Here is a 144,179-nt window from a genome sequence, read left to right on the forward strand (position 1 = left end):
CAGTTTTACGTTAAATTTGTACAGGACCATTATAACGACCTTAGAATTTACGAAATGCTGAATTTAAATTAAGTTGTTAAAATCCTTGTAAAACCAGCTTATTTGTCAGTAGCTTGCCTCGATTAAAAAAATGAATGTAATAAGAGAATGCTCATGTATCGAATAAGTTGGGAGACATGAAAACCATATTAAGGAAAAATTATACAAACAATTTTCAAAAATCATTAAATTATTAACTAAATCTGTGTTCACTGAATGTATAAGTAAAATGAATAAGTTTAGCCACATATACACGTCGTTTCATTTTTCATTCCACCGTCACGGTAGCTCAGTCGGTAGAGCACTCGCTCCGTGATCAGAAAGTCGTGTGTTCGAATCACGGCCGCGACTAACTTAAGTCGATAAAGAAAAATAGGTAGCAACTGTTTCTTCGCCAAGCACTCGGCACTTTGAAGTGAAAGTTGCGAGTCCTTCGGATGAGACCTTAAAAACTGAGGCCCGTGTCACGGTAGGCATTGGCACGATACGGACCCCTCACTGCTCAATGGCCCTGAGTGCCGAGTAAAGGTCCAAAATTTGAAGCCCGTCACCGGTATATATGAGTGAAAAATTCTCGGATAGGACGTAAAACAACATGCAGTCTTCAGTTAATCAATCATTTTTCGGGAGGTCAACATAACCGCTACAATGCGAAAAATTTCAACTCATTACCGCTACATTTCTTCGAAATTTCGGGTGATCATTACTGCTACATTTTATCAATAAGACTATTGCCGATTACAACTCATTACCCCTATATATCGAATCAGCCAGCAATGACACGGTAATATAAGTTCTATTCATTATAATTCATGTAAGAGATTTCCAGAAAGCAATACGTCAAGCAAATGGTCTTCAAAGCTCTACCAATTATGTAAAAACTGTGTTTTATCCATGAACGATGCTCGGTTTTAACACTTTCTAAAATGTTTTATTAAATAAAATAGATTTTAAATAAAAATTGAAAACAAAAACATTCTGCTCAAAGTCTTACTTTCACCTCCCCATGGTGAGCAGGGAAACAGGTCTTCTGGATGTACATGTAGTTTAAATCAATCTACATGCATAATATAAGCCGCTGGCTAACGAAAGAGGCAATGTAGCGGTAATGTATACTTTTAAATGTAGCGGTAATGTAACCTTTTTTTGTAGCGGTAATGAGTATGACTGTAGCGGTAATGACAATTTTGAAAATGTAGCAGTAATGATACGCACCACATTTTTCATTCAGTTTCTCAATAATGTCATATAAAGTGATAAAAAGTTGTATCGATTTATATAAGTCAAAAAGGAAGACATTATAATAAGTCTACAATTATAGAGATTTCTCATATGCATAATTTACTACCAAAATAAGTTCAAAGATACATAACAATCCATTATTTTTGTTTGTAGCGTGTGTCCTTCAATAATGTAATTTTGACATCATTAATTGAATTTAGAGGTTTATTTTGCATCAATATATCAAGAAACCATTTGAAAAATGTGAACAACAAAGTTATGACCAAAATGAGATAAAGGAGAATTTTGTCCAAAAATACAGAAAAAGCATAGGAATGTGTTAGAAAATTAGAAAATACTTGTATAGGGAAATATTGGATGCTTATTTGACTGCATTTTATTATGTCTCAGCGTGATATTTTCATTTGCATTACTATAAATAAACTAGTAAGAAATATACAAAAATCCCTCACTTCATTATTTTGACACGTTGTTGCGAGTATAAATAACAAAAATCTTACTGATTTTGTTTGAAAATACAAATCAACAATAAACTGAAATAAATAACTTTAATATCAAAAATAAATGAATGATAATAAATTAATTTGTATATAATGATAAAAAAAAACCCCAATGCATTATGCATATGGTTATATATGTATAATATTATTAATATTTAAATACTAGTACATTACTATAACATTTTCTTTCACATCATTAATAAAAAATACTGAAATATAGATACCATAAGTATTATTTCGACACAAATTATGGGTTGCATTAATATAATGCAACAAAGACAATATCAAATTGGGTACATTAATATATACACTTCATCACAGAAAACACTATGGAGCTTGAGATTAAACAGATTTGGTATACTAGCAGATATACATGAAGCTGATTTATTTTCCTCTAAACATCACACACAGACAAACATCCACAGAAACATACACAGACATAACTATGAAGAAAAAAGACGCACATCTTTTTATGAACAACTAAGACGCTCAAGAATTTTGCAATGTCTTTTCCTCATTAACTTTCATTTAGAATGAAAAAGTTCACAGCAAAAATCTTGAGAATAGAAGATTTTTGATGCTGGAAATCTTTGTTTTTAATTGACATAAATATTATTTATACATATACATCTATATACAACTATTGATTCCTTTCATTGCAACACATTAATACAAGCAAAAAGATTGTCAATTTACTTGATTCTTGCCTCAAATAATACACAATGAAAAAGATTATCAACACTCAAACATATCAATATACAAAAATTAAAGACACGTGTAAAAAAGAATTATTCAGATAAGACAAGTTTTCAAATCAGTACACATTCTTTGCACTTAAGACAAAAAATTCTCAAACGATTCCTTTTTTTTAAATTCAGGTCTTCATTTGGGAAACTAATTTAATTTAGCAGAGATATAGCAAATGTATTTCAAAAATCAATACTGCCATGGGAGATAAACATATCATGGTTAAATCTGACAAAAAAAAAAAAAAAGAATCTACAAACTTTATTATAACTTTCTAGTATTTAATATTTCGACAAAAATGTTCGGGATATTCATTTAATGATTGCCTTAGACTTTCTCTATATGATGGCGGCGGGCACTCTGGTTGATTAGAATCCTTCGTGGCTTCGTCATAGCTTGGTGGTTTCACCGGATGCACTACAATTTCTGGACTTCCGCTTGCTCCTGTGTTAGTGCGTTGACTCTGAGTTACAATGTCGTAAATAGCAGCGGTCATTAATCCACACTGACGTTCTGTAATGTGGTTTGTATAAATTATATACATGTATAATGTTACACGTATCAATTGTTTATTAACACAACCGTGTTTCCCTACAAAAATTATATATTAAATATTGACAGGGTTCGAGGGCAACAAGAATCAGTTCTTATCCAGGGAGGTCAATAGTTTTTTTTTTTTAGAAAGACTTTTGCCGGGCTTCTCAATGAGAAAATGTTAATCTAATTGAAACTTACCCTGTTGGCGAGAATGCTGCCCGAATTTTGCTTTCCGTTTGATTACAATCACACACAAGACGCCTAGAATCAACACAAACACTCCAAAAAAGAACGCTACTTGGTAAGTTGACCATACTCTGCAAATGCAATGGTTTTAGTAAGAACATATTAATTATCATCATATAAAAAGTTTAAATTCATTCTTTGAAAAATGTTCAATCAATTAATCGAATGTATGTTGAGATTTTAGAATACTCACGAGCTGAAATTTTTATCATCACTTCGCGCTGTAACGGTCGTGGTTTGGGGATCTACAGTATTAAATGATAATGTGATCAATACATTTCAAGCGATTTATAAAGGATGTATATTTTAAATAATGCTTATTTTCAGCTAATAAAGGTTCTTTTTGCTAGTCTAGTAATTAATGCTACATGTACAAACTAGGCAATTATTTCTTTGAAACAAATGCTCTTAATAAATTATCTTTTTCTTTAATACAAATATTATTATATAATATAGTTATATGAGTTCTAATGTGCAGAAATTAAGAGTTTTAATTTACCTGTGCAGTTTGTATTGAATGAACAGTCAGCGTTGGACCCTATAACAAAAGAAGATAACAAATGATTGTAAATTCCACGAAAATCAATGTGCTGAAATTTATGCTTTTTGTGTAGTATTGGCAGTACAGTTGATTATTCAATAAAGTAATATAGTTGTGAAACTATCTATTCATGCATTGAAAAGGGCGCAGTAATGTTTCATATGATTTTTGGTGTGTTTTCGAAGTAAGTTCTAGCATTTCACCTCAGAAGATTGTTCCAGATAATGATAGAATTAAATAGAATATAATTTCGGTTAGAGATATAGGATACAGTCTTTTCTATATTTAAAAGGAATTCACGGTCTAATTATGATGAATCTAAATATTTGTGTTTGTCACAACGCAGTTCTCTTGGCAGTCACTCGCATATTTCACGTGCAGTGTTATACAATTTCAGTAGTTACATAAACACAAAAAGGAGGGAAACTTGATTATGCTTGAAATATGCCAATTATATGGAAAAACTGAAACAAGCTGAAACAAGGTAGAACCCATAGGAAGAAATCGGAAGGAAATCACAATCTTATTTTTTGCTTTACAATTTCACTTGCAAAAACTGTGAAGAAAAAGCAAGACTATCTGGTTTGTTGTCCCCTTGTCGTTTTCCTGCTCATATCTCTTCATTAATCAGGCTGTTAGCTTTGCGTTTACTTCAAACTTCATATCTTACAAGAAACAGTATATTTCAATAGCTAGACTATAAATACATTCAAAGCATTATATTATGCATTGTGTTTAATTACGCAATGTTATTACAAATGGCATACATATACAACGCTAGTCTTACAAACTGTCTGCAGGTTGAAACCGTATTTAAACACAATGTTTATTAAGGAAATAAATTTAACGTAATACATCTTTTCTGATTTTGATATTTAGGTATACCCATCCAGTAAAATCAAATGTGAAAAAAATTTCTATAAATTCCTAGAAAAAGGAAATACTCGTACCACAGTATTCAGTTACGTGTCAAATAGTACATTAAATCCAAATCACAACCTAATAATAGATAAAAATATGTTTAATCATGTTAACTTCAAGCTTCATCGAATATCAATTCCTGATAGTAATATAATACTATAGTGATCGCTAGAAATAGTAAACTAGTAACAACAGATACACTGTATTGCGGAACACGTCCGCTTTATAGTCTAGATTACGCTTGTATTCTTCAACAACTGTTGAATTCTGGACAGAATATTATTAGCAGAGAAGAAACATGGAAGAAGAATCAAAAGAAGGAAGTTTGAAATTTAGGTCATGGGATTTACCTATAATGTTTGATACCGATTTGATAGCAAAAATGATCAGATAAATATATCAATAAGCGGTTAATAAAATGTACTTACCGATTACATAAAAGGTCGCAAGTGTCAGGACACGAGGCAGCCAATCCATCTTATGACAAGTACTGAGTAGGGGTTTTAAATTGTGTATTTCATGGCTTAAAACACACAGCGAGGTGCATTGTGTGTATTTAAAAATATTGCATCACGACAGTTCAAAGAAAGTCAGTCACCCGTGTCTGGTGTCAATGGGATATTTAAAAGATATAAAGGAAAGAAAACCCGGGAAAACAATCTATTTTAAGGACAATGGGACTTCCTACATAACAAGGATTTAGTTGCTAAGGTTGAAATTAAAAGATCATAAATTGTTTTGATAAAACTTATCCACAAATTTTATCCATTATATCTAAAATTTGTTTAATCATTAGAATTTGATGACAAATGCTGCTTAATGTTAAACTCAGAGAATTCGAAAAAAAATCTTAATAACAGAACAATTTTAAACATACTAAGTGATGTATAATGCAATAAAAATGGGTTTCAAATGGGTTTGAAGAAGCTTACATGGAATACGATCATAACGCTAGCGTCCATTTTATTATGTTCCTACAGGTATATCTATCTATCTATCTATCTATCTATCTATCTATATATATATATATATATATATATATATATATATATATATATATATATATATATATATATATATATACGGGTATCTCTCTCTCTCTCTCTCTCTCTATATATATATATATATAGGTACATGCATTTTGTTACAAATCATCGTTTTCTATCAGCTTAATGAAATAACTTTCAAGGAACTGTGTCTGATCACGGGGTTCAGTGATTGTAATAAATACCCCCCCCCCATGTTTTCATCAATGTTTGTATCTAGTATACATGTATATTCCACGGAGGTTCTACATGTTTGTGTCGCCTGCAGAGCAAAAAAAAAAAAAAAAAAAAAAACTTTTAGAGATCACTTTACCGTGCGTCTGTCCTGTCTGTCTAGCTGTCCCTCTGTCTTAAATGGTCACACTGATTGTAAGATATGGCATATCAAACGTTGCAATATTCGATCTTTTCCATTTGTATTTGTAAAATATTCCATTAATTTTGTATCCTGTAATTTTCTACTTGTATTGTATAATTTTTATTAGTATTGTATAATTTTTATTTGTATTCTTTTATAATTTTCCATTTGTATTGTATAATTTTTCATTTGTATTGTATAATTTTTATTTGTATTCTATAATTTTCACTTTGTATTGTAAATTCCATTTGCATTGTATAATTTTTTATTTGTATTGTAAAATTTCTTTTTGTATGCGATAATTTTCATTTGTATATTGTATCCGAGGATTGTTTAATAGTTTCGTTACTAAGAAGTTTTATCCTGTGTCGCGTTGAAAACGAGCGAAATGTTCTGGTTGTTCAAAGCAAACTAAGCTCCTATATGTATTTGTGTGCATGCTAAAGGACGGCCAATTGATTTATCATGTTGTAAATTTTGAATTTACTAGGGGGAAGTAAATGCAAAATTTATATCAAGTTGTAGATTTTGCATTTACCTCCCCCTAGTAAATTCAAAATTTACAATATGATAGATTCTTAAAAGGGAGCGCTTGCAGATGGCAAATAAATAATCTGTCCTTAGGAATGCTGACTGGGAAAATAAATAATGGGATCTTGACTGGTGGTTCCTGACACGCCTCCACCCCCACCCCCCTCTCCCCAAAGAAAAGGAGTTATCGGGACAGACTTTCTTTTTCTACTTCTCCTTGTCTTTAGTCATCTTGGACATAAATATTCTCTCCAGCAAGAGCATGTAAAAAAAATAATCTGATTCGACAAAATTTGCCAGCCCCCCCCCCCCCCCCCCCCTTGACTACTAAATGACCGCATGCACGCAAATAGAGGAGCCCAATTTGTGTTCGGCACCCGAAACATCTCGCTTGTTTTGAACACTATACTACAGAAAAACAAGAGGCCCATGGGCCACAACGCTCACCTGAGTCAATATGGCCCTGCTGTTCTTTGTCAGCAGATTTCTTCTTCTAAATATTCATACGTAAAGCTTTCAAATTGATCAACTGTTCTAGGCATAACCTATCCCCAGTTGCCATATTTTGAATAAAATTGAATCTAAACTTTCTGAGGATGCTTCTATATTCATATAACTAATCATGGTTTTGCTGTTCTTGAAACGGAATTTTAAAGATGTCTGCCATCCTACCCTGGGGGGTAGGAAGGGAGGGGGGGTTCAAGATTTGAACAAACTTGAATCTACACTACCTAAGGATGCTTCCATATCAATATGACTAATTATGGCTTTGTTGTTCTTGAGAAGAAGATTTTTTAAGATATTTCTTATATATATTCTTTTGTTAAACTTTGATCCCCAATTATGGCCCCACCCTACTACTGGAGGATGCCTTGAACAAACTTGAATCTACAATACTTGGGGATGCTTCAATATCAAAATGACTTTCCTGTTCTTGAAAAGATTTTAAAAGATTTTTCCTATTTATTCCTATGTAAAACTTTGATCCCCCATTGTGGACCCACCCTACCCCCGCAGGGTTCGACACTAACTTTTTAAGGCTTTAGTCCAGCCGGACTAGTGCTTCATCACTTTTACTAGTCGGCACGCGATTTTATTAGTCCGTCAAAAAAAAGAAAGAAACATCTTTGTTTTTTAACATTAACTTAACGTGACAATTAATATATGTATTATTTTTTGAAATAAAGTATTTACGTGAAATATATTATTCCACGGATTCATTGAAATCTCGCAATCAGCAAGTACGATCGTATTCCCGATCTCGTTTTTTTTCCCTTTACATTATATCCAAAACGTCCAACATCTTTCTTGAAAGTGTCATACTAAATCATGATCGCTAAAACCTTATACTTCATACCGATCAGTCGAAAAATTAAGCGCTGAATTGACCCGGTATTGTGTAACTACCCGCCAAAAGCTAGAAATCTAAAAATGCACGCGGGGTTTTCCAGTAAAAGTTGTCGAGAATTCGACATCGGTAATTTATTCATATTGTTTTACAGAAATTTTTATTGGTCCGTTCGGACTAATTAGCCACATATTTTATTAGTCCGAATGAAAATGTATTAGTCTGAGACTAACGGACTAACGTTAGTGTCGAACCCTGCCCTGGGGGTCTTGATTTCGACAAATTTGAATCTACACTACCTAAGGATGATTCCATATCAATATGACTAATTGTGGCTTTGTTGTTCTTCAGAAGAAAATTTTTAAAGAATTTTCCTATATATTCCTATGTAAAACTTTGATCCCCCATTGTGGCTCCACCCTACCCCCGGGGGTCATGATTTGAACAAACTTGAATCTACATTACCTGGGGATGATTCCATATCAAAATGACTAATTGTGGCTTTGTTGTTCTTCAGAAGAAGGTTTTTAAAGAATTTTCCTATACATTCCTATGTAAAACTTTGATCCCCCATTGTGGCCCCACCCTACCCCCGGGGGTCATGATTTTGAACAAACTTGAATCTACACTACCTGAGGATGATTTCATATCAATATGACTAATTGTGGCTTTGTTGTTCTTGAGAAGAAGATTTTAAAAGAATTTGCCAAAGTATTCCTATGTAAAACTTTGATCCCCCATTGTGGCCCCACCCTACCCCCGGGGGTCATGATTTTGAACAAACTTGAATCTACACTACCTGAGGATGATTTCATATCAATATGACTAATTGTGGCTTTGTTGTTCTTGAGAAGAAGATTTTTAAAGAATTTTCCTATGTATTCCTATGTAAAACTTTGATCCCCCATTGTGGCCCCACCCTACCCCTGGGGGTCATGATTTGGACAAACTTGAATCTACACTACCTGAGGATGATTTCTTATCAATATGACTAATTGTGGCTTTGTTGTTCTTGAGAAGAAGATTTTTAAAGAATTTTCCTATGTATTCCTATGTAAAACTTTGATCCCCCATAGTGGCCCCACCCTACCCCTGGGGGTCATGATTTGAACAAACTTGAATCTACACGTCTATGTAATGAAGGTTTCCCATAAGTTTCAACTTTTCTGGCCCAATGGTTCTTGAGAAGAAGATTTTTAAAAGAGGACACCAAATTTTCACTTATTCTTAATTATCTCCCCTTGGAAGAGGGCATGGCCCTTCATTTGAACAAACTTGAACCCCCTTCACCCAAGGATGTTTTGTGGCAAGTTTGGTTGAAAATGGCCCAGTGGTTCTGGAGAGGAAGTCGAAAATGTGAAAAGTTTACAGACGGACGGACGGACGGACAGACGGACTACGGACAAAATGTGATCAGAAAAGCTCACGTGAACTTTCAGCTCAGGTGAGCTAAAAACTGAAACTTGACCGGTGAAATCCTTCGTAACGAAATAAATAAACAATCCCTCGAATAAAATACAAATGAAAAATTATCGCATACATGTAAAAAATTATACAATACAAATAGAAAATTATACAAAGCAAATGGAAAATTATATAATACAAATAAAAAAATATACAATGCAGATGGAAAATAAAGAAAATAAATGTTATACAATCCAAATGGAAAATTATAGAATACAAATGATAAATTATACAATCCAAATCAAAATTATACAATACAAATGGCAAATTATACAATATAAATGGACAATTATACAATACAAATGGAAAGTGATACAATACAAATGGAAAAGATCGAATATTGCAACGTTTGACATGCCATATGATAGTAAGAAGTTGGGATTTGATATTTTGACCATGTATTGCCTGGCACTATGGTTTTGCAAAGTACCAGGGTTAGGTGTGGAATCCGGATGGGGCCAAGTAGTTCACTCTAGCATCATCGAACCATCGAGGTTTTGGGTCGATAGTGCGATGACGTGATAATGCGATGGCAAGCGATGGTGCTTTAGCGCAATGAAGTAGATGCAATGGCTTGAAAATGAAACAAGATAAACTCGTTATATACGATTTATATCATACAGTTATCTCAGAGAACTTTTTTTTCATTAGTGTTTTTAAATGTATGGATAAAAATAATGGGATCGATATACCGAATGAGATTGTTGTTTAAATAATGTTATGGACTATAAACAATTGCTTTAAAGACAAAGTCAGACTGAAATCTCGTTCTAATTACAACTCTGAGGGATCATTGTTGAATTAAACATGTATGAATAAAAAAAATATTTCAGGCATGCTCAATATTTGATGATCTGTGAGGCAAGTTTTCTTGACATAAAACATCTCCATTCATATATGAATTAATATTTTTCAACTGTGTAATACGATATGCATTTAGAGAAACCGACTCAATCTCGAGTTAAAAGTTTAATTCCAAGAACTCCATTTTGTTATCTGCATTTAGCAAAAGGAAGGAAAACTGTGCCTTTCATTTCGTGCTTTAAATTCCACCCCCAATTCCTTTAAAACAAACATGAAATTGCCCAGCATCTAGTGATAAATTTTTTCATTCTCTGTGAGATATGATAAATTCGTCAAGACGACGAATGAAGGAATGACCAAAAACTAATACCCGACAGGTCATAATGAATGCAAAATAAGCATCAAGATTAAAGAACAAATGTAAAAGAATTATGGTTCGCCTATACCTTTTAAATCGTCCTTGCAGCCAGCAGCCAAATCAAGGAATGCCGCGAACGACGCAGACCCCTGGAAAAACCCAGGGCGACATCTACAAAAAACCAATTAAGGACATACGCAACGTACCTTACCTACTGATAATTTTTTCAAGATATTCTTAATTTAAGATTATTGTGCCATCAGATGTTCGTCGACAAAAAATCAGCATGCATTACCAGGGGCTTTGAAAAGATATCAGTTGATGAAAATTCTTGTATAATTCACAGAAAAATACACAAAAATTACTAAACACATATTCTAGATGTTTTGTTTATCCAAACTTGTTTTAGAAGAAGTGTACAACAGTATATATATACATACAAATGAAGCACACAATTCTTTTAAGTATTGGAACTCTTCAACTCCAGGGAAAAAGACAATAAAGTTCAAACTACGTTGCGTATGTCCTTAAAAGCGCGCATTCCTAGGTATGCAGAATGATGCAGAGTTAATTGCGGCTGACAGCTAAAATTTACTCGCGTTGAGTCATGTTTTATTTCCGGTTATTAAGTACGCGTAAACTCTAGATGCTTAAGTTGAATAAACAATATGACAAAAATACAATTAAAAAAACTTATATATAATCTTGTTGTCATAAATTATTTTATATTGTTCATAAAATCAATTTTCCACTGTTTACAAGTCTACGTGCTTATTTCAGCATTATAAAAGACGAGTACGTTGAGCTATTGAATATTTAATATTCACACACACACACACACACACACACGGTGTCTCTCTCTCTCTCTCTCTCTCTCTCTCTCTCTCTCTCACGTGCATTACTATATGAGTTTATCTAATTCTGTAAATAAACTGTTATATAAAATGTTATTTTTTTTACCTTTCAAACAAAATACCAATAGGTTCTGAAGTTTATCTATCATGATTTCTTAAGTTATGACCAACTCTGTACCACCTTGGACTGGAATGTCAACTCATCTAACATAAAATTGAAAATTTTATGATGGATTTTTTGTTATTATCTCATAAAAAGGAACACTTTCAGAGGCACAATATAATTGCAGGAACAACTTATTTACTATCTGGGATTTGAACTCTATTTCAACCTTATGAATTTCACAAATTAGTAGAAGCCTTACTGATTTTTATAAACCATAGCTGCCCATGAGGATAGTAGGGTTAAAGATTTTCAAGGCTATACATGTAGATTATATTCAATACGTGATTATATTGGCAATACCCTGTAAGGACGAAATCCTTAAAACAGGTAATAAATTACATTAACTTCGGTAGAGTATTCTCATTAAAACCGAGTAATCAGTTTGTCTGCTAGAAATCCAGAAGTAAAAAAGAAAATCTTCAAAGGTATAGCACATATCCAATAAGTAAAAATACACTTGAATACCAAGTATTTTTCTCTAAGGCAATATACACAAAGATGCATATTTCTTTAAAGATACATCATATTCGTATATATTTGTTTATTAGTGTATGACATGCAATCCAAGTGAAGTATTCGGTTTTCTGTAGCGTTTTCAGGTGTATGCGTGTGTGTCCATATCATTAAGGAGATAGGATACGAAAAATAGATGTAAACCAGTTTATAGAGATTTATTATAATGGCAAAACACATATTTAGCACGAATTTTCCTGACAAACCAGCCTTATTTTTCTTTGTCCCCAAGTCTATACCTTTATAATGACAATGGATGCAAAAACATGAAAAACAAAATCCCCTCCAAATAAACTTATTTCAGTCTAATTTTGCTATGTAACAAATTAATTTGAATCTTAAAACATTGTCAACAAAACACATGTAGCTTTGATAAAATTTTCACTTTCTTTGGGTTTTGGGTATCCTAGTATGACTTTAAATTTACACATGGAAGATATTCACGAAGCAAGTGACTGAAAATATGTCAAGTTTAATAAAATATCATACTCTGTATAAATTATATCTAAACTTGTGGTCTTTGCTTTCATCGTATGACGTTATAGTTAAGTGAACTTTTTCTTTACTCCTCACTTAAATATTCACTGTAATGAAGGAGAAACTTCAGGAGTACTGTACAACAGTATATTCGAGAAGTGGTGTAAATCAGATGTGGATACTTAAAAACTCCAAGAAACTTTTACAAAATTTGAAATAACACAATCTTACTAAAATCAATAACATCAAAACGTACGACTTTTCAACATTTTATACAACCATTCCCCACGATAAATTGAAGTCCAGGCTTTTTGACATCATAGACAGCTGCTTTCTCAATACAAATGGAACTCGTAAATATACTTACCTTGTCAATGGTCATTTCCAAAATTATTTTGTTAAAAATATTCCAATTGTACAGACAAGTACTCTGAAGTTAATATTAAAAAGATGCTTGAGTTTCTGATTGACAATATCTATGTAGTTTTTGGAGATCAGGTCTTCCAACAATCTGTTGGAATTTCCATGGGTACCAATTGCGCCCCGTTATTAGCAGACCTATTTTTGTATTTATATGAAGCAGAATTTATTCAAAATCTTCTGCATGAGAAGAAGAAAACTCTTGCTGTGGCCTTCAGTTCGACATTTCGATATATCGACGACGTATTATCAATGAACAATAGTTACTTCCATTCATATGTCGACTTGATATATATCCCAGTGAGCATGAAATAAAAGATACCAGAGTCTGACACATCTGTTTCATATTTAGATATTTTATTAGAAAAAGACGTTAATGGTAACCTAACAACAAAGCTTTATGATAAACGTGATGACTTCAATTTTTCAATCGTCAACTTCCCTTACTTATGTAGCAATATACCCTTAACACCTGCATATGGGATTTATGTCTCTCAGTTGATTCAATACACAAGGGCATGCTCTACGTATGAACAATTTCTAAAACGAGGCAAGCTATTGAAAAACAAGTTGATGAAACAAGGATATCAACAGTCTCGTTTGAAGTCATCATTTCGCAAGTTTTATGGTCGATACAATGACCTTGTCAGCACATACAACCTATTTTTTAGTCAAATGCTGACTGACTTTTTCATACTAATTGTATGACCATTATCTATACATTGAACTTTCTACGGATTTCTTTTTCGATCATGACAAGGAGCACACGGCGGATGTGACCGGTCGGCAGGGATACTCACTCCTTCATGACACCTGATCCCACCTCTAAATTTTGAGGTCCATGTTTGCTCTGCTTCAAATTTGTATCGTTTCATTGGACTTTTGAGATTGAATACTGTTTGTTATCCTCATATTTCATTTATTAATGATTGTGTTCAATGTTTGTAATATCTATTATGAAATAATATGTATTCATTTTCATAATTATTTGTTAATTAGCTATAATAATTTTTAATGGTTCGTGTATAATAATAATATTTTGATAAAATATTATGATCATTATAATGACCTTCATGGCAAATACAGTCTATCGTTTGGTCAATTTTTTATCGACATTCTTCATTCCAATCGTTAGGTCAATGTTTTCATACTGATCTCGACTACAAAATATTCCATACTTCATTTGCATATCGGCCATATTAGAAAATTTAATGGCGGCAGATTCCATAGAGGTTTATATACTTATTAAGTACTAAAATCGCAAATTTTTATATACTAACTATTTCGGATAAAGTTCTTCGATCCGCCGATGGTTTGATTCTACTTAGTATCTTCTACCGGAAATGACAAGATTGTTGATACCAAAGTGAAAGTTGCAAACGTCTTTTCAATTTGAAAATTCGAAGCGAGAGTATATATTGCTTTATTGAAGGAAAGAGTACAGAATCGGTGTTTTTATAATTTTTGATGTTAAAATGTAAGAGTTTATTGCAAGTTGGCAGAGTTCTTCCGCCATTAATAACTGCAGGAGAGAGCATATTTTTATAAGATACGTATGATTTACCATTTTATACAGAGTTACAACCACCTTTTTAATTTGAAAAGGGCAATTTTCTTGCATCAGTGTGACCGACTTATTATCAGAAAAACATTATCATGAGTCGTCAGCCGTTAATCACTCAAAATTCTACTCATATAACTAAGACGGAGGCTTGAAGAAAAAACAAAACGAAACAGGCTTGCAGGTTTTGATATGAAAATTTAAAGAAATAGAAATTTGAATTTATACAGAATCTTATAAATATTAATGAGAAATAAATCATGAATATCTCATGAATAAACTGCACATCATTTCTCCATATAGTACGAATTTCATCGAGGAGGTACTACAGAGAGCTACATGTAAATATAAAGGGAAGACTTTGACACTCTGTGAAAATGGAACCTTTTCCCACGATGAATAGAAGACAAAAAAACGTTGTCTTCATAGACAACTGGTTTTGCAATGTAGTCCATCCATAGTAGCCTCAGGTTACTCGACAAATATGTTAGGCTTGAATACTTAGTACATTTAGACATAATTCCAATTTATCACTATCAGTATATAAGAGTGTAAGGTACAGTTTAATTCAATACAAATCTGGCCCTGTGTTTTTTTTTAAATATGGAAGTGATGTAAGAATTTAAGTTTCACCCTTTCTGAATCATTCCATGCAGTAAGAACCTACAAATTGTTTTTCTCATACGTCCTCCTAAATGCTAATTGTGACGTCATGAACTTCTGTATTTTCCCGTATTTTCTTAAAACGTTGCAGAAGACATTAATTTTCTGTGAAATTTTCTTTGAGATAATATAGAGCGCATGCATCGCCCACAAAGATCTTGAAAGATGTGATTTTTAAAGGATTTTACATAACATATCTGAAAATTGATGTGGGCGACGAGTGTGGACACTGTTTTCTTAAGGGAAAATCCCCTGAAATGAGTCATTTTTGAGGCTTTTTTCTGCTTAAAACTTAGAATTGCACCAAATCAATGACTTCATATTTCCAGAATTGTCCTCCTTAATGCCATATTCTCTCAAGATTTATCACATACATATACTCAACTTATATTTAAGTCAATTTCATAACTTTTTGAAAACATTGAATTTTAACGGTACCTTCTTCTTTGTCATCTACCAAATTACTTTGATAAAAATAATTCTGATTCTAAAAATAAGTACATGTACTCCGAGAAACTGAAAAACAAGATTGTTTGTTAAACACTGATGCCCCCGTATGGCAACTTATAGCAAAGGTTAAACTTTCTCAAATACAAATCAAATATGTTGGTACCCCAAGTAAGATCTTGTCTCGAGAAATATACCTGTGAAATATGAAAGCAGCAACCATTCAATAGATATGGAAAAGGTTAAAGTTTTTCAATAGTAAGTCAAACATCAAGGTCAAGGTCAAATGGTCAAAATTAATGGTGCCCAAGGAAAGGCCTTCTAACAAGAAATACACATGTGAAATATGAAAGCCGTAGCACCAATCGTTCAAAAGTTATGACCAAGGTTAAAGTTTTTCAAAAGTAGGTCAAACTCCAAGGTCAAGGTCAATGGATTACAATTGTTGGTATCCAAAGGAAGGTCTTGTCACAAGATATAAACATATTAAATATGAAAACTCTAGCACCAACTGTTCAAAAGTTATGGCGAAGGTTAAAGTTTTTCAAAAGTAGGTCCTCCTAGGTCTAGGTCAAATGGTCAAAGCTGTTGGTATCTAAAGGAAGTACTTGTAACAAGGATTCATATCTGAAGTATAAAAGCTCTAGCGTCAACTGTTCAAAAGTTATGGCCAAGGTTAAACTTCGGTAAAATTTTGCAAAACTGGGTCAAACTCCAAGGTCAAGGTCAAAAGGTCAAATATGATGGTACACAAAGAAAGGTCTTGTCACAAGGAATACACATGTGAAATATGAAAGCCATAGCTCCAACCAATCAAAAGTTATCGGCCATGTTAAAGTTTTTGCGGACAAACAGACAAGCAAACAGCTAGACAGACGGACGGACAGGGCAAAAACTATGTACCCCCAAATCTTCGATACGAGGGCATAATAAACTGATATTAAGTTTTCAACTCTCTCGTTTAAAGTCAGTAAATTGCAAATTGTATAATCGTCATTATGACCTAGTTTGCAAAATACAACATATTGTAAGATAGTTTAATGATGGACATGTTTGAAACCAATTGTTCGGCTTTGTTTAATGCGGGATTACTTTGTTTACCATCTATCGACATTTTGTCCTGCCTTGATATACCATATTTAAAGCGAAACACAGTTTAGGGAAAAATTACAATTAAACAACCCGGTTCTCTTAGAAATTAACAACAATATTCAATTTCGTTGAACATTTTTGTTCATGTGTTTTCAGTTCAAAGAAAATTCACCTTGAACGCTCCACCTTTCTTTGTAAAAGTAAAGGAAATTTTATATTCTATAGTCTCTCTCTCTCTTTTTCTTTTCTTTTACATTTTTAAAATCCATGCTTATGATAATTAATATATTTTGTAAAATTATGAAGGTTTTTGACAGGAACTATTTCTCTTATATATGGCATAGGAGGTCACTTCCCGGGGTGCACACAAGTTGTTTACAAACACATTGAAAACAAATGGTTTTGAGGATATTCCTGTTTGCAGATGGAAAAAGCCATGTAGGTACTCTTTTGGCGTCATGTATTGTGACGGACAACATTGAAAACTTTCTGCAAATTTTTTTTCATGAATTCAAAAACTTGATTTTTAAAGATTTTTTTAATTCTAGATAGAAATTTATATACGTAGTGAAAACAATGACCAGTGTATTACCTAAAGATAAGATCAAAACTTAAAACGGTATAACTAACACCTTTGATATTCGACATAAGTACCATGATGTATACAAAATTGGCAATTGAACTTCTTGGTTTAATAGGATACAGGTGTATATGCCAATATCTGATATCTTACACATGTAACGGTAGAGTAAAGCTTAAAAAAAGAAATTCAGTTGCAGGAGATGAAGTTTTTCTCACGATTGCGTGCATGCTATCCTTTTAGATTATCAGACGTTTAAAAACACGAATCCTATCCATGTTAATTGGTGGTATAATATGTAAGAAGCATATAATGTATATATATAAACCTTTACCTAGGCCGCTGACATAGATGATCAATTATAAGTAGTATCAATTCCTCATGAATGTCGTAATTTGATACTGATACATGCTAGTTCTGTATTGGAATATTTGGCTTGAAACAGGTAATGTCTGACACAGCTTTTTATGTCGAGCATAATAAATTGGGCTCATTGCATACAAATTTAACAAACATAGCTAGTTTAATGGATATACCCTGCATATACTATGCTATGCTGCAATATTTCTCATGTTTGTCTACTAAGTCATGGAGCTATTATAACTTCATGCATATTTTCACTAGCTTAAATCATATTCTACTAGCTTAAGGCATTATACTAGCTCAACCTCTTAGCTTGGAGCATTTTTAGCTCAAAGCATGTTCAACAACTTTGTTGGTAAAAGTTTGACGGTGGGGGACCTTCCTGGCTCAATCTGTGTATCTATTAGCTCAAAGCAAATTTCAACCTATACGACACGTGTTATGCATTCTTCATATTAATTTTCTTCTCCTATTCATCATGGCTTCCAGACATAAAAGGAAAAGTCAAATGACCTACCCACAAAAAGACCAGCAGCCGTATCAACTGGGAGCACTCAAGGAACAATACCATCACCAACTCAAGATGTGAATGGTGAAAGCATGCATAGCAACAATTATGCCTACTATCGAGAAAATGTGTAGAGAAATCTTATCACAACAGACCGTAGGTATCTTCTGCAGCCACAAGCTATGCAGCTGCAGCCACAGTCGCCTTACCCACATCAGGAAGAGACAACGATGCAGAAGGAACTACTAGCGTACTACAATCTGCCCAGTCGTTACTGAGAAACATCACAGGAACCTCCCCATCATTAGGAACTAATTAGATCTCTGAACCCATACAAAACATCTGCAACCTTACTCACCATTGGTATGGACGAAGAAACTCGGACCAAAATTCATACTGGGGAGTATATAAGGTATTCATCCCTATTGCCCTTAGACTCGAGCTCACAAGCCAAGAACAATTTTACATCAGTCGATCAAGACGGAAAGTTGATATTTCTCAAATTAAATGAAAAAGAGTGAAAAAGACCTTATAAAACAATTTCGAAATGTACTAAAACCTACCATATATTAGGCTATATTAGCTGAGAAATACCCTCATGAAATAGGCAATGTAATGCTGCATGCTCAAATGGTAAAAATAATTGCTTAGTCATATGGGGATCAAGCTGTTCTCGAGTACGACAAAAGGCTGCACCGTTGGAGAAAGAAAGACCGATCTACACGTCCTTGGCAGCACAGAAATGCAGAGCTTTTCCAGGATGCTCTGGTCTTGTCAAACCAGACAAAACCCCAACGTTTGTCAAATCTGTGCAGGTAAATATTGTCGAAAACTCAGCCCAAAATTTAAACAAAACAAATCAAAACAAATCACCAAGAATAAAAGCTCGAGTACCTTCAAGCCCCCCACCTCAATTAAAAGAGCAAAATGACAACTTCTTTAAAACACACTATCTTAACTGACTACTTAGTAAGGTATGACCGCACATTGTCAAACTTTTTAATTGAAAGTTTTAAATTTGGATTTAGAATCCAATATCAAGGGCCTAGACACTTTCGCTTCTCTCCAAATGTGCCTTCCATTACAGAGAAAGAATCTAACCTGAAACAGAGAATTCAACAAGAATTGCAGAGAACTCGCTTAATGAGACCATTTATTGAACCCCCTTTCCCTAACATGCAAGTCTCTCCACTAGTCTTTGTTCCTAAAACATCGCCGGGGGAATACTGAATGATACACAACTCTTTCTTTCCAGAGAGTCCATAAACCACCATACTCCACATGAATTCTGTACTTTGCAATACTTGTCAGTCCAAACTACTATAGAAATCATAAAACAATTAGTAAGACATACCTTTTAACCAAGACTGATATTGAAAATGCATATAAACAGATTTCTATACATTTTGATGATTTTGTACTGGTAAACAGTCACTCTTATTATGATAAGACACATTATGGGCTTAGCTATGCATGTAATTTGTATGAATAATTTAGTACCGCATTTCAATGGATTTTAAATTTTAAGTTTTCAATGTCCCACTGTGTCCATATATTAGAAGACTTCCTCTTCCTAAGACCACCACAATCGCTCAAGTGCTACAGCGCACTCCTGGTTTTTGCAAAAGATGTAGGGCATCAGTGGCGGATTTAAGGGGGCTGCACTCCCCTCCCTCCCCAAACTGTCAAAGTTAGCTTAAATCACAGTTTCGTCGAGAAAATGTAAAAATGTCTACTTGGTAGACCTCTTTTTACCCTACAAAATCTTCAGAATCCAGGAGCTTCAGGGGGGCTTCGCACCCCCTCACCCCCCCACCAGCGCTTCGCCCTGGACCCACCGGGGCCTCTAGACGGCCCCCAGACCCCCTGTCTACTTTTGCGCCCTCCCTAACTTCAATTCCTGAATCTGCGCCTGGGCATCCAATTTAACTAAAAAAAAAAAACAGTTTACCCAACAACATGTACCAAATTAAATTGTAGGTCTCGAGTTTGTAGTTCAAATCATTAACAAAAATACATCAAAGGACCCCAAACCTATGCAACTAATGAGACTTTTTATGATTTTGTCCCATACACAATGCTAACACATTCAAGGGGTAGCCAATATGGCTGCATATTTGCTTAATTTCTCGACAACAGGTCTCAGTATTCAGAAATAGGTACTCCCATATAGTCAGAGAACAAACACCAGTTCATCTTTCTTTAGGAATTTGAGTCAAACTATTACCTTGCAGCTTGCTCAGACATTCACAACCTCAGCTGATAAGTCAGTTTTCCAAACTTATAAACAATTTGTAGAGCTTTTCCCAAAGAATGCCCCTTTCCACATCCCTACAGCTTCTTTCGCCTTTTATAGTCCATAGCTACATGTGTCTTAAGGGATCAGCTGTCTCTACAGTACACAACCTAGTATCTGCTCCAAGTTTCAGATTTCCGCTAGGGGATTTTGCAGATATTTCATTGTTAAAAAAATGTTACAATGGTTCAAGAAAGTTAAACCATCATCATATACTAGGCTCCCAATAACTCTTAATATTTATACCCCCCGCTCCGAAGGAGGGGGGTATACTGTTTTACCCTTGTGTGTCTGTCTAGCTGTCTGTGCGTCCGTGTGCCTGTGTGTCTGTCCTTAACAAATTTTTTGTCGCAGTTTTCTCAGCAACTACTCATCACAGATGCTTGAAATTTTAGCACAATTTTATTTAGGCATGCCATATGATCGGATTAATTTTTGTTCGAATCCGATGTCACCTTCCTGTTTCTTCGTTCATCTATCGGTAACAAAATTTCATCGCAGTTTTCGCAGCAACTACTCATCACAGATGCTTGAAATTTTAGCACAATTTTTATTTAGGCATGACATATGGTGGTATACATTTTTTGTATGAATCCGATGTCACCTTCCTGTTTCTCCGTTCCTCTGTCCATAACAAATTTTTGTCGCAGTTTTCTCAGCAACTACTCATCACAGATGCTTGAAATTTTAGCAAATCTTTGTTTAGGCATGTCATATGGTGGGATACATTTTTGTTTGAATCCGATATCACCTTCCTGTTTATTCCTGCGTCTGTCCGTACCAAATTTCCGTCTCAGTTTTCTCAGCAACTACACAGCACAGATGCTTGAAATTTTAGCACAATCTTTGTTTAGGCATGCCATATAGTGGGATTCATTTTTGTTTGAATTCGATGTCAACATGAAAGTGTATATTCACATCAGAGCGGGGGTATAACTAGTGAGCATTAGCTCACAAATTTCTTGTTTAAAATCTCTTCTCCTGGCTTTCGAACACACAACATCCTCATTCTTCACAAAATTGCCGTCAAGAGCTATTGTACATTCTTACGTATAGGGGCATGTATACTAGACCCTCTGGTGCAACACAACACAACTTTTATTTAAAAATGCAGCACTAAAGTCAGAGACACAACATGAGCAATACCTTGAAATAAGCATTCCCTACTTCAAACATGCAATGTCTCCTACCTCTACAATACGAATTCATCGAAATAAAACGAATTCCAACCTTTGTCCATACCAGTCTCTTATGCAATTATATCTCAATATTAGGAAGCATGACTCACCATCCCAGTCACTATTCTCCTTCATGGATGATGTCCCTGTATCAGGACAGTTTTTTATCCAACAACTACGCTTAGCTCTATCATTTTGCAGCTTTTAAATATGATTCTTTTTGGCAGAATAACTGTATGATAAAAATTAATACATAGAGGATATTCAATGTTTTGTAGTTGGATATGGAATTTATTTCACAAATGGGACAGGATTTTTTATGTATGAAAAAATCAAAAAAATCATGTCTCACGAATTTTCTGTTTATTAAATTTTCTTTGATTTTCCCTTTGCCTCTGTCTTTTCTTAACACAGTGTCATAGGCTGTGGCGTCATAGTTGAGCAGTTGAGACGTTATAGCTTGCAAATTGTGAGATTGAAAGCATTGTAACATGGATTTTAGCATTATATTTGGGAAGAAATTGGCAGTTTTAATCTCTATCAAGATGGTGTAGTTACTATCTCAATCTTATTATAGGCCAGAAATTATATTTTACTTACTTTGATATCCTTTCACACTGTGAAAGAATATCACTTTGGTATCCTTTCACACTGTGAGAGAATATCACTTTTATTCCATGAAAAAATCACAGTATTTGAGTGTTATATATGAAGTGTTTAATTTATAGGCGTACTGGTAATGATCTGCAAATTGCTATCAATGATTGCTTCTTTAAACATGTAAGATAATAAATAACATAAAATGACCTAATGAATCTTACTCTGAACTAAAGTTAATGTCTTCAATGTGTAAATACAAAGGATGACTGGTCGCCCGCGTGGCGAAGTGGTGAGAGCGTCTGCTCTAGACTCGCGGAGTAAGGAGTTGATCCTTACGTCGCGGGTTCGAATCCCACTGTGGGACATTGAGACCGGTCCTTCGGATGAGACCGAGCTCCCGTGTCGCAGTAGGTGATGGCATGAAATAGATCCCTCACTGCTCAATGTCCCTGAGTGCCGAGTATTTGTAAAAATTTGCAGCTCTCCACCGGCAAGTAGTGGCGTCTCCATATGAGTGAAAAATTCTCGAGAGGGACGTTAAACAACAAAAAAAAAAAAAAAAAAAAAAGGATGACTGCACTTATTAAGGACTTATGAAAATGGCGATAGAATAAATTTTCAATTTTGTTCCACTTCCCAGTGTCTATTTTAGACACAATGCCTAGTATGCGGAAGCGTAGCATCACCCCATATTCATTCTGATGAATAGAACTATATCTATAACATTAATGATAAGGAAATAAAAGTATTGTGGTACATTATTTATTATTTTTATACCATTAGGTTTAGATGTGACCACAACATTCCATAGCAAATATATTTACAATTATACAAAATGCCCGACGTCATTGCGTGGAAAGGTGTCAACATCTGAAACAGCCTACAACATTACGTAAGTAATTTTAACAAAATATTTCCGTCTGCGAATTGACCGAACCAGTTTTGTATGCACCTGGAAATATTTTTTCCATGACCTGTTTTTCTTTGAGGTTTCTTCTAATAGAGATTGCTTCATTTTTGAAAGAATTATGGACTTCAAATTCTCCTTGTAAAAAAAGAGTAAGAATGATGATTTTTTTTGTTTTACATTCATATAATAGTTATTGCTTTATAGGCATGGCCCTCTTGGAAAACACAGTAAAATCACAAGCATAATCTGGCAAATACTCGTACATGTTTTGTTCACTAGAAAAATCAAAATGCTTCTCTGTATCAGAATGTCCACCACATGACACTGAAATGTTTGCTTTGGTGTGTGTGGGTAAGACTCAATCGGGTACAATATCCATAGCGTTCGACTCATTTCTTGTTCTTTCCTTACAACTTTCGTAGATTTTTTTCTCGTGGATAAATTAAAAACTTTCTTGATATGTTTATTTATGAAATTAAACGATCCCACTGTAGATTCTAAAACATAAAATAATAACTCAACTTGAATCTTTCAACTTCGAAATTATAAACTACAAAGTAAAATTTTAACATCTAATGACAATACTTTTGTTTCTTTTCCTCTTTTACTTCTCCTTTGTTTTCTGCAGAAGAGAGACATTGTTACATTTCATCTAGATGAAACATATATCTCGAATATCAATTTGAAGAGACGTCGAATCATTTCAAAGAGGGGCACTAACAACGCAATTATACTAAAGAATCCGAATAAATTTTCTTATCATAATGGCCCTGTATCTTGAGATAAATGAGCTCCACGAACACAAACACTTGTAACAACTGGAGTAAATTCTTTATGTCTTCTAAGTCGTAATAAATACTTCAGAAAAGCACATATCTTCTTTATTAAATATATACCGTATTTGAATTGGCTGCATGTGAAAATAAGTCTCTCAAAGCATGGTTGTTGAAAATTTTAGAAATCCAAGAAAAATGCGCGATCCCCGCTTAAAAATGTAACGCGTGGCATGCGTAAAATATTTTACATTTGCACTGAAAAATAGTATATTTTGCAAGAAGATCTATCTAAATTTATTCTCTGACTGCAATCATGAGAAGGTATTGTTTCAAACCAGAATAACCCATATTGCGAACATTGTTTTGAAATGGGATTAATAGCTTTGGTACTTAATGTGTAAAATGAACACGAACATCGCGCGCAACGTCGATAATTTCATCGTTATCTAACTCAATTAACGACTTTTTCAGGTGATATTTTTACTATATGTTTTCACAAGGAGGCGCAAAAAACTTTAAACATTTAATATAGAAATATAAAAAGGAAATAAGATCAGGCAGATATTTACAAATTGTGAAATAGATTAACCAAACCATTCTATTTCTTTACAGTCATGTCTAACCACAGGCACATGAATTGTGGATTGATCCCCCCCCCCATTAAATAATAAAAAAAGTAATAGTTTATAATTTCTCAAAAATGTTTTATCATCCCGTCAGTTACATCCATATGTCGTTCTAAGCAAGCAGATTGTACTTTTTCTTACTTTTAGAGATTTGCCATGTACGATGTAATGAAAAGGTAAGAAACACGGTGAAATGAAAAGGTAAGAAACAGATTTCATAAACGATGTTCCCCGCTTCGAGACATATTTCCAAGATAATAACAGTGTTACCTATCATATTTTTGCATGCAAGCTGTCGGGAAGATGCTCTCCTACAAGTCTCTTGGACCTTAACCCTATTCTTGGTGTTTTATATGCTGTAATGGACGATTTATTAATCGGAAAAATAATTTTTTCTTCATTGACAGCAATAAAAAAGGTGGTTTTGGCATTATCACTTCATCTGATTGGTTTACAGTTGAAGATTTAAAATTATTGACTAATCAGATCAAACAAAACAGATCGGTGTACATCAGGACCTCCTTTAAAGCTGTCAATGGAGAAAATGTTATGTATCCGTTCGATCACGGCATATAAACACTAAGGACGGGGTTTAGGTCAAAGAGATTCTCCCCAACTCAATGCTTGCAAAAATATGATAGGCAACATTGTTATCTTGGAAATATGTCTCAACGCAGGTAACCCCCCCCCCCCCCCCACTCCGTTTGTTTATAATTTTTGTTTCTTACCTTGTGCATTTTTATTATACCATGCATGGCCAATCTCTAAACGTGAAAAAGTACGATCTGCTTGCATAAATCTAAGTTAAGGTGTGATTGACGGGAAAATCTCATATTTTTGAGAAAGTATAGGCTCTTACTATTTTGTTTTAATTCAGGGAGGGGGGTATCCACACTTCAGGTGCCTGTGGTCTAACGAGTAAGGATAATTAAATAGTCATGTATGGTTTAATACATCAGCAAGAAAAAGTATGCATTGATTACACAGTCAGTTTTACTGCATCAAAACAGGGCAGTGTCAATGCATCTGGGGATTTTTTTTTTTAGAAACAGTGAATACCATAATGATTTTTATATAACTGTAAGAAGACATTTTTTGCATTTATAGTACATTTAGCTTGTTAAGGATAAATAACACATACTTTTTTTTCTTCAAAAATCAGCAATATTTCTCATAGATTTATATTCAAATAGGTAACCTGAATAAAGTTTGACAGGTAAAGTGGGAAAACTTTGTTAGATTTTTTCACAATGTTAAAAACATGTGCAAAAATATGTATAGTACTATATAGAAAACAAAACAAAGTCGCATATTTGAGCATCAAAGAAAACTTAGGGATTTATTATTTATGTAATTTCTATTCAAAGTCAGCCAAAAAATATATATCAATCCTGGCATCGAATTTTTGTTTGTGTTATGGATCCTTAAGTCTTTATGTGCCGTCATAGCTATTTTTCCGTAGGCGGAAATATCTAAACATGAAGCATTTTTATCAAGCATATGTCTTGTGAATACTGAGATCAGCTTCACCCTTCGATATTACCACAGTTAATCATTAAATGAAGGACTCCAGTTCAATCGTAAATGTTAAATATTGATTTATAGAACTTTTTCGAACGAGTTTGTTGGTTTTTAAATGCATAATTTCTCCAATACAAATTAAAAGCTGGCATAAATTTATATATATATTTTTGGCATATTTTTGGTTGTATCCTCAACACTTTGCGTTGTCATTACACATAATTCAAAACGGAAATTGCCGCTTTGCATTTAAGATATCTTAAAACTTAAACGAAATTGTCATGAACTATAATAGAATATAAATCTATAATATTCTCTTAAATATAAAATCGTTTCCTGTTCAAAATAACGATGTTATGTCGTGAAACCCTTGACATAGATAGCAACAGACATAAACTTTAATAGATAATTCTTAATGAAGTTCAAAACTGTCTCTAAATAGAATCCAATAAAAAACAAGCCAAATATGCTTTGCATGCTTGTCATGGCCGTTTAATAGTTTTTTGAGAAATTGCATATATAACACAATTTATGTGACGATTATCGTAACATGGAAGCATAAGGGGAATGAGTATATATAATGTAGGTATTTGATCCAAGGAGCCTGAAAAAAGCACGCCCCAGGAGATAGTATTTCATGCCAAATTATGCCTATAAAACAGCCAACAATCACATGAGAACGGAATTTTTTTAAGACTTTTTGTTTTGGATAAGATCTTTTTCATACAGGTTCGTGAGTCGATATCTTAAAGACAAAAATTATTTTGTTCTCAGTTTTAAAATCACACTATTCTGTTCAGAAAAGGCAAACATTTCAAAAGAAAACTTTATATAGAGTGGTCATGGATTTGAAAAGATTATGCCCCAGAAGATGTTAACTGCAATCTATGATCTGTATTATTGTGACCGTGAAATAAACTTAATAAAGTACAGTTACTGTATAAACATATTTAGTTTGTTATATTTACAGACATAGGCACTTACACATAGAAACTTCTGTATCGCTTGCAGGGCATGACAGATATATAGGGGTCACTTTGTCATCTTACTGTCCATGTGTCTTGAAGGAGTAGCAATATCACAGAGCAGATCTGGACCGCAGTGTGAATTAAGAAAACAAATTCATACAAGGAAATCTAAAGTATATGTCACCATGGGACTTATAGTTTCTCGGAAATAGACCTGCTCCGCGTACCGAAATAAGCTTCTTAAGAAGTGAAATTCAAGGGTGTTTCGGATGAGACCTCAAAAACCGGGGTCCCGGTAGGCGCTGGCATGATAAGGAACCCTCACTGCTCAATGGCCTTAAGTGCCGAGTATAGGTCTAAATTTGAAGCCCTTCAGCTGCATACGTTGACATCTCTATGTGAGTAAAAAATTCTCGAATGGGACGTTAAACAACATACAATAAACCAATCAATCGGATGCCTTATTTCCCTACAGATGCCTAAGAGAAACCACACATTAAATGAGCCAAGTGTATTAAAAAATAAACATTATTACAAAGAGAGTAATGATAAACTTGGGTGATTGGTGTCAAAACATTGTTGCACTTTTTATAGCCAAAAAGGAAGAACAACAATGAAAAGTAGAATCAGAGAGAAAGCTGTCGTCTTAATATTGCAAATTGAAGTTAGAGCTCTAAACATGTCTTATACATGTTTTCTCTTCAGTCAAAGGGTCCGATAATACATGAACCTACGCACAAAGGAAGGATTATCAATGTTTTTATGTTAGAATTGCATTAAGGAAAGTTCAGCAGGTTTTCTGTGACAGAAGTCCAAATACCGGTTTGTGGGTTAATTTTCTTGTGCTTAACAAGGCTGCTACAAATAAGCATAGAGATATAAAAGAAAGTTTGAAGAAAGGAATGTTTATTACAGAGCTTAGTAATCCTCCATATTCACTAGATTTCATTCATTGTGAAGTCTTTTTATTCCAATAACAAGGGAAGATCTTACAACTCTTCAATTGAGACTTTACCAATCTTCGTGTCATAAAGATTGGTATTCATCAGTGCCTTTTGAACTTCCTAAAAAGAGTATGCTGAGGTGTTATGGGTACAAAGACTTTAGACATGAAAAGATCAACAGGGAATACTTTGAGGGATAAAAAATATTTTTTTAAAACTTCTTTTGGGCTTTTTCTTATTTATATATCGCATTTTGCATTACTTACTGTACGACCTTTATATATCTGAAAGTCGAGTTGAAGGCCACTGTAAGTGTTTTCCTATTCTCATGCAGGGGTTTTTGAATAAATGGGAAAATAAAAACAATTCAAGTCGGCTAATAAAGGAGCATAGTCAGTGCCCACCTAAATTTCAACAGTTTGTGGTATTGATTGATTGATTGATTGTATGTTGGTTTACGTCCTGTTCGAGAATTTTTCACTCATGTAGAGACGTCACCATATACCGGTGAAAGGCTTCAAATTTAGACCTTCACTCGGCACTCAGGGCCATTGAGCAGTGAGGGTTCTTTATCGTGCCAACGCCTACCGTGACACGGGGCCTCGGTTTTTAAGGTCTCATTCGAATGACCCGCAACTTTCACAAGTGCCGAGTGCTTGGCGAAGGAACAGTTGCTACCTATTTTTTATCGACTTAGGTCAGACGGAGCGAGCGCTCTACCGACTGAGCTACCGTGACGGTAACTGTTTGTTGGAAAACCTAAATGAGAAGGCATAATCATGTTATATGAAAAACATTTAGCTTGCCCTGTAAATAGATAAATCTATTTAATTTTCACTAGCAATTAAGGATGATTTTGTAGTACTTTAAACCCTTACAAGGATAGCATCGTAATTCTTTAATATGAAACTTCAATTTATACTCAAATTGATATGACGTTTCAGGGAAAATATATATTATGTAATAACTGTATCGACCCAAGAGGGCGGCATATAGAGTTTTATTACAACACACTACCAGAAAAAACATTTAATTTTTTTTAAAATCATAATGCATTGATACACATAAAAACATAACTAACGGTATTTTGTAGATAAATATGTTAAATCTAGTTAATTATTTAATGTAGTTATTCTCTGGGTTTTTTTTTTTTTATAAAACGAAGAATGCAACCCAATCGTCATATCCTTCCCTGAGCTGTCTTTTTACTCACATGACATAACGACTTGATCTGGACGATTTAACTGGCCTATTACTCTCTAAATCCTCTGCTCCTTACTTACTCATAACAGATATAACTTAAATTAAAAGACGATACCAATAAACCACGATCCTTAAAGTAGGATGATTATCATTTTCTTCATGTTTATAATAACAGTGGCAAGGAAGGAAGTAAAAAAAAAAAGCTAACACACAAGTGCATATTCATTGAGAGTTTATAATCAAGGAACTGAGTGGAGATTTGGGTAAGAACATTAGCGATGTTTGGATAATATTTAAAAGCTAACACACAAGTACATAATTTTTATTCATTGAGAGTTTATAATCAAGGAACTGTGTGGAGAGTTGGGTAAGAACATTTGTTTGGATAATATTTATTTTCATAATACAATAGCGTGAGTCGGTATCTTTGTTCTCGTTTTCTAAAGCATCCAATTTTATTTAGGTCAGAAAAGGCAAAAATCCAAGAGGCACATTCCACATCATCATGGATTTGAATGGAGTTTTGCGTAAGAAAACAAACATTTTATTATTTATAATTATCATACTAGAATTAATGGCACAATATGAGTATAATTTAAGGACACCTTCAACAAAAGGGGAGCAATGACTGTTGGTATGAATGTATATTATTTGTTTTTATATGAACAATTTTACGAACTGCAATGCAGTCATTATCAAAGCGGTATGATCTGTATTTTTATTGATTTTCCGCTAGGTGATTTGGGAGTTTCTTTGTAAAAATGACTTCCTTAAGATCATCTAGATTTGAAGTTGCGCAGTGGTAAGAGCGTCTGCTCTAGAGTCGCGGAGTAAGGAGTTGATCCTTATGTCGCGGGTTCGAATCCCACTGCGGGACGTGGAGACCGGTCCTTCGGATGAGACCGTATAAACCGAGGTCCCGTGTCGCAGTAGGTGCTGGCACAAAGATCCCTCACTGCTCAATGGCCCTGAGAGCCGAGTAAAGGTCAAAATTTGTAGCCCTCCACCGGCAAGTGGTGGCGTCTCTATATGTGGGAAAAATCCTCCAGAGGGACGTTGAACAACAAACAAACAATCAATCAATCAATCTAGATTTGATGCTTTACCTAAGCATTTAAGGAAGCAAAGACTTCATGAATATTTATTATCAAAAGGCAATTTCTCAGAATAAACGAAGAGAAAGTAATCTTCTCCATCAAACTAGTCGCAAAGTTACCGGTCATATAACAGGAGATTAAAAGGCATATTGAGTGCCTTTGGCATTAAGGTAGTATAAAACAGGAAGGCCAAATATTTCCTTAAATTCTACGAAATTTTGATTTAAGATACAAAATTCCTCCTCATATATAATAGGAAATAAATTCAGTCACACATTGTTTTGATATATAGCCTATCAGACCCCTGTAAGAATAGGGTGAAATCATACATGAGAAAGTGCATTGTTTAAAAATAACCATTTGATGTATTACAAATGTGTGTGATGCTGTTTATAAAGGTAAATTTTGTCAATATATTTCAGTAAAATATATTGAAAACGGAATATTTGAGTACAGTGATATATAAATAGAAACATGGCTCAGGAATTTCAAATTCATACGGAAATATGCTACACTTTAAGACCTCTTTCGAAGAATATATAATTCAAATTTGATTTTATAAAAAAAAATCAACAGATTGATACTAATGGACCGAATATAAAATATGTCAAAATAAGGAAAATTGAACCATTGGTTTCAGATATTTTGGTGATTTAGAAAATTTCAATGTGAAAGAAATCAATAAATGACGTCATAATATTTGTCCTTTGATCTCTAAATATGACCTTGAACTTTATTGTATATAGGACGTGGGGGCTTCTTATCATATATCTTATCATATATCCAAATATCAGGAATCGAATACAAAGAAATTTTATCAAAAGTTACACCCTATGTAGTAATAGACGGTTAGATCGCATGAACATGAAATAAATAGACGCTTGTTAGACCATTTTTTCCATACTGAATTATTGACGGATTTTTCCGTATGCTTGATCTTGCATATGACGAGGAGCGGGTGTAAACGGTCGGCAGGGATGCTTACTCCTCCCTCTTATTGATCCAACCTTTGATGCTTTTAGAGGTCCGGACTCCCGTTTGTTTCAATGGACTTTAGAGCTTGATTACTATTCTTAATCTCTATATTCCACCCTAAAGGTAGGTTCTAGATTGTCCAATATATGGAATATTGATGACACACATTTGATTGGTTTTCATTCTTTTACCCTGCTGTGTTTTAGAAGAAGTAAAAACTGATTTCACGGGTGTTGTACTACCTAAAGTAATCGCATTATTTACAATTGCCAATACGAGGGTCGTTCAATAAATAATGCAATAGGTCATCTAAAAGTAGGAAAAGTGCGTAATACATACTAGTATTCTAAACATTCCCAAGCCTCAAAGCATTCCCTGTTATCCTTTACACATATCTTAAGTCTTTTTACCGATGACCAGAAAACCTCAGCATACCTATCTTAAGGGATGCCCCAAAGACACTGATGGATATTTTTCTCCTAGAAAACTTTAAGAAAATAAGGCACATATCTGATAAAAATATTATTATATTCATTTCCGTTGTCAGAATTGTATAAAATGTTATGACGGTGAAATACTTAGTATTCTAGCAATGTCTTTGGATGTATTCGGACATGTTCAGATATCATGTTGCACATTGCATCGATAAATTTTGGTGTCCCTACAAATTTTAATCGACCAGTTTGACTTTTATATTTTAACTCTCCTTTTTTTACTTTTGAATTTCTTAATCAATCTGAAAACTATACAGCGTTAAAGACAATTCTTTCAACTTATAAAAAATATCTTTAATATGAATTTTTCGGCAATTTATTTAAAGAAGCACAGTTTTTACATATTCTCTCATTTTCACCTTCTTGGCAGAGATCATTTTAAACAGTTTTCAGCTCAGTGTAGTGGCCATGCATACTTTAATAGTGAATTTCTTTGCACAGACAATAGGAAAATGGTGTTAGGGTCACTAACATGATTTACAGGTATGCAAATCAACGCAAGAGATTATGAGAGGTAGATTTACATAACTTAAATAACTTTGTTCGTGAGGGGTAAAAAATTCTTTCAATCTCATTGTCTGAGGGAATCAAATAAGAAAGAAAAACATTCCGGAAGGAAAACTAATATAAGCAAGAGTGTGTCAATGTGGGAAGGAAGAGGGTTGAGGGTAGAGACCGTAGAGTGGTTGCCGTTCCCTTCCTAGACAACTTAATATGTGTTTTGAAATGACCCATTATTGTCGTTTCATTAACTGTAAAGCTCAAAATTTTTATCGCAAAAGAGCTTCCGTATATTGTGCTATTGTAAAGGTAAGCCGTCCATTGTAAAAGTCAGCGCTTCTCGCAAAAGTCCATTATTAGTGAGTATTGGATCACAGACTTCTTGTTTCATTTGCATGTGTCCATCTGTATCCCTCCCTGTGATAATGCGTCATAAAAAAAGGTGAAAAAAAAAATTTATATCCATGTACACTATTTCGAGATAATTAACATAAATATGTCAAGATGTTATTTATTTGCCTACTACCTGCCAGCTTGGTGGATTCCAGCACTCTCTTGTTGTTCTTTACAGCAGTTAAACAATCATTTTATTTCTCTTTATAACATGTTATTTAGTAAATAAACAATAGTCTATAAGATTTATTCCTTTAGCTCTCTTTTTGTCAAGGTTTTGTCCTGTTCCTTGTGCCTTTGTCGCCAATGATTTGCTCTTTTGAAAGGTAAGATTATGTACCGTTTTTTTTTTTGAAAGATATTAGATTTTCATTTGAAGAAAAAATGTTATGCTAACTTTGAAAGTGTTATTAATTCGATTGTGTCAGTGTTGATGTTACAATGCAAGGAATTAAGGTATATCATAAATCATACATTCTGCATAAAGTCAGCATTTCCTTATAGAAAGAAAGTATATGTTAGGAGTAGTTTTTTTTCATTGATAATGAGCAAATCTAATAGATTGGCTAACAATCTGAAACAAGCTCCTGCTAAATATGCATGCAACAGTTATGGCCATTGTAATACAAAGGTCCTCACGTACTCCAGCTCCGAAATTTAATTGTTTTTTTTTTGTTTTTGTTTTTTTTATTATATGCAACCTCGTTACACGAAAATTCTTTTTTTAATATTCTCCAAAAAAAAAAAAAAAAAAAAAAAAAAAAAAAGAAAAAGATAATAAACAAACACGTTCGTATATCTTTTAATTTTATTTTTCAGAAAAGTTTGTCTAGAAACGGTATTGAAGTTTGGGTTAAGTGATGTTGCTTGCAAGTTCAAAAAAAGTTATTTGGAGGCGAGTTTCCAGGGTATTGCTTTAAATTTTTAGGTATTGTAATGGATGTATGATGAATTGAATAAAGAAATCGTGTCCTATGACGATGAAAGACAACTGTAATACAAATGGACCCTCTAATACCAAACGTTTTGCCCTTATTCAAGCCCTGTTTTTCTTTTAGAGCTACCTTTTGGAAGATTCCCTTGCAAAGAACAGTGTGCATTAAAAGTGGACTTGAATGACAAAAAGAGTGTTTTTAAAGTGAAGAACGTACACATTTTATTCAATAGGGATACATTAGAAACTCATCAGTGCCAATCTACACATGGAGTACATGGAGTTAATATTAAAGTGCATTGTTCCTCAAAAGACCTTAAAAGTATTTTATCATTTAGCAAGAAAAATTTTGGGTACCGTTTTCATAAGAAATTACGACTAAGACCAAAATATAATTTTTCAAATAAGCTTTGATTTTACATTAATTTGAAAATGGTTTTAATCTGTTTAAAAAAAAAAAAAACCTAAGTAAGATATTTTATGCAAGAAATCATTCATTTTGTAAGATTTCACAATCAACTAAACTTTTTGGTCTTAGTTTTAAGCTTTTTTGTAAAACTGGCTCCTGTTGTTTATTTATTAAGGTTTTTTTAGTCCTATATTTATACAAGTACTCAAAAGAATCTCAATCAGAGTAAATATATCACATGTTAAGTGGCTCAAAAACATTGCGTAGTTTTTGATTTTGATAATAAGTTCTTCTTTCCATTAAAAACATATTTATACATTCCAATATCTTTTTGATATTATTAATTGTGATACGGAATGTATATGGTTTTGGAGGTTTTTTTTTCTAAAAACAATTTGAAAATACTGTCTTGTATATCTTATATATCAAGGAATACCTTTGATATATTTATCTTAGAAGTAAAAAAAAAAAGCTTTTTCTCTTGTAATATAGCTTGTGTATTATTAAAAGAATCATGATTGAAAAATATGCAATTTGCCTAAATAAATGAATCAAAATAATAAGGTTTTCCCTCCCTATTTTCTGTCATATACAAATACAGTGTACTTAAAAAATACTAATTCGTTTAGATTATTTTGGACATGTCTGCTCAAACAATTCTGACATTTTGAAGCTGAACACAACCTACTCTAAATTAGGAGAAATGGGAACATGTGCATGTAAGGATGGATTTATCCTAGTTAACGGTAGTTGCAAAAAAGGTATGTTATAATGCATATGTGAAAGTACCTTGAGTTATATGTTCAATTACAGGTAATCGTGGATGTAAAGTGAAATCTAATGATATTTCAACAAAAAATAGACATTTTCAATCTAACACAATTGACATACTCATACTTCCCTACTTTTCTCCAAAAGATGGTTTGGTTCTTGGTGAAAGCTGTTTTGTCGATAGACAGTGCTCTGGTTCAGCAAATTCCAGAAATTGTTCGAAGAATAAATGTGATTGCCAGTCAGGGTATTATAATAAAAGTTCACAATGTTATCCAAGTAAGTGGATTTTACATGCTATGAACAGTATTTATATACGAATAACTATTGAGAAGGAATATGCTCTAAAAAGCTGGCGTTTAAAATAAAAGATCCATAGTTTGTTACATTAACTTAAAAGGTATTATACGCATGAGGAAATCTATAGCTTGTGATAGTCTTATTGAATATAAAGAAAGGAGCTGATATGATGATTTGTAATGAAATCTCATAAGTAGCTTAATCAAAATTCACTCACATATGCAATATTTCATTATTATTTTTTTTTTTATTTTTCACTAATCGTTGATATTATAAATAACCGTAAAGCATGAATAGATTTCAATATTAAACACATACGTCGAAATTTGAATTTGTGGTGATATAAAAACTCACAGAATTAAAAATTCAAGTTCATGATAATATAAATTGGTCAGCCTTTATTTGTTAGATATCATTTCATAACAAACATTTCCCCTGTTCCTTAGAGAATTTTTACACATAGTAACATATCATTACAAACATTTCCCCTGCTCGTTAGGGAATTTTTACACATAGTAAATCGAGGTGAATCGTATCATCTGTGGTAATTTGGGAAACTTTTTTTTATTCTTGTACCTTTTTATGTAATATATGTTAGAAATAGTTAATTCCTCACTATCATTGGAAGGAGCAAATTGTGAAAGACAATGCTCTTTATGTGACTAATATATGATCTTTTAGCTCAAGTGACGTTTTCTGATCAAAAAATTTGTCCGCTGTCTATCGTCATTGTCGTTGTGGGCACAGAATATTCATGAGAATATTACGATAGAGATGAGAGACGGAGATGATTACGGAATAGCAGCAAGTTTTGAGAGTTTTTCTTTTCAGATCTTGTAAAACAATTCTTTCTTAACTCTTTAGTACCAAAAACAGATATCCATCCAGCAAGGCACGCAAGTTTGTTCGGTCGAAGTCGAGTAAGTTGTTGAAAATCAAGTGCTGGACCTAACCACACCCCTTTCAAATATAGTAAATAATATTTGAAAAAAAATCAGCACGCCCTAAATTTCAATGAATCTGGTAAATAGGAAGTTTACATATATTTTTATCTCATAAAAAATCAGCTACAGACTAGTGCAAAAATGCCCGAATCGGGAAAAGAGATTCAAGACTTATTTTGCGTCAGCCATGTTTTGGCGTGAACCTCAACTGAAATACTGTTTCGACACCTGAAGTGATCCTCAGATAGTTCAAAAAGGAAGGTTCACTTTATCCAAAAAATGGTACTGTCCATAAACCAAGTAATTGACCAAATCCTATTTCAAACCATCAATATAAAGTGCAGACTTTTTGCTTTCATTTCCTATAAAAAAAATCTGATAGTCCAGGTATTAAAAACAGGCTATCTGAAATAGCAATGTTCTTGAATTTTGCAGAAAATAGACCTGTGTATTTGAGTATCTTCAACAATGAACTAAAATATGAGTCCATCCCTCGATCAAAAAAAAAAAAACAAAAAAAAAAAAAAACAAAAAAAAAAAAAAAACAAAACAAAACAAAAAAAAAAAAAAAAAAAAAAAAAAAAAAAACAACAACAAAAAACATGTTTTATAATCTTCAGAAACAGTTCTTTCATGATATGTAAGCACATTTCGGATCAGAGGTTGGGCTATTTGCAGAATAATGAAAAACAACGTAAACTTTTGGTTGTTTTTGCAGAAATATTCAGGATTTTAGGATAACGACGTATTTCATGATTTTATAATGTAAAGACTAGTGAGAAAACTACGTCATTTTTAAGATGCAGTCACTAAGGGTTCCAGAAAAGTTTAATGTATTGTGAACTAAAACGGAGCAGAGTTGATTTTCAGAAAATCGCTGGGCCAAAAAAAAAATGCTATTAGTGAACCTTGATCTTTGTTTGAATTATGATCCTTTGGTATTTGGTGAGGCTACAATGGGCGATCAAAGTTTTACATAGAAATATACAGGACAAGAATCTGCTGATGAAGAACAAGAATGATCATGGTTTCAGACGTGAGCTTTTGGCAAAGGGACCTCTTTTTTCTCTGATGCTGTATTTTAATACACGAAATCTTGTATTCATCTTTTAAAGGACATGCAAAACTGGGTAATGCTTGTGTTGACAATGAACAATGTTCTGAGACGACCAATAACAGCTGCTGTGAAAATTCAACTAAGATTTGTAATTGCTGTCCAGGATTCTATGTGGATCAAAGTTTTACACATTGTAAAAGAAATAAGTGTAAGAATTAAAGATGTGCTCAGAGTGTCACTTCATTTAATTTTCATTTGTTTCATTAATTTAAGAATATTATGAGGTGCTTAGAGAATCTTGTTAATTGATTATCATCAGTAGGTAGAATGTTGGAGAAACTGTTCACATAACATGCCACTCAATTTCTTTTATATTGTTTTATTATTAATATAGGTGGAATGGAAACTACAACACCCAATACTCAGATTGCTACATCTGAACCAAATTCAGAACATCAATTATTTGGTAAAATAGGATATTTTTTTCTTTTTTTTCTTTTTTTTTTTTTTTGCTGGCTCTTATGTGCCTTTGGCTCAGATGAACTTTCCTGATCGAAATTTGTCCGTCATCCTTGTGTCTGTTTTCCTTTCTTATTATTTAGTTTTCCAGAAATTAAGAACACTTGCAAGAAGATAGTCTTGGATGAAGTGAAGTTTGTTCAAATAAAGGGTCATGCAGCTTTTTGAGTGAGAAAATAAATAAATAGTAAATTCACGTAAACACGACTCTTTTCAATATCCAGTGGGTCAACATAAAATAAAAGCATGAGTTGGGAAGCGAAAGGGGGTTAAAATTTATTTATATATGATTCGAAAATCTTTGAAAATATCACTTGAGAGCAACTGTGCCAGAATCATTCAAACTGATACACAAGCCCATCCATGTAGTTTAAAATCAAAGGGGGAGTTTCGATAAGGTCGCTCAACGGCCCACTTTTTTTCATAAAAATAAATTTCGATTTATTTTTTCAAAACTAGTTTAGAATTCAAGAAAAATATATTAACGTTTGTTATTTACATTTCATAGGTTAATATGAGATGAATTCACAACGTAGCTGATACATACTTAGATGTACCCTCAGATCCGTTAACATTAGGCTTATGGGAAAATATAAGAGGGTGGCATTTAAAAATCGATGTTTAGAATATGAAGTGCATGAGGGACACTCACCTAATTTTTTTTCAGTAATTAGATATACTCTGCACACTAATTTCTTGAAATATGATGAGTGTCGCGTGTGCACTTCATATCCAAAAAATGAAAATTGCATAAAATTTGCATATCTAAAATTAGAAGCTCCTGGTTTCTTGATCTGACTCTGTGTTAAAATACTAGGCCAAAAGTAGCATTTTCTTTAAATCAAAGAAGATTCTCGATTATATTAACAGTAGAAAACATTATCGTATCCTATCTTCATTTCGACAGTTTTTTTGTCGCCAACGTATAACGTTAACGTCACATTTTTAGCTCACCTCCTTGAAGTTGGGGGAGCTTTCGTAATACCGTCGGCATCGGTGTTCCAGGTAAAGGTTTTTGAAGCAGATTTTTTTTTCAAGTATATCTATGCCCTATATTAATCAGAGTCACCTGATCCAGCGTGTTTCCTTGTCACCAGTCAGGTTTCAGATGCTGGATTTTTAGCCAAAGAATGTCCAAGTAAATGTTCTAAAAGCAGGTTTAAGTTTTTGGAGCAGAGCAGCTGAAAGCACTTGTTGACCAGACTTGCTTTATGATGCACACTACTATATTGCTTCAGATGCTGGATATGACCTACATTTCATTAATAAGTGAGCAGGTTAAAGATTTTGAAGCGGGTCTCATTCTTATATAACTATAAGCCCCATCGTGACCAAACTTGCATTAATGATGCATCTAGGATTGCACATTACCAGATATGGTTCAGATGCTGCATCTTTCTGACATTTCCCTACTGACTGAACAAAAAATAAGTTTTAGAGCAAGTCCATTCCTTAACGTTATTTATCATGCATAGTTATATTTTTGACTTTCTTGTAAATAGAAATCCACGCTCCGACATGCTAGAGAGGCGCCCATATATTTATGTGTGGTTGATATAGGAAACGTGGCTTGTTTTAAGTCTGGATGTCTAGGGGCATATGTCTGCTTGATTACGGATTAAACACATATCTTTGGCGTTTTCACATGTATTTCGAACTGCGCTCTGTTCTAGCAAATCATATATAATGAATTCTAGAACTCTCTAAATGAGAAGTGACTAGAAATGGTGTAGAAACTTAAGTATCTATGGAGATTTGAGAAGCGAGAGGAAATAAGTCCTGGCTGGGATTCTCTCAGTTATGCTGAAAACATAATGCAGATCTATGTTGGCAAATACTTATAAGTTTCATAATGAGAAGGAAAATTTAATGTATTATAGATTACGTATCATGATAAAATATTTTTGACTGTAATCAATATCATTCATATCATCAAATACATTGCAATATACAGAAGCCAGTAGGTGCAAGGTAAAAAAAATATGTTATCTGTCGGCCGCCAGATAAGTTTCTGCCATTGAAATATCTGGCGGCCGCCAGATAAAATTGTAGCGTTTTTGCCAATCAAGTTGTAGCACCCAATGATATACCTCAAAGCACTTGATTGACAGAGGTACACAGACCAGGTATTTTTGAAGGCGGTGCTTAAAATCTCTGCCTTTAAGGAGGCTGGGGGGTCAACAAATTAACCATCAGATATAACTTATTTTTTTAGATATGATATCTTAAGCTGTCAACTATTAGTTGGCAAAGAAAAATTTCATACATTTTTGTTTTAAAATTTGATCATTTTTGTATATCTTTATATGGAGCTCTTCTTCTGAAGGAGATCAATATAGTCTGAAAATGGCCACAACCCCCCCCCCCCCCGCCATATTAACGACATCTACAACTTCTCTTTGAAGTCAAATCTTGAAGTTTCATGCCTTATTAGCAAAGATAAAATCTACACTTCATACAAAAATTCACTTCATAAGGTCTTCACCTCATAACTTTAGATTTATGTTTTATTAGATTACATGTCTACACCGCAAGGAACGTAAGTTTCTGGTCGACGTCAGTCATTTATGTGGTGGCCGCAGGAAAACTATTTGGCCGCCGCCAAATATATTTTTCTAGCGGCCGCCGAATAGTTATGTGGCGGCCGCCAGCTAAAATATTTTTCTTACCTTGCACCTACAATGTACTGGCTTACCTAGCAATATGATGCTTTTAAGTAAACTTTTTATTCATGTATGTATATAAAATTGCATTTATTTTTTAATCTTTTTATTTCAAAACATGTTATTTAATTTCAATTTTATGATATTAGGGTATATTTTTATAAAACATGTAGTTGTATAACCTTATTGATGAAAATGTAGTGCATATACCTGTATATGACGTTTTTACATTCACCTATCTCATGTCTACATATCTTTTCATTTACATTTTTCGTATGGGAAAATGTTAAATATTGGTTATAAAGTTTATGTATAAATTGTCGATTAATTATGATGTAAAATCTTTCTATGTATTTTACGTTTCATAAGTTAAATCCATCCTCTTTTAAAAAAAAAAGTAACATTTGACACACCAGAAAAATATCGCACCTTAAAAAAACATTCGCATAAGATAAACACCATTTTCCGTAAAAAAAAAAAAATGTTGAGATTGGTTAATTTATGTCTTTATTCATATTTATCCTTATTTCATTTACGATTTTGACGGTTAAAAAATCCACTTTCCCCCTATGAAAATGTTTACTCCCAAAATATACGAAATGGGGGTATACTTAAATTTTCAATTATCACGTGACCGGAAAATGCGTAACATAAATCATTTTCATATTTTCAGGAAGATTAGAAGTTTTTCTACAAAATATCAAAATTTCATAAAATTTCGTGAGGGGCCGAAAAACGGCCTTATCGAAACTCCCCCTTTGTTCAAACCATGGCCTTTGAAGTTAGGGTGAGCTCGTGAACAATAAGGCTTCTAAATTATAGAAAGGAAAAATCTGAATAAAAACATCAATACTGAGTAAAGTATCTTTGTGTAGTACGTGTAAACTGATTCAATTAGCTCAATTCATAGTCCTAGGAATAAAAATACCACGAAAGAGGATAAAAAGTTGCATGTTAAAGTAAGCGATCAGACACAATTGGTCAAATATACACGTTATCATACCAAAGTTTATCTTTTTCAAATCTTGACAGTTCACGATCTTCAGAGTCAGGAGGGGGGGGGGGGGGGCAAATAGACTGGTTTATGTTTCTCGTGTTTAGCTGATACCTTTTTTGTATGATATGCTAAAGAAGTAATTTTAGAAGAATTTATTGCCAATATACATTTAAGTTGACCCAATTCCATACTTCAAATTATAACTTTTAAAACCAATGCAGATAGCATATTTGATGGCATACTGGCGGGAGTACTATTAACACAAAAAACACATTATCATAGTGTTTTTAAAAATCCATATCTGATTCATTTGCTTGCAACTTTCTGAATCCAAGTGGTATTATTATTATCATTACAATTCCAAAATGATAGAAAAATGCTGATAGAGGTTTAAAATTATCGTACAAGAATAATATTTTCAATAAAGTTTCTTTAAAAATATGTTTTCGGGAAAAAACATTCAATTTCTCATATCAATTTGCGAGCATCCTTAAGTAGTGAAGGTTAATATGTCGAAGTGTCAGCACCTTTAGTCAAGTAAGATTTCAAATATTTACATAAACAAAAGCATGTAGACTGTCTTTAAAAGCAGGGGTAAAATTTGAGAAATTCATATTAATCATGGATAACACGTACATCAAAATCATTACATTTTAATTAATGAATAATGAGTTTCATTATCTTTATAATTCTATATTTCTGTATGAAATGCATCTGAGTGTTTGGACCGTGGACCAATTGTCCTAGTTTTTAGCCGCTTACAAATTGAAAATGAATTGCTTCCGCAATTTTTTTTATGTATGTTTATTTGAATTTAAATATGAAGATGTTACCCAAGAAACACTATTAGAGGGATCAAACACTGGAATCATTGTCACAGTTGGAGTTTGTTTTGGATGCTTTGTTCTTGGTGTGGTCGTCAGTCTCGGTATTGTTTTCATCGTTCTGAAATGTAGATCCCAAGGAAATCAAAACAAGTAAAATATAATTTCTTATGATGAATTTTATGAATAAAAAAGTTCTTAATTTAGTAATGCAATTGATTTTATCAATAAAATTCTAAATTTACAAGTTTACAACATGTACTCTGAAAAATGTGTAAAATATAAAAGTGTAAAATAAGTACAAGTTCTAACAGATTCGGAGCTTGTTCAGGAAGCAATAAAATAATAATATAATCATTAAAGTTTGATATTTTTATACTTTTTAATTTTTATGCAAAATATATAACTTGAATTGTAAGAAGGAAAGTGGGACAATAGCAGTTCTCTAGTTTTGAGCAATATTTCTTGAAGAAAATGAAATTGTGTCTAATTATTGTTATAGTGATATAAGTAATAATGTTGACAATCCGACATATAACAAACACATTGAATGTGGAGAATCCAGTCAAACAAGAAATAAGCCTGTTACGGTAGATATTTTACCTTTTATCATGAGATTTTTGTGCTGGATATATCGAATGAAAATAAGAAGCTTACTAAGGTTTTAAATAAAGACTTTTATGTCATATTTATTTTCAGGAATAAAAGATTTGTCTTTTTTCATTATTTAAACAAATAGGTATCTTCAATGTCCATGGCTAACAAGAACACTGCTTATTCCAGCGTACAAATGTTTTCGGATATTAAAGGTGATATCTACAACCATCTCCATGAACCAGTAACTAGTGCAGCTGCTTTAGATGACGATTACGACCATGCCAAGCCTTTGAAGAAACAAATTAATCCTGATAGCAATTATAGCCACCTCAGTCCAAAAAATAATTGGGTAGAAGATTCCAAAGACAATGATCCGAATAAAGACTTTCCGAAATCAGAAAGATCAGAAGAAAACACCGATGAAAACACTGATAACTATTTTACTTTGGAAAAAATCAATTAGCAGTTGGCAATGTTTGTCTCATTATACATGTATGTGTATATCAGAAAATGTTTGACAAAACAGTAATATTGTTATTAAAAACAAATTTTATTTTGTAATGAATTTTAATATATATTCTCTATTGACATTGAAAGACAGGTCTGTACTTAACTTTCCTTTGTCTTTTGTCTGATCTATATATTTAAAAAGTTTAGGCAAAAGGGTCATTTTTAAATGATGATATTCATTTCCAGCGCCAATTTCATCGCTTATTTTCATAAAAATATACCTTTTTAATTTCCTACCTAGGTTTCTTTATATGAAATATTTCAAGGAGAAAATGACATTGTCCTCGTTAATATGAGGAATGTGTCAAAAAAAGATAATTTGCTTTTTTTAACGAGAGGAATTCCTGTGGACTATCTCGGAAAGAATAAAACAAGTCCTGGTGGACATTAGTGAGAAAAATATTAAAAACTAGTGTATGATGCCCAATGAATGAATTGAGGCTGATGCTAATTTTAGTTATAGTTATGACTGAATGCTGGTACTGATCCGGACTTTTAGTCTAAATTCAATTTTTATCAGTGGATAAATGTATGATTTCATGTACGAAATAATAGAATACGTGTATGTAAATGAACATATCTTTGGTTGACAACAGAATTTGAAAGACTTGGAAAAGGGATGAAGTCTACCCGAGGGAATCACCACGATTGTCTACGATTGTGAATGATTGCTTTTTCGTCAGAACTTAAGCCCTTTTAAATTGATAATATTCCCAAATTGTTAATGCTATATCAGCATTCTAGTTGAAATTTATATCTACAGTTGAGAAGAACAAAATGTAATTCCAAAATCTAACAAGGACATGCCGACATGCCTCTTCCTTGATGTCAAAATTAATGTCTTCGTGTGGGATTTATATACCATATACAGTATTCATATGAATGATTCTTATACTTCAGTCATTAAAATGTGATAGTACAGTGTACTTAAACGTTTTTTACTTTTTTTTTTTTTTTTTAAATTAAACTATAGATAAAATTCAACCACAAGTTTTAGTGAGCAATTGGATGGTGTAATTTCCTTAGTGTATTTTCATTGAATCTTTAATTTGAATTGATTGGCTATTTTCGAAATCTTTATTCAATGATTTGTTTCGATCATTTATATGAATTATAAGTTCCATGTATCTAAATAAGGCAGATCAGTATTGCGTTTGTAAGATTCCATCCATGCAGTTTGTATCATCTGCATCTTGTGTTACTGTGTATGTATTTTGTTTTTCATAAACCAACTATATGTTTTGTGTAATACTTATTATTTTAACTTGATACTTCATTGCATTTTTGTTGTTGAATGTCGCAAATGTTATCAAATAATATTAGTACAAGGGATGATCAAAAAGTTTTGCGAGCTAATTGAATTACTTCCATAAAAGAACGAAAAATAGGTTGCGATGTATATTATTTTCTAAAGTAGTCCCCTCCGGTTTTAATGCATATCTGCTATCGTTATTCCCCTGCGCAAATCACGTGGTACACGCGTCAGGTGACAAGCTTAAAGATTTTTCCAAGTCTTATATTCCTTACCATGCAGGTTATTTTTTATAACAAGAATAGTCCATTTATCACAAATAGCCAAATGTAGGCAACAGAATGGGTGAATAAGGATATCCTTTCCCAGAATGAGCAAGGTGACCACTACAATTCAACTACTCTGTTTTGGGTGCGTCATTTATCCAATGTCGATTTAGTATAGACGCCTTCTCTTTATCATAGCTGATATGGTTAAAAGTCTGAAGTAAATGATATTTTAGGGATTCAATAATTATTGTATTGTTAAGATATTCAACTATTTCTTTAACTGTAACTTGGCGATCTTTCACGACAAATTGTTCAACAAGTACACATCTCTTTCCAAGCTTACTTTTACTGAGCTCCAGATACTAAAACGAACATCATTTTTAACCATCTACCTTCCTTCACTAAAATATTCAATCCAATTAATGATTGAACTTCTTGCAAGTCTTTTGTCTTCATTAACATTGTACAAATTATTATATGCTACTGCAAAGGAATTTCTTAGATATAAGTTAATCTTTACAGCCGTTCCTTTCTCGAGTACGAATGAGTGAACATTTTTTTTTGGTCACGAGTCATCTACATATTGACGTTTTCACATTGTGACGTCATAAACAAAGAGCAAAACATTACTTAACATCTCCTATTTATAAAACATGTTTATGACTATATATGTGTGCCAAATTTCATTCTTATCTGAGTTATGGTTTTAAAAATGTAGAGATAGTTCGAGAACTGTTTGATCACCCCTCGTATAGATAACTAAAAGTGCATACATAACTGTATGATCTGATATGTTTTACATGCATTGAGGTAACAAAATAAATTTTGTATATAAAAGAATCAATTCTTTTTGTAAAGGAAAACTGCCCTGGAAAGAGAGACTGGGCTTTTTGAAATCTTTCAGATCAAAACTCTAACACAGTAGTCTTAGGTACCCTAGACTTGATTTTGCAGACAATATTTCTCCGGGGTAGGGAAGAACATTGCAAATTGATTAACCATGTGGCAAGTTAATGCTTCACGTTGTGTTTTATAAGCTGTGTAATATAGTGTTTTCATGTGTCAAACAATTATAATAATCATAGTATATATGAACATTGTACATACAGAAATCTCGAAAATTATGTAAATGAGACAGCAAAAACTACTTGTTTACATGAACCAGTAGATAGTAGTTTCAACCAGAAGTGTTGGATCAAAGACCATCTTTGCTGAGCATAGCTTTGCTTATATCTGCAATCGAGATACACCGAATTCAATGAAATCATTTGCAAATCTGTTGAAAGCTGTTTGCTTAATGAAATCTGCAATGAAAAGGTTATGGTAAAATTTGCTCAGAAGCAGTGAACACTAAAGAAAATGTGGTTGATGTTTGCTTCTGTTTTGTATCAAAATTAGATCCCTTCCTCAAGATCCAATGAAGTCACAACTCATGGGTGTGTTTTATCAATAAGACTAGATGCAATATGTATAAAATTATCAAATAGTTGAAAGTTAATTTCAAGGAGATGAATTGAAATATAAAATAGTGTATAATCAATTAGTAAGTTTAAAAAAAAATCGCTACTTTATATATGCAGTAAAAAATTGCTCATGAATAAAAAGACTTACTGTTTCTTTTGTTTTTGTTTTTGTTTTTTTTTTATTTATTAAGAAATGCTTATGCTAAGTGACTAAAATAGATCGACTAATTGGGAGTATATGAAAGTTGACAAATGTAATAATGAATCAGCCTCCTTCATTATTTCTCACCTAAATACTTATCCGATTACATTTATATAAAAATTCTGATGGTCAGACTTGTATACTCCTCCCCCTTTCATTCACATCATTAATGTAGGTCATTTCGACTACAGTGACCAGGATTGGTTTTAGTATTGTCTGTTTAAATACCCTCCTTTTCCTGCCTAAATATGAAAGCTTTAAGGGGGTGTAGTTGTAAACTCCAAAACAAGGAAGTAAATTCACAATGTACCTGAGTTTCCGCAGTCATGGAGCAAAGAAGATTTTGGGGTATGGAAAGTTTTACTTAATTTATTCAATATTCTTTGTTGTCTTATATATGACATGCCATAAATACGATTATTATATGTAATGATACTTACGATTGTTGTGACTTATTGCAAAAGGAAAGAAATGAAGGTTGAGGAAGAAATACTATATATAATATTTCTGATTCTCGTAATGTATAATATTACTTTTCTTCTAAGATGAATGTGAAATTAAATCCTCCTTTAGAAAAGAGGAATGGATGACTATTGTTGTAAATCATTATATAATCCTGGATTCATAAGTAAACATGAGTTGTCCAGCCCTCGAAAAGTTACAAGCAACACACTAGCAGATCCCGGATGTACATCATTTATGCTTGTAGAATAAGGAAACTTTGATTTTATAAAAAGGGCAGTCTGATTTTTGTTTATTTAGATTTATATCTTCAGTCCATATAAGTGACTTGTTTACTGTTTGAACAACACCTCCGGTTTAAACTTCCTTTGACCTATCACCACTTATGCATACTGATCCCCATTGTAGTTTTATACCCCAATTTGCCTTGATCTGTTAAAAAAATCATTTTGTTGTTTTTTATTTTAAAGCTGATATTGAAAAAGAATATTAAATAAATATGTTTTATTTTTAATGCTTATTGACCATGGGCGATCAAAAATACGTAATTATTGTTCTTGATAAATGCTATGAATTTTGATCTTTATTCGTCAATTTTAAAGCCGTTGAATACTCGGATGCTTTCATTTTAATTTCTGTGGGGCTTTCATTTTGCAATTGAAAATGATTTACATCATCGCAAGTGATAAAGCTGTATTTATCTTGACAAAGTACATTGTATATTTAGTATATGGGTTCTTCAATTGTAAGAGGGGATTTAAAGCAAAATCCTTCACAGATTACTCTTATCGATATTAAATTCGTCTGCGATGTCATATTAAGGAAAGTATATGATAAAGCTTATATAAAATCTCTAATACCGTTTAGAAAAATTGCAGTGAACAAATCCAGACGAAACACAATTCAATTGAACCTTGATATTTATATTTTTTAACATCAGACTTTCAAAATAGTATGACACTTTTTGACCTTCTAACCTTTAACTTGACTTTTGAATCCAATATTTTGTTCTACATCTTTCATTTCAAAATATATTGTTGTCAACAGGCCTTCCAAAAATCCAAAAATATGATTTACTTTGCAACTGAACGCATAACCTTGACTTTTCATCTTGTCCCAGACTTAATCGTACTGGTCACAGCAGCATAGTGGTTGGGCGTTCTCTTAGTGATCGGGAGGCATGGGTTCGATTCTCTTCAAACCTAAGACGTAAACAGAGGCAGTAACTGTCCCTTCGCCAAGCACCATGCACTAGAAGTGAAAGCCACTGGTCTTTCGGATGAGATCTTAAAAACCGAGGTCCTGTGTCACAGTAGGCTTTGGCACGACAAAGAACCCTTACTGCTCAATGGCTCCGAGTGCCATATATAAAGAAGAAGATACGGTTTTAGCTTTATTGTGCCCTAAGAATTTAATGTTTTCAAAAAGTTTTAAAACTGGCTTAATTATTAGTTGAGTATATGACTGAGATAAATCAGGAAAGAATATGGCATGAAGGAGTACCATTCTGGAAATTTGACGTGATGCATTTCTCTATTTTAAACAGAAAAAGCCGCAAAATGACCAATTTCAAGGGTTATTTTCTTTAAGAAAATAGTGTCCACAGCCGTCGCCCACTTTAATTTTTTGATATGTTGTGTAAAATTCTTTGGAAAAAACACATATCTCAAAATCTTTTTGGGCGATGCCTGTGGACAATATTATCTGAAAGAAAATTCCATTGATAATTGGTGTCTTCTGCAACTTTTTAAGAAAACGCACAAGTTTATGAAGTCACAATTGGCATTTAGAAGGCCATGTGAGAAAAATGATTTGTATGATCTTTCTGCATGGAATTTCAATGATTCAGAAAGCATGAGTTTTAGTTTTTTACAACACTTTCATTTTTAATAAAAACACAGGGCAAGTCTTGTATTGAAACCGTACCTTGTTCGTTGAAGCCCTTTACCAGCATATGGTGATGTGTCTATACATCTAGGAGTGAACAATTCTTGAATGGGACGTAAAACAACTAAAAATCAATCAATTATAACATAATCGTCATTGTTTTCTTTTATTTTTTTTCTATTTCATTTGCTATAAAGTGAACCGTTTTATATATATATATATATATATATATATATATATATATATATATATATATATATATATATATATATATATATATATATATATAAAGCACTAAAAACCAACAACACTGTATATGCTAAGTGTCGGATCTACTAAGTAGATACAAGGTCTCGGATGGAAATCTATATAAAGCACTAAATATGACCAACGACACGAACAATAATAATTGTCAAATTTTCGGGACGACCTGTCCCTTCCTCAGGACAAAGAAAAAAGCTAAGAAGTCATAAAAACAAAGGAAATAGAGAAGTAAAAACAACTAGCACTACTACTTAACTACCAAACACTAAATATTTACAATGTTACATGTTTAATTTGGAGTTTATAAACAGTTGTGAACAAAGGAATCCGGAGCGCTGTGAATTGCGTCCGGTGTATCGGGTGTACTCTGGTGAAGTGTGATTTACATAATTGAACGAATTAATTATCGCTAATTAATTACGACCAACAGTAAATCGTACATTGTCTTATTCTTTCAAAATAGCGTAACTTTACATGATAAAAAGAAATTAAAGAAAGATAATATGGAAGGACAATTTTGAAATATGAATTTGGATATATTATAAATTTGGAAATCGGAAAAAAGAAATAAACAAAAATGTAAGCTGTAAATATTTGGGTAGGTTGTTCCAGGATTGCTAATACGAATTAATGGTAAAGTTTACACTATATAGAGAGAATGAACTTGTTTGTTACAATCCGGGATTGGGTCTAGTTCACGTTCATCCTGGTGAAGTCATTAAGTTTGTTAATACCATTAGGGCGGAATGACTTCAGCCTGTGCATCCAGAACTTTTCCTTGCCTTTTCTCTGCGTGCCTGTCCATCTTGGATTATGGTCAATAACCACTACTGTCATGTCCTCCCATTTGTGACCTTCAAGGTTGAAATGTTCCCCAACGGGTTCATTGAGTTTTTTGGTCCTAATGGTAGAACGGTGATTATTGACTCTCCTGCGGAGATCTCCTGTTTCTCCAACATACTGTTTGGAGCAAACTTTGCAATTGATGAGATAAATGCAGTTGTCTGTTTGACAGGACAAATTCCCTAGTATTTTGTAGCTGCGGCCTGTGATGGGGCTGTTAAAGCTGTCTGTGTCAGAGCTAAATGTCTACTTGAAGTCAATTTCAATTCATAGCGCTCCGGATTTCTTTGTTCACAACCGTTTATAAACTCCAAATTAAACATGTAACATTGTAAATATTTAGTGCTTGGTAGTTTAGTAGTAGTGCTAGTTGTTTTTACTTCTCTATTTCCTTTGTTTTTGTGACTTCTTAACTTTTTTCTTTGTCCAGAGGAAGGGACAGGTCGTCCCGAAAATTTGACAATTATTATTGTTCGTGTCGTTGGTCATATTTAGTGCTTTATATATATATATATATATATATATATATATATATATATATATATATATATATATATATATATATATATATATATATATATATATATATATATATATATATATATATATATATTAGGGATGGCAATCGAATACAGATTTGCCAATCGGTTAACCGTAAGACGTTCCGACCGATTAACCGGTTAATCGTAACAATACACTTTTCCGGACATTGTTTTTTAAAATTAATTCTATTGATATCCCCCTTCCTAATAAATTAATATATAAATTAAAAAAGAAAAGAAATACGCCGTTAGTAATATTCTGTTTATGCCTGATCTGTATACTTTACGTATTTTAATTCAATTTCGAAAGGAAAACCATAAAACATCCATGAGATACATGTATCAAGGGCATTGATAACTTACTGACGACCCCCAAATATTACATACGGTCATTCTGTTTTGTCAGCATAAACAAAAACAAAGTTTAATGAGGTTGGATCCTGCTATCAAAAGCATTGAGAAATTTTTTATCACGTATATTTTTAGAATCTACACGCATAGCTCAATTAAATCATGGGGTTTTAATTGAATATAGTTTATTTTGCATTGTAAAATCCAAATTTATTATAAGAACTAAAACATAAGTGAATACGCAGATTTTTTTTTAATAGAGGTCAAGACAAAAATCTTATCAAAAGCTCAGGAACGAACCTCTTTAAACTATTATTTAATTTACAATGTTTGCATAAAAATATAATTTGGCAGATAACTACAAAAGATACACAATGTTATCAGTTCACAATACTCAACGGTGATTTAATTATCATCATTAAAGAAATATAGGACAAGCTGGGTAACGGCATTTTGTTTAAACAGCAATTAACACTGCACAAATTGACCAATTACCCCAACACCTCCATCCGAAGAGTCCTGATAAGTTATATCTAAATACATGTATGTAAAAACGTTATAACTTATCTACATAGATTTTTTTAAATTGCAAATTAAATTTTAATGAAATTTACACATATTTTTATTTTTTCCGATTAACCGATTACAGATTTCCTAACCGATTACCATCGTTCCGACCGATTAATCGGTTAACCGGTTACAAATTGCCATCCCTAATATATATATATATATATATATATATATATATATATATATATATATATATATATATATATATATATATATATATATATATATATATATATATATATATATATATATATATATATATATATATATATTAGGGATGTCAATTCGAATATTCGAGAAAATAAATAAAACTTGGTTTATTTCAAATGTACTTCATTATATTCTCATGAACAGGTTTTGCGTAGGTATTTGGAAGTAAAATTGGATATAGAATATTGTAGGTGTACAATAAGGAATTCTACATTTGATATTTGTCAATGTTTAAAATAAATAATTGATTTAAGTGAAATATGAAATACCGAAATATAAATTTAACAAATGATATCTATACAAGCTCAAACTGAAGAACCAGTTGTTTAACCAGGGGCAAGATCGTCGTTTACTCTTCAGATTTTAAAACACGTAATTAATTACAGTTATCTGCTTAATAAAAGATATAATATAATCTTTGATACAATGTGTTGACAATATAAACAAACACTTCCATAGACAATTTTCCTAGGTCATTAATTTCCCGATAATGATTTTAAAATTTTAAAATCAATATTTAACCCGAGAAAATCAAGTAATTGATGCATTATTCTGAAATTGAGCCCTTTACAATATTACAGGCTGAATTTATCAAAGATGTAATTCAATGATCAATAAAATTTATTTTCATAAGTACATCCTTCACGTTTCTTAGACATTCTAGAAAGGTTTCATTTCGTTGTCCTCGATTCTAGATCCGATCATATTATACTACTGAAAGTACATTTTGTATTATACATTAAAAGTTCTTGTTTATTTCTTTTATACCTTACTCAAAATGAAATAATTTGGAAGATCTATAAGATAAGAAAGTAGCGAAAGGAATCAATGTATCGCTAGTAAATAAAACGGGGATAATTTCAGCACTGTTCTAATTAAAATTTATTACCTTTTTTGTGAAATCTGAAAAACACCGATATTCGAATCTCAAATTCATTTTCGAATATTAACTCATCGAATGAATATTCGAATGTTCGAATATTCGTTGACATCTCTAATATATATATATATATATATATATATATATATATATATATATATATATATATATATATATATATATATATATATATATATATATATATATATATATATATATATATATATATATATATATATATATATCCCATGTTTACCCCTTTATCCCGTGGATATGACTCATTGGATAATTTTTTCATAATCCACAGTTGTGACGTCACAATGGTTTTTGCGTTAGCGCGATGAAGTAAAATAAAGTGGAGTCCTATATAAAACAGTGTAAAATATTGGTTGTGAAGTATTAAACATGGGATAAAAAGAATCTCCCATGATTTGTAGCTGGATATGACTTTTATCCAACTCGTCGCCAAGGCTCGGGGATAAAAAACACACAACTCGTTGGATAAAAATCATATCCAACTACAAATCATGGGAGATCCTATATATATATATATATATATATATATATATATATATATATATATATATATATATATATATATATATATATATATATATATATATATATATATATATATATATATAATATATATATTATTTTAGGATCATTGGTCATCTTTGGGTCAGTTTTGTCAAGAACCTGCTGCTTTAACGGGTAAGAGATTATTTCCAATACTTCCACCAAATACAAATGGTCTCAAAAGTGCAGAGACCAGGAAAAAAGCTTATACATCGGTAAGGTGTCCGTTAGTCTGAAAACATTTTTTTAAAATGCTACTACTTCTCCTACAGTTTTGATCCGATTCCAATAAAACTTTGTACACAGTACAAACGAAAAGATGCATAACTTTATGTATGGATTTTTAATTGCCGTGGTTACTAATAGAAAAGCTGTAAAATTCTTTCAAAATGCTGCTCCATCAACAATTTTCGTCGTTTTAAATTTATTTTTGTACCGTTTATATACAAAAAGACCATATTATGATACATATTCTTTCCGTGTTTTGGAATATTTTGGTTTTGATATTGAAGTACCATGGTGTTGACAAGGTTACTTAAAATTAGGGATGTCAACCAATATTCGAACATTCGAATATTCATTCAATAAGTCGTATATTCGAATATGAATTTAAAAATCGAATTTTCAGTGTGTTTTGGATTTCACAAAAAGATACATATGATTCATAAATTTTAGTTAAAACAGAGCTGAAATTATTCTTGTTTTATTTAGTAGTGATCGCTTGGTTTCTTTTTCTTCTTTCTTATCTTGTCGTCCGCGTGGTGTAGAGTTAGAGAGTTACCTCTGGTGTTCGTGGAGTAAGAATTTGCTCATTACGTCGCGGGTTCGAATCTACTGGTGTCACGTGGAGACTTGTCCTTCGGATGAGACTGTATAAACCTAGGTCACGTGTCGCAGTAGGTGCTGAGACGAAAAAGATCCCCCATTACTCAAGGGCCGTAAGTGCCGAGTACAGGTCTAAATTGGCAGCCATCCACCGGCAAGTGGTGGCGTCTCAATATGAGTGAAAAATTCTCGAAAGGACGTTAAGCAAACAAACAAACGAACAAACAAACTGAATTATATCTTTTTGAGGTATGAAATAATTATACAAGAATTTTACATGTTTAATATAAAAAGTGTTTTCATACCTTTTAATTGTTTAATACGATCCTCTAGAATGGAGGATAAGAAAATGAAACCTTTTTCAGACTATACAAAAAACGTAAAGAGTTTACTTATCAAAATAAATTTCATTGATAATTAAATTACGTTTGATATATACATTGTAGAATCAAACTGTAATACCGTGAAGGGCTCAATTTCAGAATAGTTGCGTTACTTGATTATCTGGGGTTGTACATATTCCTAATTTTTAAAATCATTATTGGGAAATTATTTAATAACCTAAGAAAATTGTCAATGGAAGTGTTTGTTTATTTTTTCAAAACATTGAATCAAAGATTATATACGTTTCATTAAGCAGATGATCGAATTAATCTCATGTATTTAAAATCGGAAAAGTATACGACAATCTAGCCTTTGGTTTGTTTGTTTGTTTGTATGTTGTTTAACGTCCCTCTCGAGAATTTTTCACTCATATGTAGACGCCACCACTTGCCGGTGGAGAGCTGCAAATTTTGTCCTATACTCGGCACTTACGGCCATTGAGCAGTGAGGGATCTTTTTCGTGCCAGCACCTACTGCGACACGGGACCTCGGTTTATACTGTCTCATCTGAAGGACCGGTTTCCACGTCCCACAGTGGGATTCGAACCCGCGACGTAAGGATCAACTCCTTACGCCGCGACTCTAGAGCAGACGCTCTAACCACTGCGCCACGCGGGCGACTCTAGCCTTTGGTAAGACGATTGGTTCATTAGTTGGTGCTTCTATAGATATCATGTTTTAGTTGTAAACACTTAAATCTATTTATTCATTATAAACCCTATCAGATATCGAATGTAGAATCCCTTATTGCACACCTGCAAAAGTCTACATCCAATTTTTCTTCCAAATACTGACACAAAGCCTATCGTGATAGTAAGATGATGCATATATAAACCGGAATTTTTTTATATTGTCGAATATTCAAATATATTCAAATAACTTCACTGAATATTCGAGTATGAATTCTTGACAAAGTTGACATCCCTGCTTAAAATTAATTATATTTAGTACATTTAAAAAAAAATGCAACTCCTCTAACAATTTCAGCCTGATTGATTAAAAGCTGGCACATAATACATGTATTTGGATACATGTTTGTTTAGTATTAAGGTTTTTTTTTTCCATTTCGATTTACGGGAGGCCAGGGTTCGATTCTCGTTCACCGCGCCGCGTCAAATCTAAGATGTAAACAGAGGTAGTGACTGTTTCTTCGCCAAGCGCGCGGTAGTAGAAGTGAAAGTCACGGGTCTTCCGGATGAGACCTTAAACACCAAGGTCCTGTGTCACGGTATGCGTTGGCACGATAAAGAACCCTAAAAAAACGAACCTTCTTTCGAAATCTCATGAAGCAGAATTAAGTGTCTTGCTGTTGACTTCAAGTAGACATTTAGATATATCGATGATGTTTGATCAATTAACAATATTCTTTTTCATTCACAAGTTGATTCGAGATGTATCCCACTGAACTTGCAATAGAAGAAGCCACAGAGTCTGACACATCTTTTTCATATTTGGATATTTTACTAGAGAAATACATGTACATTGATGGCAAACTAAGAACTAAACTTTATGACAAATGTGATGACATGAACTTTTCTAGAGTTAACTTCCTTTATTTATGTAACAATATACCATCGTCACCATCATATGGAGTTTATGTCTCCCAGTTGATTCGATACACAAGAGCATGTTCTACGTACGAACAATTTTTAAGAGGAGGCAGACTATTAACAAATAAGCTGATGATAAAGGATATCAACAACCCCGTTTAAAGTCAACATTTCGCAAATTCTATGGTCGAAACAATGACCTTGTTTGCAAATACAATCTTTCGTCAGGTTGAATGTTGACTGATGTCTTTCATATAAATATTTAGGCCATTATTTTCATACTGAATTGTCTACGGATTTTTCCCTTTACCCGATATCTGAAGATGGGCACACGGCGGTTGAGAAGTGGACAGGGGATTCTTACTCCTTCATGGAATCTGATGTCACCTCTGTTATCAGGGATTCGATTTGACTCTGCTTACGACTTGTATTGTGAGCATCATCACTGTCCGCTATCTTCATATTTCCGACTAAAAATTTATTTACTGCTATTCCCCTTGTTTTTTATGTTCAATTTTAATAAACCTGGTAGACAATTAAGTTGACTTTATCAACTATTTACATACAGGTCATGAGTTCTCTGAATTATGATCGGCTATGAGCGCTAAAAGTTTTTCCGTATATACTGAAGACAGTAATTATGCTTAAGTTTGTGATATATAATTACGATGTCCGGAGTACAGTTTTATCTAAACGAGTTTTCATATATGTAAGATTAAGAGTTTAGTTAAATAAAAATGAAAGACTGCAATAAATAAGGTCTAGATTACATCTTTTGTAGAAGCAGTCAGAAAACATACACTCCGGACACCTCGATATAGAAAAGATTATTAAAGAAGCAACTTTTATAAATAAAGAAAGGAGTATTACATCTAAAACCAAAAGGTCGATCTTCGAGAAAGTTTGAAAGGCTAAACAACACAAATAAATTCTGCTTTTTATTTTACTAGATTGCATAAAATATATCATTAATTATTCAATCCATGGAGCTAAATCGTCGACTAAATAGTCTTCCTGCTTACCTCTTGTACTTCATGTTTACAGAACTGTTTGTCTTGATACAGCTTTGAAGTTTGGGTTCAGCAGTCTTGCTTGTAATTTTACAGAAGATAATTTGAAGTCTTGGTTTACAGGTAAACACTCTTTAATGTTTTTAAAATAACTTTCTCTAAACAGGAGAGATTATTTAGATAAAAAGCGTGTGAATTTTATTTTATGGTTCTTGTGGTTTCAGTGTGTCATAAAGGTATAAACTAAGCTATGTAAACTCAGATTTAAATGAATAATCTTTATTTATTGACCGAAAACTAAGGAAGCTTCTAAGGGCGGCACCAGTGCCTTTTCTTTATTTTTAATTTTCAATTTTAAATTACAAATTAATATGAAACCATCAATTTGAATCACTTAATGTTTTCGATCTAGAATTACAAATTGTTATTTGTGATAACAAATTATTAATTTTTCATTAAAAATTATCATTTTCTATTTGCAAATATATAATTTATTATAACAAAGTATCAATTTATAATTTCAAATTTATATTTTTTTTTTTGTAATTCTATATCTATAATTTATATTCAGAATTAAAAAAGACACTGGGGGTGGTCTTATAAGAAATCATTATAGAAAACAGTTATATTCTGAGCATTATATACTTAATTTTAGGACCAACGAATGGGTTTCCTTGTGAGGAGCAGTGTTCGTTAACAGTGAATACAGATCCAAATACAATATACAGACTGAAGAGGGAGAGATTCTGGCTGAACAATACCATAAGAAGAGCACTAAATGTCAACAACAGAAATGGATGTCAGACTGAAAATCCAGCGATTGATATAGAAGTGAGATGTATTTTGGATGAGTTTGAAGGTAGTATATGTATGTTTCTTCATAATGTTTATTTTAGAACTTCAATTGCTGGCTGCTTGATTTTTATTATTAAAGTTATCACAATTCGACTGGAGTATTAAAGCCTCCTCTCCCTTTTTCGGGGGTGGGGTGTCCCGTTCAGTATATTATGTTTTAATGAATAATATTTATTTGCACCACACTCCTGAAAATGTTTGCTTTTCTTACATTTTATAGAACACAAATAACAGACATAATTTTTTAAAAAATTTTCATGCAGACTACTTTGGACTTTTGTGTTCAAAAGACACTGATTGCTGGAGGGCCAATACATTATGCGTTAAATATGGGAAAGTTGGATCGTGCGAATGTAGGAATGGATTTGTTCGGATTTATGGAGATTGTACAGCAGGTACAAGCATCATGTCCACAGATTATAAAATTGTGTATCGTTCTCTCTCTCTCTATAATGTTTTTGGGTTACACATCCTAATACAATGATTTTAATAGCTGCAGAAAAATTTAAAATGGTGGAAGAAACAAACACTGGAATAATAGCAGGAGTCGGTTTTGGATGCTTTGTCTCTGGCGTTGTCATTAGTCTATGCATTGTCGTCATCTATAGACAAAGAAATGCCCTACGACAGCACAAGTAAGATATTGATGAATTGTCTAGTAAATGGTCGATGAAACTATCAACAACTGTCGATGATGGAATAGCTACGATATAAAGTCACACCAAACAATAGCTATCAATTTGCTTAGTGAAGGCACTTGTTTAAATATTATCCATCTTTGATTTCTTTCAGAGATTCGAATAATGCTGTTGATAATCGTTCATATGAGAAACATATAGAAATTACGCCATCAAGACAGACTCCTGATATGGTATTTATCATTTAAGTGGTATGGTTCCTGACGATATTACTGATATGCTCATTGAAATCACACACACACTCACACACATACACACAATCGGAAAATTCTTATTAATTTCGAAATAATGAGATTTACAATGCTCGAAAATTGTTAAAACTTAGATTTCATTGATTTATTATTGAAAAAGCGAAAATAACCATTTTCCCCGAGACACCTACACAGATATAAAATTTATAACAAACACGCGTTTTTAAGAAAAAAAATACCAATAAATTCTGTTAAGTAATTGTAATTTCCTTTCTTCCATGAGTTTAATTTCTGGTTTGAAATTTCCATTTTTTGTTGTAACTTTTGCCAAGAAGAAGATATATAATTAAATTTTTGTACCAAATCATTTTTCTTCATCGAATACATTACACAGAAAAACTATTAACACCACTTCAAACATTTTTCTTTATCTGGCGATTTTTTTAAAGATATGTTGTAGCATAAAATAGATATAAAATATGTAATATATTATATTTCCATATTGAATATTAAAAGAATATTTCATTAGCGTTTGTTACAAGAAATGAAAATTTAATGTTTCTTTCTGTTTTCTAAACAAAAAGGTATCTCGTTTGCCACCAACCATCAAAGAAATCACCTACTCCAACATTAATGGGGATTCCACAAGTGCAAAAGATGATTTATATAATCACCTGAACGAAGAAGGAAAGGCTACAACTGATTTAGATGATTACATGTATGACCATGCTAATCCTGTCATGGAACAGATCGAACCGGATGAAGATTACAGTCACCTTACAAATGAAAATGGGCCATTACAAAACACGGACCATTATTTCTCTTTGGAAAAACATAAATGTTGACGATCTTATATATATATAAGAATTTTTATACATTTCCTATTGTATGTACCATCAGCGCCAGTGCATATGTACTCGTAAAATGAAAGCAAAAGATGTGACATGCACAATTTTTGCTCTGCTGATTTAGCAGGATCTAGTGTTATTTTGTTAAATAATTGTAAATTTAAAGTCTATTTCTACAACGGTAAACAGATCTCACTCTCTCTCTCTCTCTCTCTCATTTATCCACACACAATATTACCATTCAAGACTTAGAAAAAAATCCAAAGTATGGAAATGTATATATACTTTGGACCGAAATACAACGTAGACAAAATAAGTTCATTATATAACATGTCACGGTACAAAGCAATTAGAGGAAATAGTTACAATTTTTAAATTTATATTTTAAAATCTGTCCCCCCCCCCCCAAAAAAAAAAAATCATTAGGAGTCTGAATATATATAATATTTTTTTTTTACATGTTTATACAGGTTAAAATTTATGATGCCGTTACTTTTCTATTTACGTTTCATATATCTTAGATATAAAATCAAAATTTTCTATTTCCTATTTCTGCCCTATCCAGGCTGAGCTGTGAAACCTGTCCCCTAGCAGTGCAGAAGCAGCTGTAATTTACAGGAAAGTCCTATCTTTATATACAGTAATAAAACAAATAGATGTTTAAAATTTTTTAATTTTGGTTATCTGACCTTATATAAAAAATACGCCATAATGACTTTAAGCGTTCCAAAAATTGGTGTCCTTCATCTATTAAGGTTTTATTGTTTTAGATTTTACAAACCCTTAATCATACTCTTACTCTAACTCCCTTACCAGAGGCACATTCACTGGTATTAGTGCTACCCACCGCTTGTCGAAATCGAAAGTAGCAAATTTTAGCACATCAAATGAAAGTACACATCAAAAATTAAAATCTGTGATGTCAAACGACAGAGTAAACAACGTAATAGCTTCAATTCAACATGTTATGGAGCGTAATACAATACCCAGTGAACTGCAGTCGAAAACCTTTAACGATTTTGTTGTGCGGAAGGTTGAAATGGAAATGCGTTTGATGAACATCAATGTAAGTTGTGTTCAAATCTGGGAAAAATTTGACAGATTGGGACGAGAAAGAAATCCTGAGTGGAAGATGAGTTATTTTTTGCCGGTATACACTGGTAGTTATTCAGAGGGTATGCCAAACTCTAGCGACATGGACAGACTATTGATAGCGAAATGGATAAACATTCAGGAAGAGGGTACAATTAGTCCTGATGTAAACGAAAACTCCAAGTGTGATGTTATGAATTTATTCTACACAACTGAAGGCTGTCATTTCGGATATATTAAAATCGTTATATCGAAAGAAATCAAGCACATTTTTAGTGACGCTCAAATTAGGAGGTTCAAAAGAGTGTCCTATATGAAAAGTGATTGCTTTATCCAGGACATGAAAACATGGATTGGTGCCCCGCCCCTTTCGGAGCTGCATGGACCTTCGCTCACGTACAGCGGGTATGAGGGGTTTTCTTATGATGAAGTATACGGTATAAAGATATCAGGGTGGCCATCTCTTGCGAAAAGCACGCTGGACCGGTGCAATCGGACAACTAAAACTGCCTTACTAAACTCCGATGTATATGCCGTTCCAGTTGGTTATACTCTCAGTGCAACAAAAGATATAGAATGGAGGTTGTTGTTTACAATGGCAGAAAAAGTCTTTATGAAAACATGGTCTAAAACTCAATTAAATTGCTATTATCTCTTGAAACAATTGAAAATGATACATCTTGCCAACCCCGATTGTCTCAAGTCTTATTATATAAAGACTGTGTTGTTCTGGATGTCAGAGGCTTTACCGGTAACTTACTGGTGCCCAGAAAACCTCCTCAAGTTATTTGCCAAAACGCTACTTATCCTTAAATGGTTCCTTTTTCAGCATTGGCTGCCAAATTATTTTATTCCAGAGAATAACATCATCGACCACAAACCAGCAGAGGAATGCCAGACCGTAGCCAATAAGATATCCTCTTTGTTAACTGGCAGAATGGAAGTTGTTATTGCTGAACTTTTATGTGAAGATCAAATCGAGGATATTTACGATTTTGTGGGCTTAAAAAGAAGTATCATACCACCACGTTCTACAAAAATTTGTCAACTGACGGAAAAATATATTCAAACTCTAAATGCTGAAATCTCGGGAAATTTGTTAGATGAAGCAGATATATTAAGTTCTTTGACCACGTGTACAATACAGAATTTGTGTCAGTGCAAGGCAATGGAGGAAATCATTGAAGACCTGCCAAATTTCTTAACAAAGGAGGTTTCTGGATCATTTTCAGTAATCCTACGTCGAAAAGTTGCAGATTTTTATCATTCTCAGAAAACAAGACAGTCACACGAAAAGGCAGAGAAACTGTACAAAGATTGCCTTTCCCTAAGATATCCCAATGGATTTGATGACAATTTTATTTCTGGGGTAGCCCACCTTGCGTTTTTCTATTACCTGAATGGCAACTTTATTGCTGCGCTAGACTCAATAGAACCAACTCTGGAAACCATCAAACAAAGCGTCAAATCAGAGACAACATCTGGCTTTCTTCATATTGCCATACCTTACAGTATCGATAGAGTATGGTGCGATAAAATTTTGTATGACATTTTGCAGTCTCAGTCTTTCTATTATCCATTGTACATTAATGTGGTTTCACTAATTCTTTATGTAGCAATAAGATCCCTCCTGCTCTTGTTTGAGCCACATTCCAAAGAAAGGGAACTTTTACAGTTGACTGAATTGTTTGTGCAATGTGGACTTCAGAATTTGAACCCATGTTTATTGGACACGTACGATTACCTGATATGTGAAATAAGGGAACTCTTGCTGTCTTGTTCCATCCCTACACATACTTTATCAACGTATGTGATGCCGCAGATTGCTACAAGAACAGAGAGACTGAAAAATTACCACAACTGGAATGAAAATGGACCAAAATAAAAATGGTTCTGCTTTACAAATGGTCAAAGAACATCAAAAAATTAAAACACAACCTACAATGTTTTATTATGAATTATTACTTAGCTATATTGTACATATTAATCTGTATCATCAAAAAATTTATCTATTAAATGCTCATTGCATATTTATTTGGTAATCGAGTCCTTGAAAATGAGACCTTGTCTATACTATATTGTAAAATACATGTATGTATTGCATCTTCTTTTCATAGAAAAAGCATAAAATAATTGGAAAGCAAAATCTAGTATCCATTTAATTTTGAAAATGAGTGGACACAAAGGAGCGTAATGGCTTACTATATTAATGTGCCTGAAATTTTCTCTGTACTAAAATGAGAAAAAAGCCCTTGAAGGAAATAAAACCAACCACTAATTTATTCATTTTTTTAAAAATAAGAACTGGTTTCATCGGCTGGTTATGAAACGTTTCCGTAAGGTTGAACAAACAATCCTCTAAGTACGTGTACATGCATGAGTGCAGATCTTCATAATATGGCAAAAACAAATTGTGAAAATGAAAGCTGCTGACATTACTATGTAGCTTTATTGATATGGTGAACGCCTACACCTTTCATTTTTCTTTCGTGGAATTGTTTGAAGACGTGATCACGTGGAACCCACAACCGACGAGGAATTTCGAACCAACCACGTGACTTAACTCATTTACTTCCGCTTCCGTCTTGGTTTTGTCTGTTGGTCTGGGCATACAAAGCACAAGGAGTAGGAATATTGATAAGCCAGTGGCTAAGTATTGTAATGATTCGTCAAACCTACAGCGTAGGCAGAAGTCGGAGCCTTCCATGTCAAATACATTGTTGTCTACGTGGATACAAAAATGTTCCTCCTCAGAATTAGGGACTCGAACATTAATATACTGGATAGATTTATCAACTAACTTGTGTAATTTCACAGAAAGATAGCCTGAAAGAACAAAAACTTTATGTGTAAATCAAATACTAAATCTGTTTATTTCATTCATGCTTGAATATTTTATTCATGATTTTATTTTTGCACGAAATATCTGAAATGTTTACTTCCATGATGTGAAATTTACATCCCCTCCCCTTATCTGCAAAATGCCATTTGTGGACAAGAATATCTAGATCATTTTGAATAGCTATCAGTTATTTTATGACTCTCCTTTCTTGATCACTGATTTGCTAAGGACATAGATATGGGCACATATCATTAATATATTAAAATACCTTCTTTCTTGTCTTGTGAACTGATCCATCGTCCCGTCAACACTGCCCAGTCACCTGAAGTTTCTCTGATCAACACAGCCCGCTCTCCGAGTCGTGGATCCAAAGTTGCGTACCAGTTCGGATTGGAGACCTGTGTATTAAAGAACAAACTACAGTCTACTTGGAGGATTAATTATTGGAATGTTTACGATACTTATTGCACAGACAAAATTAAAATGTACTTGGTATGAGAGCGGTAAATGGATCGAGTCCACAGTCTTTGCTGAGCACACAATTTTTCCGTTCTGTATGAACTGTATGTCCGCTTCGGATCGATGAGGGCTGTACACGAATCTACATTCAATATCGCCAACAGCGTTCTCGCTTATAAATCTAGTAAATTTAAACATAAAATTATATATAACATCGTTTCATTCTTTGTTTTCAGAAAAAAAAGTTTTTAATTATAAAGACATTTAAGTCTCTTTCAATTACTGCATAAAACTCCCATGAATTTAGAACTTTTTCTGAGTCTTTTTCAATCACTGCATAAAACTACCATATGCATGGATTTAGAACTCTTTTTCTGAGCAGTGTTCAGAGCTTCCCTAAATTAAGTTCCAACTAGTGTCTTACCTGTGTTGGGCAACATAGCCAGCCCCGCACTCTTTAGGTTCTAGTTTTGTTGATTCTATCGGAAACACTCTGTCTATATCGTGAGGAACAACACACACGGAGAGCTTTCCAGTTTTGAAGGAGTAATACATATCCGGGTAAAGTTCTGTGATGCACCCAGAGACGTAGGCAAGGTTTTTATCCTCCCCCTCTAAAGAAACTGCTTCTTGGAAGCAATGAACACTTGAGCGATCTAACAAAAGATGTAGGTCAATTTTACCTTTGCCTACTATTACTTCACGGGAGAAAATAGTACCTTTTCGTACTTTAAGATGGAAAATTAGCCATCGCTGGGAATGTAAGCTACATGAAAAAAGTTCATTCGCAGTCCATACCATGGTTGGTCCAAAAAGTTCAAATGTTGGTTTTCGAGTTTTATTTTGATCTTCTGCTAAAAATATTTGTAAAGTGAAATCGAGGCCATATTCGCCATCTGGAATTCTATCAATAGATATTGACTCTAATTTTAATTGTAGTCCGAGTCTGGAATGTGTTCGATCATCTACAGCACATATAGGAGAGTATAGTTCTTCTGGTGATGGACCACGATACATGGCCCCTGGCGTATTAAAGTCTTCTTGATACATTTCTCGCCACAGGCGTCTTGTGTCGATTGTAGATAAAGTTAGCTTGGAATCTGGGGACCTATCTACGGTGGTATCGTCGTGAACTAAAACTTTACCCAAGAGGCGGGTTGTATCATCTTTGTAGGCTAAGGGATGTAACTGGTGTGTGTGCCAAATCAAATCCTGATCGTAACAGGGTACAATAAAGAGTTTGTAGGAATTTTTGCGAAGGAAAAGAAATTTCTGGTATCTCTGGACAGACAATGTTAGGAATTTCCTGTCGCGATAGTGAGGCAGAGAAACATTGTAATAAAAACAACTCTGACGAGATATTGCTGCCTCTAAATCGTAAGAGATACTAGATTTGAACTCTATCCCAGAGGAAGCATCTAGCATTTTCTCCATAGTTAGGTCAACTTCAAAAGGCTCGTTCTTATACTTTTCATTCCATAATTGTTTTGAACGCTTCAGTACATACTCTCTGTCATGGTTACGAACCAAGCGATGGTTGATGGTGGCTCCAAATAATGTCTCACAATCTTTCTCATAAGTAACAGGACACAATAAATGACAGTGCCAAAGCCATTCAATATCTAGAGGTGCTGTCAAACGCTCCTGCGCATGCTCAGCAGCTAGAGGAAGCCACAATTGTTCATATCTTCTTCTGGTATTTTGGATGTGTTTGACAGAGGATAATGCCGGGTATTTGTTTACAGAAGACAAAAACTCTATTTGTGCCAGGGCCGCTTCTACAAGGTCGACACTAAAGGTTTGACTTAAGGCCTGTTTATTGCACTCGGAGGCTGACACTGGAATTTTAAAATATTTTAAGAAATATTGATTGAAAACAGTGAAGCAATTCTCATCAAAAGAAATGTTACACAATACAATTAAAATATTTTGTAAATTCTTTTCTATAAAATACTAGATGAACATTTTTGTTCCCAGCTCATGCTTAATATTTAATCCATCTTGTTTATATACATAATAAAAGCAGCATGTAGCATTTATTATTTTTTTTCTTTATGTATGTATTTCATATACTTGTAAAGTACTAATATAAAGATTTTCAAGAAAACTCTTTTGCAGAAAGAAGACTCACATTTCTTGCCATCCACAAATGAAATTCTTGCAATGTTGTCTCTTTTTGTTCCTTCCATATTTCTATGCTTAAAAAGAAAATAGTAGAATGACAAGTTTGAAATGCACAAGGGAGTTCACAATGTATTTGTGGAAATTTTAAATTACTTGTAAGATTCACAGCATAATACATACTAATGTTTTCTTTATTTGATTTTTATCATAAATTTAGATTTATAGAAAGGACAACAATCAAAATTACACTGTGAAGAAGTTTTTAAGATAATTACGGAAAGTTTAAGCAGTTGGAATTCAGAAAGGTTCAAGACTCACATGGATAAATTTTGTTAATGTATAAATGTATAATTAATACAACAGATCCTTGAAAAATATTAAATGAATTTGAAAGAATCCACAGTGTCTCAACCAAAAAATCAATTTGTGGACGACTGATTTTGTGTGATTTTTCTGATCAGGGGTATTAAAAACTAAATAACACACAGCTGCAAACATTGACCCCCCCCCCCCCCCAAAAAAAACAACTTAGAATGGTCTAAGGCTTTGTACTAGTGTCATGTTGATTTATGGGTCTGAAATGATTGTTTTGTTGGTCTTTTCTATTTTTAAGGGATCAAAGTATAAATACATGTATATACAGCATAATTATATGTTTTCTTTCTCGTTTTCTTTGATTATTTAGTTAAACATGTATCTATTTCCTTCTTTATTTTAATATTGTCCTTTAATATGGAATTTGTTTTCATTTTGTGACAGAAATAATTATGTGAAAACTATGTAAAACACCTTACAATTAGAAAATTGAAAGGGGAAAGGATGGTGTGACTGTCACCAAACTAATCATTCACATGCTTTCTAGATTAATTTGCAACTTAGGTAGAACAAATACTAGTAGACTGTATCTCTCTCTCTCTCTCTCTCTATATATATATATATAATGAAACTTTCTTTATGAACCCCAGTTCCATTTGCTTTATGTGTAAATAGTTGTGCCAATTGTTCACTTGAATACACACAGGTGTTCAATGCAACGAAATATAAAAGTTACTAATTAAAATTTTTCTTTTACCTGAAGAGAGTAGAACTTTATACTGGAAAACCTTACTGTTTTCTTGGTCTGTAGCGCCGTTTATGATCCTTGTATAAGTTGTATACATATACGAGACTACGCTTGATTGATTGTTTACATTAACATTGTTGCGAAACGAAGCCGCTTCTCAGGTAAACAAATGAAGAGTTCTTACAAGGAGAGTAACTCTGGATTTACTTGATTCATCGAATAAATTCATATATAAATTCATGAATAAATGAAAAATGAATAAGTAATTAAATAAATGAATAAATAAATATGTAAATGAATAGATAAATAAATAAGTAAGTAAATAAATAAATAGAAACCTTCAAAAACAACCAATAGTTTTTTTCATAACTTACATGCACGATATATATATATATTTTTTTAAATCGCTTTATATTTTGGGAAACACATCGTTTATATATATATATATATATATATATATATATATATATATATATATATATATATATATATATATATATATATATATATATATATATATATATATACGATGTTTTTGAAAAGTAATGATAATAAAGAATACAATAATTTTTTTTCATTAATTTTAATCAATAAATAAATTCATCACACTGAGCTCGAGTTATAAAGACAAACAAATCTCTTAATTTACTAGCATATTAAGTATATGTATGTATAAATACCGGCATGTATCTAGCAGATAAATACATGTACCGGCATGTATCGAGCCAGATAATCTAGTAATGCAACATCTCCCTGATGTTCCTTGTATAAACAAACGTGTGTTCTACTTAATCTTACTAAACATCACATTAAATTTAGTAATATTATGTGCCTAATATAGCCTCAAGACGAATGTTCCTATTTACAAGTGCAGTGAAATGTACTTTGCTTTCTACTTTTGAACATATCAATCTGCGAATTAATTAGCATCAATGAGGAAGGTAAGTGGGTTTTTTTTCTCTCTTTTTGATAGCCCCCTTTTTTTAATTTTCTCTCCTTCAAATGCATATGTTTAATGTAAATGAAATTGATTTTATAAAAACTGATTAAAAAACAAGGCTCTGTTAAGATTTTACACTCGTGAAAGTTTTCAGATTTTTTATTTTATTTATTTATTTATTTTGTTGTTGTTGTTGTTGATATTTTTAAATTATTAAAACGTTACGTTCTTGTCATGTTATGATTTAAATGATATATATAATAATTTTCAACATCTTATTAGGCGTAAGATAAATTTTAATTTACAAAATGCATATCAAATATCTTCTATTGTAGAACTGTATAGCACTATTTTAAAATAATCAATTTAAGACTTGGCGAATAAGAAAGGATAAGGAGTTCGGTTTTGAGCCTCTTTTTTTTTTTTTTTTTTTTTAACAAACTAAAGGCACTTTTATTTATTTCAAGGAATATGTAATAATTCTCATGACGTTACCCCTTATCTGGGGAGACTGGATTCTGCCCCCTCTGAAGCCACGACATCGGTCCCTAGATATGGCAGCACCTTGTGCAGGTAAGTTCTGATGTTTTAGTTCCGTCAATAACAGGGCAATAGTATACAGTTAAAGGGGGAGGAAATAAGCACCGCCCTCAATTTTACCTGGTCTGTGAACCCCTGTCAATCAGATGAAATTAAGCCTGAAATTGGATACTGAAAATTGATTGACATCTTGTTACCTGCCGTTGTGTATATCTTGTATACCTTGGCTGGGGATCGTATCGATCATTGAATTAACATTCAGTCTTTGATGCCTACCGAATATAATTTATAACATCGTGATAAAGAAGCAGCCAGAGCTAATTTTTTTTAACTTTATGATAAAGTAATTAGCCATATATAATTTATATTTAATAAGTCTGTCAAATAAATAAATGAAAAAGAAAATCAGTCATATATCTATTTAAATTGTAATTAAGAAAGGGGGGTTCATTTCACTATACAATCTATAATGCAGTATAGATTATCCAAATTTACACGTACATCGATTTTACTTAAAACAGAAAATACCTAACTGCATTGGAAGCATCGTGTAATTTAATAAAATAATAATTCCTTTTAATTTTATAATTATGAGATAGTCATATTGTCCAAGTTAAAAATTTTAAGACGTGTAATATTTCTTCGAGACATGGTGATGAAAGTTACGGTAAAATAACCAGTTTTAAAGAGAACTAAGCATTATTATAAAAGCTGTCATTGCATATACAAGTTATGTTTAGAATTATGTATCCCGAGGAAAAAAGTAGGATAAAGTGATTATATTCCCGTTTCGTCTTCCTGTCGGAGAAACAATACGCGGATGCCTTGACCATTTTTAACATGCATGCGTCATGGGTTAATCACATACGAATTATACAAAAAAAAAAATATTTATCTAATTTATTACATATTTTCTAAAAAAATTAGCCTTCAAACAGGATTTCTAAGTTTTAGAGACTTAATTATTCAGGACTGCGCTTTTTTCTACTTTCGTTTTGTGAATGACTATTTCCCTCGGTGTCGCAAGCTTACAACCAAAGATTTGAAATTTATTAAAGCACAAAATTAAACTAAAATTGTCTCCTTTATTCAAACATATTTTTAAAAAAGAATTGAACTAAAGGATTCAGTCTACATAAAAAAATTAGCATGTTTTATTTCATAAATTTGACGATCAACATTTCGATTGACCAACACGCAAAGTTAAACTATGTCTTAGGAAAACATTTACAGGTAATGTATGCAGGTAACATTCTGTGTATATAGGTAGGTATACACAAGCCAGCTTGGTTCCCTCGGGGCTTCACAGCCGTTTCAATTAAGCTCCACCCCACTCCAAACTTACCTGAGGAAAACCGACTGGTTGAAAACCTCGGCCTTTAAAGTATATCATTGAGGGAGTTAGTAAGATTCCAGTTCCCCAAGGCCAGGACTATTTCCCGAGGCGAAGCCTAGGGCAATAGCTGTAGTTTCAAGCGTACAAAAAGACATTTTTTTAAGCGGGAAAAATACAACTGTCCTGATTCAAGACTAATGCTTTTATACATGTACTTTTATGCCGTCAATTTTTGTTTCTACACCCTAAACCAAAAAAAAAAAAAAAAAAAAAAAACTTTCAAAATTCCCTCTGAGATTCTCTTCCGACATGAGAAAAAAGGGAAAATTCCCAGGTGTATTTATTCGAAAGGGCGTTGATTCCTGTCTACAAGCACCTATGGATTTTTTTCTGTAATGTGTTTTTTTTTTTTCAAAATTAGAAATAAATATAAGCACTACAGTAAAATTGTGTATGTTTTTATTGTTCCATTTGGGGTACATATGGAAAAGTAGGTGAGTTATATGTTTGTCGGAATACCTGTCATTGACACACAGAATAGTCCTTCACCACATTTACTGACTATTGATTACATAACTAGTGATAGTGTCGAACCCTAATTAGAAGAAATTATGACGATAAATACTTATTGAGGAAATTTCTATGGTAAAAATGCATTTGCGAATTATATGGGGCTGGAATTTAAGCGACAAAAATCCTTTGTATTTATAAGCGTTCTCGATCACAATGACACGTTACATGTACCAATAGACCCCACGACTCATTAGAGTTACTGCCAGACATTTAATCTTCTTTGTGGTATGACTCTTTAATAACTGGACCTTAAATACCTCAGGAAAGATGCTAATGTTGTGAACTCATTTTGTGGCTTATGGTAGCTGACTGAAAGCAGTCGTGGAGAATGTAAAAGTAGTTCAAGACTTTGTTAGGAACACAAGTTTAGGCATGATTACAACCAGTTTGAGGAAGCAAAAAAAAAAAAAAAATCATCAAACTATATGCGTATTTTATTGGCTGCTGCAAAATTCTCTTTTTGATACTCGGTTCTGCAACTCTGTGGTCATTCATTCTAATTAATCAGTAAGGTACAAAACTACAGCTTCTTTCACATGCAAACACATTTTTTTTTAAATTCGGTGTTCCCTTTTGCTCAATAGATACAAATTAAAAAATAACCAGATGTCTACATTATTGTAAATATGTTTGCGATATTTAGACGAAAGAACACATGCGAGTCATCTGTGAACAAAATAGAATGAAACATCCTAAACGTTGAGAACCCTAGGTGAGATAAGGGTAAAAAAAGAAATATTTTAGCATAAATCATATACCATTTAGTGGGTATTTACAAAAGTAAATTGAGTGTCATTAGAATATAAAACATGTTTATAATCGTTTTGATTAATTTTTTGAATTCTTATAGTGCCAAGAACATCTGACGAGTCACCATACTACTTTGGGACCTCGGATTTAGCATGTATAACAACGAAAGGGCGATTTCATTTAATAACAAAACGATCCATCCAGATGGACCCCGAAAGAAACCGAACCAAACGAGCAGCACCGAAGAGACATGTATTGGCCCCAACCCATCGGTGGATTTACTACAAAGGATTTTTCTTTGAATGGGGGACAGATGCTGGGACGAAGAATCGTTTATTTGGATTCTTGAATGACGCTAAGAGTTATAGCATAAAATCAGGACTTCCGTATAAAGCAGACAAATGTAATTGGATGTTGGAGTCTTTACCCGCGGGTTACTCGAGCGTGCCAGCAGAGTGTATTATGGGCTGTACAGCTAATTATAGGACAGTGACAGGTGATTACAGCCTCCTAAATAACAATTGTCACCATTTTGCAAACACTATTTCAAATATTTTATGTTCTAATATTTGCCCTGAATGGTGCACTACGCCCCTTTAAGTGTGTTCTCGTCATGTCTCAATGTACTTGGTGGTTCACTAATATGAATTATTGAGAGACTTTATTTGTCACTATTGATCACATTACGAGGAGGACGAATGTGATAAAACATTTATTACTGAAGAGATTTTTCAAAACAAGAACGCAATTTTGGGGGAAAAAATCGTAGCCATTGTTTCACATTAATACTACACCCAACTGTTGTATTTGATATTGGATTTCACTAGATGAAATATGGAGATAACGAACAGTATTCAAGCTCTAAGTCCATTAAAACAATACACATCGGGAGCAGAGCAAACTCGGACCTACAAAAACAGAGGTGGGATCAGGTGCCATGGAGGAGTGAACATTCCCTGCCGACCTGTCACACCTGCTGTGCGCTCCTTGTCATGATCAGTAAATAACGGAAAAATCCGTCGACAATTCAGTGTGTAAATAATGGACTAACAATTAGTATGAAAAAAGTCAGAGAGCATATGACTTAATGATAGATTGATTTGCTGACAAGGTCATTGTATCGACCATAGAACTTACGAAATGATGAATTTAAACGAGACTGTTGATATTCTTGTTTCATCAACTTGCTTGTCAATAACTTACCTCGTTTTAGAAATTGTTTATACATGCACGTAGGGCATGCTCTTGCGTATCGAATCAACTGAGAGATATACACCCCATATGCAGATGATAAGGGTATATTTCTGCATACATGTATGTAAGGGAAATTGACGATTGAGTAGGAAAAATCATCACGTTTATCATAAAGCTTTGTTGTTAGATTACCATTAAAGTCTTTTTCTAGTAGAATATCCAAATATGAAACAGCTGTGTCAGACTCTGTGGTATCTTTTATTTCAAGCTCACTGAGATATATCGTGTCGACATATGAATGGAAATAACTATTGTTAATTGATAAAACGTCGTCGATATATCTAAATGTCGAGTTGAAGGCCACAGCAAGATATTTCTTTTCGTCATGTATAAGATTTTGAATACATTCTGCTTCATATGAATACAAAAATAGGTCTACTAACAACGGGGCGCAATTGGTTCCCATGGGAATTCCAACAGATTATTGGAAGACCTGGTCTCCAAGAACCACAAAGATATTGTCAATCAGAAACTCAAGCATGCATCTTTTAATATCAACTTCAGAGAACTTGTGTGTACAATCAGAATGTTTTTTAACAAAATAATTTTGTAAATGACCAATGACAAGGTAAGTAAATTTAAGTATATTTTATTGAAAAGCAGCTGTCAATGATGCCAAAAAAGCCTGGACTTAAATTTATCGTGGGCAATGGTTGTATACAGAGTTGAAAAGTCTTAAGTTTTTATGTTATTAATTTTGGTAAAATTTGGAGATTTCAAATTTTCCGAAAGTTTCTTGGAATATTTACGTATCCACATCTGATTTACACCACTTCTCGAATATACTGTTTCACTGTACTCCTGAAGTTTCTCCCTCTCTGATACATATCCTTATTTAAAAATCCATTTATTACACAATAAAACTTTTTGGTTTTACATTTAAAACTTTTTTTTTTCATTCTGATTGTTTAAGATGATTTTTAAGGTGGTATTTTGTGTAGATATATGTTAAAAATAAAAAAAAGGTCAATGGAAGGCTATCGATGTTATACAGTAGTTGGCAAAACAGCGGCGTCGTCGATGTAAACAAACTTCGTCCGCTTAATATATGATTTTTATTAAACTTATACAGTACTAACGAATATATATTGTAATTTGCCCAGCCCCTGCACGTTTCTCACTAAGGATTCTCTGAGGAATGCTGGCATACAAGCTCTGTAAGTAGAGAAGTGGCAGAACTGTCGTAATTCTTGCACAATTAACACATTTCAAATCCTCGGCGTTTTTAATTTCAGAAAACGCCTTTGTACACGGATTTTTAAGGCTTTCCAGACGTTTTGTATGATGTTCAGATCTGGACTTTGGGCAGGTAATAGTAAAGTATTTATATTGTTGTCGGCCTTTCAAGCATTGACCCTAGCAGGCACAAGGCATTGGGGCGTTGTCTTTCTGGAAGACCGAGGGTCGGTTTGGAAAGCAGTGTTGTGATAAGAGATACCCGGCAGGTGTGCTCCCTGTCGCCGAACTCGGCTAGGAATTCAAGTCTTAAAAGTTATCTAGGCTTCCTGCAAACGTAAACTTCATTATTGTTGCCCAATATAATTTTAGTTTCATCACTAAAGATGACCCTAAGCCAATTTTCCAAACTGTCCATGTCAAATCCTTGTTCTTTGCTCTCGTTTTACATGAGAAATGGCATTTAAATAAATCCGTTTGGAAACCACAAAACGTTTATACATGTAGTCATCCGCACAGAGTCGTCTTTTAGCTGCAGAAGTGTAGCTCTCTGGATGAGAAAATTCGAAAAGGCAAACCGAGAGCTACAGATCCAAGCAATGTGTACGGAAGCGTATTAGTGCCATGTATTTTTTTAAGTTGTTAATTCCAACTTAAAAGTTAGTAATTCCATTTTTATTTTATTTATTTTGATTAATATTAAATAATTGATCAATGAACATTAAAGTATAAAAGAGTACAGAAAATTAAGGCAAGTGTACAATTCCAATAAAAATGTGTGATATACTTTTTCTTTGGACTCTTTTTTTTTTTTTTGCTGAAATACCTTAAAATACTAAATATATTTTTGCAATGGATTTGATGATTTGCATGTTTAACTACATGTTTCTATGATCTGTGAGTTGGTTGTTTAAAAAAATGAATCAGTTTCACTGCATCATACAAATTTTAAAGGAGCTATAATAGCAGTTATTTTGACCTTTGATCAAGTGAACTGTTAGTGAATCCTCTGACTATCCTCAGTGTGGGAAGTGACAGTTAAGGTTATAAATTTAAAGGGAACTCAGGTTATAATTGTATCACACGGAAGTGATGATGAAGGGAGAAGAGGGGCATTATGATTACTACTGAGCTGCACTTAGATGGGAATAACCCTTTATAAATGTACATGTATGTGTTGATGTTTGTCAAAAAAATCCACATTACTATGTGACATATATTTATTCCTGTAAAGTTGGGGTTGTACACTGAAATGTTATATACAATTGATTTAGAGGGGGGCCCAGGGGTCCCCTCTTTTGTGTCCAAAATATACATAAGATTTAATAAATCAATTTTTTGGGGTGTGACTGTGGGCCCCTACCCCGACCCCAAACTGGTCGCCCCCCCTTTTTTTTTTCAAGATTCCTGGATCCGCCACTGACTAGTTTATATGTACAACAGATCTGAACCAGAGACGGATCTATGATTATTGTTTAATTCTTGGTGTATGAATTATATTTTTTAGGCAAATCTTAAAAAGGGTAACTTATGAAAAAGGAGTAAGATGCAGGGTGCTTTAACATGGATAGCAATTTATTAGTCAGAACTTTTTTTATGAAAATCTATTTGGTAACATAAAATAACCTAGATATGTAGATCCTACTTGCAGTGACTTAGATATATTTCAAATATCCATGTGGATGATCATGTTTTATATTGTCATACTAAATCACAACAAACGAACATATATGCAATTTGATTCAAAATTACCTTTTAATGACAAGATAATGTTATTTTTTCTGAAAAAAAAATGTAAAGAAGATCACAAATTTTATAATGCATAAGATTTTTTTTTTTGGGGGGGGGGGGGGTGATTAAAGGATTGTTGGGGTCAAATGCAGCTTTCAATATCAACACCAGTGTTGACAAAATTAGCTGATGACAATAATAATCTAATATGGAACACTCAGAACGATAGAAAAGAGTGAATAAGTATTTGTGGACGTGTTATTTCCACTTAATAATCGTTTCTACTTGACCCTTTCCGGGGGGCTAAAAACACGATGCACTTAGCGTCAATTAGTCTGAACACATTATACATGAGAAGTTGAAAATTTCTCTGTACATGCATGTATGTTTATTATCTGGGTAAAGCGACAGAAATGTACAAGCAAATAATTCCGTAAACATTTTTTGTTTAAAATTTTCAGGCTATGAGGTATTATTACATGTTTCAGAATCAGAATCAGAAAATTTAATTTAAAGTCGGATTTTCAAACAAATAACGTAAGCTCTGTAGAGCTTTTGACCGACATGATTAGTAAGACATATACATAAAACACATAAATGACAATATACACATTTATAAACATAGTTAAAATTTCAATGGCATGTAGCACAACAGACATAATTTACACACACAAAGACACACACAAATACACAACAACAAACAACACATATAGCATGCATTTACATATTGGACAATACATAGAAAGATGCATAGAAATAAATATGAGTGAACGGTCAAAATAGCACCTATATAAAGGATAGTCTATAATTTATATTATTGCATAAAATATGAGATAGCACTTCGCTGAATTAAAAAAGTTAAACTTTATAATATCATATTTTATGGTAAATTTACTCATTAAAATGAATAAACATACTAAACATAAGAAACAGAAAATTGAAAACTTAACCCCCCCCCCCCCCCAAAAAAAGAACTGAATTTAAAACTAAGGTTTAAGATCTGCAGGAGCCACATTTACAGGAATCTCTATTCCAGTTATTAATAAGACTTTTAAACTGATTTATTGTAGATGCATTTCTAATGTCTTCTGGGAGTTCATTCCAGAGTTTGGTTCCTGCATATCTAAAAGAGTGTAGACCATGTTTAGTAGTTCTTACTCCAGATACCTGCACTGTATTACTTTTCCTAAAATGATATGATGTTTCTTTAAAAGTGAATAGATCAGACAGATATGCTGGGCTTTCATTTTTTAAAATTTTAAAAACTTCTGTAGCCATTGTTCTTATTCTTCTAATTTTTAAAGTTGGTAGACCTGACTTAAGTAATAATTCTTCGTAAGTACTGTTTCCATCATCGTAAATAAATCTGAGAGCCCTTTCTTGATTTTTTTTCAATTTTTCTTGTATTATTTTCTCCACAGAAATGCCATACAACAGGACAGTAATTAAAATTACTCATAATAAAAGAATAATAGATAGTTTATTTGCCCAGTTTGTTTAGGTGTTTACCTATGCGTTTTAATACATTAAGTTGTCTTGCTGCTTTTTTGCATAGTATGTTTGAAATATGGCTATTAAATTTTAGTTGGCTATCAAATGTCACACCCAGGAGCTTAACCTCTTCCTCACATTTTATATTAATACCATCCAAGTTGAGAGTGATGTTTTCTTTACAGGTTTTATTTCCTATTGAGAGTGCCATAACGTTTTCTGGATTTGCTTCCATGTGGTTGTTTGAGAACCAATTTATTAGATTTAGGCTTTCATCTTCTAAAACTTTAATAACTTTGCTTAAATCAGAGTCTGAATGAGACAATGAATTGTCATCAGCATAGTTATATAACATGCCGTCATCAACAAAGCTAAAAATGTCATTTAAAAATATGTTAAAAAGGACAGGACCTAATATAGAACCTTGGGATACACCTTCATATATATATCTTTAAAAGTGCTAAAAAGTATTTAAAAATTGTTTCCTAAAAAAAGTCAAAAAATCGTTAGTACATGTTACCTCGAACAAAGGATTTTTGCCAATACCAAATCACTTGGTACACTCCAAGCCCAAGCTTCATGATTTGGTGACTATGCTATTGTGTGCATAATATATTATTAAAACTATCATTATCGATGATAGGATATAATCATGAGCACGGGTTCAAGGTCACTAAACAATGAATGTTTGGCCCGAGGTGTTAAACTGTCACTAAAATTTACAGAATTAGTAAAACCAAAACGGGAAAAAGAAACTCACTCTCTCCTACTCTCTTTCTTTTTGACATTAAACACCACTTTCGCCAAAATTACAACACAAATCTAAGCAAGTTTAATTGGTTGAATATTTAGGATTTTATGCTGCGTAACTGATCTTCCTGTCAGAACGATGTATTTCCTAACTGATAGTGCAAAAAATTGGAGTTAACTCACTATCTTGTGTTCATCCCAATATGACACGGCGAGATTGTCAGAACATGTGAAATAAACATGGAAGTCCTACATTGCTGACATTCCTGTTAAGTTTTAAGCCGAGGCTACTCAAACATTTGCTCGTTTTTTATTATTTTGGTCGCGTTTTCTGTAAAATATTCTCTGCTTTTTTGGATCAATTTGAGAAATAGCACCAGGGAATCATTATTTGGATCTTAACCTACATCTATATTCCAAAACAAATCATCACTAATGTCCAAAAGAATCCTATTAGAAGCTTCTGACTTAAATCCAAAAGAAACTAAGACAATACTGTCTTCATACATTGATGAAGAGGTTTTGAATATGCAGGAATGAACCTAATTGTGTTTGAAAACTGTTCACTGTGGACCATCTTCTGACCTGCTACAGACAAGTACATGTATATATATCCCTGAGGGTATAATTATCACATCTGGGCCTGTACAAAATTGCATCTTTATTTAATCATCATTTTCTTGATACAATTAAAAGGAAACACGCTAGAGTTGTGATGAAATAGATAGAAACACAAAGAGTTTAATTTCTTTGTGTAAAACATGTACTAAGTATGTTGTTAAACTTTTCCCTCGATATTCGATTTGGTCCCTCGCTTCGCTCGGCACCAAATCTCATGGTACTCGGGAAAAGTTTACCACATATATATGTTGGATCGACCGCTGAGCGAGATATTTGACCGCTATCAATGACGTTTTTTACGTCACACTGTAGGCAGGAACAAACATGGAAAAAATGCAAACATGGAAGCCATGTATTTCTAAATGATAAGTAAAACGTGTAACTGTTTGGGTCCGAGAAAACACATTTTGCCCTCGAACTTAGTCAAAAAAAGTATAATAGTACAAGCAACAAATCCTAAAATTTGAAGTGTGTTTGTGACCTGTGAATTTATTAAGGTATAGATAAAATAGTCACTGCAGATTATAAAACTTTGAGTAGTACATGTATATATGATGTTCTTCACACACACAGAGACAGACAGATTTATCTTGAGGTAAAGACTATCTTACACATGCACACACAGGCGGGTTTATCTTTAAAGTAAACAAAATCTAACACAATGAGCCAAGTACACAAAGTTAATTTAGGTAGTATATGGTTCAACATACTTCATTTTTCTTTAATCCATGGACAGATCTTTCGAAGTTTTTTTCTTATTTTATGTTTTAAACTGATTCCCTTAAGTCTTAACTTTATTTCGTAAAATGTTCGCTGATTTCCACTATTTTGACCAATCTTTACTGTCTTCTTAACGGGATCAGAAAGAACTTTGAACTTTGCAGCTGGTGGGAAAAGGAACTCTCTTTCATCATAATATGAATACTGACTAATACCTTTTGGTCTCCATTCACTAGCCTGTGAATTGTCAATTATTAAAAAAATATTTTTGTCAGTATTAGGCGCAAGAAATGTTTCCATCGCTACTTCTCGAAGCTCTGATGATGATGTGAACTGCGGCAGAACTATGCTTTCCCCTTTTTGGTAAGCTTTCAAAACAGTTGTCATATCTCCACTTATGTTGCCTATCCCTCGGTATGTCGTTTTTCCTGTTGTCATCAAATCTCCCCAGTACAACATTGTGGCAAACAGGGCGGTCGCGTAAGGTGCTAATGCTCTGTCTTTTGGAGATAACGCTTTTGTTGTACAGTCATGTTGACCAAGTGCTCCCGATAGATCATTGTAAATTTCATCAGCTGTGTACAGTTGGATAAGACTGGATTCCAGTTGATCACGTGATCGACGGAGGGTATTGTAAGATGTACGATACTGATTCCGAAGTGACTCTGCTATCGTCCATTTTGTATCATTTCTTTTCTTTTGTAAAAGCATGAAAACACTTTGCAGGGATTCAAAAAAGCGACCTTCATATTTCTCAGTCCCATTTGACAAAACCTCTATTCCATAATTTATCATATCCATTCCGTTCTTCTCTATCATTTTCTGGCAATCAGCTTTCTCTACAAACGCCCTTTTGTGTCTTCGATGTATTTGTTGTGCATAATAATTGAATTTGGGATGCAAGGCTGTTACTGTACTGCAGTATGTCACAACGATGAACAAAAGATCCATTTTCTTTCAGTTTTCTCTACAATCTAAATTAAAATGCTAAAAATGTACTTATTTTTCTGCAGAACTCTGTAAGGAAATTGATGAAGTGAAGTCATTTTCATTTTTGATTATTTGGCGAGAAGAATTAACTGAAGTAAATGAAACAGATTACAATATGTTAAAAAAATGTTTATATGAACATACCGTGAACATGGATTTTAGATGGGTTTTTTTGTCGGTAAAAATGAGCAATTTCTCCTTATAGATCAGGAATGTATATATGACCGCTGTTTCCGAGGTTTTGTTGATGACAGATTTCCTTTTCAAATTCTATAAATTCTACATAATCCAAATTTGCACAACCCATAAACTTCCTTAATGGCTGCCCAAGTGTACTTAAAGCCAAGGATGATATTTTATACTACTTGTCTATTATACATAATGAAATAAGTTTCGATTTCATTGTTGGAAAATTAAATAAAAAAAATATTACTGCAAAGTGGTATTGTTAAGAAGAAACTTCTTCACTTTCTATATTCATATTCATATATTCTATATTACTATTTATGGCACCCATGTACTAATATCACAAAAATCTATAAATTAAAAAAAAAAAAAACAACAGTTCTCTAATTTCCTTTTTTAATTTTAATTTTTCCAAGTCAACCGAGTTATCTTGATTGCCCTCTTCTTCCGTCTTTAAAATGTGCAGCGCCGTTTATAGTGTTTACCAATAGTCTCCAATCTGATGCTGCTGAACTAACTTTAACTAATTGTTGCATATTAAAAAGCACGAACAGGATATCAAGGTTACTGATATGAGTAATCCAAAGCCTTACGTACTGAGCAACGCCAGAGATACGTCAAGTACTATATATACGAATATACTCATTGAAAAATAAATGTCATTAATAATCTACTTAAAAGATAAGCTATATTGTGTTTCAGCACAGTATTTTGAAAAGGATAATACTAGATAACCGATAAGTTCTCTTCTTTTGCAACTGAAAACAGCCTGAAAATAGTTTGGCTACCTAGAAAACAGAACTTGACCGAAATATTTATTTTGTTTACATACTATAATATTGACATTTCCAAATATTTTCCCTTGAGATTCTTTGCAAATTAGAAAAAAGTTCATGTTCTCATGACCTACAATGGAATGAGTAAGAACATTTCCATTGTGAAGTAATTGAAGTCAAAAATAGTGCAAACGTTTTTTTTTTAAAATGATCGGTGAATGACAAAAATATGTGGCAAGTCATCAGAAAAATAATGTAAATATAAGATATGAATTTAATTTTTGAGAATTCATGAGGCACATGAACTATAACGTTTTACGCCTGCATATTTATCATGAAGCGCTAACGCGCTTCATGAAATATGCCGGCGTGAAGTGTCGTAGTTCATGTCCTCATAAATTCTCAAAAATTAAATTCATTTCTTAAGTATACTGCTATCAACGTAAACTTCATTAATTAAACAATAACCACAAATGATGCTTAACAGCATTGAATGATGTCTAGAAATATGGAACACAACCAAGCAACGACAGTTTTTATGAGGCGCCGTTTTGGTATTTACTGCCAAAAAGTGATATCACCTATTCGAAAAGTGATATCACTCATTCAAATTGAAAAGGTGATATCACCTATTCGAATAGGTGATATCACTTATTCGAATAGGTGATATCACCAATTGAATAGGTGATATCACCTATTCGAATAGGTGATATCACTTTTTGGCAGTAAATACCAAAACGGCGCCTCATAAGTTTTTAATGAACATTAGACAGAACAACCTCTTCAAAGTCTTCGATCGATCCCAGAATGTTGGTTAAAGCACTGGAGAAAAAAGAAATATGTATACTAGTCTGGTTCCCTTTTAGTGATCATGAGCCAGGGAACCAGACATTTTAGACTTATCCCATCGGAATGAGAGTATCAACTCCGGATGCTTAATCAGCTTTCTGTTACACAAAATTGTGAGTAGAACCGAATAGATAGGCGTTACTCGATTACCTAAATCAGGTATGAAAATATTTTCAATTTAAAGTAAAGATTTTAATGTTTAAAATAAATGATGGAACGAAAGAATATTGCAGAAAATATAGAAATATCAGTAGAGACTGTAGGAGTAAGGGTTGATTTTATATGTAGAGTTTCATTTACTGCCGGTACACACGGTAAGGCTTGCCTTATAAGTCTAAAACCTTACGTTTTTGCAGGCCGTGCGGCTTTCATGTCCACACCCTAAGGCAAGACTTACAATATTATAAACAACATTTCCATATACTCGGCCTTCAACAGTGTATTCATTCATTAAAGAGAAGACGTGCGCTGTAATAATTTTACTAACCAATGCATTCAAACTTCTTAAAAGAAGAGGTTAAACAGATGTATTTGTGAATACATTCATTAACTTTTTAAAAAACACATTTGTGTTTACTTCAATTTACCCACCTGTATGGTTTGATAAAAATTGATTGACATTTGGGTGAATGATTTTCATTGGGTGAGAAGAGAAGGTCAGCTAAGTCTTGTATTAAGAAATAAAGCAGTGCTCTATTCGTAAGTAAGGTTTGTAAGAAAAAAAAAAAAAACCTGTATTAAGGGTGTACACATGGTGAAGTTAGAACTTAAGTTCCATGACTTACAAGACAAGACTTACAATGTGTACCGGCCCTAAGACGTAAACATTGGTAGTGACTGTTTCTTCGCCAAGCGTCCGGCATTTGAAGTGAAAGTCACGGATCTTTCGGATATGTCCCGTGTCACGGTAGGCGTTGGCACGATAAAGAACCCTCACTGCTCAATGGCCCTGAGTTCCGAGTATAGGTCTAAATTTGAAGCCCTTCACCGGCACACGGTAACGTCTCTCTATGAGTGAAAAATTCTCGAATGGGACGTTAAACAATATACAATCAATCAATCAATCATTTACTGCCGATCGTTGTAAGGTATAAACAACTGCAATTTCGACCTACAAATGTCATGATGTAACCTATATTTTTGAATATTAGTATTTTTATTTAAAGTGCTTACAAATGGGATAAAATTTTGAACAATGCCAAAGATTTATCCGAAATTGAAATAGTAAAATATCGAGAAGGCATAAGGTTTATGAAAAGTTCTATTAGAAATTAACTGGTACTCATTTGTCAACGTTTGCTTATTTCCGGAGTTTTTTTTTTTTTTTTTGAATCACTGGTATCTTTTTAGGACGGATCAGTGTTTAAAATTGTTTTTCATGCTAGACTTTATTAAAACACCTTTAATTTTTATCATTTTCTTTAAAGAGCTAGGCTTAACAGAAGTAGGAATATTTTGATTTATCAACATCCTGTCTAATTTTTGCTAAATTGACTGGACTATTAGGAATTCAAGATCTAGCAGCAGTTATATGGGTGGTGTGATGACTAAATAAACTGTTCAAGTTAAGACATGATCGCTTTCAAGGTATTCCTTATCAATATCGGATGTTGTATTACATTACACTTAAAATCGTTACGGTATGGAAATTTAAATAAAATAATTCATAATCGACCGTTAAAATCGTTAGGTATGAAAATAAATCATAATTCACCGTTAAAATTGATTTTCATGTTAAATTCTATTTAATACTTCGTACATTTTAAAACATTTACGAAATTTGAATCAAAATGTTAAATTAGTTAATAATGTATGCTTAACATAATTTCCTATTTCCTATCAAATTAATTCCAAGAAATCACTCATTTTCATGGGAGTTTTCATTGTTTTAATGGTGTGGAAAGCTTCTTAGCAAATTCATGTCTTAAAAGAAATGTGTATAATACACAACAAACCCAGCACTTCCTCAGCCACGAAATCAAATCTCACTGAACCAACATTTTTTCCCTAAAATCACTGTTTAACACCAAGGGTTTGAGGATGATTTTACATAAATTTAGGATGTATATATGCCTAAAAGTACTCAAGACATGTTTGTTAGAAAATTATAAAAAGCATTTCCTGTGTGAACAGATGTATAAGAGAGAGGGACAATTATTTACACTTAGGGCCCTCCACATATAATAATTACATGTTTTCCGATCTTTCCTACATCCACTACTTTTAATATTGACAGCAAAGAAAAGTATTTTTGAAAAATTACGAGTTGTTCTCCCTAATATTTTATATTCATAAACAAACTTAGATTCTACTTATTCAAGGACTTTGTGAGTTGCTTGGTGAGTGTCTTTATTATAGTATTTGTCTAAATATAAAACTAGTGATTCAGTATTTCATCAAAGGGATTTTTTTTTAATTTCTGAAGAATGTCAATTTTTGAAACAGGGCATTTGCCTGTACAAACGATTTTTTTTTTCAAACTTGATTGTTAAAACATATTCAAGTATTAAAGATTCAAACACTAAAATTTATTGCATTTTGTTAACTAATCAGCAAGTTTTAATGGCAAAGTGATGCCCCAGGCAAAGCTCTCAGAGCTCATAAACACTTTTGAGGTATAAAAAATTGTCCTGGTTCCCAAAGATGATCAATGCTTCCAAAAGATATTTTGCTCGTAACGAAACTCATAGCACCAAAACAATGATTTCCAAAATTAAAGCATACATGTACTTTTTATCCGTGTAGAGTTTGGTGATACTTTTGGAAACAACATGCTTAAATACTCAAAATCCTTTGGAAAAACAGGAAAAAATGACCAAAATAGAGGAGGTAACTGTTTTAAAGATCCTCAATTTCAAAACTATATGAATGCAAATGATAATAGTAGTAAATTGATCTATTTAAATGCTTTTAGCTCGAAGACCACCAATGAAAAGCTTAACTTAGTGTTATTGCGGTACCGGGATGATTATAAACCAGCATATCTTTATTCTTGTATATTGTTCACTACAAACTTCATTCTTATGGAGTATATTCAAAACTTTCAGTGGATTAATTTAAGAGAGAAGTCCTTTTATCACAATTATTAAAACAATATATAGTATATACTGAAAGGAAAATTTAATTGCTTTCTGATATGTATGTACGTGTAAATGTTTACTTAATTAGGTACAAATGTATAACAAAAGTTCTATAGATCTTTATCGTTCTATTGATAGGAATCATGGATACACCAGTCTTGTTGTTATTGGTATACAGTATAGCCTCTGTCTTTGTGAATTCTCTGTATAACAGGAATTGTTCTTCTGGACAAATCTGTGTTTGCTTTAAAGTGAACGGGTATATCCATGCAGATTGTTCAGCTCGCCATCTGCGATCAGCACCAACTCTGAATTCAGATGTCGTCAGCGTAGACTTTGGCCATAATAGGTTCTATACATATCCAACGAACCTTTCCCCAAGCATTAGGTTTCTGAATCTTACAAGGAACAGAATATCTATTATCATGAAAAAAGCCTTCATAATGACTCCATTTCTACAAAATCTTACATTATCTGATAACGAAATAAAGTCCGTTGAAAAGGGGGCATTTGGGTATCTTAAGAAATTGCAGCATCTTGATTTATCATACAATGAAGAGCTAGCTATATCTGTTTTGCCAAATGTGTCCTACGACTTAGAATCTACTTCAATCAAAGTACTGAATCTTGAGAAGCTACAGTGTACATACGGAATCAGTACTTCTCTACATAGACGCCATGTGCAATATCTTCGGAATACTTCCCTTTTAGAACTCAATATTGCATCTAACAGACTTAATTATCTTGAATTTGGTCTGCTTTTAGACTTGCCAAAAACTCTTCGAATTCTGAACATCGGTGACAATGTCTTAAGTTTTGGTTGGTATCTGACAAACTTTGGAGGATTATCAAACCTAGAAATTCTAAATGTGAGTTTTGAATCTACGTTTCATCTCATAGCTCCCCATCAATTTACATTTCGCTGCAATGATACCAAAGCCAGTGACACCACGGGATGTAACTCTTATATTTTACCAGAATACCATTCATTAGGTTCTCATCCATACAGAGAAACGGGATCCGATTTGACTAATCCAGTAGATAATGTTACGCTTTATCTTCCACCTAACCTACACGTTCTTTATTTTCATGACAATATGTATAAAATGATTCTCGGAAAGTTTCATTTCAAGAACACAAGGAAATTTACGCATGCACATTTCCAAAATAATATAATTTATCAGCTGGAAGGACCTGTTGTAGGAATAAAAAGTCTGAGATATGTAGACTTTTCCAATAACTTTTGTGGTTACATTTCAAAGGAATTTTTTATTGACTTCGTGAATCTTCTTCATTTAAACCTCTCTAATAATATCTTGGGGCAAACTTTGGAAAATGATGTGGAAGGCCTAATATTTCAGAAACAGAATCAGCTGCAAACATTAGATCTTGCTTATAACAGAATAACAAATTTACCAAAAAATATTTTCAAAAGCCTTAGGAATTTAAAGCATCTAAATTTGAGCGGTAATTCTCTAAATCAATTTTACTTGAGTATGACACATATGAAAAGGCTTTGCTGCCTAGACCTTTCTTTTAACAGACTAACTAAGATTCACTCATCAACACGTGAAGCTTTAACACAAATATCTAGTGTCAGCAAAGTATTGGTAAATTTACGTGAGAATCCGCTGCAGTGTTCGTGTGAAAACATAGAATTCTTATCATGGATTGGATCTTCCAAAAACATTATTTTTCTTGATGTAAATAATTACACTTGTTTGTTTGATAATGGCACTGTGGAAACATTCCATTACGTCACCATTTTGTTAGAGAACTTAAATAAAGATTGCGCGTCTTACACTCTACTCATGATAATTACTACTTCTTTGATTATAGTGGTTGTTACAGTCATTACAAGTCGTATCGTACATCGATATCGATGGAGGTTGCGCTATTTGTTTTATGTTGCAAAAGGCAACAAGAGAAGAAATCAGAAGCAACAAGTTGCACATCCACATAAATACTACTTTGATGCATTTATATCATACGCGGAGGAGGATGGAATATTCGTCAGAGATCTTGTCAAATATCTTGAAAATGAACACAAACTTCGACTTTGTATTCATCAAAGAGATTTCATCCCTGGAACTGATATCGCAGACAACATAGCGAACGCCATTCATAATAGCCAGAGAACTGTTTGCTTGCTGACGTCAGATTACTTGGAATCATACTGGTGCAATTACGAAATGAACATGGCCAGAATGGAGGCCATTTACGACAGAAATCGTTCTAATGTCCTCTTCTTTATCATATGCCAGAAAGGTATTACCAAAAAATTACCACTGAAGTGGATGGATTTGATTCATAGTAAATCGTATCTAGAATTTTTTGGGGAAAATAAAAACGAAATTACTGCGTTTCGTTCAAAACTAGCAGAAACATTGCAAGAAACATTATATGAAGAAGAATTTTAGACTGGATTCCTATATCTGGGACTTTTTGGACCGACATTCAGAGTGTGTATGCTTACTTTTATACCAGGACAGACGAAAATAATTTTGTTTGGTCCAATTCACTTTACACTAATTATTGATAATTTACATTCATTCATCAGAAAGAAAACATGTATCAGTTATATTATGTGACATTTTCTTAAAGTAATACGATCCGTAACTTTAATTTTTGGCATGTATCGGCTGAAAAAATATTTGGCACGCATATGCATTTTCTTTCTTAGCCAGTTATAGCGATTCCATGATTCACAACGTTATTAAACAAACATAGAAATTATAGGTTAATGGAAATTGACCTAATTCAGAGAGATTGACAATGTTTAGAACTCTGTGCATTGGACAAACCAAAAGGTGAGCTCACGTTACTCGAGTGTGCCAGCTGTAATACAACTAATTAAGGGACTGCGATTGGTGATTACAATTTCTAAATTACAATTGACACAATTTCCCCCCAAACTTCATGTATTTCAAATATTTTATGTTTAATATTGAATGGTGTACAACAACTCTGTAACACGTTTTTCGTTATGTATCAATGCATAATGTATCCACGAAAGAAGCGACTCTCTTGCAGTAACATTTTGTTGGTTCTACACGTAAATGTTATCCGTTCTGATTTATATAAAAACAGCATTTTACTTGACATGTCAAGTAAAAAAGAAATATTGGTCTATATCTATGTTATATATATATATATATATATATATATATATATATATATATATATATATATATATATATATATATATATATATATAAAATAAATCATGATCAGAATTTTTTTCAATTTTGTCTGTTTCTTGGCGGTAAGATTAAGTAGATTTATTTTACATGTGCTGATTAAGTACTGGTAATTTAAACTATTGATTAAAATGTCATCAGACTAGTGAAGAACACCGTGGTAACATTCTGAGGCAAAAACTCACCACGCTCTAATGAGAAACTTGGCAGATTTGTGAAATTAGACGGCGCTAGGAAAGTAAGTATTTTATTGGGAATACAATGGTCAAAAATAAGAATAAATGTAGCCCTTTTAAGACTTGTTGTCAGCGTTGGACATAAGCATTATTGGAATACATGGCATAGTGTATGTACACTTGTGCACTCTCTATATACAGTGTTCGCTATATCAGCTAGCGCATTACATTGAAATCTTGAGTACACCTCGTACATGTACTAGCGATGTCTTTTTTCATCTTTTTAGGGAATAGAAACATCAAATATTCTCTTTCCAATGAATTATCGGGAAATGCGCAAATAAAACTCAAATGTTTATCTAAAGGTTTTCTTGAGTGGTACATAAATGAACTTAAAAAGTCGAACTAATTTGTGTTTCTTTAATATTCATTGATGAGTGGGAAAAGCACAAAATAAACAAATAATTAAATTTGCCCTTTCGCGTGGTTACATAAATAACATAAATCGAATTATTTTGGGTTTTCCATAATATTCATATACCAATTATTTCTTCCAAAAGAAAATAAAGAGATAAATGTCTGGCTTCTGAAGTGAAAATGTCTTTAAAAAGCATTAACACTGTTTCTAAGCAATCTCTCGATCTCTTTCTTTCAAATTCATAGGTCCTCAAAGTACATGTAGTTAATAAGAAAGTTTTGTAAGCTAACGATTATTCATCACCAAGGTAATATATTTTTACATTTTTCTAACTCAATGTTAAATCTATCGATTTATTCAAAGATATGAGGCATTGCAGAACGTAAATACATGTAGCTGTACATGTAGCAGTGTTCTTGACCTTTGATCAAATGAATCTAAAAGCTATTCTGTTCCTTCGACTTCATCTGACCATCTTCTGCCTTTGTAGTGCATTGTTACAATGAAATCTTAATGAAAGGTACTCAAGTGATAATTGAGGAATGTGTTGATTTATATAAGGTGGTCGCTAAAGCTGTTGAACGTAGTGAAGGACGTCGACCCAAACAAAGTGTATTGGTTATCATTGTGTATTAATATTGTTATTATCTATTAGTTCCTACCACGAACAAGCTCACTGCACCTATGGTTTTGTTGAAAAAGAATCAAATATATCAACACCAATGTATGGATGAAATAAGTAAAAATGAAATTGAATAAAAGAAACCCACACATACATGTACTATATGTATTAGGTAAAATGATAGGTGATCAGACCAACATCTAGTAGAATGCAAAATGACATTTAAAATATTCTGATCCCCTAAACTTATAGATAATCAATACCATTCAAAAATGCATATATATATATATATATATATATATATATATATATATATATATATATATATATATATATATATATATATATATATATATATATATATATATATAGCATAGGGAAATCCAGCTCTAAGAAAGAAAGAGGGGAAATATACCTCTAATGTGAGATTTCCCCTCGGAGGGAAAGAGTCCGAAGAAAAAGCTGGATACGGGAAAAATGCTACTCTACAACACCGGTACATAATCAAATATAATCAGATATAATCTGTAAATAACTTTGTCATGACATTGTTCGAGTTTATCTTTATTTTTTTCTACATGAAGTATTAATTAGCCACAAAGCTTTTCGAGATTCCGAATGAATTTTTCGTGCATGACAGGAGGCTAACCGTTTAGAGTTCACAGTCTTCGCCAATTTTTTTTTCCAGTACATACCCTTCGGGCAGGTTTAACCACTTATTACACTAGCCCGAACAAATAATTTTATCTAGTAATTTTATTCTTATTTGCCTTTTCATATCAAGGAAATGATCCGAAATCCATTTCTATCGATCGATCTATTGTCTCGCCATTAATATTGTTTCCAACCTGTACACATTTTGTGTACAAGTTGCACACTTTGCAAAAGAGTTCCTTGGACATGTTGAAAGTCACATATTGTTTTCAACGTGTATACTTTTTGTGTCTCCTTTGCAAAAGAGTTCCTTGGAAATCACGGTGGAATAAACTATTGTTAAAATAAATGAAAAATCAGACTTTTAAGTACATTTAATGTTGTTAGTATTATTTAATTTGATAATACGGAGGCTTAGGCCTCAGAATTTACATGTCCTTCGGGCTTTTAAGTATGCAATTTCCACATGCCCGCTTCCAATTTTACCAGGTCCCGGGCTTCGGACTCCCAGAATTTGTCGAAGACTGCAGTTCATCAACCATTCACCAAGTTGTGTTCAGCGTTCACACACAGTTCACCCATCGTTTGCTCTGTTTTTGTTCAACTTTCGCTCGTCTTTCAAGTGGGAAAGTAGAGCATTTCAGGGACTATTACATTAAGTTAACCTAGTTCATAAAGTTTTAAAGAACTTCTGATCCAATACATTACGTATTTAGTTTTCTTTCCTCCAAGGGCAAACTTTTTGAACAGTTCTTTTCATCTTGTGCTTAAAACTTATTCCGACAAGTTTAAGTTTTATTTCGTAGTATGTTCTTTTATCTCCACCAATAAAACCTACCAATTTTGTTCTCTTAACGGGGTCAGATAATACCTTGAACTTTGCAGCTGGTGGATAAAGGAACTCGCTTTCTCCAGGATATTCTGAATATTGATGGATGTCCTTTGGTCTCCATTCACTTTTCTTCGAATTGTCAATTATCAAAAAGATGTTTTTGTCGGTACCAGGTGCAAGAAACCCAATCGATACTTCTCTTCGATCAGAGGACGAAGTGAACTGCGGTAGAACAATTCTCTTCCCTTTTTGGTAAGCTTTCAAAGCATTTGCTATATCTCCCACGTTTCCTATCCCACGGTATGTCTTTTTTCTCGTTGCCATTAAATCCTCCCAGTATAACACTGTTGCAAACAGGGCGGTGGCGTAGGGTGCTAATGCTCTATCTTTTGAAGATAGGGATTTTGTTGTACAAACGTGTTCAGAAAGTGCACTTGACAGGTCTTTGTAGATGTCATTACCTGAGTACAGTCGGATTAGACTGGATTCCAACAGGTCAACACGTGATCGGCGGAGAGTGTGGTATGATTCATAATACTGACTATGAAGTGACTCTGCTATCTTTTCTTTAAAAGCCTTTCTTTTCTTTTGTAAAAGCATGAAAACACTTTGCAGGGATTCAAAAAAGCGACCTTTATATTTTTCAGTTCCATCTGACAAAACCTCTATTCCATAATTTATCATATCTATCCCGTCCTTCTCTACCAATTTCTGGCAATCAGCTGTCTCGACAAACGCCCTTTTATACCTTTGAAGAAATTGCTGTGTATAATTGAACTGGGGATACATGGCTGGTACTGTACTGTAGCACATCATTAAGACAAACAAGATGTGTAGGCCCATTTTCTTTCTGTTTTTCTCTAAATTCTAAATAATATAAATTATTAATAATATAAATGTTTGATATACTCTATTTTCTGCCATCATGATGCTTTCTGTATCAAAACTTAGAAGTGTTATTGAAAATTATAAGAATAATCAGATATTAAACAGGAAAAAAATGTCATCATTGAGAAAATTGATTAGGGAAAGAGAATTTTATTTTAATTAAGATGATAAAATCAATAAACTAAGCTAGAGAATATATAATGTATCATTAAAAAAGGTTTATATTAAACATACCGTGAACATTCAGCTAAGATATTTTTCAGTAACAATTCATCTGTTCCTCTTAATAGGTCGAGGAAGTATGTTTGATGTAGATACCGATGCGTGTAACGAAGTGTCAACTTCATTTCATTTCCAACTTTCTGTTGATGTAAAATTTCCTTTTGAATTCCCCAAATACGCGGTTCAAATTTACAAAACACATTTAAAACTTCCTTAAAGATTGTCGGATGTGCAAAAAATAAGAGTTTAAAATTTTTATCTCTCTTTTTTATCTCTCTTTTTTTAGAAACAATGAAAAAAAGTATCAAATTCCATGTCGAAAATACATTATGAAAAATTAATTTTGGCAATGTTAAAGTGCTTTATTTACAGATTTTTTCCCTATCTATATTCATACTGACGGTGCCAATACACGAAATCAACAACTGCACAATAACAATAATTTCTCTAGCTTACTTGTTTTTTATTTTAATTCCTCAGAGTCGACCGAGTCGGCTGAATATCATTGCGGCCCTTTGCTATCTCTATGTTTTTTGATGTGCAGCGCCTTTAATAATGTTAACAGGTATTAGCAGCTTTTTCTCTGAGGCCGATAAACCAGTTTTAACCACAATATATTGTTGCATATGGGTTAATAGACAAGTGACTATATCGGGCAGTTCTCCTTTAGATATTGTCCGAAATTGCTTTTATACTTTAGCGCGTAGTATTGGTAAAATGACCTATGTTTGATGATCACCACGAATGTACTTAATTTACAGTATAAAAGCACTTCAAGAAATATGGGACATAGCCTAAAAACGATAGGTCTTATAAACCTGTCCCTTTAAAGTCTTGGATCGACCCCTGAATGTTCGAAATATTAAAATTTCACATTGAATAATGTGTTCATCCTATAACCAAGGTGCGAAATCAAATGCCTTCGAATCATTAATTTTTCATCAAACCACAAAAAAATTATCCCATGAAAATACGCGATTTTATAGTATGATATGAAACTTTTACATACGTTTTAAGTTTTCAAATTCTTGGACAGAAGATTTTTGAAGATGCAAGTAATTTTTTTTTTTTTACTAATTCTTAATTATGTCCCCTAAAAGGAGGGCATGACCCTTCATTTGAACAAACTTGAATTCCCTTCACCCGACGATGCTTTGTGGCACGTTTGGTAGAAAGTGGCCGAACGGTTCTGGAGAAGAAGATGAAATGTAAAAAGTTTATGAAAATGACAACAATAAGGACAACTACGACGACAACGACAGACAAATTTTGATCAGAAAACCTTACTTGAGTGATCGGCTCAGGTGAGCTAGAAAGGAACGCAGCTATAAATTCTGAAATAGAAGGCGTAAACAATGACCCCCTAGAAACAGAGGTGAGGTCAGGTGTCAAGTAGAAGTATGCAATTTCAATTTTATTTGTCATGTTTTCATCCTCGTAATACTCATTTGCATTATGTATTTAACCTCCCATGTCATAACTGCTATTCTGTTTATTAACCAAACCAATTCTGAAAGGCGCTAAACTTATTATAAAGATCAAGGAAAATTAACATTTATATAGAGAGAAAATTTAAGAATGTAAATAAATCATTGAATAATTATTTTTGAATGTCACCGTTCCTTTATTTAGCAATTAGCCGTGACCACAAATCATCACATTTTTTATATAATTTGTCTGCCAGGAACTGTTATATCTAAAATCACAAGGACATCACAAAGCGGAGCATCACCTTGCAAAGAGCATATTAATCCTGATATGAATTATCCGTTACGCACTCACCCCCCCCCCCCCCACACACACACAAGCACTTTACTATATCCCCTCAAACTTCGTTGCGAGGGGATAAAAGGTTATTTTCGGAAGGGAAACACTATTTTATATTCTATATTTTTCCTGGAGAATACTTATGTAATTCTAAGTAAATACCAAGTTGCCACTAGGTTTTGAATATTGAACAAGTTGATTTTTGATATGTCCTATAATACGAGGTATGTTAACCACAATTGGAGACACTGCTACAGTTTGATTTATTAATCATTGTATTTTTTTGAGCAGTAATCATTATGAATGTTTTCTGAGTTATTTAAGGAATGTTTTTAAGTTCTGTGTGAATTATTGGTGTGTAAATCACACAGACTTGCATGTAGGCATATTTTTCATGAAGCGCTAGCGCGCTTCATGAAATATGCCTACGTGACAAGTCTGTGTGATTTACACACCGATAATTTACACTAAACTTAAAAACATTCCTTATTTTTACATTTTACAAGTTTAAAAGCACCGATAATATACTCAATATTTGAATTTCTTGCTGCCCTATATCGTGACATTTATATTTACGTCTCTGTAGCCTCATTGTGACGTCACTTTAGCGCGAGTTTCACCGTGTATATTTCTACGCGTGAGTATACACAAAAATGACTTTCAGATCAATTTCACAGTTGGCTTAGTAGAAAAACACAGCAAATGTAAATATAACTGAATGCATGTGCCATACTTTTTAGCTGTTATTGTTTACATACAACTTTTATATCAGCTATGCTGCAGTGAACAAAAACAAATTTAAAGTAGTCTGCGCAAACATCTCTCAATTCTTTGTGAATGTTTCATTATTTTGTTTGTAGGATCCTCTGATAATTTTGATTTTCAAAATTTTATTATTTTTCTGTGCTTTATATTAATTTAAAGAATATGGCATAAAATACATACGAGTAACCCGGTGATGATTGGCGAATTCATTGTACGTAGGATTTCAAACTATTTAGCTAATAACATAATGATTGTACAAATACTATTGAGAAGTAAGTGTTTGAAAAGTAACGAGAATAATCGTGAAAACTTAAACCTGTAATTGGCGACTTCAATGACTGTAGCTTATTCAAGCTTCGTAGCTTGATAAAGTAAATGATGATGACAAAAATTTCGAACACGATTGCACACGCCCCTTCCCTAACAAAAAATACTATAGTTAACTATAGTTTACTATAGTTAACTATAGTTAACTATAGTGATAACTTTGACACTATGAAAACTTTGATTTACTATTGTGATAACTTTGACACTTTGATTTACTATAGTGATAACTTTGACACTTTGATTTACTAAAGTGATAACTATGAAAACTTTGATTTACTATAGTGATCACTATGAAAACTTTGATTTACTATGGTGAAAACTTTGATTTACTATAGTGATAACTTTGAAAACTTTGATTTACTATAGTGATAACTTTGACACTATAGTGATCACTTTGAAAACTTTGATTTACTATAGTGATAACTTTGACACTTTGATTTACTATAGTTAACTATAGTAAACTACAGTTAACTATAGTATTTTTTTGTTAGGATTACACTTGGAAAAAACATGCAAATCTGTTATGTTTTTTTATCCCGTCGTTCAATTTCATTTATGTGATGTGATTGGACTACGAGAACATGTGATGTAATTTGTATGGGGATCGATCCCCGTGCAAATTACATGTATATCACTTCCGTTTCGCAAAAAAGGACTGACTAACCCACACACACACACTCACAAATGCGTTACTATATCCCCTCCAACTGCGTTGCAAAGGGATAATAATTTAAATCTTAAATATTTCTCTCTAATTTATGAGATAGACTCATGCAGTAACGATCCTTGATAAGAGAAATAATCACATTTTAAATTTGCGTTGTTGGTTTAATTTATGTTATTTATGATTTGATTTATTTGGTTTAATTTGAGTTATTGAAGCTGAGAAAAAAACTTTAATTGGAAGAGAAGTAGAATTATGTAGCAATGCAGACAATTTAAAATTCACACAATTTTAAATTCACACTTATATTACAACTGTAAGTCTGCAAACCTTGAGGTTAACTGAAGATACATTAACATTTGAACGCTAAATTAGTTAACAGGCCAGAATATCGATTTAAATTTTTAAAAAAAATCGAATTTGAATACCAAATTCTTTTACATGCACTACATGTACATGGGCCTTATTTAGGTTTTAAACATCCAACACTGTTTTTATTACAGGGAAGTACAACCAACAATTGAAAAGGAATATTTATAAAAATATGAAGATTTGATAGAAATTTCAGCAGTATTTTTTACCTATCAGAATTGGCATGATTGGGATTTCATTAGTTTGGATATTTTTGAATTGTGTACCTGAAGGCTACCTAGGAAGTGGAACATCTGGTGAGATACCTGCTTTTGAAAAGGGTTATTCGACTTTGAGCGAAAAGACTTTTTTGTTTTCAAAATAATATAATTATTAGAAGTTATACAATAATTATATATTAACTGATTTAATAATAATAATAATAATAATAATATTGTAAAGATTTTTAAGAAATCTGTGTGGTTGAGAGGTTAGAAGAATTATGCATCAGTTTAGCTCCGAAGTATATGGATGCAATACTTCTAATTATCATATAACGGTGTAAAGACGAATAATGGTCCCTATAGAATAATGACGGGGGTCATTTTTCGACGTCGCAAAATTACCCTTGGTCAATATTCGACGTCGAAAAATGACTCTTAATTTTGCCTGTAGAAAAAGTGGTATCAGGCTTAAAATATGCATACCCTACGTGAAGAAAAATGACCCCCGTAGAATAATGATCCCTTGTAGATTTTATTCGGGCTATATTTTTCTTTTTTGGATAAAAATATTAAGAATTAATAAATTAAGAGGCTCATGATTCCAAATGATAACCTAAGGTAAATTGAAGATACCACAATGATCTGTTGTTCTCATTAAATCTATCAAATGTCTTTTATAATAAATTGAGTTTTAATCGACATCAATGTACACTATGTGGAAATGCTTCCATACTGACTACTGTATCATTGTTTTAAACAAGATTTCTTTTTATTTTCGCTTATATTATCCAGAGAGAGAGAGAGATAATTGTTTACACTGTCTATCTATCGGTTTATTAAGTTGCATCGGTGTGCTTATTTTCAAGCCAATTATTTAAACAGTGTACAAACATATAATTTTTGGACATACAGCAAAAGTGCCTCACTATTTGAGTAGAATTACTTGATGTTTTAGAGACTTCTAGAGTAATCATATTTGTTAATTAGCCATAAACGTCCATAATTAGTAAATATCGAAATGTGAAACAAATGATAAAAAAGATTAAAACTAGAATGTATGCTATTGCAAGCAATAGTATGAGGGGCCGTTTTGGTATTAACCGCCATTGATATCACCTATTCGATTAGGTGATATAATATATTTAGCTATTGAATTTGTGATATCCCTTATTTGAATAGGTGATATCACCTTTTCGAATAAGTGATCTCACCTATTCAAATAGGTTATATCACCTACATGTATTTGATTTGAAATGGTGATATCGACTATTCAAATTGGTGATATCTCCAAATGGCAATATATACAAAAACGGCGCCTCATATAATAGACATACACAATGATCCATACATAATGATTACGTAACGACAGACTTGTACCTGTACACGTTAGTTAACTCGTTCGTTGTGAGAAAAAAAATGTCCAATTGCTTCCATGGCAATTGAAACAGTTTTAAAAATCTTAAATGTAAATGCATTTTCGAAGTTTCATAAAGATTTTAGAAGCCAACCGTGGGAACTTTCGTTGACAATTTTTTCTCATGACAACGGTGGTCAGTTTTAAAAATCAAAATATTTAATTAACACTTAGAGTTGTTGATCCTCATTTCTGAAACGTTTCATTAAGTTTTTCCATGTTATGTCCGAGAAAATGTTCGGACAAAACAATAGGTCTAGCGATAACAATATTTCGTCCTGACTTACGTTCTGGACGAAATAATAATAACAGCTTTAACCAATAGCCACTGTGGCGTATTTATTGTGCAATTTTAATTGCGAGCTGAAAACACAATAGGTCTGATAAATGGAAACCCATGTAATGCTGTTAAATACATTTTAGTTGCGTGTTTGTCCAATGTTAATCAGAAAAACGCAAGAGAATTAACCGTTGTATCAAACCTTTGTATCAATAATCTCTTTTAAACTTTGTATTACTTGTTTGGATGGGGGTAATTTTTCAATGGGGGTCAATTTCTTACAGGTTGGACATGCAGAAAACTGACACGTAGTGTTCTTTTTCTACCTAAAATTAGATTTTTCTACGACTAGGGGGCCATTTTCGGTGATCCCCCGGTCATTTTTCTACGGCAGCCATTATTCGTCTTTACACCGGCTACGATAGCCTAGTGGTAGTGCGCTCGCTTCGTGATTGGGAGGCCCGGGTTCGCTCGTTTGCCGCGCCGCCTAAAACCTAAGAAGGGAACATAAGTAGTGACTGTTCCTTCGCCGAGCATGGTTTTTTGTTGTAGAGTGAGACTTCCCCCATAGTCAGACTCCCCCTTGGAGGTCTGGCTCTAGAGTGAGACTTCTCCCTGGGGGAGTTACATGTATGACTCTAGAGCGGGAGAACCCCCGAGACTTCCCCCATAGCAGGTCTTCTCCCTTCATTTAATCTTTCTTTTTACTAGTACTATATGTACAATCATTCTATAAAGATAATTTAGATACCAAACCTTTACAGCGATGCATTAATCGCCACGGCTGTCATTGAGAGTGGAGGATATTAATTTTTGTCTAATTGTCTGTTTGTCCATTCGTCCGACTAGCTGATTTTTCTGTCTATGCGTAACACTTTCGTTTCTGGGCGATATTTAAAAAACTTTAGATCTCTTGCAGTGAAATTTTATTATATCATTATTTCGTATGGCTTAGATAAGTATACCATACTCTTTTGTCTAATATAGTATGAAGTAGTTAGACAGCGTGAGCATTACTTTTACATAAATTACTATTACTTAAAGCATAAAATTTTAAAAATCCTCATTTTCCTTTCCAATAAGTCGACAAATTCAGATTTCACCTAGATGGGGATGGGGTATTTCACTCAAGAGCAAGACTTCAATGGGGAAACCTGGCCCTAGAGTGGGCCTTCCCCAAGAGGATAGTATCAGTGTAGAGCAAATATTGCAGGGAATTAAATAAGACTCTTAAATGAGGCATCTCCCTTGGGTAGACTTACTCATTTTTGATACTTTTGGAGGATGTATGACTGTTGAGTTAAAATTCCCCTTCGGGGTTAAGGCTCACTATGAAGCTAGATTTCGGGAAGAAGTCTCACTATGGGGCGAAGTTTCGCCCTACAACACCGGCATAAGAAGTGAAAGTCACGGGTTGTTCGGATGAGACCTTAAAACCCGAGGTCCTGACCCAGGAGTTGGCACGATAAAGAATCCTCACTGCTCAAGTTCTAAGTGCCGAGTATAGGTCTAAAATTGAAGCCCTTCAATGGCATACCGTAAAGTCTCTATATGAGTGAAAAATTCTCGAATGTGACGTTAAACAACGATCAATCAATCAGTCTAATTATATAATCTAAGCAAATCGTAAAATCCAAGTAAAATCTACATAGTTACATATATAAACTAAACAGCTACTTTGTATGAGATTTTTTTAATGTTATTCAACATTTGATTTTCGGTTATTGTAAGCTAAATATCCAGAAAGAATTTTAAAATGATTATCTCATTCAAAAGTGTCGGTTTTAACATCTTTGCCTCAAATATTCACAATAGGGAAAAATTCATTCTCTCGATATCACAGTTGTATAATAACAAACCTGTACTCTGTTTTCTATCGAGTGAAAATCTATGCAAATCTAAGATTACATCCAAATTCAAAAGTGTATTCGAAATAGTGCGATATAATTAGGATAATAAGGGATTGTTAATGCTTGTGATACAAAGTGGCCCTTCTTGAGTACCTTTTCAAAAATGATTTCAATCTTTTGTCGTTTCTCGCTTTAATTTAACTAATATAATTGGAGCGGTAATATTCTTGTTCCCTGAAGGGATTCTAGTGGCCTAAAACAAGAAAAAAAATTGCTAATGTATATAACAAAGATATGTCTCTAACTTTTAGAAGGAAATGGATTTACTAAAATAAAATATAAAAACTTTTGGACGATCACGTCTATTGACAAGAGTAGCAACCTTTCCCATGCCATATTTGTAATTTATGTACAATTCAAATAAGGACATTTCTATATTTATTTCAGCATTGTTACAGGACAAATGTAGCAAAGTTTTTGAAAATATCTCATTTATATAATATAAAACCTTTTTTCACCGAAGAGTAAAAATAAATACTTCTACGGCACAATAAACATTAACTACTGCATTCATTGTGGATCTTTGTAGAAAATCCTGATGCCTGTATTGATTCAACAGCGTATTTTGTCAGTGGCATTTGTTTCTGGAAAATATCAGAGCTGAACAACTTCACAAACTCACAAAAACGATGTTTGGAGCAAGGAGGTACACTTGCAGTGTTTCCAAACAAAATTGTAGAGGATGCTGTTACTGAAGTATTTAGGTCAGATTCTATTATGTATCCAATGAAACATTCTTATCCATAATGGTAATTTTCAGAATCCATAAGAATGTCTTTGTATTTGAAAATAAATAATTTCTTCATTTCATGTTTAACTGAAAAATACTGTACATTTGTTAATTAAAAAGCAAAAGAAGTCCATCAGTCGTCAACTATTTTTCTAATTTCTAATTACATTGCTTAGAAGCCTTTTTTCCTCTTTTCGTATAAATATATAGATGTTATATCCATGAGTTTTAATACAAATTCATGGAACACAACGTTTGTTTTTAATGTAAACATTATATTTATTCAGGACTTATCGTTTACAATGTATCCTATCTACCACTGACAATATCCATAAGATTGTTCGAAAAGGAAATATCGATATTTTTCTTTATTTTAAATGTCTAGTATACCAAGTACGTTATCCTTTATTTATAATTACTAATTGAAGCAAACAATCAGTTAATTTAAAATCAAATATAAATGCGAGAGATTTTTTAATAACTAACATAGTAATGTAAATGCACAATCAGGTCTGGAATGCCGTGGATAGGGGTCCATGACATGTACACAGAAGGCATGTACATCAATATTTTAAACAACACCGTAAATTACACTAACTGGGCAGAAGGAGAACCAAACTTTCCCGGAAAAGAGGATTGTGTAAGGCTCTCACAGGATGGGTGGCGCGACTTTCCTTGTTCAATAACGACAACTGCAGTTTGTTCAAGATATTTGAAAGGTATAATTTTCAAATTTGAAGTAGTCCAGTGCAGTCATTTCACGTTGGGACAGTATTGGGCCTAGGTAAAGATATTATCTATCTTGCATCCTTTATTTCCTTAGCATAAGTAGACAAATTGTCCAAAAATTGATATTGTTTTCAATTTTTGAAGAAAAGATTAATAAAAATGACCAATTCTCGTCACCAGCAAATGAATCAACGACATCTCAACCAGCCAATTCGCATTTAGCTACAACCAAGACCATTTCAATAGCCTTGACGTTACCAGCGAATCAGTCAACAACAATAAAAACAAACACGTATACGGCAACTCAACAATCAACAACAATCCAGTCAGCTGCCAATCAGCCATTAACAACGCAGTCAACAGCAACTCCTTCAATAAAAACAATCTTTTTAGCTAAATTTCTGACAAGAGCAGCCGATTTGACAACAGTGTCACAAAAATCACAGGCAACGGCAGTTCAGTCACGGTCAAAAGCAACTGCGTCAACCCTATCACTAACAACCTATTCTGTAGCCACCCAGTCAACTGAAATCTTAACGTCAGGTACAATCACAAGAATACTGAAATCATACATAAATAAGCGCAATTATAATTTAGCACAATCGTCCTATTCAATTAATTAGCACACTAGAGTTTTTACAACAACACGTATGAACTTTAATATTAGCATGTGCATAAATTAGAGGACAATAAACAGTGAAAAAGTGCTAAAATATTATTACCGCTAAAATAAGTATGTTTAGCGTAATACTCTTAGAATATGCTTTCTGTCAAACATTAATCATATTCAGAGGTAACAAGCCTATATACCAATGGATAAATCAAAATTAAGGAACAAAATCAGTGTTGATGACTCAAACGCATTTTTTTCTAATGATATTGATTTTCTGAAATGTAATCAATAAGCTGCTTTTGATGTGCACATTCCTCTTTAGGTAGACTATACATGAAATTAAAGGTATTTATAAGTAACAGAAGATTGATATTTTTTATACCTTGAATAATTTCAATGATTGTTAAAAGAAATAAAATAAACTAGTATCACATTAATCAAGGTGCAATACTCCGAATTAATTGCTAGTTAGTATAGATACTTACTACATGAAAAAACATAATTTGAATAAGTAAATTCATTATTTTTTACATCCTTTTCTTCTGAATCAAAATTTAAAAAATTGCGAATAAAATGGCTATTATATTATTTTAGGTTGTGTATGTCCTTATAAAAGGACACATAATTTTGTCAGCACTGAAAGCGAAGCTCAATTGAAAACAAAAATAGAAGCAATGAAAAAAGAACTTACTGTGAATAAAGCCATGCTGTCAAGCTCTGTACGGAAGAGGACCTCTGCCAGTGATCCCCGACCCTCTGCTGCTTTAATGGGGAAAATACTTGGAATCCTGCTTATCATTACAATAACAAGCTTCATTGTTTTGAGTGATGCCTCAGGACTCTACAGAAATATACGGTTATGTTTTGCCAGAGAGTCAATAAAGAAAATGTAACAGAAAAAAGGACAAATATCGAAATTAGAGTTCACCCGACTTCTGATGATTTTTAAATGAAATTTTGGCTTGTGACTAGTTGTCGTCGTCTGAGGGTGAGGAGAGTATAATGTTTATACACGATCACTTGAAAATCAATACACGATAAGTACTAGTTTTCTTTCTTTTGTAACCAGGTCACTAGAATAATATACATTGAGTGCGAGTTATCGTTCTTTGTAAACAAAAATGGCGAACGGATGAGATGATTAAAAAATAAAAAACAACAACTGATAAATATAAAGGATACATGTATTTAGTCAGCTGACACTTGTCGGAAACTTAAATTTTACAAACCATATATCATCTTGATGAAATAAATTGTTCACATAGCCATGTAATGACAAGGTACGGTATGATAACAATTTGATTAATTGATTGATTGTATGTTGTTTTACGCCCCCTTCGAGAATTTTTCACTCATATAGAGACGTCACCATATACCGGTGAAGGGCTTCAAATTTAGACCTTTACTTGGCACTCAGGGCCATTGAGCAGTGAGGGATCTTTATCGTGCCAACGCCTACCGTGACACGGGGCCTCGGTTTTAAGGTATCATCTTAGTTGTATATGCTCTGCTCCAATTTTGTATTGTTTTAATGGCTTTTTGAGCTTTATTATTGTTCATTTTCTTTATATTTCAATGTATCTGTGATCATTTTGAAATATCTGAAAAATATACAGACAAAAGCTTGTGTTGTCTATTTCCAATATTATCGTAAATATGGATGGAAAAACTAAATGCGAGATAGAAAATCAGCCAAATTATTGCCCCCAATTTTTGTCTGTCATCGTCTGCTGTACATCATTTAAACATTTCAGCTTCTTCTCCGGAACTGGAACCTATCTCAACCAAAACCATCAACATTGAAGGAATCTACAAAAATGTTCTTTTTTACTGAACACCAATGAGTCAAACTGTTGGCGTGGTTGTAATTAGCATTGAGCCAAATTGTGAAATTAATGGTCCCAATATCAGGGATTCTGGAGTTAGAGTATCACTTTATTGATTATAATTTTATACTGAAAATGCAGGGGATTTTTAAAAGGATTCCCCTCCGAGCTCCCGTATATTCAGGCAAATTAAGCGCATGGTTAAGATTGGCAAGGTTGCTTCTTTCAGAATTGTGAAACTCATGGCCTGTGGGTCAGGGGTTCTGGTATTAGGACGCGGCTCTATTTATTATATAGTGAAAATGCAGTCTTTGATAAATAAATCTTCTCTGTTCCTGGATATTAAGCAAACAAAATAAGTACATGGTAATAATGAGCAAGGGTGCAGATACCTTCTCCAAAATTGTAATTTTCCTGGGTCTCTTAGCCAGGGTTTATAATTAAAGAGTGTTGCTCTATTGATCATTTAATAAAACGTATTAAAACTACGAAAACATTTTTTTTTCTGCTCCTCGGTATATAACAGATAATATGGCATGCAAGGGTGCCTCTATCAAAATTGTGAAATTTCTGGCGCCTGGGTCATGGGTACAATTTTATATTAGAACGGGAATTTATTGATTATATAGTGAAATGAAAAAGAGGAAGATCACTAGTTCTTCATATAAAGAGCTAGTGATCGATCTAAAGAAATCTATAAACAATACAAAAATGTGAAGAGGGCATAAAACAGAGACTGTGATGTCTTTATTTTAAGTTCACTTGGATATATGAAATCGAAAAATGAATGGAAATAACTATTGTTAATTGATAATACGTAGTCGATATATCTTAATACCGAGTTGAAGGCCACAACAAGCGTTTTCTTCTTCAAATGTAATAATATAAGTAATATTTTTTTCACAAAAGGTTCCAGTCTTGTATTCCACCATATTTCAAGTTGAAGTCCACGCCTTGTATTTCTTACAAATACACACCGACATTTGCTTCCAAACTTTTTAAATACAAAAAAAAAAAAAAAAAAAAAAAAAAAAAAAAAAAAAAAAAAAAAAGAAATACAATCCCTAGATATCGAACATCCTCCAACATGTTCATGTTCTTCGTCACCCTACAAATATAGTCCTGCTGGACACGTCATAACTTGGAACGTAATTAAAGTTAATAAATAAATGAAGACTTTAAATCACCCATTTTAAAAGGGGTAAAATTTAGGGAACACGGATCTTTCAACTGGCGTTATGATTTATAAATATTATGAATTCTGTGGAAAATTACGTTAGGAGATGGGCCAAACAAGAAAAAGAAGACCTTGACACTTTGACTGCAAAGATTAAAAGTAGCAGATAGAAATCTTGCATTAAGCGAGGGGGGGGGGGAGGATATGAAAACCATATATTCTTCTGTGTTCAATTATTCAGAAGTAAAAAAAAATAGATAGATTACATGATGATTAATATGTACTGGTTACAGCTGACAAATCAGGTAACAACATTGTCTTTCTTTGTAAAATTTGTGATTTTTATTGTGTTTTAGAGGATCTGGGATTTAATACTGCAAGTGGTAATCCAACTTATACCCATAGCTCCCTTTCTAAAGAGGAAAATCTTCAAAATAATATGTCAATTTCAAATATTTTGAATATTCCCAACAATCAAATTAAATTAGACTTATACTGTATTCCGAAACTTCATAAAAATCCTTACAAACAGTGATACATAGCGGGTTCCAGTTAATGATCACGCAAGCCTCTTACTTTACTCCTCACTAAAATAGTAACAGAAGTGAAGAAAAAAACTAAAGGAAAACTGTAAAACAGTATATTCGAGAAGTGGTGTAATTAAGACATGGATACTCAAAAACTTCAATGAACATTTAGAAATTTGAAATCACAATTCCCCCCCCCCTCCAAAAAAAAAAAAAAAAAAATCAATAACATCTAAACTTACGATTTTTTAAACATTGTATACAACCATTTCCTACGGTAAATTAAAGTCCAGGCTTTTTTGACATCATAGACAGTTTATTTTTCAATAGAAATGTAACTCAGAAATTTACTTAATTTGTCATTGGTCATTTGCAAAGTTATTTTGTTAAAAACATTCTGATACACACAAGTAATCCGAAGTTGATATCAAAAGATGCTTGAGTTTCTGATTGACATATTTATGTAGTTTTTGGAGATAAAGTCTTCGAAATAATCTGTCAGAATTTCCATGGGTACCAATTGCGCCCAATTATTAGCAGATCTATTTTTTTATATTCATATGAAGCAGAATTTCTTCAGAAACTTATACATGAGAAGAAGATTCTTGCTGTGGCCTCCACATTCATATCTATCGACGACGTATTATCAATAGTTACTTCCTTTCATATATATGTCGACTCGATATATTCCAGTGAACTTAAAATAAAAGGTACCACAGAGTCTGACATATGTTTCATATTAGGATATTTTACTAGCAGAAGACATTTGTGGTAACCTAAAAACCAAAATTTATGATAAGCAGGATGACTTCAACTTTTCTATCGTCAATTTCCCTTACTCATGTAGCAATATACCCTTATAACCTGCATATTGAGTTTATGTCTTTCAGTTGATTCAATACTAAAGAGCATTGTCTACGTATGAACAATTTCTAAAACGAGGCAATCTATTGATAAACAAGTTGATGAGACAAGAATATCAACAGTCTCGTTTGAAGTCAAAATTTCGCAAAATACATTGACCTTGTTAGCAAATAAAATCTATCATTAAGTCGAATGCTGACTGACGTTTTTCATACTTATTGTTGGGCAATTGGTTTACACACTGAATTGTCTACGATTTTTTCCGTTTGCCAAATCATAATAATGAGCACACGGCGGGAGTGACCAACAACAGGAAATGCTCACCCCTTCATGGCATCTCTTCCCACCTCTGATGCTTTTAGAGGTCCGTGTTTGCATTGCTCCCGATTTGTATTGTTTAATGGACCTTTGCGCTTGATTACTATTTGTTTTCTTAATATTTCATGCAGAATTTTTTTTTAATAAATTCTGATTCAGAGGAATATATAAACAAATTGGCCAATACATGAGAACAATTATCTCCCTTTGGAATTCCAACAACTTGTTGGGAGACCTGGTATCCGAAGACTACATAAATTTGTCAATGTTGCCAATATAAATGCATAAATACTTTGAAAATATTCTAGTCTATATTCATGGTTATATCATACTCAGGCTACCGGTTAAAGCCCTAGGGTCTCTTACTGTATAGGGGGAAAATAACTCGCGGTGTTAATATTCGCTATATTCACGGTGTTAATAAATCCGTGAATTCAAGAAACAGTGAATAAGTTTTAAATATTAAACCTCAATGTTTTATTTGGAAATTTGAAAATAGACAGTGTACGACAGTATATGTACATGTACACGGTCATTCAGTAATTACGAGTAGTTCTTGTCATTAAATTATCTTAATTATCACATTTTACTTTAATTCAAATAAGCAGCTAATAACCTGTATTTATTGTTAAAAAGCTGTTTTAATAGATACATGTTTTATCAATCAAAACACACGGGTCATGGGTTTTGATTACCCGTGCGTAACGTTACCACGTGCATTTGTTACCTGCATTAGTATTATGAGTACTAGTTGTTATGGAAATTTTGGTTTTAAAAAATATTATTCGAATGACTATCGAATTTGCTGAAGATATGGAAGGATATTATTACGTCTACCTACATTAATACATTTACTAGCGTCCAGTGTTTTTTTTTCCGTTGCGATGTGTATACCTTCGGAAAGATGTGTACACATGCACTCATCGTAAAAGCATATAGGAATGTCATTTGACGTTTATAGTCAAAAAAGTTTAATAACGGCACTTGTATTGATTAATCATCAATTAACTACTAAATCTAATCATTTTTTATAAACCTACCCTGTTCGTGAAGTGAATACATAACGCTGATAAATGTCGTTCTTGCTATACTAGCTATGGATTACACGGATAAAGACAAGGGAGGTGACTTTTATTATATACAGATTCCGCGAATTCAACAAACCGCGATCGTGTCCGAGGAGAGAAAAACGTGAAAATTACAACCCGTGAAATTATTCCCCTATACAGTATTTGTAATGGTATCACTTGGTTAAATACTGAGTAAAACCGTTTTGATTCTTATTTGTGCAAAAATATCGCAGTAATGTAGATATTATCTTGTTATAATATTATTATATTATTAAAATCAGTGATTTTATTTTGATATTATAATAAACTTCTGTAACATTGTGTATCTATTATCTTAGCTTATATGCATTTTTTTTTGGGTGCATTTAAATCAATGTCCTCCCTTAACTTTCAACTATGCGTAAGTGTCAATGCTGCTTTTGTAACTATACATAATAACTGAAGCATTTTCCTCGACTAATAGGTAATTATTGCTTTGACTATAAATAACACATTCACCTTTCCTTGCATTGACAAGTTTCAACAAGTTGACATCATGAGTTTGTGTAGGCTTCACGGAAGAGAAGGCTATTTTTCCTTGTTTACAGATTTACAGGTTTTATGCCCTGTTCACATATTTGTATTGTTTGTAGATTTTTTTTTTTTTTAGATAGATCAATGTTCGTTTGATAGTTCACCCTTTTTTCTTTATTTTGATGAATTTCTGGCACGACTGTCAGATAATACAGCTGTATCTGTGATGAAAACAATGGCGAGATTGTCAGATTTCCAAAGGACATCTATTCCAAATAATCACGTTTTTTGTTACTTATACCTAATGATAAAACAGAACAAATGGTATTTGCTTGCATCACATTATGTGTGGGAAGCGTACTCGGTTGTTTCGCTTGCATCACATTATCTATAGAAAGTGTCATTGCTTATGTCTCATGGTTTATCACGTTTCTACACATTTCCTTCTTAGACGCATTATGGCCATTTATAATAACCATGTTTCCTTTACCTTTTTTGGATTAAGGTCTAACATTTGTAGTATACGTTATTTTTTTAAACGCATCTTTAAAAAGATTTCGATGGTGGTCCAATTCGTTGAATCCGCCAGTGTGTGGTATTTGAATTCTCTGTATACAAAATAATACTATAAATTATACTACACTATATTTTACTAAATTCAGTTTAGGTTTTCTACTTTAGTCTGCCATAGTTCTATAGTTTTTGCAGAATATAATCTTAGTGAATTTGTTTTTTTTTTTTCAAAAAAAAAAAAAAAAAAAAATCTATACTTCTTTTTTGCAAGAATGCTAGTTGGTATATAAATATTATTTTACATGAAATTCCAATGCCAATTTTAAAGGTAGTTATTGCTTAATATTCTTATGTGAAGTACCGGTTCTATTGTTTTTCAGAAGTTACTTTTTTTTCTAGAAACATCAAAACCTTTAATAAATGTTACGAGGTATTTGACATAGTTAAAAGATTGGTCATTATTTAGTTACACTTGACACCAATGCAAAATATTTACAAAAGGATCAGAATATTGTAAAATGCATTCTAGGGGTCGTCTTACCAAAATTTGTAGCGTAGTGTCGTTTTTTTAAATGGACTTTACATGGACCCTAAGACGTATACAAATATTGTAACTAAACTTAACAACGATGTTACAAGGCAGTACAAAGTGGTATCTCAAACTATTACTAAATAATTTATATCCCTTACATTCGTTATGTACATTTAAAATCAATACTATCAAACTCAAAGCAGCACTGAAATTCAAAATGATTTATTTACAAATTGTGAATGTAGAATGCTCCTTCCCAAAATCTTTCCAAAAATAGCCTTAAAAATACCACGGAAATGTTTGAAAAAAATTGCACATCTGTTTTATAGACATACATGTATTCACGTTTTGCTCCCCCTACCTGAAAAATGAAGAATTTGTTGAAGCTTAATTTATATCGTTGTGTTAAGGAAAACTATAATAATGTATACAACTACCAGTAACAATAATTAACATAATGTTAGCAACTTTTATAAAAATGAAATATGAAACGAAAATAAGAGTTATCACTATAAGTTATATTGGAAAGAGATGACACAAAAGCAAATATGATATCATTTCTAACGCATTGCACTTATGTAACGTCTTGAATTCATGTTATATTGGTCGTGAACTAGATAACACTTATAATCTACAAAAAAGGAAAAGAAGGGAAATTACACAACACAAAATCTGATCCTATCAAGCACTAATAAAATTCCAGCCTTAGGCCACGAATGATGCACCTCGGATGAGTTTTCACTCTAAGCGATAAAAAAGAAGCAAAGAAAATTGATAACAGAAGGAGCAGTTACAGACATTATTATCCTAATACTAACGTTAACATTGGCATTCCAGATTTTACTCATTAGTCCTTAGAGTTTCACTTCAATGATACAAACAATAATAATGAATAGAACAAACTAAAATGCTCTTTTAGCTTAACACTGTGAGAAACAATAATTCAGATTTAAATATGAATGAACCTTTGTCACTCTAGTAAGCATTCTGATTTCGACACCCTGAACACTATCAATCTATGTGTTACACATCAGTAACAACTGAACATAGCATAATAAGGAACTGAACGTCTTTAAGAGAGTATATAAATAGACAGATTTTGATATAAACCAAATCATTTTGACAATTTTATGCCGATGTTATACATTTATAATTAAATAGCACAATAATAATTAGAATAGGAAAAAAAATAATTGATCATAATGAATTCTAGTTCAAGACGTCAGTAATAAATATATAAAGTAGACTAATGTCAATGTTCTCCTTCAATAAACTTAATGTACCTACGTCATTATCAGACCTTGAATCAAAGGGCGTTAACTGACGATTTCTGTTAACTATACATGATGTCGCAAATTATCACTTATTCTATATCCACTTTGGTTTAAGATTTTTGTGTGGAAAAATACACCCATATTCTTTAATAATGATATCATATAGGAATCAATATAGCATGCTAAGCACTTTATACATTCAAATCCAAAAGCTCATTTGAAGATGTGCATTGATGATTTTAGTGAGCCGCATGCATATCTTTTCGAATACTTTTTGTATTTATAAATCTTATATAGTCTTCCCTAAAAGTTTAATTGACCATAATTTGTGGTGATGGTGTGAGGGATGGGGAGAATAGTTTGGTGTTAACCTCTGTTTGTTTGCCACTTAACTATTTCGATGTTGTAATTTGGGATACTGTTTTATCAAAATTCAATTTTCATAGGACTTTGACCGTTTTTTTTTGTCAGAACAAACCAATTTTTTATGAAACAGAAAGTCAATCAAATGTCACTTTTTAGATATTTGTCAAATGACAGTTGGTATTAAAATAGAATATGGTGAACTACTAAGCAAAATTAGATGAAGTTCAAGACAGAGGTTTTTATACGATTGTCCTAAAGAATAATGAACAATCCTTTATATCATAAATTTAACTTAATTAAAAAAATTTAACTTTGGTAAAAAATTGGTTTTCTGAAAGCTTTGTTTCCATTTTCGATATTGCTTTAAAACTTACTGGTCGGATGTAAAAGATCAAAATGGAAATAAAGTTTAGTTTCGTATTTCAACCTTGTTTAACGGAGACATGACCACCAATTATTCACTGAAAATCGAAGTTTTTATTTTAATTTTTTGTCGTGAAAACAGTATGACATTTTTAGGTAACGGAAAGGGAAATTAAGCACTTAAACTCAATCAAATGAAAATATTAATTAACAATTCGTGAATTATCAGTGATTATTGTAAACCGACTTTTTTTCTTTGTTTTGTAAAAAAAAGTGTTGAGTACCTTAATTGCAACTTAAACAAGAAAAATAAAAACAAACAATGCTAAAGTGATACAGAGACATTAAACCAAAATAAGATGATCCATTAACAAAATCGCTAATGTTTTTTTTTTTTTTTTTTTTTTTGGACCTAAACATTATCATATATAAAATAAATGTACAAAATATAAGTAATTTAACAAAAGGCCTATGGGCCACAATATTCACTAAAGTCACCTTACCCTTGGTGTTCTTCAGAAGATTCTGATCTTTAGATTGTTCTCTATTCCATTGAAAAGAGTATGTTTTCTGGCGCCACTCTAATTCTCGGGAAAGTTTGCAGATTTATATCATTAACGATGACCCTATTGCTCTTGAAAGGACTTTTTAAAGTCTCAATACATTTTTTCAAGAAAACTTGATTTTTTTTAAACCCCAATTGCAACCTAAATTCAGAGGCCAGAATTTTAAGACAGTGCAATCTGCAATGAATGAGGATGCTTGAATATTAATGACTAATCATGGTCCTGTTGTTCTAGAGAAAAAAATGATTTGAAAAATTTAATCTACCCTCAGTAAAGAAGTCTTCACATACATATTCTAGAAGTAGTGTAAATCAGATGTGAATACTCAAAAAACTCCAAATAACCTCTAGAAAATTTAAAATTGCCAAATTTTTCGAAAGTCAGTCATATCAAAACGCACGACTTTTCTTCACTTTATACAACCTTTTCTCACGATAAATTGTAAACTAGATTTTTTGATATCATAAATGATAATAGCTTCCTCATTAAAAATGAAAGTCGGAAATTTTCCTATCTTGTGTCATTCAAAAACTTCTACATGAGAAGAAGAAAACACTTGCTGTGGCCTTCAACTCGACATTTACATTTATCGTATTATCAATTAACAGTGGTTACTTTCATTTATATGTCGGTTCGATAAATCCCAGTGAACTTGAAATAAAAGACACCACAAAGTCCGCAACCTAGTCTGTTTCCTATTTGGATGTTTTACTGACTAAACACGACATGAGTCAACTAACAACTAAATTGCATGAAAAAAGAGACGACTTCAACTTTTCCATCGTCAACTTTCTTTTATATATGTAGTTATATCCCGAAATCACCTGCATATGGAGTTTACATCTCTAAACTTATTCGATACTCAAAAGCATGCTTCGAATACGAAAAAATTTTAAACCCAGGCAGGCTACTGACAAATAAGTTGATGTTACAGGGACAACAACCTTAGGCATTTGTTTTCATACTGAATTTGACTACGGAATGATCCGTCTACGTGATCAATACAAAGGGTTCCCGGCGGGTGTGACCTATCAACAGAAGATGCATACTCCTCCTAGGCACCTGATTCCATTTGTAGAATTTCCAGGGGTCCGTGTTTTATGCCCTCTTCACAGAATTGTATTATTAAAATATTTTTGGAGATCAATCACTGATCGTTGTCTTCACCTTTTTCATTTTGTCATTTCTCTGAATTTCAAAAAAGAAAAAAAAAAATTCGAATCCTCTACATAGGGATTCCTTGTGAGAAGTTTGTTTGAGATTGATCTTATGCTTCTGGAAAGAAGATCATAATGAGAAATATTCATGAACAACACTGGAAAGACGACATACAACAAACAGGCAAATACTAAACACTGATTTTTGTTGTTGTTGAACATTGGAGCTTCAAAATGTCAAAATGAAAAAAAGTTTTATGAAAAAGAGTTTATTTAAGGTAAGTTTTTTAAACGAAATCTTGAAATTACTGGCGAAGGAAAAAATAACATTGAAATCAAAAGAGAACGAGAAAGTTTAAATTAAAAAGTTACCAGAAATAAGAAAATAACGAACAGTAATAAAGCTCAAAAGTACATTGAAACATTACAAATCGGGAGCGAGCAAACACAGACCTCTTAAGCATGAGGTGGGACCAGATGTCACTGAAGAGTAAGCATCCCCTGTCGACCGGTCATACCCCACCGTGCTCCTTGTCATGATCGAGCAAACCGAAAAATCCGAAAACAATTCAGTGTGAAAATAACGTCATAACAAGGAGTTGGGTGAACAAGGCGCGCAAAATGCCTATAGCTTCAGATATATATATATATATAAAATCATAATCACTCTGTGAATTTTGTATTACATGTATTAGTATAGTTCTCATTTTTGAAATTTATGAAAATATGATAAACAAAACTTTTCTGAGGAAAATTTTCTCGGCAAAAATTATTTTGTTATTAAAAAAAATGTGGTAATCGTGGGTTCGAATCCTATCAATAATAATGCTAAGTATCACTTTCCTTTTAGACTAACACGCTAACCAGACTAACGCTAACCGTTACGCTACACAGCTTTTGATGAATTGTGGTATTTAAATCAATTATGTGATATCGCCCTTTACTAAATGGACTTAAAGAAATTCTCGGAAAGATGCAAATGCTGTGTCATAAAAGTATATTTTTAAGGTATAGTGGGTATTTGCTTTTTATTTCTGTTAACCAAAAATGTATATTTTGACGCAAACTTTGAGGACAAAGTTTCAAAAAAATAGAACGAAGACCCACTTATACCGAAAAAGTGTGTATTAGCATGAGAAAGTGATCCTTTTTGCCCTCTCTAGTGCATGTATGCTATTTCATTGGCAAATAATTTCCTCTCTAGTGCATGTATGCTATTTCATTGGCAAATAATTTCAAACTAAGTGAGATTTTTTTTTGCAAATTGTGGAGATTTTACATAAAGTATACGTTAATTGAGATGAATTATCAATGAAAATTTTGTTATAATTGAGATTTAATTTTTCATCTCCGTGTTTGTTGCACTATGGGCACTAGTACTGCGCTCGCCTTCTTCGCCCATCTTCTTTGTTTGTTGACAAGTACATTGTATCGACCAAAGAATTTGCTAAATGTTGATTTTAAACGAGACTGTTGATGTTCTTGTTTCTTTGTAAATAGCTTACCTTTTTTTTAAAAAAAAAAAAAAAATTAAAATAAAAACTGTACGTACGCTCTTGAGTATCGAATCAACTGGGAGACATGAACTCCATAAGCAGGTGATAATGGAATATTTCTGCATACACAGGATGAATCCCTTCCATTCATTTAAATGAAAAGTGACTGAACATGCTGAAATTTGACTGAATGGCAGAGCTATGTTACGTTTAGTTCCCTTCCAGTTTGTTAGGTTACCGTTAACGCTTTTTCCTTGTGAAATACCTGAATATGAAACAGATGTGTCAGACTTTTGGTATCTTTTATTTCGAGTTCAATGAGATAAATCGAATCAATGTAGGAATGTAGGAATATTCTTAACTAATAAAACGTCGTCGACATATCTAAATGTTGAATTGAAGGCCACAGCGAGAGACTTCTTCTTTTCATTTAGAAGTTTTTTTTAATGAATTTTGCTTCATATGAATACAACAACAGGTCTGCTTATATCGCAGTTAGTATGCCTGGTATCATAACATAGGAAAACATGTGATCGTATTCTCATATATCATACACGAAAAGCATCTTATTACTCCTTCCATGTATGTTATTTAGAGAATATACTTTGCGGCGAATTTCATTTTCCAAAGTATCTGTTGACCAAAGATTTCAAATATTTGTTCCATCTAGTTAGTCGTTAGATCGAATCACCCGCTTACATTCCTGTTTCGTACTTTTTCGCCCAAAGTTGATGTTTCTCAGAGAAAACTTTATAATAGTGTTTCACCAAGAGATAGCAACTCTGTAATAGATACTTCCCCAGACATGTGGGTTTACCCTGCATGTATTTTGGTTAGAATAAATTGCAGAGCTTTTTCTTCAAAAAGCTGGCATGTTTGCATGTACAAGTAGACTAATGCATTCTTGAAAAGTATGAAATAAATTTGCACATTAAAAACGATTTCAATTTCGAAAGGCATGATGTAGTATGATTTGAAAGAAATAGATTTCTTTATCATTTGATTCGATTCTCTAAAAGTATTTTGTTCAATGTATGTCCATAACAGAAAGCCATTATATCTAGTTTGTGTGATACGGGGGAAAATGGTGAATTCCTTAACTGTATCAAAGTTGATGATGTAATATTCAGTCCCAGTTTTTTTAAAATAAAACTTAACCATTAAAAATCATTTGTAAAAACAGATATTAGAAGATCAAGCTTAAACCGAGTATACTCTATACAGGGAAATTTTAGCCTCGTTTTATTTACGCCCCTTTCGCCCTCGTCGCAATTGGGCAAATTTAAGACGGGGCGAATTCAAAGAAAAGGGCATTATATCTTAAACAGAACCGTGTCTTGGCGAAAGAACATGTGAGCTGGCTCAGAAAGAACTTCAGAAGTCCAAAGAACATTACAAAAAACAATATGATAAAAGGGCACAGCCGAGATCTTTCAAGGTTGGTGATTTCGTTCTTATTTTGCTTCCAACAGAGCATAACAAACTTTTAATGCAGTGGAAAGGACCAATCAAAGTAGTTAATAGAAAAGGACAAACTGATTACAAGATAGATATGAATGGACATATTCGTTTGTTTCATGCGAATTTATTGAAGAAATACAATTTTCGAGAGGAAAGTAACACTGACTCGTCAACAAAGCTAGCATCAGATGTAGTTTTGGAATAAGAAGAAACAGAAGACTCCAGTAATGAACATTTGCTACGTATTCTACCAATGAAGGCAACAGAATCATTCACCTATACTAAGGTAAATCACTCACTGTCATCAGATCAACTTGAATCCATTAATGGTGTTTTACATGAATTTCAGGAGGTTTTAACAGATCTACCTGGTAAAAAAAAATCTTATCCAGCATGAAGTTCATCTCACTACCAAAGAACCAATTAAAAACAGACCATATCAGATACCGTATAGAGTTAGAAGTGCATTCCGAGAAGAAATACAGCATATGATTGACATGAGTATCATCGAACCATCAGAATCTATATGCTAATTCGATTGTCGTGGCAAAGAAGTCCGATGGTAGCCAGAGAATGTGTGAATTTTCGTAACTTGAACAAGGTAACGATTTTTGATCCAGAACCAATGCCAGATCCAGACGAAATTATGACTAAAATTAGTAACAGTCGTTTCTTTTTTAAACTTGATTTATGTAAAGGATATTGGCAGATTCCAAAGAGAGAACAGATCGAGACTTAACATCATTTTTAACACCAGATGGTTTGTACAGATTAAAAGCGATGCCTTTCGGTATGAAAAACAGCCCAGCTACTTTCAACAGGCTCATGCTGAAAATTCTAAAAGGTTTAGAGCATACTGATAGTTTTATTGATGACATTCTTATTCATACAGAAACTTTTGAAGAACGTATTACAGAACTAAGAAAACTGCTGGAGAACATACGGAAAGTGCAATTAACAGCAAAACCCTCAAAATGTGAGATGGCGCAGACGAGACTTGAGTATTTGGGTTATGTTATTGGAGGAGGAACCCTACAGCTAACCAACAAGAATTTGAGAACTATCCAAGAAGCACCAAGGCCAGAGAAAAAGAAGCAGATTAGATCTTTCCTTGGTTTGATTCTCTATTATAGAAAATTTGTTCCAAACTTTTCCACAATTGCTGCTCCTTTAACTGACTTAACCAAGAAAAGTTTTCCAAACAAATTAGAATGGAAACCAGAACATAATTCATTTAAGAGTTTAAAATCCATGTTGCTCTACAGTCCAATTCTCAGATTACCAGATTTGACGAAGCCATTCATCCTAAGAACAGATGCATCAAATCATGGAGTTGGCGCAGTGTTGATGCAGAAACATGACGGACGTACATTTCCTGTTGCATATGCAAGCCGAAAGCTGCTGGACAGAGAACAACGTTATTCAGTTGTGGAAAAGAGTGTCTTGCAGTCGTATGGGCCATACAGAAATTTCAGTCTTATTTGTATGGTAGAGTGTTGTGGAGACAGATCATAGACCCCTACTGCATTTACAAAAGACTAAAGCTTCTAACAGTAGATTGATGAGATGGTCTCTTTTTATGCCCCTATATCGAAGATTCGGGGATATATGGTTTTTGCCCTGTCCGTCCGTCTGTCTAGATGTCTGTTTGTCTGTTGGTTCGCAAAAACTTTAACCTTTCTCATAACTTTTGATTGGTTGGAGCTATGGCTTTCATATTTTACATGTGTATTCATTGTGACAAGACCTTTCTTTGGGTAATAGCATATTTACCCTTTTGACCTTGACCTTAGAGTTTGACCCAGTTTTGCAAAATTTTACCTAACTTTAACCTTGGCCATAACTTTTGAACGGTTAGTACTAGACCTTTAATACTTCACTTATGTAATCTTTGTGGCAAGACCTTTCTTTGGGTACCAACAACTTTGACCCTTTGACCTTGGAGTTTGACCTACTTCTGGAAAACTTTATCCTTGGCCACAACTTTTGAACTTTTAGTGCTAGGGCTTTCATACTTCATGTATGTAATCCTTGTGAGAAGACCTTTCTTTGAATACCAACAACTTTGACCCTTTGACTTTGACCTTGGAGTTGGACCTACTTGTGGAAAACTTTATCTTTGGTCATAACTTTTGAACGATCGATGCTTTGGCTTTCATTTTTCACCTGTGTATTTCTTGTGAGAAGGCCTTTCCTTGGGCACCATAAATTTTGACCATTTGGCCTTGATGTTTGACATACTTTTGAAGAAACCTTAACCTTTTCCATATCTATTCAATGGCTGTTGCTAAGGCTTTCATATTTCACAGGTATATTCCTCGAGACAAGACCTCACTTTGGGTACCAACACATTTGATTTGCATTTGAGAAAGTTTAACCTTTGCTATAAGTTACCATACGGGGGCATCAGTGTTTCACAAACACATCTTGTTCTACAAGCGTTCAACTATAGAACTGAAGTTATTAAAGGTGTAGATAATATTGGAGCTGATTTTCTCAGACGTGTTGTTTCTGAGTAAGTTCATGTTCATAAAGACTTTGTTGTGTACATGGTTTTTCATTTTTTTTCACAAAACTGCATTTTGTATCTTAAGAAGGGAGGTCACAACCGACCTCAAGTTGGGATGGGTTCGTATTTACAAACCAAAACAAATAATATTTTTGATAACTCCTGTTTACCAAGAAATAACAAGTTTCATTAAAATTAACAATAAATTTATCTATATATGTACAATAAACATGAAAATGGACAAAAGTTCAACTAGGATCATCACTGGATGGTTTCACTCTACGTCACAATGTCGTCTATGGCCCACCATTCTCTCCCCGCCGGTCCACCATGTCCTTAAATGTAGGCTCTCCATGTAAGAAAATCCACCCGTCCAAAACAAAAGCTTAAACAATTTGGTCAACTACAATTTTAATAGGGATTTCTAATAAATTATTCAAAACACATCTCTTTGTTTAAAATACTATATTTTACAAACAAATTACAACAGACTACATATATTCACCGTTTTAACTTGTAGATGAATTAGAGCGTAAATATATACATTCTCACTATATTGGTAACAGTTTTACAAAGAATATATGGTTCTTTAAATCTAACAACAAAAAATATTATAAAGTGTAATAACTTACTGAGCTGTGGCATTTTACACAAAAAAAAAACCATACTGCAGTCACCCTAGATCTTGCTCTCAACGCCGCTATGTACACCACACAGGTAACTGAATCCCTAGATCACTTAGCAGGGGAAACAAGACACACCTAAGTTCACTCAGCATGGGTTACATTACAAGCACACACCCAAGATCACTAAGCATGGGTTTAAACTTCTACATCATGGCGCCCAGAACTCATCTGACGAATACCAGCCCACACCCAGTATAAATAATGGCCAAACTAATCAAACGGGTTCAACGAGTATTCGTAGATAAATGTAGTAACATAGACTAGCGTACAACTCAGTGACCAATAGAGCATTCTTTCGTGTAATAAGTCTACACTTTATTTTCAGATGTATTTGATCGGAAAACAACCGTCGATATAGTCCTTTAAGTATTATCCAATCAGATTTCAGAGCACGCGCATGCCCATGTTTTCTGGATATTTCACGTGTCTACCTCGTAAAGATATATACCTATGCATGAAATTTCAAACATTTTCATTGAAAACTATGAGAGATACAGCCATATAAGTATTAGTCAATCAGAATCCAGCAGACGAACATGCATCTTATTACATTCAATTTTTATAGTATCACAATGTAGGAATGCATTATACCTATCTTTATTCTAAATTGCATTCTATTTTGTTGAAAACCAAGAAAGTATCAGCCATTTAAAGACTAAGTTTCAGCTAATCAAATTGCAACACATGTGCATGCGCGCGTTTCCACGATATCTAATACATGTATTTATCATAATGTAGAACCACCTTATGTATGACTATGTTTTAAACTTCAAAGTATTTCGTAAAATACAGGAAGTTTTTCAAAATTTTCTTTGTCAGCCAATCAAAGCGAAACGTCAGAAGTGCATTCGCTTGATTTCTTGCTAATTCAACATCCTCATCTTGTCTACACCACTAAGATATGTTTATATAATAAGGTTCAAAGCACATCATAAAAAATTAGGAAGGTTAAAGCTGTTCCAGTTGTATCAGTTATTTGACTGTGCTAGTGCATGACCGCACATCTACACAGTAACCCCAAAAAGGTTTCATCTCAACCAGATGAATAGTTTCTGAGAACACCCAGGGACAAAAAAGTATCGGAGAAGATGTTATAAGAATTAACATCTTATGTTTTACCACAATTATCAATATTGAAAAATCATATTTAATTTCTTTAAGATTATATATATGTCACTTTTCAAAAAAAAAAAAAAATCCTTTCGTTACAGTGTTTTTTCTTTGACCTTTAAATACTACTTCTTAATTTGTCTGAAATGATAGTGTCGAATGTCTTTTGTTCATATAATCCAATAAAAACCCACGGTCAATGACATGTTAAGAACACATATTCCTTTTGTTCGCATTATGGTAGGCACAGAATAATCATTGGATTCGGCCATTTTAAGGAGACAGAAAACTTATTGAGTAGGCACTCCTATAAACCCAACTTATGAAATTCGTTTTCTCTTTGTGTTGGCATTATAAAGCTTTACTTAACAATTTAACCTCATTAATAAAGCGTACAGAAGGAGGATTGCTTTATCACTTCCGTCAGTTTCAAATAAATTGAAAACATTGATGCTACTTGATTACCTAAAGTTTATACGATCAAAGTTAAAAAAGAGTACACTAGTAAGTACCGTAAAAACGATAGGCATGGATTGTAATCACCCTATCAATACGCTTTTATGTGATATCTGTCTTTATTTACCTAGACATAGATCATTAAAAATGGGAAAAAACATGTAGAATATATGTGTATATTTAATAGAAGTGCCTGATAGATGTGCAAAACCCTTAGATTACTTTTTATGTAATTTATCTTTTTTTTAACATCTTCATGGTTAAAAATCATTGAAACATTATACACACTAATGTAATAAAAAATACGTCGTAATTATAAAAACAATATTAATGGCAGCTAGCTACAGAACTGTAACGCTATTGATTTACATTTTGACCTTTGACCATAACGCTACAGATCCCATAGATCAAATAAAGTGCAATTTACGGCGCAGGATTTTTTGCGCATGGTTAGGGATGAATTTCTCCAATTTCCAGCACTAGTTAATCAACTACCTCTGAATTCTATTACTAACTGGTCGCCCGCGTGGCGCAGTGGTTAGAGCGTCTGCTCTAGAGTCGCGGAGTAAGGAGTTCATCCTTACGTCGCGGGGTCGAATCCCACTGTGGGACGTGGAGACCGGTCCTTCGGATGAGACCGTATAAACCAAGGTCCCGTGTCGCAGTACAATGTAGGTGCTGGCACGAAAAAGATCCCTCACTGCTCAATGGCCATAAGTGCCGAGTATAGGACAAAATTTGCAGCTCTCCACCGGCAAGTGGAGGTGTCTCCATATGAGTGAAATATTCTCGAGAGGGACGTTAAATAATATACAAACAATTACTAACCTGTTTATTTTATCCACCTCCAAACCCTTTATAGTCTTCTCTACAGATAAATAAATTCACTTGTTTTGAAATTTCTGTCTCCCGACAGTCATGTTGACTTACTGACGATATCTCGCTTTACATGTCTGTAGATGGGTACATACCTCTAATTATTTTTAGAATCGGTAGGAGAAGAAAGTAGTGCAGAAAAAATTACAAGTTCCTTAATTTGTAGACCTGAATTAAAAAAACTGTGATAAGGTATTAAATTGAGCCTCATACTTGTTGATAAGGAGTATGTTCCCTTGCAAAAAAGCTTGTCAGATGTAATTTATCAAGAAGATCAGCAGAATTATTTTATGTATTATAACACCAGTGAGAAGTCTTGAAATCCCCTACTTTCACTTTCATTTTCAGAGGTTAACGCAGACAGACGCATTTTGCCGGAAAACGAATCTGACATGCCACCTCGAGATTTTAACCAAGGAAAGACAACTTGATGTGCTTTGATTTGAGGGGTCACTCAATGCTGAACGAAAATTAGGGACATTGCTATGTGAAGAAACGTTAACATTGCCGCCTATGGGAAAACAATTAGTGGGCTGTACCCAATATGAGGAGCCTATTGGTAAGAGAAAATTCTCATAGATCATTACTTTGTTTTGAACTCGTTGTTTACTATCATTTCCAATTGTTTAAATTTATGAAAGAAGCAAATTTGAATTTGTTTATACGTATTTTGAGACAAATCAATTTGTTAATACCCCCCCCCCCCCCCCCCAGGAACAGACAGCTTATGCTCATATCTCCCATTGTGTACAGATGTAGCATGTAAATTAAATGTATCGATTTTATACAATTTATTAATTCAGAGCCATTAATAGATATTTAGAAAAGGAACAATTATTTTAGAAGTACATCCACCACTATTGTTTATTTTCAATACACAAAATTTCACAAATGAGGTCGGAATCGGTAATCAGTGAAGTTCAAGGTCAAAGTGAAAGTAGAATGGCAGTAAGTTATCAAAACTGCTTAGTGCTACCTAGTGCAGAGTCTTGCAGTATGTAGGTGATATGCATTTGTCATTTTATGAAAGAGGTAAAGAAAAAAAGGTTTCCATGCCTTATCACAATATTTGTAAATGAAAACTTTTATTTTCATGGAATAGAATTACATGTCAGCGAGGACATACATATGTAATTCTTTCAAAGAAGTCGATCAGGCTACAGTTGTGTAAAAGTTAAGCAGTGTGTGCGTGAACATGCACACTAACATTTTTTTTTATTTTATTAACAGCATTACATGTATTTGTCTAATGTATAATTATTGTCAGTAAACATGCTTTTTACCTGTATTATTAATTTACATGTAATTTAACAATGCTGAGACTAATAAGTGCAAATTCATAATTTTCAATTGATATCAGCTGATTTATTACTGCGCACCATTTTTAAAATTGATTTTTTTTAGGATCATGGTGATACAGGACAATGTCGAGGTTCATTCATGCAGATGTGTTTAAAACTCTCAGTCAGTAAAAACAAACTCATTTGAACACATCTTGAGTCTTCACATGTAAAATGATGGCAGCAGTACTTTTAATATGTAAGTTGAATTTTCTAAAGCTTCTTTGTGTGTGTATGTGTGTGTCTGGGGGGGGGGGGGGTGTTAAAGCTTAGAAAATGTAGATTTTAAATATTTGAGCTATAAAAGTGACCATCAAACTAATCTGTACATGTATGCTATATATTTTACAGCTAATATATTTTAAAAAGAATTTCAAAACAATTACATTCATAGTGTTGTGTATGATAAAATATTAAGATTAACAAATATAAGAGTTGAAATTTCTTGAATATTTATCAGTCAGAATGAGCGACTAGTAAGGAAATTCAAAATTTTCAAAGTTCTCTTTTATTTTCCTACAAATTACAAAATGGTTACCATGGAAACAAAACATTTTCTGTAGACTATTTATTTGATCTGCTCATGCAAGTATTTTTATCATTTTATAGTTGTAATGAATATTTTAGTTTTAATTTCATGTTTAATTAAAAGTACGGGAAAAGTAACACTACATGTGTAATAAGCAATCCATTATTATGATGTCATTATGACATCATAGATGAGTGAACTTGCACTGGCGTAAAAATTGCTTTGAAACAGATGAATGTATACAAGAATATAAAGGCTTATAACTTTTTTATTGCTACACCAATTTTCCTGAATGATACATCAATGGACAGGAAATAATCAGTACTTTCTATTTTTACCACTTTCGGGGTATTTGTAAACTTAATTTTTTTGTTAATCATGGAGAAACGATGAATTCAAGGGTGAGGGATGATAAAATTTTGTGCAAAAATGCATTGATTTTTTGAACTAAGAGAAATTGACCCATATGAGTTCTTGATTATGATTTTGCTTGATGTATTTAAAGTTTTGAAAGAGAATAAAAGTGGTATAAGTTTATTAATAAGCTAACCGATGACTTAAAATTTGGGTGCAGTTGTGGCTAGATGGAAGCATTTTGAAAGAATTTTGCATACAGAACTGTGCATGGTGTAAAATCTTTATTAATGATTGAATTTTCCTGAAATTTGGCATAATGTCACTACATAGTCTGTAGTATGACTTAGGATGTAAAATGTTGTAAAATCCAGAAAATACTTTTTCATATTGGGTACATACCTCTAATTATTTTTAGAATCGGTAGGAGAAGAAAGTAGTGCAGAAAAAATTACAAGTTCCTTAATTTGTAGACCTGAATTAAAAAAACTGTGATAAGGTATTAAATTGAGCCTCATACTTGTTGATAAGGAGTATGTTCCCTTGCAAAAAAGCTTGTCAGATGTAATTTATCAAGAAGATCAGCAGAATTATTTTATGTATTATAACACCAGTGAGAAGTCTTGAAATCCCCTACTTTCACTTTCATTTTCAGAGGTTAACGCAGACAGACGCATTTTGCCGGAAAACGAATCTGACATGCCACCTCGAGATTTTAACCAAGGAAAGACAACTTGATGTGCTTTGATTTGAGGGGTCACTCAATGCTGAACGAAAATTAGGGACATTGCTATGTGAAGAAACGTTAACATTGCCGCCTATGGGAAAACAATTAGTGGGCTGTACCCAGATACGAGATATATATATATATATATATATATATATATATATATATATATATATATATATATATATATATATATATATATATATATATATATATATATATGAAAGCACATTTTACAACAACTCTTAAACTAAACAAACTGCCCTAGGTGAAGAAATATTTAATATAGAAAGCACAAAGAAATTCACTTTTATAAGGATACTCACTTTCGCCCCAGCCCAGGGTTGAACTCTCGATCTACGAAATCTGTCTCCTAGCAGTACAGGAACAGCGCACTAGACCGCTCGGCCATCTAGGCAAGTCAAAAAGCTTGCTTTTGATGCCGATGGAATTCTCGTGGCGCCTCCCCACACTACACAGTCATTGAGAATGGAAGTGAGGTACAGTTATTTTGACATTAGTTTTATTAGAGGATCGTTACCGATACACATTGTAATGAAATTCATTTTATTTATTAAAGCATATTTTACAACAATCACCAATCAAATTCTAATTAATTGTCAGCTTAATCTCTATATTTGCAGATAACAATACTTTAGTGATGCTATATTAAAAAATAGTTTTTGCATTGGATTGTTTGCCTTCTACAATATTTCAGTACAGAATAAAGATTTTGACGCAAGCTTAAGGTATTTCCATCCTCACAATTTTATGGGTTGAAAATAGAAAAAACTGCATTTATTATTACTGAATATAGTTTAAATTCACCAATAATCACAAAACATGTATAGGTTGCAATATTTTTTTAATAAGTCAGACATAAATAGACGTAAAATAAAATATCAATTCATTTTTAGTAAACAGTATTATACAAATTATGTACAAACTAACCCAGATACATAATCCTGATGCTGAAAGTTCCAAAATAATTGTTACTTTATAAATATGTTTGAATTGTGAGTATCAGGGAAACCATTTTACATTAGAAGTACAACAAAGAAAATGCCTGAATGAAAATATATGACAAGGAGGTATTGCCCTTAACCATTTTAGCCCTTTTAGATTGAATAATTGATTACATAAAGAAAACATTCAATTTTTTACTTCTTTTACTAAACAATATTTTCCAATACACCTATTGAAAATCATTCTTCCAAGAGATATATTTCTATTGGGTATGAATTTAAATTAATGACAGTTTTTGCGAAAACCCGTGACATTACAGGAGGGTGGAAATACCTTAAGATGTTTCATGATCCCGATTCAAGTACTCTACAATATTTTACACTCAATAATGACTGTGTCAAAAAAATGTTGTCATTATTACAGAAACAATGTTTAAGTAATATAACCTTAAAAAAATTATGTCTTAGAATGCCACAATTCTCCTACCTCAACAGGAAGAACTTTCAAATCGCTTAAAAAATATCAGTATTTCTAGGTGCAAACAGGAGAATGTAGAAATTTACTTTACGAGAAAAAGGAAAAGGACATTTTTCCATGAAATGAAAAAAGACCAGAAAAACAAATGACAAAAATCAAACAAAGAATAAATCAGCTTTATTTCAATAATGATCAAAACTCACTTTGGGAAGCTCAACATTGACTTCAAAAAACAAAACTACTTTTTAAAAAGCGCAACAAAAATGCAATTAGATTTTTCACCAAATAATTTTCTTTCTAAGTTGATTTGATAAATTGAAAATAATGCTGATTATTGATCCTACTTAGCATGCTTTTTATAAATTGCTTCGCTTTTCTATGATTGTAGTAAAATATCACAGTCTTATACAGTGCAGTTGGATGAAGATTTCTCATTGGTCATAACGAAAGTATAAGTACTTTCTATATATGTATGAAAAAATTCATTAATACGGAAAGCATATGGAAGAGAACAGGACTAATCACTTTTAAGGAACTGAGGTAAGAATTTGCAAATAACCAAAAATTCTGTCTTTTGGCACATTGTATCATATGACTATCCAGAACATATTTTACCTGATTTTATTTAAAATCCGTCGAAGTTAGAGGTGTTGAGCATATCAGATGTATATATTGCATGTTTTTATTTCATTATATTTACTCTCGGATACCAAGTTCATTTGTATTAATAGCTTTTGATATCATAAGCTTAATGAAGTTGTAAATCGTAAAAATGACAATTGTAGAGTTTCAATGTATTTTACTTCCAGCGTCATGTGTAATGCAAAATTTCATAATTTTGCCTTTACTGTACAATAGAAAATAATCTTTTAGGTTTATTATACCTTTTTGGGCCAAAATGCTAGAGCATGTAAGGACTTCACTGAAAGATACTCAAAAGATATAATTTTCATGTTGCTTGCATGAAACACATTCTTTTTTTTAAAAGTGTGGGTAAAATACATATACATACCAAGAAGAACATTAATTTATATGGAATCAGTCAAAAGCCACCTGACTTAATCAGTTTCATGCAATGGCCTTAAAGCTGATCATAATGGAAGAGGATTATACGTACTGTAAATACTTACATAATAAGATACTTTTATAACACTGTCCACATTGGCCACGCTTATTCTGTAAGTGCATGCCTCTACTTCTTGCAAATGTTAATGGGAAAATGATTTTGTTTTAAAACAATCAAACAAACACAGAATTTTTCGACGTAAAAAAATTAATTTCTTATTTATTTAATTAATTCAGTTTAATATTTTCATGCAGATTGAAAGGAAGCAACCAGATGAAATGGCCATTTTGAATTTCTGTTTACTCCTCCATGTGGTGATACTTGGTGCAATATTTGAAGTAACTGAAGCTAGATGCAACAAAAGATTTGTGGCTCACATTGTAAGAAAACACAACTGTTATCCTAAGGTAATCTTATCTGTGGCCTGCATTGGAACATGTTCGTCATATACGAAACCATCTTATGAAGATCCAAATTCTGTAGAACGCTTCTGTACCTGTTGCAGAGAAGGAGGAAGCCGCATGGAAAGTATTCGTATGCTTTGTCTTAATGAGGCTAGTACAGGACTCAGAAACATATCACTTCCGGTTGTGATTCCAACTTCCTGTGTGTGTAGGCCTTGCTCCGTTTTACCAGAAAGAATTATTTCAGCAGAACAACGGCTGCTCCAGCAGAATGGCATCAAAAGGTCCGAAGTTCTGCAAAAAATTGACCCAGAACGAAGCATTAAGGGTCAAAGAGATTCATATTCTTGATATACGAAGAAGTATTGAGTTTACTGTTCAAAGCAATGTATCAAAGACAGAAATCCTCATATATTAATTGTATTTCTGAACACTTTACAAAAAATATGTTCTTGCAATTTGAAAGAGATATCATTGGTAAACAAACAAAATATATCATGCAAAGATCATATTATACGTAGGTTATTCATAATTTTTATGTTATGATATAATATTTAAGAAAAAGACCGAATTGTTCATTTATATTGTAAAGACAATTTTGGAAATGAAAGATTTATCTGAGGAATTCTTCGTTATTCAATATTAAAAATCGGCAATCAGATTATTATTTGTACATGTTTTTCATTATATAAAATGGGATTATTCACAAAAAAGTATTTCATGACATATCAAATATATGACCGACGAGCCAGGGGGTTTCCAACCTGTGGCTGGAACCTACAGTCCTCATATTTAAAATCCAACGCGCCAACGAATGAGCTAAAGAGTTAACCCTCTAGCATGTGCTAGTAGGAGCGTGGCCTCACTATTTACAACACGTTGTCACTTTTAATACTTTTACAAATACAATGAGCTTTAAAGTACATATACATATGTACCTATGCATATAAACATGTACCCGTACTTTTCCAAAGGAGATAATTTCTCAAATGCTAAATGATACAAGAAAAAGATACTTAAACTTAGATATTCCAATCAATTATTAACTCTATAAAAGAGGATTGTCTTTCCTCACTTAATGTGAAATATGAAACTAAGGATCTTCCACATATTTTAATCGTGAAAATGTCTCAAAACTTATTCTACTATTTTTTGTTCAATTGGCTGAAAACCGATCTCTCAATTAGTGACAAATTTCATGAGTACTATGAATTCTCTCGATGATTATGCCAGACAGTAAGTATAAATCGAAGAAAGACATTGATACTTTGTCGAAATGGATAAAAAGTATTTAAGATAAATATTATAAAACAGCTGGGTGTCAAAATGCGTACAATGTATTTCTCTGAATTCAGTGATTCAGAAGTATTTAATGAATTAAAAAAAGATTACATGATTAAAAAAATACAATTGTAATAAAATGTTGCCTGATCCATTGGTTTCAAAAACATAGGGCCTTTTAATTTTACACTCTATACAACCATTCGTCACGATAAATAAAAGACCAGACTTAATGACAACATTGAGAACTGCTTCTTTAAAAAATGGAGATCGAAAATTTTTATATTTTATGGCTGGTCATCAACAATCTTGCTTTATTCAAATCCAGAGACAAGTACATGTATTTCGAAGTCCATAAGATGCTTGAAATCCTCAATGAGGGTGTCTATGTAGCACTTTGAGACCAGACCAACAACGAACTGTCGGAATTCACAAGGGTATGCTTATTGTGCTTTTTCCTCAGCAATCTTCTTTTTAAATTATAATGAGGCAAAATCTATTTCAAAACTTCTACATTCCCCGAACGGCTACTCGCCAAAAACAACAAATAATTATCACACTCAATTAAGGATCCCTCTAAGGGATACAGGTAGATTTACCTGTGTTTACCTGCATAAACAATGTTTGATAAATCAGATAAATATATAAAAAATGTTATATTATAGTTTTTATTGGAATTAAGAGAAAAAAAAAAACAAAATAAATAAATAAATAGATAAAAGAAAATTAAAAGAAAAAATAAAATAATAATAAAACAGTTTTTATACATTACTTTGTATTATTGTATTTATATTTTTTTTTAAGCTGTTAAATAGTATGGATGAGGAATTTATAACTTATGACCTGTATCCTTAAATAGAAATAAAATTATTTAAGGTAGTCCGATCTTCAGGTTTTGAAAATCATGCTTTGAAAAATTGAAAATCACTGAAAAACACCATAAATCACTTCTTATGTCATATCATGCTAATAAACATTGGTATCTAAGGCTAGATAAAAGGAAAATCGATTTTTTTAAATATGTATTTAAAAAAAAAAAATAGCGGATACTATTAACAACATAAAAATAATCTCATTTAATAGGATTGAAAAAATAACTTAATACATTTTTTTCTTTTTAAATACACTTAAATTCAGGTAGTTTATTCATACAGATAAGTCTACCTGTACCTTTAGAGGGTCCCTTAATTGAGTGTGATAATTAGATATTGGTTTTGGCGAGTAGCCGTTCGGGGAATAAGCCGAAATGAAATCTTTTGCATTTGCCTTTAATCCACAATTTGACATATCGCCGACGTTTGATTAATTTACAATATTCATTTTCATTCAATATCCGACTTGAATATATACCACTAAACATCCTAGAGCCCGACACATCTGTCTCATTTTATTTTTAAGTAGAGAAAACATTGATAACAAACAGCGAAGGTCATTCCAAAAAATTTGTAGACTTTTGTCATAACTTTTTTATTTAACGTCATACATTATTATAATCAAATTTGGTAAACATATTTTAACAATGAACTCAAATAATTTGAGTCAGAAAATTGAAATACATCTTAATATTTATCAAAATTATCAGATATTTAAGACATCAAAATTGGGGTCACGAGGCAGTGTCAAAATTGACTTATTTACTGATTATACACTTTATAATGCCTATAGTTATACCTCTAACACATGGCGCTTTAACGAAATAAAATTTGATTTTTCAAATTGAATATTGTTCTTTTACTTCAGATGCTAAAATATAATGTAACATATTGCTCCGTTTAAAAGCTATCGATTTCTAAAGACAGATAAACTTTATTAAAAACAATCAAAAAACGATGACGTCGAAGGGCGTCAAGGAGCAGCGAGTAGAGATAAAATCTGGCTTTTCATTCGGGAAACCTCTAAAACAAACTCTGAAAATGCTGGAGGAACCAGGAAAAATATCAAAAATGAGTCGTGCATTTGTGTTTTCATGGAAAAGACAGTTTTTGAGTATTAGGGACTTTGAATCGGGCGATGAACGGTACGTCTGCGAAGAAACAGATTATAGTTAAAATTCTGGTCAAAAGACTTAGTAACGTCATGAGACGGGAAGTGCGCTTCACTGTTGTGGAACTTGTGAAAGCAGAACTAAGCAGTAAAGAATTTGAAAACTTCCGCTACTCAAACAATTGTTAGCAAACTAGTTGTCAAGTGTTATGGATACTTTTTTATGAGTGGGTGAGAGAGTACAAATCGTGTGTGAAATGAAAAGGCAGAGTAATTTTAAGAAGCTTTCTCGACGTTGTATTCGACGTTACAATATTATTAAGTGTGCTCCGTGGTGACAAAACATATTGCTTTTTAATTTGAGTAACACTCTGAGTTCCATTTAATCAAATGGAATGAAACTTCACACATCGACAAAATAAATGTTTTTACATATGATTATGTGTTGATCTTAAATCTTGTAAAAATAATATGATGATGAGAGACATTGTGTACGTATTTTTTGAATGACCCTCGTAACAGCTAAAATTCACAATAAATTAAAAAAAAAATTCAATTTCTTTGACATATGTATGTAGCAGTATATCTTTATCATCTGCATAAAGTGTTTATGTTTCCCAGTGGAATATGCAATTTCTAAACTGAGGCAGGTTACTGAAAAATCCGTTGATGCTTTAAGGTTCAACCAAAGCTCTAATTAAAGAGCTGATATATTTGTTCTGAAATTCGACTTTAAATCAATTCTGGGGGTAACAACAATCTCATAAAAAGAAAACAATCGCAGATTTTATGGTTGATACGATGACTTTGTTGAAATTAAATCTGTAGGTAGGATGAATGCTGACTGTCACATTTAATAGAAATTGTAAGACCATTTTTGTCATACTGATGTGTCCACTGTCTACTGCCTACTCTATACACATGTAGCAGATCAAGACAAAGCTGGTATGACCGGTCGACCCTTACTCCTCCATGGAACCTGATCTCAAGTTTGACGTTTTCAGACGTCAGTGTTTGCTCTACGCTCAATTTGTACAGTTTTATTGGACTTATGAACATGATCGCTATTCATTATCTTCACATTTCAGTACAAAAAGAGCATATCTAATATATATATATATTTATATACGGAAATTGTTTATATATTGATGAGACTTGCAGATCACATATGGACATTTTCAACGAATTTAATACATCAAAAAATAATACATTTATATATAATCGTTTATCTCATATGTTTCGTTTTTATGAAAAATCTATCTTTAGATCTATTAGCAAATTAGTTAAGTGTTCTCCATCATTTCAAATTTAACTGTTGCGCAAGACGTACACGAATTGCTTATATTACGGTCTTTTCACGACCAAGTTCGCGACGCAAACGCTTAATAAATTGAAAACACACGACTTTTCTGAGTCACGAGTTTAATACCAAAAAGGTATTAAATTTTTGGCAATTTGAAATGTAAATTTCATGATAATGAAAAACAATGGATATCGAATTTCACATTGTGTAAAAAAGAAAAATTAGAATGTTTCCAATATATGTGTTCCGTGCCCCCCCCCCCCAATCATACCTATAAATAAACAAACATATAAGCGAATAGAATCTTATAATATTAGTAACAACATAATAAGTTTGATGTGTTTATCTTGATTTAAAAAAAATGGTAAATTATACACCTACAATATTAGGACAGAGGAATTTCTCGTAGATGAAATAATACAACTTTCATCTATATATTTGCAATTATTGGTCTCGGTTGACTAAAATATTTTAAAACTTGTGAAATATAAAACATATTGGAGTCATAAAAATACAATTTGATGGATTTATTGTTACTTTTTCAACATTACATGGTCTCTCTCGCGTGGCGAAGTGGTTAGAGCGTCTACTCTAGAGTCGCGGAGTAAGGGGTTAATCCTTACGTCGAGGGTTCGAATCCCACTGTGGAACGTGGAGACCGGTCCTTCGGATGAGATCGTATAAATCGAGTCGCATAGGTACTGGCACGAAAAAGATCCCTCACTGCTCAATGGCCCTGAGTGCTGAGTATAGGTCAAAATTCCAGCTCTCCACCGGCAAGCGGTGGCGTCTCCATATAAGTGAAAAATTCTCGAGAGGGGCGTTAAACAACAAACAAACAAACAAAAAAATCAACAATACATCAATACATGATTACGATACACGTACGATGTTTGAATCACAGCTTAAATGCAATTTTAGAGAAGTAGGTATCTTTCGTAATACTAGGATTTTTAAAATTAGTATTTAAAAAAAATTGGTTTGTCTCCTCTCATTCATGCTTAAAGTCAAGCAAGGCCTAGAAGATAATTTATTTTGCAAGCCAAACAAAGGACTCTAATTACTGTAAAACACCGGTTTAACATTAAAAAAGTACATAATTTGGAGGTTCATTTTGAAGTTTATAAATTTATACATATATCCTCTTGATCGACAACGATCTTACTGTGGCGCTTATATTTTACCGTGGCGGAATTATGGCGCTGATTTTTTTTTTTACTTTGGCGCTAAAGAATTTAACTGTGGCGGTCCGCCAGTTAAACGGCCCATGGAGAAACCTGCTAGTTCATTACTTAATTACCGTTTCTAAGAAATTAAACTCTCTGTGTAATCTATTTTTTACTTAATAATAACTCTAGGTTGTTTCTTATTTAATCAAGAAAATGATGATTTAATCCTTATTGGTGCAATTTGACACCGGGTACATATCTATGGTCAGATTTGATTATTATACCCTAAGGGGTATTATAACCTGATAAAACAGTTAGGTAAAGGTTTAAAAGGTGTGTTTTTCAAACATTATCAAGATTTATTTCTACATATTGAAAATCCCATCAACTATGTATGAAGATAATCATATGATTTTAAATAAATATTAAATTGGTGATAATTTGTTTTCGGATATTAAAAAGGACTCCAGCAGTTTTCACGATACAATTTCTCAGTGTGATCCAGAAAAGCAGAGAATTCAACAATTTCTATAAAAAACGCAAAGGAACAACCAATATTCCATAAATATTTGGTTGCCTCAGCTAATAACAGAAATAGGAAAGCTGACAGACTATTATGTAATATAAAACTACCCCCGTGTGTTTGAAATTGTAACAAATCAGGAGTAAAGACTTCTGTTTTTGTCATATTGTAATTAGATTTAGCCGGAAAACAAGATAGTGGGTAAGTTTTCTTTTTTGCATTATCGGATTGGATATCATATTTCAAAAGTACGACTGACACAGCATAAAATCTCATTTGTCCGTCTAGATAATGGCGTTTTCAGGTGCGGACTGGTGCTTCAACTATGAGCGTGTAAAACATCCTATTAAAAGATGTTAGCCAAAATGAAATATTCATTTCTAATCCAGGATAAATAAACATAAAATTTGTTAATAATTCTCTTAACACCACCATGTCCTGGAAAAAGAGAATAAAGCAGATGTATTTTTTCATTGAAACTTGAAGCCTTACATTCATTTTACAGGTCAAATAGTGGACATCTAATAAAGTAACAAAAGGAGATGACAATAGGCTTAGTATTTACAATGTACCGATAATTACCACAGGAGCATTAAGTTACTTTATGTAATGAGTTGAACTGGTATACAGTGCAAAAGGTTATTAGTACTAATACAAATGAATAACAACAAGACACAGGGGTAATTTATACTTCTATCATAACATTTTCACATAGCGTCATATTATTACCAAATTTGGTAGACATACTTTAACAATGAATCCAAGTAATTTGAATTATAAAATTCAACTGTATCATGATAAATATCCACATTATTTAGAATTTAAAACTGCAAAAATAGGGTAACGGTGCACGGTCAAAATTGAATTAATTCTCTAACAATACACTTAATTATGTCTTTAGTTAAATATGTAACAAATAGCGGTTAGACAAAATAAAAATTTCAAATATAAATTTATTTTATAATTTTAAGTTCCAAATTGTAATACGATACATTGCTTCGTTAGAGAGGTATCAATTTCAGAAGACAGGTAGTCCTTTTTGAAAAAAAAGTGACTTAAAAGGACGTCCCGGAGCAGTGAGTAGCAATATTATTTTGTATCGCACTTGGGAAACCTCTCAAAAACTCTGAAAATGCTGGAGAAACCAGGAAATATATCACAAGTAAGTCGAGCATTTGTATATTGATGGTAAAGAAAGTGTTTGAGTTGTAAAGACTTTGAGTCGCACGATGTTCAGTCTGTGAGGAAACAGATTTTCATTAAAAATAATAAAATAAAATAACAACATAGTTCCTTGAGCTTCTATTTCATTTTACGCAGTAGCCTAATCATCTTTTGGAAGATGATTGGTGGTGTCCTGTAGATGTGCAAGGAGTTTTCGGAATTTTCATTTTCACCCTTGGGGTCAAATGGGGAACGAAAAATGACATTTTTTAATACATTATGACCTTGGTTGCAAGAACTCCTTTTACATTTTACACAGTAGCCTAATCATCTTTTACAAGATGATTGTTGGTGTCCAGTAGATGTGCCTTAAGGTTTTGAAATTTTCATTTTCACCCTTGGGGTCAAATAGGTGTTGAGAAATGACGTATTTATACAAAAACACACTTGATCCAAGAACTCCTATTTCATTTTACACAGTATCCCAAACATCTTTTGGAATATGATTTGCGGTGTTCTTTAGATGTGCAATAAGGTTCCGAAATTTTTATTTTCACTCTGGGGGTCAAATGGGGTTGAAAAATGGCATTTTTTGTAAATACAAAACTCCCTGGTTCCCTGAACTCCATGAGCTCCTATTTCATTTTGCGCAGTAGCCTAATCATCTTCTGGAATATGATTGATGGTGTCTTTTAGATGTGCAGTAAGATTTCGTAATTTTTATTTTCACCCTGGGGATCAAATAGGGGTCGAAAAATTACTTTTTTTTAAATAAAAAAAGATCTTTGTTCCCAGAACTCCCCTTACTTTTTACACAGTAGCCTAATCATCTTTTAGAAGATAATTGGTGGTGTCCTGAAGATGTGCAATAAGGTTACGATATTTTAATTTTCACTCTGGGGATCAAATTTGGGTCGAAAAATGACGTATTTTACACCAAAACACGCTGGTTCCCAGAACTCCTATTACTTTAAACACAGAAGCCTTATGATCTATTTGAAGATGATTAGTGGTGTCCTTTAGATATGCAATAACGTTTTGGAATTTTCATTTTCATTATGGAGGGCAAATAGGGGTCGAAAATGATCTACCTTTAGTAGTAATGGCAACATCATCCACGGAAATCAAAAACTGATAAATATTGAATTATGTACACAAAGGCAGATTGTGCACAAAGTCATTAAAATTGAACCAAAACTCTAGGAGGAGTAGCGGTTTGAATGAATTTCACAATTTTTTTTTACTTACCATGGCAACAGTGTTCAAGGAAATAAAAAACCGATAAACAGAATTATATATCTTAGTATAGTCTACTTGTGCTCCAAGAATTAATGAAATTCAAGGTCAACGCTGTAGAATGGGAAGAGTTTTGAAAGAATAAATTTGATTCTACAATGTTACATATGTATGAAGTCTACACTTCAGTAGATTTTTTTTCTTGCCAAGTGGTTCTTGAGAAGATTTTTGTAGACATGTTCCTATATATTCCCATGTAAAACTTTGTTCCTCTATTGTGGCCCTACCCCACCCATGGAGGTCATGGTTTGGACAAACTTGAATTAAACACTATGTGATGAAGTTTCACATAATTTAAAACTTTTTATGGAGACTAATGTATGATAATTATACCCCTAGGGGTATGTTTACCTGTCTCGACAAATCAGTTGAGGGTTCATAGAGTTGTTTTCAAATTATTAAACAAAATTTAATTCGTTTTTGCTTACTCTGAAGACAGTCGTGTATTTTCTAAGAAATTTAAGACTTTACATTAAGAACTCACATGTTCTTGAGTAATAGAATTTCCAGGTGACACTTTAACAAATTACGAGAAAGACTTCTGACTGTGTCCTTTTGTAATTAGATGTAGATCAAAGACATGATTGTGAGTAAACTTTTTTTTACTTATCTTGGAGGAATAGCATTCTGGCTGCAATATGAATTACATCAGAGGTGGGATCAGGCGACATGGATGAGTTAGCATCCCCTACCGACCGGTCACACACGTCGTGTGCTCCTTGTCATGATCGGGAAAATCCAGAAAATCTGTAGACATTTCAGTGTCTAAATAATGGTCTAACACTTAGTATGAAAAATGTCAGTCAGCATTTGACTAAATGATATATTGTATTTGCTGACAAGGTCATTGTCTCGACCATAAAGCTTGCGAAATGATTACTTTTAACGAAACTGTTGATATCCTTGTTTTTCATTTTTAAAATAGTTCATACGTAGAGCAAGCTCGTACGTCTCGAATCAAATGGGGAAAAAACCTATCTGCAGATAATAATGGTATATTCCTACCTACGTAAGGGAAGTTGGCAATTAAAAAATTAAAGTCATCGGGTTTTTCAGAAAATTTTGTTGTTAGATGACAATTAATGTCTTTTTCTAATAAAATATCCAAATATGTCCAAATATGTAGTGTGTAAATTATAAAATTATTGTAACTTTTTCATTGGTTACCCAAATATTAAGGAGTGTGCATTTAGAAGCAAATACCTTAGTGCGGGTATTACCGTCTTATCACACCACCTAGTTAATTGAATTTGTCGCGTAGCAACCTTTTTCAAAGACGTGGGGCCAGCCTCAGAAAAACAGACGTACACTACCCAGACTTAAAAATCCTATTTTTGAAGGGGATGGAGGGTACAAATCTTCCTCGAACTCCTGGGTTACATAAAAAAAATCAATAAAAAAAAATTCAGAGTTTCTCTCTACTGCAACAAAAAAGGGCTGTTTTTTTTTTATTTATATATAATTTATTCATATAAAGTGAATGGGATTAGTCTGCAGGCATAACCTATTTTAGCCCTCACCCTAAAGGGTTGGGTTGGGATAGAGGGGCAATAAAACTATACAGCAAAAGACTATTGTGTAACATGGGCTTGTTTTAATTTATTTAGGTATCATTAGTCATTTTTCCTCATAATAACATTTATACTTCTTTAATAATAATAATAATAATAATAAAACCCAAACAAATTTCTATTGAAATCTATCGAAGAAACGTAAATTCGACTCGACTTTGTGAATGTGAACGTGTTTTACTTGCTACATTTAAGAATTTAAGGAATAAACGTTTTCCCTCGCTGTTTCAACTGTTTGAACCTCAATTCAAGACATAGATTGTGTATAACATTTATATTTTGACCAGGCGATAGCTGTGAATATGAAATCTGTCAAATAGTTTCAAAGTGTTTCCGGAAACTAAACGTTTATACTAGCTGGACCAATGACCTGGACGAAGGTAAACTATCGCTGTCTTCCTTTCATTCATGTTACGAATACCGAAAAAAGCATGACCCGCATTCCTTCTCTTTCTTGAGACACAAATTTAAAGAATGTGAGTCACGCCGTTTTGAAATCACACTCCCCTATACGCTAAAATGTCTTACCCATACTTTTTTAACGACTTCCCCGCGTTACCAGTTGTATAAGATGATAACTTTCAATAATGAATAATAAAACACGATGATTGGACTATATCTTGACTGATCTGAACTTCTTGTATAATAATACGGATAAATTGGACTTGTACGTAATGAAAATTTAGTTTTGTGTTACATCGTCAATTTTGAAATGCATTCTTTTTTGATTTTTACATGTAGAGATATTTGTCAGAAAGGAATCATTGAAGATTTTTTCTTCTTTCATAATGAGAGTATATTTTTTAAATACTATAGAAATGAAGCAATTAGGAAAAATTGCGAGGGAACAAAAATAAGAATCCTCTAAATCTACAGAAACTGGAAGCTAAAAACGGTCTTGTCTAACTCTACATTTCCATTGAAAACCATTTTTCTTTGGGTCTTAGCTTACCTGGCAGTTTGTTTTCTCCTTTTGTCCATTTCACTGCATGGTTACGCACAAACTGTAACAGGAAGGGAAAAATAAGAATCAAATTACAAAAGAATCATTTTAACCTTAATGACGTTTACAAATACAAAGCTGTATTCTGATCACATTGAAGGAAATGTAATTTTTATATTCACTTCTTAGCATCCGTGTCAACATCAGTCATTGATAGAATGTCATAAATGAATTTATATAATGTATTGATTTAATCAAATCGAACTAAAACTGTAATATAGGTCAACCGAATCTTTTTTTTTTCAAGGAAAATGGATATCGTTTATCTTAATTTAAAAAAAAATCAATCTGCAAAATGCTATATCTTAGCTTTTTCTAAATTTGTTCATTGTAATTGAAATCAGACCAAACTGCAGCGTCATTTTAAGTTATTCACCAGGTTATAATCTAGAGCTACTGGAATTATTTGATATCGAAGCACATGGCTTTGTATCTTGATGTATTGTTTTAATTTTTAACAATTTATTGATATCAGAGCAAAATTGCAAAAACGTAGGAGTGGTAAGATTTACAAAATGTCTGTTGAATCGTTTTAGTAACCATGACAATATCTGTCAACAAAAATCGATACATAAAATTTTATATAACTTGCAATCAGGTATATTTAACTGGACATCAATGAAACTAGAAAAAAAGGGGGGGGACGATTTTGATCATTTTGTCAAAACATTTGATACAATATGTGCATATCTTAATATGGTTTATCTATATACCACTTATCATTGAAAGAAAGAAAAACTGTAACCTTTTAAAAAAGTTTACGAGAGAGAGAGAGAGAGAGAGAGAGAGAGAGAGAGAGACTGTAAGTCTATATTGTGAATGTACATATGTATATTCATGATATATAATCATTCTTCCCCTTTAGATTGGTTCACTTCGTGATCGGAAGACCTGGGTTCGATCCTTGTTCGCCACGCTGCTTCAGAACTAAGACGTAATCATAGCTAGTATCTGTTCCATCGCCAAGCTCCCGGCACTTGAAGTGAAAGTCACAGGTCTTTCGGATGAGACTTAAAAAAAACCGGTTGGCGTTGACACGATAAAGGACCCTCACTGCTCAATGGCCCTGAGTGCCGAGTATAGGTCTAAATTTGAAGCCCTTCACCGGTATATGGTGATGTCTCTATGTGAGTGAAAAATTCTAACTAAAACGCTACTGGTTCTAGAGGACATATTTTGAGTACAAAAATTCTGTAATGAAGTATTCTACTTGAATATCTTTGTTTTAAATTCGTGGGTGAGAAGACATTGCGAAATCTTTACACAAAATAGAATGGCTCTACAGTACTTGTATAACAGTTTTCTCGAAAACGTCATTTTAAACTGAATTTGTCTGTTTGTTGGAAAACAAAATAAAATCATGACTGCTTCATTTCCTAACACTGTTACCGACTTTCAAAAAACATAAAAAAAAAACAGGCATTTTTGTTAGGTACATTAATCATTTGTGTAATATTATTGTGGATTAGCCCAAGTCTTTAATGTCGATATTTATCAAAGGGAAACTTTGTTAAATCAGCAACCTTTACTTCCAGATAAAATTTGTTGTGAACTGAAGTGTAATTAGAAACAAAGTATAAATATCGGTCGTACCATTAAATGTGCTCGTCAAGGGATGGTCTGCATGAACATTTTCTCCATCTCTTTATGTTCAATAATGTCATTCTATAAACACAGAATGAACGCCTCTCTTACACTTAACAGCAACTATTTTAATACTTAGCGATTAAAAAAAGAAATACAGCAATGTCAAAATATTGTCTACACTTTTGAAACAATTTCTGAAAAAAATGCACTATTTACACATCGTATATCCGTGGAGGTACTTTAAATATGATTCTTAGTATATACTTTATCTTGCATTAAATGCAGAAGCGTAAAGGTCTCTACGTTTGTTATGTTACAGTTTGAACATTGTCCAATTGGCTGTTGTTCTACCAACATATTAAGTATTTTAACTCCTTATTTATTGGCATATTGGTATTTGAAGGGTAGGGGGTTCACGTCTCTGTGGCAGATACACACATTATTACATGGTGACAAAACATCAAACATTTACTTAGTTAACATAGCCAGCGTCAATTCTATAATTTTGTTATTTTCGATGCATCATCCACCAACAGGCCTCGTACTACATGTATTTAGGAATAAAACATTTAAAGAACTGCGCCGGTGGGGGATGGAGGCGCTTGTCGTTCATTATTTTACTCAGCATAGTTTCTTTTATGTTATAAGTCGATATAATTCATAGGAATAAAATCAATCAAAGAAAACAAGAAGCTTTGAATTGTGTAAGAACACCTAGATACAATTCAAAATAAGTATATAAATAAGAACTTATAAGACTTTATATGTTGACAAGATATGCACTTTAGAATAAGACATTGTACAAGTTACATGTATAACACAGGTGTAGACCCCTATATGTTTCCGTAATTAAAAGCATGTGCTCTAGAAAAAATATGAAATTTTGTTAATTATTTTAAATACTGTGTTGTGCTTTTTATTCCTATTTTTACATAAACATAAAAGAAATCTTTGCACATCTCATACTTTAAAAAGACTTCCTTATTTGCATAACAATAATGGTATCTTTTTTTTCCTTTTCAGACTTTACAAAGGATTTTTTCTATATCTTTAACTATGAATCTTTTTAAAACGGAAATTCAAAAAAAAAAATATTCATCTTATTGGTCTTGCACGACTTTAAAGAATATGTTCAATAATTTCAATTAAAATTACAGAAAATACGAGCATTTGAGTATTTTTATGAAGAGACGAGTTTGTATACAAAATTTAATGATTTATGACAAGCTGAAAGTATTGAAATTTTGTGCTTTGAGTACGTTTTAAAGGGTTATAAAAATGTTCTCCCACTGAGCATCAGATGTGCATGTGGCTCCAACCATTTTTTTCCTAAGCATTTTTCTCGATTACCTTTAGAAATTTCGTAAAATGTTCTTGCTTTCGCAAAAAAGAATGTACTTTTAATATAATTTATTTAGAAATAAATAACCTACTATGTTACATATGCACTACATGATTTCTGTAAAGGGTTACTTGTTTTCAATCTCTTCATGAAATGTATGGAGATAACGAACAGTATTTAAACTCAAAAGTCCATTAAACAATACAAATTTTGGAGCAGAGCAAACACTGGCTTCTAAAACATCAGAAGTGGGATCAGGTGCCATAAATAAGGCCATAAAGGAACTATCTTCATTTTATAAAAGATGGGCACCTATGACCACACAAACTTTGATCTGAAATTGAATTTAGGAATATCAGTGATTTCTCTATTTTTCAAAAAAGATCATGGACCTTTACAATTGTAATAATCAAGGGCATTTCAATCAGACTAGGAAAAATCAATAACACGAAGTTATAAAACTTAAATGCCATTTACTATACAATATATTATAGCTAATTTTAAAATCATATATTCAATTTTTTTTTGTTATAAGACTAAACACAGTTCTTCATTTGTTACTTTCTTTTTTACAATCTTTAAAATTATCAATACTTTTTATAAAATCTTCATCCAACAATTTTGTGTTTTGATAACCGATCTTAATGTAAGCTTCGGATTTACATGTATACACCCTAACAAACAATACAATAGTAAACTATAGTTAACTATAATAAATCAAAGTTTTAAAGTTATCACTATTGTAAATGAAAGTTTTCAAAGTAATCACTTTAGTGTCATAGTGATCACTATTTTAAAGATATCACTATGGTGTCATAGTTATCACTGTAGTAAATCAAAGTTTTCAAAGTTATCACTAAAGTTAAACATAGTTTTCAAAGGCTTTACTTTAGTCAATCCAGGTGTAAAAATGATCATTATGGTAAATAAAAGTTAAAGATTTATCACAATTGTATATGATGTTCAGTGATAGAAGTCTCAATAGAATTTAAAATTAATAGTAAAACATAGATAATATACAGTCTTACAGATTTTCTCATTTTACCGAAGTTATCTGTTGATGTCTTGCATTTCAATTAGTTCGATTCATGTTGTACGTATAGTTTAATTTAGTGATTCCTTTTAAAACCTCATGTTTTTCCAAAGACAGTTACTGGCTAAACAATTCTAAATTGAATATTGTTTGTCTTTCATTTTACACTTTTTATATAAGTAAATCACATTATATTATAATTAATAGCAATAAGTACATCCAACAAGATATATAGAGTTATCATTTTATATACAACGATATAAGTGTATTTATGTACAGTACCAACCAGACCCAACCTGACACCTAAGCAGTCCAAGAAAGCAGTCCGCGGGACTGCTTTGGGACCGCTGTGGGACTGCTCTGGGACCGCTGTGGGACTGCTCTGGGATTGTTGTGGGACTGCTCTGGGACTGCTCTAGAAAGCAGACCCAGCAGTCCCAGCAGTCCCTGGGACTGCTTTCTGGGACTGCTTTGTTCACTCATGCATGAAAAATGTTCTGAGTGACATGATAGCTCCGCCCCTAGTGTATTCTGAATTTGCAGGCTTCCTGTTGTTGTTTTGTTTACTTTCAGCAGAGAGGTGTTTAAGATAAAGAATAAAAAAAACAAGGATTTTTTACAACATTTTAATAAGTAGAGATAGATATACATGTAATTACTAAATGTCTTCAGGGGCTGTAAATTTACACAATTGTAGTCTAGAATTAATTTTAAAAAATGAAAGTAGTTAAAAGGGAAGTCAGGAGATGACTTTTATCCTTTAAATTAAACTTTAATACAGGTGTTTGAAAAAAAAATATATATCTAGGCCTATTTAATTAATTAATGCTAATTAAAACTTTAATACAGGTGTGTGAAAAAAAAAATATCGAGGCCTATTTAATTAATTAATGCTGTCAAGTTATGGAATGTACTCAAAGTTTGCATTAGCACTATTTAAAAACAAACAAAAACAAACAAACAAACAAACAAACAAACTTGTCATTACAAAAAGACACTCTGAGGGACGTACTTTACTGGATTTTTTTTTTAAATTGAAAAAGCTAAAACGATATGCATGCTAAAAAAGAGCATTCCATGCTATTTTTTACCGCCCTCAAATAAAACCTAATAATTTATTAAATGACCATGAAATAAAATTATTCTAACATTCTTCAGTCATTTAAAAAAAAAATTATATTTGTGAACAATTATTAGGGGATTTATTTATGAATTTGTTTTTGATTTATAAACAAGTGATTAAAAGAGTAAATTTATAAACATTTTAAAATATTGGAAATTGTGACTTATTTCTTATTTGTTTTGTTTGTGTTTTCCTGGCCGATTAATAAAAAGCAATACAAATGTATAAAATGGTGTCAACACCTGAAGTTTCAATCGTCTTCGGGCATGATTAGCAGAAAGTCAATGCATGTTATTTGGGTATCAGTGTTACACATCACTGAACCTGCTGGTCAACAATGACACTAATTTCAATCTATGTACTGCAAAAAATCTTCGTTTCAATAAATGTATATAAATTTATTTCGGGATTAATTAATTTTGAACATAATTTGAGGGTTCCATTTGCGTGATTTACAGATGTACACTCAAACGTTTATATAATAAAAGTATTATTGTTTTCTGTTACATAGATAATTTAACGATAATTAAATTGGCAAGTCAGTGAAAATAATCATGACTGAAATATAATACACAAAGGATTTTTCAAAAGCTCCAGTACTAAGAAAACTGCATTCAGAGTATAGTATGGAAATCGGCCTTGCTCTATAATTATAAGGCCTATTTAAAGCTAGTTTTGATA

The 144,179-nt window shown here is 32.7% G+C and overlaps 8 protein-coding genes across 8 annotated transcripts; 5 read left to right on the plus strand and 3 right to left on the minus strand.

Moving 5' to 3' along the window:
- Window positions 1-1,894: 1,894 nt before the first annotated feature.
- On the minus strand, window positions 1,895-5,294 carry LOC133187828 (uncharacterized). Its single transcript, XM_061323225.1, has 5 exons — window positions 5,202-5,294; window positions 3,811-3,849; window positions 3,505-3,556; window positions 3,264-3,382; window positions 1,895-3,041 (listed from the first exon to the last, which is right to left on the minus strand). Exons 1-5 carry the CDS (start codon window positions 5,248-5,250, stop codon window positions 2,803-2,805), a joined length of 498 nt encoding a protein of 165 aa, XP_061179209.1. The 5' UTR covers window positions 5,251-5,294; the 3' UTR covers window positions 1,895-2,802.
- A 17,925-nt stretch (window positions 5,295-23,219) lies between these two features.
- On the plus strand, window positions 23,220-42,374 carry LOC133188075 (uncharacterized). Its single transcript, XM_061323463.1, has 10 exons — window positions 23,220-23,292; window positions 29,812-29,875; window positions 33,083-33,134; window positions 33,628-33,716; window positions 33,867-34,064; window positions 34,781-34,912; window positions 35,014-35,201; window positions 37,282-37,431; window positions 37,618-37,689; window positions 42,229-42,374. The coding sequence occupies exons 2-10, from the start codon at window positions 29,854-29,856 to the stop codon at window positions 42,250-42,252; spliced, it is 927 nt and encodes a 308-aa protein (XP_061179447.1). The 5' UTR covers window positions 23,220-23,292; window positions 29,812-29,853; the 3' UTR covers window positions 42,253-42,374.
- A 13,815-nt stretch (window positions 42,375-56,189) lies between these two features.
- LOC133188076 (uncharacterized) lies at window positions 56,190-59,578 on the plus strand. The gene is made up of 7 exons (XM_061323464.1): window positions 56,190-56,293; window positions 56,911-56,999; window positions 57,532-57,735; window positions 57,995-58,126; window positions 58,225-58,366; window positions 58,524-58,602; window positions 59,205-59,578. Exons 1-7 carry the CDS (start codon window positions 56,190-56,192, stop codon window positions 59,463-59,465), a joined length of 1,011 nt encoding a protein of 336 aa, XP_061179448.1. The 3' UTR covers window positions 59,466-59,578.
- A 929-nt stretch (window positions 59,579-60,507) lies between these two features.
- LOC133188077 (uncharacterized) lies at window positions 60,508-62,445 on the plus strand. The gene has a single exon (XM_061323466.1). It carries the CDS (start codon window positions 60,508-60,510, stop codon window positions 62,443-62,445), a length of 1,938 nt encoding a protein of 645 aa, XP_061179450.1.
- A 377-nt stretch (window positions 62,446-62,822) lies between these two features.
- LOC133187497 (uncharacterized) lies at window positions 62,823-66,058 on the minus strand. Its single transcript, XM_061322895.1, has 5 exons — window positions 65,993-66,058; window positions 64,286-65,699; window positions 63,892-64,042; window positions 63,671-63,800; window positions 62,823-63,386 (listed from the first exon to the last, which is right to left on the minus strand). The coding sequence occupies exons 1-5, from the start codon at window positions 66,048-66,050 to the stop codon at window positions 63,037-63,039; spliced, it is 2,103 nt and encodes a 700-aa protein (XP_061178879.1). The 5' UTR covers window positions 66,051-66,058; the 3' UTR covers window positions 62,823-63,036.
- A 2,415-nt stretch (window positions 66,059-68,473) lies between these two features.
- Window positions 68,474-71,787, plus strand: LOC133188078 (uncharacterized). The gene is made up of 2 exons (XM_061323467.1): window positions 68,474-68,561; window positions 71,288-71,787. The coding sequence occupies exons 1-2, from the start codon at window positions 68,474-68,476 to the stop codon at window positions 71,785-71,787; spliced, it is 588 nt and encodes a 195-aa protein (XP_061179451.1).
- A 6,911-nt stretch (window positions 71,788-78,698) lies between these two features.
- On the minus strand, window positions 78,699-80,149 carry LOC133187829 (uncharacterized). The gene is made up of 2 exons (XM_061323227.1): window positions 80,065-80,149; window positions 78,699-79,904 (listed from the first exon to the last, which is right to left on the minus strand). The coding sequence occupies exon 2, from the start codon at window positions 79,879-79,881 to the stop codon at window positions 78,922-78,924; it is 960 nt and encodes a 319-aa protein (XP_061179211.1). The 5' UTR covers window positions 79,882-79,904; window positions 80,065-80,149; the 3' UTR covers window positions 78,699-78,921.
- A 4,805-nt stretch (window positions 80,150-84,954) lies between these two features.
- On the plus strand, window positions 84,955-87,231 carry LOC133188079 (toll-like receptor 4). Its single transcript, XM_061323468.1, has 2 exons — window positions 84,955-85,768; window positions 86,651-87,231. Exons 1-2 carry the CDS (start codon window positions 84,955-84,957, stop codon window positions 87,229-87,231), a joined length of 1,395 nt encoding a protein of 464 aa, XP_061179452.1.
- Window positions 87,232-144,179: the final 56,948 nt, after the last annotated feature.

Source organism: Saccostrea echinata, unplaced genomic scaffold (assembly GCF_033153115.1).
Source record: "Saccostrea echinata isolate AGI-Se365-2 ecotype Australia unplaced genomic scaffold, CSIRO_AGI_Sech_v1 ptg000015l, whole genome shotgun sequence".
NCBI classification, from domain to species: Eukaryota; Metazoa; Mollusca; class Bivalvia; order Ostreida; family Ostreidae; genus Saccostrea; species Saccostrea echinata.

What these genes read in the sequence shown, in the direction of transcription:
- LOC133188075 (XM_061323463.1), top strand. Translation starts at nt 29,854, where the DNA reads ATGGATTTGAATGGAGTTTTGC. An exon ending in TTTGGAGGCGAGTTTCCAGG is followed by an intron (nt 33,717 to 33,866) that starts GTATTGCTTTAA and finishes TTTTTCTTTTAG; the next exon opens with AGCTACCTTTTGGAAGATTC. An exon ending in TAACGGTAGTTGCAAAAAAG is followed by an intron (nt 34,913 to 35,013) that starts GTATGTTATAAT and finishes AACAAAAAATAG; the next exon opens with ACATTTTCAATCTAACACAA.
- LOC133188079 (XM_061323468.1), top strand. Translation starts at nt 84,955, where the DNA reads ATGGATACACCAGTCTTGTTGTTATTGGTATACAGTATAGCCTCTGTC. An exon ending in AGCCAGTGACACCACGGGAT is followed by an intron (nt 85,769 to 86,650) that starts GTAACTCTTATA and finishes CTTTGATTATAG; the next exon opens with TGGTTGTTACAGTCATTACA.
- LOC133188076 (XM_061323464.1), top strand. Translation starts at nt 56,190, where the DNA reads ATGGGCACACGGCGGTTGAGAAGTGGACAGGGGATTCTTACTCCTTCA. An exon ending in TATTTTGGATGAGTTTGAAG is followed by an intron (nt 57,736 to 57,994) that starts GTAGTATATGTA and finishes ATTTTCATGCAG; the next exon opens with ACTACTTTGGACTTTTGTGT. An exon ending in CAAGACAGACTCCTGATATG is followed by an intron (nt 58,603 to 59,204) that starts GTATTTATCATT and finishes CTAAACAAAAAG; the next exon opens with GTATCTCGTTTGCCACCAAC.
- LOC133188078 (XM_061323467.1), top strand. Translation starts at nt 68,474, where the DNA reads ATGACGTTACCCCTTATCTGGGGAGACTGGATTCTGCCCCCTCTGAAG. An exon ending in TATGGCAGCACCTTGTGCAG is followed by an intron (nt 68,562 to 71,287) that starts GTAAGTTCTGAT and finishes GAATTCTTATAG; the next exon opens with TGCCAAGAACATCTGACGAG.
- LOC133187829 (XM_061323227.1), bottom strand. Translation starts at nt 79,881, where the DNA reads ATGGATCTTTTGTTCATCGTTGTGACATACTGCAGTACAGTAACAGCC.
- LOC133187828 (XM_061323225.1), bottom strand. Translation starts at nt 5,250, where the DNA reads ATGGATTGGCTGCCTCGTGTCCTGACACTTGCGACCTTTTATGTAATC. An exon ending in TGCGACCTTTTATGTAATCG is followed by an intron (nt 3,850 to 5,201) that starts GTAAGTACATTT and finishes CTTTTGTTATAG; the next exon opens with GGTCCAACGCTGACTGTTCA. An exon ending in GATGATAAAAATTTCAGCTC is followed by an intron (nt 3,383 to 3,504) that starts GTGAGTATTCTA and finishes TTGCATTTGCAG; the next exon opens with AGTATGGTCAACTTACCAAG.
- LOC133188077 (XM_061323466.1), top strand. Translation starts at nt 60,508, where the DNA reads ATGGAAATGCGTTTGATGAACATCAATGTAAGTTGTGTTCAAATCTGG.
- LOC133187497 (XM_061322895.1), bottom strand. Translation starts at nt 66,050, where the DNA reads ATGGAAGGAACAAAAAGAGACAACATTGCAAGAATTTCATTTGTGGAT. An exon ending in ATTTGTGGATGGCAAGAAAT is followed by an intron (nt 65,700 to 65,992) that starts GTGAGTCTTCTT and finishes TTAAAATTCCAG; the next exon opens with TGTCAGCCTCCGAGTGCAAT. An exon ending in GGCTATGTTGCCCAACACAG is followed by an intron (nt 64,043 to 64,285) that starts GTAAGACACTAG and finishes TAAATTTACTAG; the next exon opens with ATTTATAAGCGAGAACGCTG.